General features: G+C 39.9%; 1 protein-coding gene across 1 annotated transcript; it reads left to right on the top strand.

The window, feature by feature from the left end:
- Positions 1-34,079: 34,079 nt before the first annotated feature.
- On the top strand, positions 34,080-91,724 carry SLC7A11 (solute carrier family 7 member 11). Its single transcript, XM_033061140.1, has 12 exons — positions 34,080-34,742; positions 37,347-37,473; positions 41,397-41,512; positions 48,696-48,821; positions 50,846-50,945; positions 54,113-54,157; positions 77,612-77,735; positions 78,854-78,957; positions 79,436-79,532; positions 82,903-83,052; positions 84,752-84,929; positions 89,593-91,724. Exons 1-12 carry the CDS (start codon positions 34,466-34,468, stop codon positions 89,658-89,660), a joined length of 1,512 nt encoding a protein of 503 aa, XP_032917031.1. The 5' UTR covers positions 34,080-34,465; the 3' UTR covers positions 89,661-91,724.
- The last annotated feature ends 52,455 nt before the right edge of the window (positions 91,725-144,179 follow it).

Below are 144,179 nucleotides of genomic sequence, written 5' to 3'. Positions count from 1 at the left end.
TTATCTCAGATCCCCTTTATAATATCCTGCCTAATGTTTAAAACATAAATCCTTCATATGGTGAAGTATTTTTGAACTTACACTTAGAACTTGCAAGTTTTTAAGCATTTTCTCATAAAGATAATTCTGTTGTTTTGTATGCTGTAATGGTCAGTAGCATTCAGCTTTTTCCTTCAAAAAGACTTTTCAGGACCTCATTTTGCATATACTCACAGAGTGAACAGATAGGAATGTTGTTTGGATTGCTTGGGTGTGAATATATCTCAAAGATAAAATAATCACCACTGGATTTTCTGTGTCTGTAAAAATAGAAGTCTCATATTTGACAGGCTGCTTGCTTGGATTCCTCTCCCAGCTCAGTCATGTCCTGAAGTCTTTATTATCCTGCTATTGGCTTGCAGGTCAGAGGCTATGGAACAAATTATTGTGATAAATGTCAATAGTTAATTTAACCTCCATTAAAATTTTCTCTGTCATAAGCCTTAAATTAAAGACTAATGGCCTCTCCTTTATTATTTGCCATAGCAGTAAAAGCAGGATTGCATCTGGCTTTGGCTCAAAGGGAAGGAGTGGTGTGACTTGGAAAACTGTTGCAGAAATATTAGGGCAGAGCACAGTGACCTTGAATTTGTACTGGAATCACTGAACTCCTAGTGAAATTTTATCTCATTCACTGAGGCTGGAGTGGAATCAATTTTTCAAATAATTATTATCCATTGCCTTTGTGCAGCAGCAGCTGCCTCTGTTTGGAGGAACTATATCTTCAAGATTTTTCCTTCTTTACAGGAAAAACTCTCTAAAGGGGCAATCCACAAAAACTGTAGAACATGGATTAGAATGCTTGTGTGGAGGGAAGAAATCCATTAAAAACCCCTCAAAAACCTAAATTAATTAAGGGAGTGTGAGGAGATGGACAAGGAAAATATTTATCCATTGGCACCTCTGATTTTGTGAACCACCCCCCACCCCCAGTAATTCTAGCAAATTTGGAGTTTCTAAGAGAATGGGATGTGCTTTTCTGAGTTTAATAGGTAACGTATGAAATATTAATGTTATCTGGTTTTATTGTTAGCCCCCTGGAAAATGTGAGTCTGTGAGCAAGGCACTGCCTAAAAAAGTGCTCATTTTTCACTGAGTTTCCCTGCCAGTAGGTACTGTGGAAGAATCATAAGTCCATGATTCAGACTGCTCATGAAGTGTGATTACAGAGCACTTCCCTTGATTGGGGAAGTGTTCTATGCCACTGGGAATGCGGGCATAGAGAGATGGGTATTCAGTGATCCTTTGTCACGCTGATGGATTAAAGAACAAAGTGGCTGGTGGGAGCAATGCAAGAGTTTCTGTGTCATCTTTTGATTAGGTCGTTAGGTTAGAGATGAAGCATCTTGTAATTAAGTTTGTGGGAGGTTGCATTCTCTTACTATTAATTGCTGACAGATGAAGATATTTTTGTTAGCAATTAACTGTCATGCAAAAGGAAATTTAAAGTGTTATGTTTAAAGTTTTCTATTTTCCTCACACGGAAGCTATTTTAGGATTTTTAAAATTTGTTGTTAAAGGTTTCAGGTTGTCTTAAGGTTTTTATTTTGTGCTTTATTTTTCTGCCTATCTTGATAAATAAATGTTAGGCATAAATGAATATGCTATGCATAATATGTTTAATGTCTAACTTCATTAAAAACTCTCCAGGGAGAATCTCATCAGTAGAGTCACTTTAACTTTTGGAAAGTTTTATTTTCTGATGTTTATAATCCGTGCAGCCCCTGTGTCACACAGCTGAACTCATCTCAAACTGGTAACCTGGTCTGTGGTTTGGATTTCCTTTTATGTATTGGCATACAGGAAGAATTCTTACAAGGTGGAAAAAATATCAGTGGATTCAATAATATTTTCTCCCTCTTTTTTTTTTTTTTTTTTTTTTTTTTAATGCAGCATTATGGCAGTATTAAATTTTCAGGATGCCTTGAATGTTTGATCTGAAAATGAGAAAAACTCATAGGCTTTGGAATGAAAGTAACTGATACTGGAAGGGAAAGGGAAAAGAAATACTGCAGAAATTTTGTTAAATATTTTAATATTGTGGATGAAATATATATGTGAGTTATAAGTAGGACTAGAACTATGTTGGGATCTGAGCCTTTTATTTCTAATGTGTCAATTCTTTCTTCTTTTGAAATGTGCAGAGAAAGTGCTAAGGTAGCCACCTTCCTCCACAATCTACTATTTGAAAATAGGCAATTAGGAGAGCAAATAATTTAATATTAGTTGACAGATCATTAGCCTGTAAGACAAAAAGCAAGAAAAGACAGGAGCCTAAGGAAGCAGAATTGAGGGGAAAAAAAAGTGATCTTAATTGTGAAGCATGGTAATAGGTACAGGTTAGGCACAAGAAAGCAGAAAATTGCTGGTACACAAAGATTTAGGATTATGCCTCTTTACTGACACTGAGTCAGCTTGAATCTGAGCACTAATTGGCACTTGCAGGCTGATGTGTGCTATTCCTTGGTGACCTGGACCTGTCTTGGGGGATGGTGTGTGCTGAGTGCCTGGGTGAGTGAGTGACAGCTGTGATGGGCACATTTGGGCCTCACTGCCCACAGGGCTGGGGCTTCATCAGGATCTGTTTGAATGGTGGAAAATAGACTCAAGTCCTGGCACAGATAAAATAGCTGGGCTATTTAATGTGCTAAAATTGGGTTTATGTGTCCTTGCATTTCAGGAGAGAGGGACTGGGGGGTGTGTTGCAATGAGCAGGCTGGAGCAAGATATTGAAATGGGAATTTCATGAGACTGAAACAGTAAGCTGAACAGCCCCATGAGCAGCCTTTAACAACAGAGATTTTCTTTTAAAAGATTTTTAGGGTGGGTTCTTACTTCATCCCAAACCTACAATCAAACTTCTTGGTTTTCTAGATCACACAATTCACGGTGTGGGACAAATCTCCTAACAGATCTTTCATGATGAAGGAGAGGTACAGGAAACACTTTCCCTGCATTGAGAACTGCTGCCAGCTCTGTGCATGGCAATAGAGTCACCCCCTGTGTGCCAAACATTCCAGACATTCCAGCAGGGAACAGCAGTGCCACCAATGGGAGATGGATGTCCTAGATCAGGGAGGAACACCTTTGGAGAAAGAAAGGGGTTCTGGATTTTTCTTTCAGGAATTGTAATGAGATCACAGCAAAGACTGCTCTGGAGTTAACCTTTCACTCCAGGCAAATCAGTAAAATGTATTCCACTGTTAATTTTAGGCAAGTTGATGGAGGGTGTGATAAATCCCCAGCTAAACAGTCACTACCTGAAATGCAAATCACTAAGTAATACATTGGGGTTTTGGATGGCTGTTTAATTATAATTAGCTATATTATAATTTTTCGAAGTATTTTTCCACTCTTTTTTTTCTTAAGGAAAAAGCAAAGAACTTTTTAATTAAATTAAAATAGAAGAAAAGTTTGTTCTTCCCTTTTCAGTGTTCTTTCAGAATGCTTGCCTTTTGTTAAATTTTCTTCTCTTCTCTCCCAGTACTAAAGGTTGTCTTTAATTAATTTCTATTTTTTCATAGCAAATTATTAGGAAGTAGAAGCTGTAGTGGAGATTAAAACAAATGTGAAGTTTTTTCTATTCCCTGAGAAACCTGGGTTCTGAATAGCTTAGAATAACATGCAGTTCTTGAATGTTATCTAATTATGTGTTGGGTTTTTTTAAAACAAATTCCTAGGAGAATAAAATCAATGTTCTCTTTCTTTATAGTTTAAATTCCCCATTCTGCAAAGACATTTGCATAACAGTTTAGTAGCTGCTCAAAATTTATGAACTATATACCCTTCTCAGCTTGAAGTGCATTTTTAGAGAGGCAATTTAAGATATCTTTTAGATTGCCAGTGAGATATCTAGTCATATAAAATTATTCTATAGGACAAAGTTAATACAAATCTTCTTAAAAATTATAGCACACATCCTTCATTTAAAAATAAGGGTATGGAATTTCAATGACATGCTTAGATGACTTTGAATTAAAAAATGTAGGAAAAATAATAAACAGAGTTATGGAGGAAAGACATCTTTCCTGCAGGAGGACAAGTGAAAAAAACTTGATTAAATTTGGGAGGGAGCCTGTCCCTCTAAAATCTGAATATATTGTAAATATAATACAGCACTTGTAAAATAAATAAAATTGATCTTGTAAGTCAAATGACAACTGATAAAGCTAGGAGCTCTTAGCAACAATATTCCATCTGGTTATTCTGATATTTTTCCCATTGTTTTATCTTTTCTGTGCATACCTTTATGATTGCTGGAATCTGGGATTTCTATGATACAAATATGTGATTCTCCTGCTCTCTTTTACAGCCCCCTCAATTCTCTGTTCTGTTTCTATCCATTGATTCTAACTTTAAAGTCCAGGAGCATATGGGATAGCAGATACAGGTATATCTGTCCTGTCAGAGGAATGATGCATTGCTGTATGGTAAATGACATTTCATAAACTGCTTGCTTGTACTAATACAGGAAAGTGGAGTAGAGGAGTGAACTTAAAACACTGGTTTTGGAGGAAGTCAGATAATCTAAATACACAGGTAAAGCAAAAGTTTCCCTTAGAATTTTATTTGAAATTGAGAAATAGCATAAAAAGTAGAATCCTACAAGTTTTCATGTGTTTCTGTTGGCCAGATTTTCTTCATTATTTTGTGCTTTCTCAGCTACAAAGTAGAGGTTCTGAGATTTTCAGGAATTCATGGTACCCTACAGATATGAACTGCAGCCACAAGATGGAATTGGGTTGGGATGGCTGAAATTTTCTAGTGAGTGCAGATGAACAGGGCTGCTCTGTACTTTTTACTTTCAATTAAGGAAAATCAAAGCTCCCTTGCTTGTTAATTTTTGAGCTATAAGCTATAGCATTACCTTTTCTTTTTTTTTTTTTCTTTTTTTTTTCTTTTTTTTTTTTTTTGTTTTTAAAGAAAGGATAAATCAGGCAATAGTTCATGCTGAATTTAGAGGTTTTGAATGGAACTAAAATCTGTTGTGGCTGGTTCTGACTGGCTTATGCCAAACTCCCTTAAGTGATTCTCTTCAGTCCTCCACATTTTTCTGTCATATAGAATAACCAATTCCTTGTGCTTCAAATATGGATTCATATCAGAACTTAAAAAAGTCATAAGTTAATTAATGCTTATTGTAAGTGTCATTTATAATGACATCTTGTGTCAAAAGTAGTTTCCACCACTGGTTTCTTTCTCTCCATCACATCAGAGAATTTTATGAGCTGTCAACCAGTGCCAAGATTTCATCAGAAACTTTTGCAGCTTTTTGGAAGTCCTGACTTCTGGAGGGAAGACCCTAATTTTTTATTAAAAAAAGAGAAGGATGTGTTTTAGATATCTTGGTGCATCTCTTTTGCATGGAAAAGCCTGAAAATATAAGCTTAATTCCTCCCTAGTGCCTGGACAACACAATAAAAAGGGATATATCAGAGGAAAAAATTGTTTTTAAAAGGCATTTGAGGAAAGGGATTGTTTCAGGAGGGGTAAAGGCTGACTAATGAATTTATAAGGCCAGGAATTGACAAGACTGTGTTCTGGAACTGAACTGAACCTGTGCAACTGGAGGCACAGAAATGACTTCTCCCTTTCATTCCATCCATGACAGCTAACAATTTAATCTTCTCTGTGTGCTGGGTAGGACAGATGCTTTCCTGGTTAGTGGATTACAGGAACAGAAACCTCCTTCCCACTGTTTGTGTGTTATAAATTGAGATAATCTTTCAGATATTAACTAGATTCTGAATAAACTGGTGCTCAGCAGTGTGCTCTTCTGATCACTCAGTTGTGAGTCCACCTTTCATTTGGAAATCACCTTAACAAAAGGAGGTGTGATACAAACAACAATCTGGTCTTCCTGTTCATTCACTTATGCAAAGTTTCTTTATTTGCTTTTCAAAGAGAATTCAAGGAGTGAGGTTGGCAGGAGTCCCAGCTGATTCAGGGTGACTATTGTGTAAAACAATCTTGAGCAAAGCCATGGCCTCTTCTGATTCTTTTATCTTTTATATCAGTGTGTAAAACTTGGGCAGGTATGCATGAGATGGAAGAAGTGGGCTGGAGACTTACATTAATAGCAAAGTAAGAACATCAGTAGATCTGTATTTTCTATGTCTGAAGGAAGTACACAAGGAGCAGAAGTTACTGAGCACTCAGAAGGGTGCATTTTTTTTTTAGAAAATAATTTCTATGACCATAATTTGGTCATTTCTTGCATGACTCCTGTAACCTACTGGTCATCTTGGTGTGTTTTTCCTACACTACTTGTCCACACACTGCTCTTCTCTTGCATTATTCATGGAAACCTTTTCCCTGTATGCTCTCTTGTTAGCCAGCCCTTGTTTTTGCCTCCTGGTCTGGGTTATACAGGAGGAAAATGTCAGTGGGCAGATTTGTGTCTTGTTCAGTGCCCCTTCAGGAATGCTGCTGCTGTTTTGTGACTCTTTGTTTTTTCTACATGTGGTAATTTATAGCAGCTGCTGCCCTTGAAAGTGGAGAGCACAAAGGTGAGCATATAATTATGGCTAAAGGCAGATCCCTGAAATGCTGAGCTTTGGCATAGTGCTGTGGTTTGCATCAGAATTACACACAAGGATAATCCATGATATAGGAGAAACAAAGTGGGAGCAGGAGCCCATAACCAATCAACCAACCAGCACAAACCCCTGCTTGATCCAAGAAGGGATCAGACACAAAAAAAACTTTCTCTGGAGAAATGTTTGGAGATGACAGCTAGAAATTCTCATGTGCCATTGCATCTAAGGAAGCTTGTTGAGGTTTACTTTTTTTTTCCTGTAGGAAACAGATGACTACTTGATTCAATAGTGTTTCTTGAAAGGTAGCTGTCAACCTTCTGGGAATTCCAGATCAGAATAATAATTGCAGGATTATCCTAGCTCTCCTGGATGATGTTCCTTTTCTAATGCTTCCCCTGAGCTTTGTTTGAAACCTTTGTGAGTCTTTTTCTTAGATGGAAATGGGAAAGAAATTCTTATTTTGCTCTTCTAGCAATCCCTAGATAGGTGAAGGGTTATGAATATTGAATGTTCTCTTTGGACATATTTTCACTCATTTACTGTTGCCACTTTCCAGCAAACACTTCATTATAATGACTTATTGAAAGCTCTGGCATGTGATCTCTAGAAGTGGCAATAATAAACATTTGGAACTTAACATTGAGCCAGTCTAAAGGAAGACAGTGTTTCTTGTTCACTCTAGTCAGTGCTCTGACTTTTCCAATGAAAATCTGATGATCTCAGTGTATCTGAAATGCTGAGAGTGTTTGTGGGTCCACAGTTCCCTGCCAGAAACCTGCTCCAACACAGGCTTCCCATGGGCTCACCAGCATCCTTTGGTACCCACCTGCTTCAGCCTGGTCTCCTTCAGAGGAGGGTTTATATGGACGCTGTTAGATCCACACACCCTAACCTTCATGTTTTCAGTTTGCCCATTAAATATAAAGCACCTTGAATGCCAATTTAATTACATTGTGTTACTGTCTAGTTTTCTGGCAGTATCCTGTCTCTAGCTGTCCAGGCTGGCTTCTGAAGGGAGCTACTTATGAAAATACAGTCCTGAGGGCAATGGTTAGAAAGGAAAGACTAAAAGAAGGTTCTGTGCTGAAGGAGGAGTTCATAGTCAATACAGGCAGAGGAAACTTTGCATATTATCATGCAAACTTTGCCCAAAGTCTTGCATGCATAAAGAAGACCTGATGTATATACTCACAAATGCAAATTGAAAAACAACCTCCCTACTGAAGCAGTTATTTAAATAGCCTCATAATAATTTAAATAATCTGTGAACTCATAGTTGAAGTATTATGCAAAACCAACTTATTTAGAAGATGCTTATTGGATCTCTAGGTGATATGTGGCTATTGATTAGTAAGCATTACATTTGTTATTTCTGATTAGCCTTAGAAACCCATCAAAATACTGAATTATAGCATAAAAGTACACATGCTTAGGGCTGAGTTTGTGCTTAAAGGAAGGGCTGAGCATCTTTGTGGAGCCAAAATCACCCTGCACTTTTGGATTCTCCCCCAAATTGCTGACCTATTTGAAGCCTGGAGGAAATCTGCAGGTAGATAGAGAGAGCCAAATCACCCCCCTGTGCTGGGGGGAACCACTGCCATTCTGCTCTTTCAGCTGTCAGCTCAGCCTTTGGAAGGAATGCAGAGGAGAAATTAGCATCACTGGAGCTGTTCCTGCTATGTGTGCTCCATACCGACTTTGTCAGCTAACTCTGCTGTCAGGTTACCTCAATATGCTAAAGCAGGATGAGTTAGGAGTTGATCCATGAGTGGATCAGACATCCCTGCCTTGGGGGCAGCAACATCTGTTAGGCAGGTGGGGGAGGAAGGCGGGGAGGGCCAGCAGCTTCAGCTGTCTAATTTCCCTCTGCTGCTGCTGCATGTCTGGCAGAGCCCTGTGGTCACAGGTTACCCCTCATTAAAATGTCCTTCCCGGACTGAGAGTTGTTCTCAGACAGACTGAGGTTTACAGGATCAAAGGTTCCAGCTTTGCTTGACACATGGCCACAGGCTATATTTGCTTACTGCAAAAGTGAGCTCTTCCTACCAGATGAGCCTGAGCCAGTGATTCCTCCAGCCCTCAGCATGTGCAGAAGGAGAGCTGCAGTTTAAAACTCCTTTCCTTCCTGCTTTCTCAATTTTTTCAACATCTTTCCCACCTTATGCGTTTTTACTGCAGTTTTCCAATGTGTTTCAGGAAATCTTTTAAAATATCTTAATGACAGTACTCATTCAACTGCAGACACTGGTGAGCCATCCAAATGCTACAAGGTTGGTCTGGTTCATCCAGCTTTAGGGTATCCCAGATGTTCTCAATCTAAGGGTCAGCTGTCATGGACAAAAATTTGCTCTCAGTCCTGGATACTGTGTGCAAAATAGTTAACTTAAGAAAATTACCGGTCATTTGAGTTTGGTTGGTGGCTTGCTTTTATCTGTTGGAGTCTCTATGTTGTTTTATCAAAAGTGATAAGTGAGTGATTTCCTGATGTCTGGCAGATTACAGGCTGAGGAATCCTGATCATCTGAAAAGTTTTGCCAGTGTCTGAAAAATTTCAGTCACAGCCAATGTCTTCATTGGTAAAGAAGTTGCTAACATTTGTAAATGTATTTTTCTTGATCAACTTCCCAAGTTCAAATAAGATATAAATTGATTTTCCTGATGAAATTTATCTGTTTACATACTTCAGGATTTTATCTAGATTACATACTGGGTTCAACTATGGTGTATGCAGGTGTTTTATGTACACAAATGGGATTTCAGGAGTAAAGGATAATCTGGGACCTGGGAGAGGGTATGCACTCCTGCCCAGCCTGGTGATACACATCTAGCTCAAACTTCTGTTTCTGCTTATGATGACAAAATAAATAATAAATAGTATTGCCTTTCCTCCTGGTATGAAATCCATTCAAAAGACAGACACTTCTTCTTTTATGCTGAAGAAGCTGCTTGTACTGGAAGTGGAGCTGAAAGAATCTAGCTGTAGGATGCTGTGGAAGTACATGCTCAGCAAACATGAATAATGAGGAAGAACATCAGAAAATAGAGGAGATATGGATAAATGGGACAAACTATAAAAGGTTTCATCAGAAACTGAAATTTTTCTTCTTGGTTCTCCTAATATTTTTTTAGATTGTTTTTGAGTGATTTTTATTCAGTATTATTTATATATATTAGTTCATGAGAAATGTAGAAGAAATGCTGGTGCTCAACCCCTGGCACAGCGTAAAATCTGGAGAGGCTCTCCTCTCCACTCCCAGTCATTCTGAGCACAGCCTGAGCATGAAGGTGCAGATGGCCAGAGTGTGGAGGCAAGAGGGGAGTGTAGGAAATAGCAATAGTCCCAGTGAAGGACACTCTTACACTCTAAAGCTTTATTCTGTTAAAAACCCCATGCTTTCCTTACAGCTAATTCACATCCTGATATTTTGAAGTTACAAGATCAGATACATACCTTAGCAGAGGAACACCTGATGTACACCTTCACTCATTTTCAGTCTGCTCAGGATGAGACAAATAGAAGTTCAGGACTGGATTCAGATTCATTCTATGCTAAGCACACTTGCATGATAGGAAAAATCTATGGTAGTTGTCTGAAATAAATGTTCCACTTCTCATTTCATTTGCTCACTTTCTTTTGCAGAGCCCCTAAAGGAATAAAGGATTGTTTGTTGTCAGTTAATTAAAACTATTAACTAGATTATTTCTTTATCCCAAATTTATTGAATCACTTGGCTTCTAGCATAAGAAAGATTTGATGAGGTTAATGTAGCACATGAAAATGTCAATTTAATGTAGCAGTTGGCATTGGTTTGTGCCAAATTTTATTTTAGTGCTCTGGTTTTTTATTTAGTACAAAGTTGTGACTAAAGCTCATCAGATATTCAATCTGTTTCTGTCTCTCTGAAGTGAGTGCTAGACAGTGAATTAATCAGGTGTGGTGTTGGGTGTGCTCCTACTTCTTCCACTGCCTTCCTTACCTGCATCCTTCCAATTAAATTATCTCTTTCTTGCTCAGTTCAGATGATTTGATGAAGATAGGAACCATCTGGTGTCTGCTGTGGGCTTGCATGGGGTCTGGGATGGAAAAGGCACAGACTTGGCAGACTGATACAAGGCTCTTTCCCACATGACCCCTGCTGCACAGCATGTCCCAGTGTGTCTGATTGCATCATACCAAGGGATTTAAATCCACAGCAATGACCTACCTTGGAAGGAGAGTGGGGAAAAGGGGAGGCATTGCTATTCCAAAGTCCTGCAGTGCCTGGTTACCCTTTTTCTCTTAGCCAGTCTGCCCCAGCTTCCATTTTCATACATTCAGCTTTACAGTTTTTCAGCTTCCTTGGTAAGAATGGTTACTGAGGGGCTGTGAGTGAATTTGTCAACCAAATGCTTCCATTATCACCTTTGAAGCTTTGTTATTTCTTGTGCTCTATCCCTTTTCTCATTCTGATCTCTTACTCTGAGGGTGTGCCTCAGGGAAGCATTGCAATAACATTGAGTTCTGCAGCTCCTGCCTCTCTTTCTCCAGCAAGCACATACAGGAGTGAGACCCAGGCAGTGTGCACAGAGCCAACCAACTCTGGGCTGTGAAAGAGGACAGGTTTAGATTTGATATTTGGAAAGCATTTTTGTGATGTAAAACACTGGCCCAGGTTGCCCAGGGAAGCTGTGGGTGCCCCATCCCTGGAAGTGTTCAAGGCCAGGTTGGATGGGGCACTGAGCTACCTGGGATAGTGAAAAATGTCCCAGCTCATTGCTGAGAAGTTGGACCAGGTGACCTTTAAAGCTCCCTTCTAACCCAAACTATTCTATGACTCCAAGATAATAAGCAGGAGGAATTTGGATGGTGTTTGTCTTCTTCAGGAAAGAAGTTGTGAATGTAGTGCTTTCAAAAGTCATGAAGGAGCAGAATGATATCCTGTGCAGGCAAACAGCAAACCTGTTCAGTCTGTTGTGGTGTCTTGGAAATAAAATGGGTACTTCTGCTAAGCACTTTGCATCAATAAATACTATAAGCTCTTGGCATTATTAATTGTCCTCACATTCTGTGAAGCAGGAAAACAGCCAAAGGTGAATAATCTTAATTCCCAGTCCCTTTATCTAATTTAAACAGTATTCAGTGACCTTTAGCCAGAGAATGATTTTTCAAAAGCCTTTTCAAACTCTATTTTAACATGACATCCAGACTTTCAGCTGTGCTTGAGACTTTGCCAAGCTTAGGGGAAGATCAGGGCTTTATATAAAACATACCAGCTTCTTCTAGCCATGTTCCAATAAAGAAATAAAATAGATCAATAAGGCATGTTGAAGTCATTATAATACAGATTTTGGAAATTCCTGTTAGCAGAGGTATTAATTGAAAATGTGTTTTCTTTAAGGATGAGTGGCTGCAATATCTGCTGTCACTCAGTGCCTGGGAGCTTTCTCTGCATGCAGATATCCTGCCCAACTCACAAATGTGTTGTCCAGGTGGCAGTTTTGATATGTGCCTTGTTAAGGACACACTGGTAAAAGGAGAGGTGTGTCAAAACTCTAAATTAACCCTGTTTTGGAAATTTGGAAATTTTTCATTCATATGTTTGTATCTATGTAGTCCTGATTAGGCAATGACTTTGCTCCTCTCTGTTAAAAATAAAATGCTAAATTGTTTGAACTCTGCTTGAAGGTATTGAAGGCTAATAAAAGAGACATAAATAATAATAAAATCACCAAATTTGATAATATCATCAGTGATTCAAACAACCAAATTAATTGCTCTTCTTACTAAACCCAAACTCCTCTGTGTACTCCAGAGCAAGGGAATTACTTAAAATAAAAGAAAGTCCATGAAGTGCTTAATGCTTGACTTGCTGTGGCATACTTCCTATTAAAATTACAAAAATTTCCAAATATCCCCTGATATATTTTCTAGCTGCTCATCTACTACGGGGTAAGTTCAGGAAATTAAGATGGAAGAAACAGAAAGAGATATATTTTTTTTAAAGTTTCCTGGGTTTGAATGGATCCTATTATAATATATGGTCCATAAGTTGCACATATTGAACCACATCCTAGGCTGATCATCCACATTTTAAAGAAATGGAGAGGAGCATCCATAAATATGGGTAAGAATAATTGATTTACTTACTTTTAAGAGAACTATTCTATCATGTATGGTTCATTTAAGAAAGAAAATCCCAGGTATGAAACAGCTGTGAAATTTTTTGTCTAAAAGAATTTTGAGGTTTTTAATGACCTTAATTTTCCACAGAAGATATTCTTTAAATTCCCCTCCCACCATGATGCTTGCAAAAGCAAAACAAATGAGTAATATCTGATTAATTCTAAAGTAGATGAGATAAAGCTGTTACAGGATTATGCATTTATTTGTTTACAATGTTCCTAACCCAGAGTGTTTTGCTGAGCACTGACACGTTGGGTGCCTTGTGTTGTAGGGCAGGAGTTAGCTTGCTGTAGCTCAGATAATTATAAGGTCATGAGATCTATAAAGAAGTAAAATTGCTGCTCTTGCCAGGTGAGGATTTTTTCCAGAACAAATGTTATACTTTGCTGTGGTATTTAATAACTGAAGGGGTGAAGCTTCCAGAAGGGAAGTCTGAGAGTGTGATCACCCCCAGCTCCTCTGAGAGAGCAGGACAAATTAAGGAAAATTAATTCAGTCAGACCCCCTGAGCATGTGGGCATTTTCCTGTTCTCCAGTTCATCCCATTCTTCTCCCTCATTTCTCATTGCTTCTTGAAATTCAATCCTTACACACAGTGGTCAATCCTGGTGGGCATTATGTGATGCGTGATGTCAGACCTTGATGAGGATGACTGTGTCCTTCCTCAGGACACAGCAAGCACGTTCAATCCTTGTCTTTTTGGGTCTTTTTGGTGGTGTTCTGGGAGCACAACACATGACTTGTGTGTGTTTGAGTTCTGATGGCCAAGGATAAGTTTACAGGACTGACATAGATGTAGTGCTTTTTGCAGCCTGATCAACATTTGCTTTGGAAACTACTGGTGCAAAGTTAATTTTCTGAGCAAAGCCTCAATATAACTGCAAGATCCATGAAGTTCTGAAGGGATTTTAACTTCCAATGAATTTGTTACAGATTGGAGACACTCCCAAAGTACCTGCAGTCTGATTTCCCATGAAGTCACACCCAAAATCTATTCCTGGAAAATGGATACACACTTAAGCAGAGGAAACAAATGCAGAGTACTGTGTTCTGCTTACCAGTTATTAAATTTTAACCTCAAATGTCAGGTACTTTTTAAAAAAAACCCAAAAAATAAAGATCTTCAATAATGATCCTCAGGTAAGTCTTTCTTAATAACAATTGATCTACACACATTAGCGCCTAAAGGAGATAGAAATGAATTTCACAAATGTCAGAGAGAGAACATCAGCAAAACATTTTCTGTAGAAGTCACAAATTGCAAAATGTTTTCCTTCAAAATCACAACCAAATGTGACAGCAGTTCCTTTCTCAAATGGTTAAGCAACCTTTTTTCATTTGAAAGATTTTGATTATATACTGTTAGAGGGTGATATGTTACTTTTCAGTATTTATTTATAGGGACTTTTATAGCAGGTAAGTTTGGACCTGTACTATTTTCTGAAGCTTTTTTTTACTCTTTACTGAAACCTTTACATGTGAGGTCTTGTAAACTAACCTGTGCTTTCATAAAGTAGTATTTTAGAAATGGAATATAATGATCTATAGCTGTGAAGTTAACAAGCTGTCAAGATTCTTATAAAGTGAAAAAAATTGTTTGCCCTTAATTACCCAGGGATACTGAAATTCAAGCTTTGTACCAGGTTTTTAAAATCCAATTCTGCATTTCAATAAACATTTCTCTACTTTTTATTGTTGAATATTTTTTTTTAGTGCTGTAAATAATAACCTTTTTTGCCTAGACATGTAAAATATAACTGAAACTCAACTATATATCTGAAAGCATCCTGCCAGCAATCAGTCACTATAAAACATGTATTAGTGGGCCTTGCTTGAAGCTAAATGGTACTGGACTGTTTGTATTTTTAAAAAAATGGGAATAAGAAACCATTTTGTGCTGGTTTTGCATTGAAACATATCCTGTGTTGAGTGTCTCTATGTGAATAAATGGCTAGACTCCATTTGCAAGCATTGAAAAAAAAAAAAGATTAATGTCTGGGGCACAACTGATTTCATTATAAAGGTAGATATGTGAAAAATGTCAAGTGGCTGTGGTGCCCAAAATGCCCTTTTCTCTGCTATCTGTTTAACAAACGCAATCTAGAGTTGAATATAATGAATTTTACTCTACATGACATACTGAAGTTTAGTCATCTAAACTTAAATGTTGGCAGATAATTATGTTTTTGGGAAACTCAGAATGGTCATAAAACCAGGAGAAGTAGCAGCCTGAGGAGCTGAAAACCGTGAATATGAACATTCACAGGTTCAACATTCAAGGCTTGTTTGAAAATGTTGGCTTTTCTTCATTTGCAATGGCAATCCAGAAGGATTAAATGGATATGCCTTAAAACCTGAGGAGCTAAGGGACAGGTCAGGAAGACAAGTAGAGGAAAGGGAAATGACGACTTTTTCAAGTTCCTTGTTGGAAATAGGTAAAACTTATATAAAAGAAAAGGCCTTGTAAAACCATGGGTTGGGCCTGCCACTTCACTAAGTATGGCTAACAGCTGGCCTGACAATTACCTGTGAGAAAAAGATTCTGTACCCTTGAGAATTATTTTGTACCCATGAAAAAGAATGTAAACACTGTTGGGAGCAAAGTCTTTGGCAAGCACGCACAGTAGCAACTCCTGACCAATGAACTGGGTAGCAACGAGTTACTGAACAATTAAAATTAAACCCAATGCTTTTAGACAGCCATATAAATAAGAGCTGTGAGCAATAAAGATTGGCTATTGCTGCATGAAGACAAGGTGTCGGTCTCTGCTGCGACAGTTCCTCTTTCTCCTGAATTACTCATGCCCTCCAAAAGTCTCCACTTTTCCCTGTGTTTGTTTCTTTGGTTATTAATGTTTTCTCTCCCCAAACATGTGCCAGTCTATTTGTCAGACTACTAGATTCACTTCAAAGCTAGGAGTTCTTATAACTGTTGGGGACTCTTTTTCTTATTTTTCTTGTGCCACTATTCTCTGATGCTCAAGCTTTGTAGTGAATATACTCTATTTTTACCCTCCTTGAGGCATTAAGGAATAGTTCATCTGGCAAACACCTCATTCCTCTGGCTCTTCTCCTGTAGCTTGCAACTTCTCACCCTCATTGATGCACTTACACATGCATCTTAAATGAGTCATTAGCTAATCATTATCTTGCATTGGCAGATGGTAATTGCTGTATTAAAATTCTACATAACTTATTTGCCATGTAGGACTCAGTAGAATTATATGTGCCTCACCAGTGAGTTGATTAGAGATGCCTTAGGCATCATCTTTTCCAAGTTTTAAAAAATTACTTACAGTTTTCATATTAACACAGAGCAGGGCAAAGGTTGAAAATGAGACACTCTACATATTCTGCATCTTTTTGCTAGCCCAGTCTAACCTCTGTCTGCCTCCAGTGACCCATACCTGAAAGAGGAAAAGGAGAAATATTGTAATGAATCCACCTTCCCCAGGCAGGATTTCTATTTCTTGTAAAAAAATAAAAAATGCAAATGAGAAATAAAAAGCTACAGTTTGCTGAGCTGCTGATCTTGCCAGCACTGGAATGGTGAAGGTACCACACTTTGGCAAATGTCATGATGTTAACATGGTGGAGGTGGAGATGTTGTATAGCAGAGGTGTGGAGCATTTCCATAGTAAAAAAAATGACAAATGACATACTCCAAGCCTGCAAAAGTACTCAGCTCTTTGTGACTCTCACACTGGGGATTTTGCTATCCATACTTGGGCTGATTTGTTCTTCTCTTCACTGCCAATGTGTGTGGTCATTAAAAACTTCATTGTGTGGACAGCATCCTCTCAAAAGCACAGGAATTTCAGTGAGCCCCTTTTGCAAAATATTTGAGGGAAGAGACAGAAGGTGGTGTAGGTTTTAGTGATCACCACTCTACATAGCAGACTGTGCCAATTTTAGTGAAGAAGAGGTGCCCTTGCTCAGCTTCCCATGTTGTGAGGAAGTCTTTGGTTAGGGTCCATCAGTAGAGCTGGACAAGAAACTTTGTGGCTTTGTTTTCCACAGCCTTGGGTCCAGCTGGGTTTTAAAAGCTGAGCAAGTCTTGGTGTGGTCATATGCTAAATGGGGAAGATGTCTGACAAACCAGTGAACAGCTGGGATGGACACTTGCACTGGAGCAGCCTCGGGAATGGGTACACCAGGATGAGAAGATGCCTCTCTGTGTACAGAGTGGTTGAGGAATTTCTGTTGTGTTGATTGGTTTATATTTGTAAATTAAAGACCCAAACCCTGCCTTAAAGGCTTTGCAACCTCAAACTCTGTGTTGAGTTTTGGGCCCTTTGCCTTAAAAAAGACATTGAGGTTCTGGAGCTGGGGAAGGGTCTGGGGCACATGATGGGTGAGGAGTGGCTGAGAAAGGTGGGATGTTCAGTCTGGAGAAAAGGAGGCTTGGGGGAGAGGAATGGAAAGCTGCAACCAAGGGGAAGTTGGTGATAGGACAACAAGAAATGGCCTCAAATTGCACCAGAGAGGTTTAGATTGGATATTGAGAGAAATTTCTTCACAGGAAGTGCTGTCAAGAATTGGAACAGGCTGCCCAGCGTCCCTGGAAGTGTTCAAAAAACATCTAGATGTGGCACTTGATGACATGGCTTAAAGATGAAGATGGCAGTGCTGAATTGTTGGACTGGTGACCTTAGAGGCTTTTTCCAACTTAAATGATTTGATTTAGATTCTTAAAACAACTGAAATATACCTAGTAGAATAGCTAGAAAAATAGCTGATGGAGTAAAGTAAAGTATAGGAGTCACTGGGCAGGCAGTGGGACTGAAGGTGTCATTTGGAGGCTACAAAGTGCTTTCCTCATTTTAAAAGCAGAGTTAAAAATTGCTTGTTACATTAGGGTGCTTTTGAGAAAATTACAACAATTTTGCATTAGAAATCCTGACTTGCACTCTAAAAGAAGCCTCTTTTGCCATTTATAATTCACTAAGATGTAATGATGTTAATAGCAAAAATGATGCCACGAGCACAAGATTGTGATGAAATTTATGACAAAAGCAATATAAACAACTTAGATGTTGATAATGGGCATAGCCAAAGCCAACACACAAAGGAGGGTGGACTGTTTTCTATTCAAACCAGAATGAATTGCTTGATAGTCACATAAAACCAATGATCAGTGCCATCAGTGCCTCTGCATTACGTGCTGAGATTAGGCAATGATTATTTCACTGGAGGAGCTTCTGGAGTAAGCACAGTTAAATCACACAGACTGTACAGGTATTTTTGCACTGCTGTGCTGACTGTAAACATAGTGATTACTTCCCTTTCCTCCCATGCAGCTTGTGTGGTGTGATAAATAAATTTGTGGTGTTCCTGGTTACTGCTGCCTGCTGGTGGAGTCACTTTTGCAGGAGAGGTGGCTTATACCACCAGGTCCAGCATTTTCTTCATGGTTCATGACAGAGATTGAAGCTGCTTATGGACTTTCATCCCTGCCTCCTTCCAAGAGAATATAAAGCTGAATTTTTCTTACCCACATATTAGGAGCAACAGTAGATGTAACTATTTAAATGTACAAACATCATTCGCTTCAAAATGGGGAATTGCTGAATTTACTTTCATCCATAAAATCTGTCTGATTTTTTGTTGTTGTTGTTTAATTTACCCTTGAATATATAATGAAACATGGTTGATAATCTGATGAAATGGTGCTTCTTATAAGTAGAAAACCCTACCTGAATAAGGAGCTGAAGCTGTTTGTGAGAACAGAATTCAAATAGTTCAAGCTTTAAGCACACCCAACAAGTATCTATTGAAGGGTATTGGGAGCTCATCAAGGTCTGAATAGATAGATTCTCTGGTGTAAGCAATTCAAGGAACAATGCATTAATTATAAGAAATTAAACCACTTACAAATATAGAAAAAAATATAAGAAATTTAATTATTAGAAGAAATTATAAGAAATGGTCACACAAATATAGTGTGATCAGTCTCTCACAATACTAATGTACCATTTGTTCCTGTCTACAGCTCAGATTGGCTCATCCAAACTTTGATTTTTGAGAGTTCTACCAAAAAGAAGTTAAATACTACTTGTTCAAGGTTTTTCTGGAGGAATTAGTTTGAAATATTTAAGCACTGCAAAGTTTTCTGACCTAAATGTACAGTGTAAAAGACTCAGAGGTCTCCTTTACCTTTGGCTTTATTTTTAAACTGCCTGGAGAAAACTTAATGTAACAGTGAAATGTGCTAAAATCTCTCTCAGAGGTCCCATTCAGAAATTTATCTTCCTCTTCTTTAGCATTTAAGCCTGACCATTACCTCCTGAGGAATTTAAAAAGGAAATGTTGAGATGTTCACAGCTTAAGTGCATACAGATGTCAAATTGCTTTGTGAATAATATTCCACAGTGTTAACAAGGGGGGGAAAGTCTTATTGTGGATATTGGTAAAAATCAAGATTTGGGTTTTTTTCCTCTTTCTTTTTTCATATGTTTCCTTAAATTGGTTGAAAAGTGCATCTAAGAAAACTTCCCTCTAAACTAAAAGGAAACAAAGAGCAGGATGGCATGGAGTTTAAATATGAGTGGATGTTCTAAAATAAAATATATTTTAAGCAGAAATATAGAAAATACTTTTTTGTTTTGTTTTCTCCAGAGTTAAGTATGTCTCATAAATTCATGGTAGTTTTCTGGCAATTAAAATAGGGGTAATTCAGATGCAATTTTTATGCCAAGAGCTCTTGGGAAGGCAGCTGGAGTGAAGCCTATGTCATATAGGTGTTTGTTGGGGAATCCAACTTGCCAGGCTTTGAAGAACTGCTATGAGGAAATGCTATGATGACATTGAGCTATTGTACAGCAGTTAGTGAGGGGACAAGAAATGACTTCTTTGTGGTGAAAGATGATCCTAGAAGACAACCAGTTCAGTATTAACCTCATGTCCCACTTTTCCCTAACAAACTTGGTATTTTAAATTTCTCTTAGCTTTTAGTTGATAGTGCACCAAGAGGTGACCATGCAAAGGCTGCAACATGAATAAATATGACACTATGGATTAAACTACTCATATCTGCAGAAAAGGTGACATCTGCCAGTTACAATGGTTGTTTCTCTGATTTTCTTGCTCTTCACAGACAGCCTACTGTGTGTGAGCAATAATTGTGGAACTGGGCCAATCTGTGCTGCCTGTAATGTTTTGGAGGTGGAGATGAAAGGTGGCCATGGGATGGGATGAGGCTCAGTTCTGCCTCGATGGAGGTGTCACTTTGAAGGCTGCCTCATAGTGAGATTCATCCAGAGCATTTCTATTGTATTTCTGTCTGCAAAGGCTTTGGGTGCTAAGCCAAAGGTGTTTTCAAGCCTGGACAGGTTTTGTTGATGTACAGAGTGGGGGCAGTAGGGAATGGAGAGATAAGCATGCCACTGCTGACATGAGCAGTGGAGATCCTGAACTGTTTCACTGGTTATGTGATTTAATACTCATTGGTTATGTGATTTAATACTCCCTGGTTATGTGATTTAATACTCCCTGCTTTGAGGGAGATTCACTTTGCACTCTGCATCCTCATAGTCTGTAGCACACAGTTTTGTTGTGCTAGATGCATCTATTAAATGACTTGCAGTTTCCTTGCCAGAAGTGGGGGAAGTATATAGAATAGAAGGCCAAAAAAAAAAAAAAAAGTTTTAAAAGAAGTTTTATTGCAGGATAGAAAAGAAAGGAGGATTTAAAAAATGGAAAGAAAAAAACCTGGCATTTGTTAGTTGGCTGTTCATGTTAATCCTCTTTAAGACACATGTGACCTCAGCTGGAAAACCTCTCACATTTTTCAATCTGTTGTGAAGCAGTGAGCTTAGTGACAGTCATAAGAGCCTTTAAAAATCTCTGAGCAGTTCCTACCCCTCTCAGTGTCACTCTGACTCTCTAGGCTGGCATACCAGCGCTGCTCAGTGACTTGGACCAAATGATAAATACTAAGCCTGCTTCTATAAATCAGTTAGTATGTTCCAGGACTGCTGGTTCAAAATGACATGTCACAAATTGATGTGTGGATTTTAATGCCATTTTTGAAAGGAGACTTGAACAGAATTTTATTTTTGAAATGAAATTTAATAATTTGTAGTGTTTGCCAAAGAAAACATGCCCTGGATTTCGGCTCTTAAGGTAGTTCAGAGGAGTTACCAAAAGTCCTGAAAGGACAAAGCAAAACATAATGCTGAAGCTTTCCCTCTTAAATGACTATAGAGGTAAAAAACTTTTAAAAATATATTAAAAGGTGTAATACAATAGATCACTTTGTCTCTTATGTTGCCAAAGTTGGAGTAGGGTCATACATTGTTATTTTCTGTATTTATCCAGATTAATTTTGGTTGCCTCAAGGAGCTGGATTTTACTACATTATAAGCCCAGAGCTAGAGACATGGGGTTATTTCAGTTTTTCTTTACTGTGTGGGACCTTAAATTTATTACCAGGAAATGTGGGCTGACTGAGAACACTAATAATAACATGGTCTAAATGTATGGATTAACTGTCTGACAATGGTTTTAGACCTTAAAATGAAACTGTTACCTTCCATAATTCAGAGGAAAGAACAATCTATAAAAGAAAGAAAATGGTCAGGTTTGGGGTTCTTATTTCACCATTAATTTTTCTGCATTATCTATGCCTAAGAACTGAAGAGAACAGCTGTCTGCTTGAAATGGTATTTTATGCTGAGCTCAAGTGAAGTTTATTTTTATCTCTTTGGTGCTATCATACTTCTTTATTTTGCCTAAATTTTTATCAAATTTGATGTTGTATGATTCCTTTCATATTGTGAGATGTGAAATATGTATCTGTCTGGAAACACCAAACAAATAATTTATTTTTTCTCAGATCTCATCAATTATGAGAGCTTGGGTTTTTCTGTGCATAAATGCTTCAGTCAGATTGGTTGTCACTAAACCTGGTAAACCTATAGAAACTGAATTAATGCTAAAACATGGAAAATATTTATGAGAAGATCTATTTTCTATGATGGTTGTGAGATGATATGTCAGGAATTAAGTATGAGGATGTATTTTCTTGCACCAAGATATCACTCTTAAATGAAACCTTTTAGTTCATGCTGACAGGCTCTTTCTTCTTCCCAATTGATTTCCAGGCCCTAACTAGTATTCATGAATTCAGTGACAATTTTAAGACTGTGTTTTTTTAAATGTAAGTGTGTCATCTCTAGTTTCATGGGCTGCTTCTCTATCAACTGAAAAGGTCATCTCTCAAATTCACATGTGCATGTAAATTCAAAAGAAATTTAGTTTTTCCTTGTAAAATGCTCCAGTGAGAGTGATTAAAAAGCATTCTGGAAAGTGAGTCACCATAAACAGAGGAAAAGCATTTTGGGAATATGACCTTGAGAAGCCTGGGGACCTGGTCCACAAATCCGACTGCCACTAAATTTTTGATGGCAGGTAGTAAAAGTCAGTGCAAAGGTTGAATTGTATTTGAAATGATATTTTAAAATGAACTAACAGTAAAGCAGTGACTGACTGCACTTAGATAAACCTTGAAGCTGGTGATGCATAAAAGATAAAATTTACAAAGGGACAATACCTGAGTGGAAGCAGCCAGGCAGGCTGGGGGCGTGGCCATCAATTTATGCACACAACTGCATTTTCAACATAATTAGCTGTCTAATTGAGCATTGTAGTTTAACTGACACATTTAAACATGTAATTTATTTGAATGCACACTGCTTGTAATCTGTCTCTGATGTTTGCTCTTCAGGATGGCATCAGACTCTGGAAGAGGAAATTACCTTTCTGTTGAACAGAAAAGAAGAACTAAGAGTATATTGAGAAGCCCTGAATGCAAATAAATGTCTGCAATTTGAGATCAGAAGGGGAGCATGGAAGCCAAAAGCCATGCAGAGGAAGTTAAGTGCTGAGCATGACTGTAAAGACACGATTTAATTTCAAATACCAGAGATGTGCTGCACTCCATGTTATCAGGCTACTGTAAAAATCTGACTGCTGCAGCTGGCACCTAGGTGAGGATATTGTAGCACCTGAGAGGTTTAAACTGCACATCTGTCTTGTCCCTGAGGAAAAAAGCATCCTTTCCTCAATGTGATGGGTATTGCCATATAGATATGGCTGGCTTTTTTCATTCCTGAACAGGGACAAGGGCACACCATCCATACTCTGTTAAAATAGACAGAGTAACCTGTCAGCAAGTTGCAGAGAAAGGAAAAAGAAATTCCTTCATTCACAGTTGCACACTCCCTGGTGTGCCAAAATTTCACTCTCTGGGTAGTAGTTGAGCACTTGGACTTTTTTTTTTTTTAATTTTTTTTTCTCTTTCAAGACTTATTTTCTGAGTAAAATAGTGGCAGATTTTCTTTGAACCCAGCAAACTTCTGTAGTTATAGCCCATCATGTATTTTGTGGTGCTGAGCTATGAATCTGCTGCTTCAATTACAGAGGCTGCCAACAGACATATGAAAATCCAGAACACAGAGGCTAAACCATTCCTGCTTTTTATCTTTGGAATTACTTTTGCATACTCTGACAATTTCCCCCTATAAACAAAATGTAGTAACAGCTACAGTTAAGGAATTCAGAACAACTAATGTGAAATTTTGCTGCCAAAATGGAGAAGAAAGCTACTTTTTCAAACCTGAGGTTGGCACAATTCCTGGCTTTTCTCCTCACCTTTCCCTCTGCTCTCCACACTCCCAAGCAATTAATTATCAGAAGGGAAGAAGAGAAATTACATGCAAGATCCTGCAAGTAGAAATAAAAATGTATGAGTCTTTTACCCTAAGATGAATTCACTTATTAGGAGATCCTGAAGTTTACAGCAGTAGATTTTGCATATTTGGATAGATAAGGTAGAATAACCCCAGAAGATAAAAATAAAACAGTAAAAGAATATCTGAATTTTGCATAGGTTCCCAAATACATGGCTGCCATGCAGAAGCCAGGAGGAAAGGGAACACTTGGAGAAAACCTGGTCTTTGTACCCTTCATGGGGAGATGAAGGGAGAGTCAGGAAGATGGACTGTGACTCAGAGCGTCGTTTCTCATTCCCAGTTTTGTGACAGAACAATTGTCAGGAGGTAGAATTTCTATTTTGTTGCCCAGTGTGCTCAGAATAGCTCTTGTCAGGAGAAGCAGTATTGGAAATATAATGAGAAATACATTATAGAAAATAAAATTCTTTACTACTTTGACCTTTCAGTCCTTTACACCGTGCTTCTTGGTGATATCTTCCATTTTGTGAAGAATAGCAAGGCTGTCCATACAAAGAGGAGAGCACTTCAAAAAGCTCTGGTTATGGGATTTGTTGGAATTTCTGGATTAGTGCCTCTTCTATTCTCCCTTCGTGGTAGAGAAGAAATGAAGCCTTTCCTATTTAGAAGGAGGGGACCAGTGGAAGAGGAGAATCAGAGAAATTACTCCCTAATTACCTTTAATGGACTAATTCCTATTTTAATGATATTGCTCATTCTTGCTCTGCTTTGAAAAAACATAGCAATTCCTGTCTGGACTCTGAGTTGAGTCTGCTGTGGTGGGAAGCAGGAAGGGCATAGCCTGAGGGGCAGGAGGACAGTGGAAAACTCTGGATTGAGCTGCTTTGCTTGGATAATGATGGTGATCTGGATCAAAGAGTGAATTCTACATTATTCATGAAGATTCACTGAGACTTGGGCATTCTCTGCCCCCTGGAAAGGGGCATGAAAAAATATGGGAAGTAAGAAGAAATTCAAGTGGGAATGGCTCCTACTTTAGTTCAGACTTTACTGAGTGTGTGCTTTCAGGTGGAAAGAAGTGAGGAAAAAAGATCATAAACTAAAATAAAGCAAAAATTAATGGCAAGATATCCCTTATGTAGCAGATTCATTGCTGCCTTCTCTGAGGAGAGGCCTTTAAATATATATTGTTTTCAGAAAGCTGAATTGGGCTGTTTTCCTTGTTTCTCTGAAGAGTTTTATAAATTGAAGATAATTATTAACAAAAGTTGTACACAGATGATTAATGCAATCTCTCTGCTTGACCTACACTCCTGTCCAAGTAAAGATTTATTTCTTGTTTAAATTAAGAACAAATAAAAGCCTCAATTGTGTAACCTGAAGAGAAATTGATACAGGAGCAGCTCGAGTTTCCCCCAACTTAAATTTCTATTTTGCAGTAAGCGTTCCTGTGATTTACAGTGCAGCATCTTTCTGTGCTCCTCTCTGCAGCCCTCCTGTCTAGCACAGAATATCTTTTACAGGGAGCTGTTGTGCTACTCGAAAATGACCACAGCTAACTTGGTGTGCTGTTTTAACTCAAGTGCAATTTGTATTTTGATTCAGCAGATAAGGAGATACACCTTTTACTCAATAAAGGAGATACCTATAAATTCAGGGTTGCATACTCAAGGGGAAGGCCACTTCAAAGTGGGACAGGTTATTGCAGTGGGAAGGATTTGCTTTAGCTCTACAAACAACTGACTATATATGTTTTCTACTCTGTATATTAGCTCCAAATTCCAACTCTGTGTGTGTGTGTGTGTTAAAAGAGAAGTGAATCTTTTATCCTATTGAATCCCTCTCTGCCACCATCCCCTGTGAGGGCACTGTTAGCCTCTAGAAAAGTGTGAACAATACAGATTATATCCATTTCTTTTAAGGCAGGAGCCCTCAAATCGTGCTCTCTGACAGAGTCCTCTCAACTCCCTTTGATTGCAAGGTATTAACAAAGAATAAAACTCTGAGGTTAGTGTCCATTTTGTTGTAAAAAAGCCTATGATAAGAGCAGAAACATTTGATAGGAAAGCCTCCTCTATTAATCTTTGGACTAGATTAAAGGTGGAAGGGATGGAAAAATGCTGGAAATGGTACAATACACATGGAGAGGCTCGAGCTCTTGGCTGCTTCTAAGTTTATAGGTGAAGCATGAGTTTGAAACGTGCTTAGAAATTCATGTCAGTACTTTCTGTTGTCCTGGAGACTGAACTTCTCAGGATCTGGATAAACTGTACCTCCTCACAAATGTGGGGAGGGGAAAGAGGGCATATTTCTGGCATTGTGGCTGTTTTGGACAAAATTTTAAAGTCTAAAAGAGGCAAATCAGAAATACCCTGGTGAAGCCCACATGCTGTGCCCATCTGCCATACATCAGCTTCTTAATCTTCTTACTAAATGTGACAAAACATGGTAAAATTCTATGCTTGAATAGACAGTGTCTCTGAAGAGTAGATTGTGAATGTGGAAAACAGGAATTTCGTTTTCAAAGCAGAAACAGGGGCTGACCTCAGCACTAAAATGCTCCTCTCTATTGAAGTGTGGGAATAATATATGGAGCTGCACAAGTACAAACTGCTGAAGCACCTTGGCAGTGCTCCAAGCAAGTGCTTTTTCTGATGGAGTTTTTAATACTTCAAGAAGACAAAGTATGTGTATTTAAATGCCAATAAAATGATTCCCTGTAGGATCCACAGTCTGCATTTCAAAGCTAAACTGCTGTGACTGTGTGAATGATTGAATGCCAGTCACTGCTGAAATATTTCTGGGTATGTGTGTGCTTTTGCTTATCTGCAGGTTAAATCCCTTGTGGTAAACTCTGTCACTGCTTCAACCCTTCACTGAGATGCTTCTGTCCAGCTCTGTTGATGGAGATGTTGTGCCTAAAGCAGCCCTGAGCACCCCAGAGCTCATTGACTCAAGCCTGGCCTTGCTGCATTCATGACCTGCACGATGCCCCAACCAAGATTTGTTTGGTCTCCAGACAAAAAAATTCTACATTAAATGGATCAAAAGGGGAAAAGTGTGAGTATTTCTGCATGTGGCAATTGAGACACGAATGAGAACAAAATGGGACCTACAATTCCCATTACAATTATTCTTGGGTAAGAGTGTAGTTTTGTGCTTAAGAAAAATCAAATAACTTTGTATATATTCTCTATCTAGTCTAAATTGTATGCAGCAGAAGGGGAATGAGCTTGCCTAATCTGGTGGGATAGACAGGTGACCTTCTGCTAAGGGTGAAAGTAAAGAACAGAGCTTTGTATTATGACAAGGGATCTGAATGATTTCCCCACTTAGTGGGCAGTGAATTAAAATCTTGCTTAAGTTCTTGAATTCTCCTCTCTTGAATTCTTTTCATAACAGAATTCAGCAGCTGAATCTACCTGTAACACCTGTATCATTAACCTTTTTAAAAAAAAGAAAGATATGATTTATAGCGGAAAACCATGATTCACAGAAAGTTCAGCACCTGATCAAACAGAAGAGTACTACAAGTGGAAAATGAAACTGTATGAATGGTATGAAAAATACAATAAAAGTGAATATGGAGGTGCTAAAAAGCCAAGGTTGAATTTGACAATCTATGTACAGTAATTTCACGAATACAAGCTGCACCGTTTTGACCAAAATTTTGCTCCCATACCGGAAATGCGGCTTATACTCAGGAGCGGCCAATATGTGAATAATTTTCTGACATTTTCAACCCTGGGAGTGCAAACCGAGTCAGTGCAAACTGCAAAGTTGAGCACCTGCCAGTAAAACCCTGCATTTACGCGGTTGTTACAAATTGGTTACTCTATTGCGCGGCGGGTGGAGCTGCTCTGTGCAGGCAGCACAGGGGGTGGGGAAGGCGGGGCAGCTCCTTCCTGCTGGCCCCGCGGCTCGGGGGGCTCCCATCCCCGCGTGCTGCCACTGCAGGAGCGGGGCAGCTCCATCCCTGCCTCCCACCGCCACCGCGGGTGCCGGTGGGCTCTGTGCCCCCCCTGCCGCCGCGGGGCAGCGCTGAGCTGGGCCACCCAGCCCTGTCGGCAGCCCCGAGCCCGCACGGCCGAGCCGAGCCAGTAAACCCCGCCATGCTGCGATTCTGTTATTAATTGGCAACTTTGTTGCACGTGGGTCCTCGCTGCAAATGACAGAGCGGCTTATACTCAGGTGCGGCTTATTTATGGATAAAGAACGAAATGTTTGCCAACACCCAGAGATGCGGCTTATATTCAGTGCGGCTTGTATTCGTGAATTTACTGTAGTTGTTGCATGTTTTCTTCCCTTTACAAACTTTTTATCTATTGTGAAGGATTCTCCCACAAAAAATGGGGAAATGGGTTAGAAAACATTCTCAATGCTAATTCTGTCTCTATTTGAGTTTTTCAAGGATTTTTTTTCCCCTGATGCGCCAATTAATTCTTTTCACATGCCCAGCCTAGCCTGAGTCATCTGAAGTAAAATCCTGACTCCCTGAAGCTGCCAGCACTCTTGCCATCATGCCAGGTACCTGGCACATCCAGTTTTAATGGAAATTTACCCTGAGGTCTTGATTTCTTGAGTGCCACGGGGTATCTCAGTGTTTGCATCCAAAAGCTGAGGAAAAATAACATGGGGACTCTGAAAATTGTTGCCTCATTCTGCTAATGAGAAAAGCAAACACAGAAAACTCAAGAATAATATTTATGTACAGCATTGCTTAGGTTATGATTGCATATATCCCGAATATGAAAAATGAGATGTAATAAAACACACTCATATTTTCACAATCACAGGGCTGCAGTGAGAATTGGCTTTCTCTCACGTGGAGCTCTCATGCTTGATACCAGGTGCTAATGATTCCTGTCCGCTTAAAAAAGACCCATTAAACTGTCAAACCTTTCAGCCAAATTCATCATGTCGTTTGAAATGGAGCTTTAATAGTGAGAAAAATAGGAGGGATTTCTGAAATCCCTTTTTCTTTCCTTCTTTTCCAGCTGAAAATTGACTGGCAGCTATCAGCAAATTGAAGACAGGGAAACTTTCAGAAGCATTTGCCTTCTGAACTGCTGTTGCCTGCAGTCCTCTTGATATCAGATTTTTATTTGCTTCCTGCATTTTGTGGGAAGCTTTTGACTGAGAGTACAAGAAAAAACATTTTAACTGCTTTTGGATTTCTTATAGAGGCTTAATCTTACTTTTAAAATCTGTGAGTTGGATGTGTATTTCACTCCTTCTCATTTTTCCATTTGCTGCTAAATATGTTTGTATCCAGCATGAAGTAGAATGCAAAATAATTAATTTGTTAGACTCTGGCTACAAAATAACAGCCCCCCCAACATTCTCAGTAGTTCTATTTTTAATTACAGATTTGACCTGTAGTAGAGATAAAAAATAATTTTGACATTCTCATAGTTCTATATTTGCATTTAACCCTTAAAAATCTGTCTCAATCTGCTGAAATTTTTGTTACTTCATGATGATTTATTCTCAGGGACACCTTAGTTTTTAAATGCCTATAGATTTTTTCCCCCCAGTACTAGTTAAACTCCTTCTCAACACAACAATAGGAGCTGAAATGCCCAGTCAAAACTTCTCAATGCTAGATTATCTGCATGAAACAAACACTTTTAGGTACAGTAATTTCACGAATACAAGCCGCACCAATTTGACCAAAATTTTGGTGGAAACCCGGAAGTGCGGCTAATATTCCGGGGCGGCTAATCTATTAACAAAATTCTAAAAGCTGCCAACACGGAAGTGAGAGCCCGCGGCAGCCCCAAGCCAAGCTGGAGCCCGGCCGGCCTCGGCAGAGGTGGGAAAGCCTGGCAGAGGCGGGGCCAGCAGTGTCGGGGGCGGGCGGCAGAGCCTGAGCCAGCAGGGCGGGGGAGCCCGGGAGAACTGGGGCTAGCAGTGCAGGGGAGCATGGCAGAAGCAGGAAGGCCGGCGGGTGGGGCTGCCTGGCAGCGGGGGAAGCCCAGCATAATCGGAGCCAGCAGCGTGGGGGAGCCCGGCGGTGCGGGGGCCTGCAGTGCCGGCCAGGGCGAGGAAACGCGGCGGCGGTGCAGACGGGAGGGGGCGGCCGGCGAGCCTGGTGGCGGCGGCGGCAGCCCTGCCGGCGGGGCGAGCGAAAGCGGCGCTCGCGAAAGCGCCGCCGCGAGCCGCGAGCCGCGAACCGCGAGCCGCGAACCGCGAGCCGCGAGCCGCGAACCGCGAGCCGCGAGCCGCGAGCCGCGAGCCGCGAGCCGCGAGCCGCGAAAGCGCCGCCGCGAGCCGCGAGCCGCGAGCCGCGAGCCGCGAGCCGCGAACCGCGAGCCGCGAGCCGCGAGCCGCGAACCGCGAGCCGCGAAAGCGCCGCCGCGAGCCGCGAACCGCGAACCGCGAACCGCGAGCCGCGAACCGCGAGCCGCGAGCCGCGAACCGCGAGCCGCGAGCCGCGAGCCGCGAGCCGCGAGCCGCGAGCCGCGAGCCGCGAAAGCGCCGCCGCGAGCCGCGAGCCGCGAGCCGCGAGCCGCGAGCCGCGAACCGCGAGCCGCGAACCGCGAGCCGCGAACCGCGAGCCGCGAACCGCGAGCCGCGAAAGCGCCGCCGCGAGCCGCGAACCGCGAACCGCGAACCGCGAGCCGCGAGCCGCGAGCCGCGAGCCGCGAGCCGCGAGCCGCGAACCGCGAGCCGCGAGCCGCGAGCCGCGAGCCGCGAACCGCGAACCGCGAGCCGCGAAAGCGCCGCCGCGAGCCGCGAAAGCGCCGCGGGGCGGGCGCGGCGCTCGCGAGGCGCGGCGCGGGGCGAGCGAAAGCGGCAGCGGGGCGAGCGAAAGCGGCAGCGGGGCGAGCGAAAGCGGCAGCGGGGCAGACGGCGAGCCCGGCGGCGGCAGCCCTGCCAGCCGGGCGAGCGAACGCGGCAGCGGGGCGGTGCTGACGGGAGAGGGGGGCCAGCGAGCCCGGCGGCGGCGGCAGCACCACCCGGCCAGCCCCGCCGAGCCGTGGCGCTGAGCTGGGCCACCCGGCCCCGTCGGCAACCATGAGCGGGCCGAGCCTGCCTGGCCCCGCCCCGAGCCAGTAAAGCCCGCTATGCCGCGATCCTGTTACTAATTGGCCAATTTGTGAAAGCTGCGCACGGATTCTCGCTACGAACGAAAGTGCGGCTAATATTCGGGGTGCGGCTTATCTATTGACAAAGACAGCAACATTGTCGAGGCACCGGGGGTGCGGCTTATAATCCGTGCGGCTTGTATTCGTGAAACTACTGTATTTTGCCAACCTTTGACATTTGAAACCAGACTACTGCCTTTGTACAGGGCTGCTTTCTGAAGCTCACAAACAACTTGGCATTGTACACAGAAGACTCAGATCAGTTTTCTAAACAACATTTTTCATGCCATGCCACCCACATATGAGAGTTTGGGGCTTTCCTCGCCTCTTCAGTCTTGCTGTGCTTCCTCTTTTATTCCTGTGTCCCCAGCCAGTGTGGCAATGTGTGGCTGGAGGCTTGACTTGTGACTCTTTGGACTTGTTTGATGCAATAAGCTGATAGAAAAATGCCTGGAAACATTGTCAAGGTATGCTCTCTACATCTAGAAATTACGGAGTTTTCGTGGGCTTGAGAACTGGGAACTCAAGTTCAGGATTGAACTTTAGGACCTTCACTTTGCTGTATTACCATAAAGGTGAATGCTTTGTGTGTGTTCTCTAGCACTCCTCAGGGGAAATACCAAAACTGTAGATTCTTTGGAAAGATACAGCTGTGTCCAGATGTCGGCAGAAACTCTGTTAGTGTGACAAACCGTGTCAAGTGTGTTCAGCCTGAGTCACTGAGGTTATTCCCTGTGATGCTCAAGCCCTGAGAAGAGAGGAGCAGCTGGCAGGAAGGTTATTCACACCGTGAGAGGCCACTGATGGCATTCAGGCAACCAGCCTGGCTTGCTGAATCTTCTGGGTGATGCTTTAGCTCTTTGCAGGGTGCAGGATTTGTAGGCTCTTCTGGTAAGGATTTTTGTTTGGAACAGACAGTGGATAGATTGATCAGGGCTGGTGGTGAGATTCAAAAGGAAACTGTTTCACAGCGATGATCTCAGTTATGCTCTGAAATGTTTGTTCAGGAGAAAATGTCTATGAATTGGAAAAAGAAAACAACCAGAGACAAACAATAAAAGGGCTATGCACAATGCATTAGAGCCAGATGCCATTAGAGGCTGAAGGTTTATTTTCAGAACATATTTTTTTAGAAACATTGCTTCAAATAATTTCATCAGTCTAAAGAAAATTGCACCTTATACCTTTTTGTTCTGCTTTTAGAGTGAGTTTTTATGGAAGAATGGGGCTGTTCTGGGTGTTGGACAGGTTAAACCCCGTGCTTTCAGAAAAGCTCTTTGAAAAGACACTGAGCATTGTCTGTTGTGTTCGTGTAGTCGTCCTTGCTCTGTGATGAATAAATGAAGTAAAAGTGGCTGGTGAGGTACAAATAATCAGAAGAGATTTTGTGAGTATACTGTAAGTGGGGTCAGCAGTTGTGACCCTCTTTCAGCTTCATCATCTCCTCAGGACCAGGCTCAGTTGATGGATAATTCTCAAGAAATTCCCAGAATACAACAAATAATCCCCCAACACCAAATAAGTATTCCTTACCCTGAGTGGAACTAATAATTGGAAGTAATGTTGGAACTGAAAGGAGAAAAGCTCCTATTTTTCTTGTTTTTAGTGGATAGCATTGAGCAGCAAACACAATCATACTCCCTGGGAAGGCTACAAATAATGAGACTACTAGCAAGCTGCCAGGAGTTAGGAAAAGGAGTTTTCTGCATCCAGCCTTCCTCTGGTCCTACCTTATAAATTTCCCTGGGAATTTCACAAAGTCCATACCACTGAAGGAGCAAGCACCCTTTTCCCTGCGTGGGAGAGCTCTAATTGCCATGGCCAAAGGGGAAACATGTGTTCTTCTGGCTAGCAATCAAATGATATTTGAAAGCCATTATACTGCCCAGCATTTGTACTGGATGGTTGCTGCAGACAACTTGCTGGGAGCTGCCCCAGGGTCGTCTGCTTATTGAGCATTTGGTTCAATCTTGGAACCAGCTTCCTGTGTAAATAAAGGGTAAACATTAATTAAGAGTGCTTACTTCAAAGTATCAGACGTTTGAAGATGTCATGTGTTTCTTCATTAAAAAGCCTTTGAAAATTAAAAACAGGTCACCAGCCCAACTCAGCTCTCTGGTTAATGCTTTCTGCTGGTTTGATTTGATCCGGTTGCCCAATCTTATTGGGGAGCAGCCTGTGGAACGTGCATCGAGAGAAAACGACTTGGCACGACATTCCACCTACACCTGGCTTTCCTTGTGACTAGTGTCGTGGAGATTGGCTTGGTTTGGAGTGTGGGGTGACAGGGAAGGTCCTGTCTGCAATCAGATGTGCAGCCACAGCGGGCTGCTGTGCAGGGAAGTGAGGGATCAGCTGCTGAGCCCATCAGAAGTAGGATATGCTCAGAAAACTGACGAACACTACCTGACTGCTATGCAGTCAAAAGATACAATCACTCTGCTTTTTACCTGTCTGCATTTAAACCAGATAAGCTTTTTTTTACGCCTTCTTTTATCTCAGTGCCAACTATTACAGGTGAGTTAAAACCGAAACTGGAAAAACACTGAAGTTTTACAGCTGCAGCATGTTGGCAGTCCAGGATTTCTTCTTTCTCACACAAATTTGAAAGCACTGTTGTGCTCTGAAGGATAAAATGGTTTAACTGCTCTTATTTTTACTCCCAAACCTAGGTACTAATTAAGCAATACCTGTAAGAGCAATAAGCTCTCACTACACCGATCCAATCTGAAGCTATCAGGAGCTGCAGTGATTATACCACGAAGAATTTTCTCCCTTTAGCATATAGCATAAAGGCTATCCCTTGCTTGAAGGCTACCGATTTTTGCCCTGTTTTGGGAGAATGCTCCTCTTGTTAACGCTTTATTGCTCCTTTTGCATTTGAATGGGCAGGTGGAGCGAGCTTCTGCGATAACACAGCCGTGTCCCTGCCATTCCTGCCGGAGATCCCGTGCTCTGGGTGTTGCCCGGTGACACACGGAGGTGGCTGTAAACCTTTGCACCGTGCTTTAACAAAGGAGGGCTGCATCCCGGGAGACTGCCGCACCTCCGGCAATTCCTGCTCCCCGGGAATGCCGCGGGTGTTGCTAAGGAACTCGGGGTCACCAGCACTTTATAGATCCTCCACCGTGTGTCCTGGTCCCTGCAGAGATTTCCAAATTATTAACACGGACGTGGGGGAGAGAGGCTGGGCTGAGACGCTCCAAGTTCAGCCCCCGCAAAACTCAACTTTTGTCGGGAGTTTTTGGAGAACGGAATTGGATTAGACCCAGGGATGACGTATCCCGTTTGATTTCTTTTCCCCTTGTGCTTTGTGTTTAGGCAGGCTCTTGTTTCTGGCTCTGGGCTGCTTTGAAAAAATAAAAAAAAATAAAAATTGGGAGCGTGTCTCGGGGTGTCTCGGGTGCTGTGCTTGCATGGATTGGCGAGGTTCAGCTGGAGCTGCTTGCGAGCGCTTTGTTCTTCTCACCACCCCCAGGACAGTTGCACAACATGTTTAAAAGGGGGAAAAAAAAAAAGGGAAAAGAAAACCAACAACCAAAAAGAAAGGAGGAAAAAAAAAAAGTGCTGAGTAATGCCAGCGGTTTCTGAAATGGCTGATGCAAACCTGGAGAATTTGCATCATCATTCAGCCAGAGTAACTTGGTATGACAAGAGCTTAAATACAAGTCCATGCGGAAGCTGAGCTGGTTTCCAATGATAGGGCAGCACCACGGTGTGAAAGCGCAGGTGTTCCTGAGCTGGGCTTGGATCTCAGGAAGGGCTCACACACTCTTGGAGAGTTTGCTACCTGTGTGTAGGAGCAGCTGGAGAGATAAGAGAACACAGACAAAGTAGTTGGCTACACAGAGAGGGGGGGGAAAAAAAAAACCCTCCTTCAGTTTCTGCTGAAAACTTTTCTGCCTGTGCTTGCCAGCACTGTGCTGGTGGCACTGTAGCATGTTCAGGAAAGCTGCTGTGCCCACGGTCTCTAATGGAAGCTACTTGCAGGGACAAGCTAATGGCAAGTTGTCCTCTATGGACAGCAGACAGCCAACCCGGGAGGGAAAAGTTGTGCTGAAGAAGAAAGTGACGCTTTTGAGGGGCATATCCATCATAATTGGCACTATCATTGGAGCTGGCATCTTCATCTCTCCCAAAGGCATCCTGAAGAACACAGGCAGCGTGGGCATGTCCTTGACTGTCTGGACAGTGTGTGGTATCCTCTCGCTTTTTGGTAAGTCCCTGAAAAGTTTCTAATTGGTCTAGAGGGGCAGCCGGTGAATTATTGTGATTATTTCTCTGATTTTACCATTGGATAGGAAGTCAGAGTGCAGAGCTTGAGCACCAATGGGACTACAGAAGGTCTCTGCTGCAGGGTGCAAACACTTGCCCCTCACTCCCAGCACCAGCCAGTGAAAGCTGGAAGCATAATTTTAAATTTTTTAAAAAATGGGTCTCTAAAGGAACAGGAAAACCAAATGTGTTTTTTTTTTTTCCCTATAGAACGTGCTGTATGTGTGTTTTTGTCCTGTCTGTAAGATGTATTTTTGGTTTGCTTGTAAAGCCCCTGGCGACTGGATGAGCACGCTGCTTGAACACCACTGAAATGTTTAGACAGCTCTACCTAGTTCCCTGGAGGCTAGAGCAAGGTCTGAGAGGAATAATTCCCACTGTATGTAAGCTGTATTGGTATGAAGGGGAGCAAAACAATAATAATAATAATAATAATAATAATAATAACCCCTCTTCCCAGCTCTCTTCCTTCCTCCCTCATGATGTTACTTCGAAAGGCTGGGCTACAAAACACGGTGTGATGGAAGCAAATTTGCCCTGGGAGGTTTATTGCTGGCCTGCTTATTGTGGGAGTTTTTGCTAATTCTTTGTATTCCTGAAGAGTGTTGAATTCTGAAGAAGTCCAGTTAAGTGGTTCTGTACACAAAACCCTCATTCAGAGTGGAAAACCCCACCCTGGCCTCCGTGGGACAGAGGGTTCATTGACCTATTTAATGAGTTAATCTCAAAGAACTAACATGAATATTGGCTTTATTTAAAAGGGAAACTACTTGTTTACTGGCAGGAGGTGAAGAGGACAAAGAGGGAGTAAGTGTCTACTTAACAGGCAGAACATGCAAATGCCACCTTGTAAATTGGCTCTGAGCTTAAAAGAAATATTCTTCACAGGCTAAACCCACTCAGATCAAACAGCCCCAGTAAGTTAGGACCCATTTGGGTCAAATGGTAAATGTATGGGTACAGTGTGCAGCTTAATCTCTTGTACAATTGTGGAAGTTCTGCCTGCAACAAAATTCCTCTACCAAGAAAAACCTCAGATGCTATTTGTAACCCTGTCAAAAGACCTTGGTCTTTTGAGCTACTTAACCCAGAATTTGCTTAAGCACTGCATTTATGGCTGCAACTTTAGTAGCAGTAATCTTCTGGCTGGCTGTGAATAAAACTCTCCCAAAAAAACCCCCAAAACCAACACCCCAAATAAAAAAATCACCCAAAAAACCTGAACAAAACAAAAAAAACCCTCTCTCTTTTATCAGACAGTTATTTTAGGTCATTTTCCAGGCCTCTAGATATGAAGAACTGTGTAATTTGGCACAGCAGAAGGTAGTATCTTGTTCTCAGAATGGACTTGTTACAGTTTGTTTTTTTGGTTGTTCTTGCTTTTTGTCTTTTTTAATATTTTTGTTTTTAGTTCCCTGCATGACTCAGTTATAGTTAAATCACACGTAGAGATCATGTAGGGTCTTGCTGAGGCTGTGTTTATAATATCTATTAAAACACAATTTCATTTAATCCTGAACCTCAGCAGAAGAGGCTGGCTAAAGAAAATGCAAAAACAGGTTTTTTTTAATGTGGTTATAAAAGTTCCTTTAAACACATCCTCAGATCAGCTAAAGAATAGCGGGTGAAAGGTGCCACTTCAATTTTTGCAACGCCCCAAACAAAACAAACGAACAAGGCTGGAGAATTTGTCATCGTGTGGTGCAGCCTTAATGGGCTTGCACGCTGTGATGTGGTTTTGACAACTGTAGTTCTTATCTGAAAGTGTTGTGACGTAAAGGGAAGAGTGAAATGAGTTTGTGTGTGCTGCTGATCTTAACTCTGTACTATTATAGGTATTACAACTCTGTCTTATTCCTGTTTATTATTACTGTTTATTCCTGGCTCCTCAGAGCCCTCCAAGAGGGCTGCCTGTGTTTATTGGCTGTGGGGCACCTGTGGAGCTGTGCTGATGGTTCCTGACCTTTCACTGTCTTTGTAGTACACAAAAACACCTCACCAGTCTTGAAAAGCCATGACTAAGCCATCCCCCGAGTTTAGTCTGTAAGATGTTAGGAGTGCTGTTGAGGAAAATACTTATTCTGCGGATCCTGCTTCCAAATTTTGGCCGTTTGGTTGCTTTTGTCCATGGCTGAGGAGAGGTAATGGAGTTTTCAGACCTTCAGAGTTTGAGCTAGGCATCTCTGAGGCTGAGAGGAGTGGATCAGCCTTTGATAACAAGCAAATCTGTCATTTAGTGGTGCAGGCTGGCTGCCTGGGAATAGGGTGGCAGGTGTGACACTCCGTTTTGTTGTCCCTTTTCACAAGATGCAGAGTAGTAACAACACTTATTGCAAATAGCTTGTCCAGTGCCTTTAAATATAACTGGATAAATGGTTTGGTTTACTGCCTAACTGAATGAATTAAAACCCACAAAATTCATTGGAAAAAATTTAAATATATGAAAAGTAGTTGTGATACCATAGCAGCTCTGTTGTTTAGGCTATAAATGTTTTGACAGCTGTTTCTGGATATCTCTCATGTTGGCACTGTTGAATTCCCACAGGTGCCCTCTGCTATGCTGAACTGGGAACATGCATTAAGAAATCTGGTGGTCACTACACCTATATCCTGGAGGCCTTTGGGCCATTACCTGCATTTGTGAGGGTCTGGGTTGAGCTCCTCATCATTCGGTAAGTTATCACGACTCTCTTTCCTGATGGCAACGCACTTGTCAGTCATAATGAAAAATCTCTGATATTTGTTGGGCAAAAAAAATATAAATCAGATATATTTTGGTCAGTTAACTGTGTTCTTTTGCTATGGTTGCTTCAGAGAGTCTAAAAATGCTGTTCTGCTCATCAGCTCTGAAATGTTCAAGGAGACATGCGTGCATATACAGGGGAAATGAGAGAACTCCCTGCCACAAAAATTCAATTACTTGCCTTAATTTTGCTAAGCTTCCTGTGTCCATTGATGTCACTAATAATGTCCAGTGAAAGAGAGAAGTCCCCTTTACCTTTTCTCAGTCCTGTACTGCCTTCTGGAGCAATTGCTGTTATCTATGGATGCAGGAATAACTTGAGATAAAACTTTTGTCCAGTAGTTTTCAGAGTTAGGGCCACCGTGTATGCTTTAAATGTCAGATTGGGCCCTGATTCTTTGTTTTGTGGGGTGTTGGAGAACTTGACTCTTACTCTGAAAAACTGAGCAAATAAAGACACATTGTCTTCACATACCTAAAATGTCCAATATGTTGCCTTGGTGCGTATGCCTGTGACTCATGCAGCCTTTGACGTTGTGCAGAAGAATTACAATGTGAAGATGTTGAACCATATAAAATAAACTTTCATAATGTAAATGGATTGATGTGTGAAATGCACCTATGGCCTTTCTTTTTATTTTATTTTGTTGAGTTTGGAGATCTTGATACATGTAGAGCAAGGCGACTCATACAAAATGACTTTGGGAATGCTGCATGCCTGCCCCAGGCTGGTTAGCACTTCCTTCCCCTCTCTTCTGTAATCAGTAGATTAGTCACAAATGAGGCACAAGCCTCTTTTCAAATCACAACTATGTTTACATAACACTGACAAGTCCTAGCACAGATTGTTGAGTTTAAAAGTGCTGACGGTGCTGAGTCATTATGAATCTCAAAATCCTTTATTTTGTTTCCAGAGGAAATAATTTTGTACGTCAGATGGTCCCACACAACCTCCCCACCAAAATGTAACCTTTGAATTAACTGCACAATTTCCATCAAATGTGATGAAAGGGCAGATGTCTCAACTGTATGAACCTTTTGCCAAGAAGGAAAATCAGGCAGTGGAATGAGACCTGTGTTTTCAGCTATATCATTTCACATCAGAGTATCAACAAAAGGAAACAGTATTAGAAATCCCCCTCTTAATCTGCACCTGGTTTGGCAGAGGGAACTTATTAACCTAGGCACAAACACCCACAGGAAGTCAGGCGTCATAAATTCCTTTCCTCACAAAATAATTATTTTTTTATGTATGACAGTGTCCCAGGCGTGTTGTGAAAATGCTGTTAGTCATCGTGATCTGCCCCACACCCAGAAAATAATCATGCTGTGTGGGAGAGAACATCAGTGGATTCTTTAATCACTCAATCTGAGAGACAGTGAGGAAGACATACATGCTGTAACTTGCAATGATCAGAGCAGCAGTGCTGAAACTCTGTGTAGAGTTTTGTATCTGACTCCTGCATCAGGAAACGAATTGACTGCTACTATCAAAGAACTTGAGACCTCATATGTGTTTATTTTTTCTTTTCAGCAGATGAAGTTGCTCACACATGTCTCAGCTAGGCTGGTTTTGCTTCTGAAAAAAATTTTCAGGATTATCACACGCATAGGCTGGTGAAGGAGTCACAACCAAAATAGACATTTCGTGCTCTCATATATCTCTGTAAAGCCACTGCTTGACAGTGGGACACACTTAACTACTCTGCCCACAAACCAATTAGTTCTGCCTTACACTGCGCTGCTTCTCACCCAGTGCAACTGTGAACCTTTATTTCTTCCAAAGCCAAGTTGTGTGTATTTTATATACATGTTTACATACCTTAAAAAAAACCTCAACAACTACTTTCCAAACAAGTGAAGACAGCATTGCCTGTGGATTTCACTGTGGTGGTTGGATGAGAATGCTGCCAGGTGTCTGACTCACCTGTGGTACCTGCTGGGACCCTGTCCTGGTCGTCATCCAGTGTCTTCCTGTATCCTTGTCCTTAGTGAAAGCTGCTCATGCACTTTCTGCCTGCCCCAAACACACAGGAAAAATATAAATCAATAAGGTTGGAAAAGACCTCCAAGATCACTGAGTCCAGCCATTAACTCAGCACTGCTGAGTCCACTACTAAACTATGTCCCTAAGCACCCCATCTCTGTATTTTTTTTCATACTTCTCCATTGTTTGAACTTCTGCCTCCACTGATTGAATGCACTATCAGCAACATCTCCCCTGAGGCATGGGAGTGTCAGAGGCAGAGCTATTTATTGGAGGTGCCATTCAGGAGCTATGTTTTTGGAAACATAGTGGTGTAGGTAGCAGTGACAGCTTCTTTAGAAAGCCTTTTCCTTAAAATGGGAGGGCAAAATCCAAGTTCTGGGGAAAGGAGCTGGGACTGAGGAAAACAGTCTGGGACAGCTCCAAAGATCTGATCTTTCATCTGATCTAGGGCATTCCAAAGCTACTTATGGCATGCAGTACTTAAAACCTGGAAGCCTGGTGATCTTCTGATGTGAATTAGAAATATTGCACTGAAATACAGTTAGTAAATGTCTGTGAAAATCCAGAAAAAATTTGCAAAGCCATTTGCTGGCCAGTAAGAGGAACATCCCCCTGTGTGGGAGATGCACATGCAGCAGCACTTGCTCATCCATGCAGAAACTTACTGGGAAAGATTATTGTGTTCTGTGCTGCTCTGCAGCTTGGTCCAACACAGTGTGTGACTTCTGGGTTGAGTCATAACACGAAGAAAGTGGGTTTTGTTTCCAGGGTCCAACTCCCTTGTGGAAAATTCTTTTATTGTTTGATGGAGAACAACGACGTCTCTGCAGAATTTTTGCCATGTTCCACAGAATTTTTATCAAAATTCTGTGAAGTGAGGTGTTGCAGATTTTTTCACAAGAGTTTGCATGGGTTCTTATTCAACTCAGAAATCCTTTGAGAATCATGTGCCCTTTTGTCCCATAGCGTGTTTATGTGATAAACCATGGATGCCACCAGCTGTCCTAAGAATGGTGAAAGTATCGACCCAAATGGAACATGAACAGTCACTGGATAATTTGCTACTAATGTGTGTCAGTTCTAAGGCTTGTCAAACAGTTAGCTTCTCTCAAAGAGGAAGGCTGTAGAATATTATGAACATTTCAAATTTGTAAATGCAACAACTTTGTGTGGGGTGTTGGAGAGCTTAACTCTTACTGTGAAAAACACTAAATTACCAGATAAAGAAATATTATGTCTTTCTTCATATTCCTTTGTTTTATGGTATTCTATGGTATTCTACAGGGATTTTTGTTTTCAGTTGCAGTGCTAGGAAATTGTTAGTCAATAAAAGGAGAAAATTCTCTTCGCATTTTAGAAAATCCCATTTAGACTGTTTCAGAATTTAACAAAAGACCTGGGTAGATTTTGGATACTTATTTTATTAAACCAGAATTCTCAGCTTGAATGAAATTCATTTGCATGTGTGTCTGAGGTACATCTGACCACTAAAATTCACTGATTTTTGTGCAGGGTGTTGCTCATGTGATCTGATTTTGGCTATGCTCACTTCAAGTGAATGAATGAAGATTTCTGTTGATACTTTTCCTTTTTGATTATGATTACTTTGCAGCATGGAAATTGTGAGGGCCACCCTGGTAAGAAGTGTGGTTGTCAAAATCAGAATCACTGAGCAGTGCTGCATTCAGAAACTCTGCTGCATGTCAGCAAAGCTACAAAGCTACAAAAATCAAGGTTCACAGTTCTGATAGCGAAGTTACAGCACGACCCAAGAAGAATAATAACTATATAACTATAATGACTATAATAACTATGTATTTTTGCAGATAAATTTTGTGACTTTGGTTTTTTTCTCACTCTAGCCCTGCTGCCACAGCAGTGATATCACTGGCATTTGGACGCTACATCTTGGAGCCTTTCTTTATGCAATGTGAAATCCCAGAACTTGCCATTAAACTTATTACAGCTGTCGGCATCAGTAAGTATCCAATTTTAGGTTTCAGGGAAGGGTAAAGATTATATAAGTTGAAAAAAGAAAAATAGCACACTGAGCAGGTAGTTGTTTGATGTCAACCATTAGTTGCTGTGTATCCAGTGTGTGACATTTTGCCTGGGTGTGAACAAACACAGGAGCACAAGGAACACCAGACTTTATCAATGGCAGGGAAAAATCAATTGTCAAGGCTGATTCTGTTGCCACTTGAATTAATGGCCAAATTTTCATTGTTTTTGTAGAAGCAATTTCAGTCCCTAAGAGACGGCGAGGCAGTGCCAGAGATGTGGAAGAGTTATTACCTTCTTTAAGTGCTCTGCTCTATCTTGGTTTTAGGAGGCAAAGCCAAGCATGATGTCATGAAGAAATGTAGTTCTCTTGAGTGTGGACATGCAACATGAGGTCATCTTCCCCAGTCCCACTCTTTCCATCCTGGCAATAATCCTTGTTGAGGCACTTGTGGTTCAGAAAGCAGGAACTGAATTTTGGGAGAAGAGCACACAGCTTGGTGCATGGTTACTGCTGGCTTGTTGAATTACACTTGCTGACTTTGTAGTTAGTGTAAGAGGGATCATTCAGGGTTATAGAAATCCAATATTTGCGGTGGAAAGAGGGACAGTACCTTGAGAGCAGAGGCTTTATAGTATGCCTGGTCTGGTGTGGAGGATGCATGAAATGGGAAGGCACAAAAGGTGACTGGAATGGGACTCTGGAGCTTGTAGCATTTGAGGTTCATCTCCAGGTCTGCCTGGTCAATGGTGAGCATGCTCCTTGTGGACACACTCTGGAATTCAGCTGTGCTGGGAGGGAGTGCAGAGCAGACCTGAGTAATTAGTAACAGATTGTTCCTTTCAATTTGCTCAGTGCACATATCAGAAACAAAAAGACTGGAAAAAGGAATTAAGACATGCAAAATGATCAAAGGCCCACAGGAGACCCCTTCAGTTTTGCACAATAATAGGTTCAGATGACTTTTTCTTTCTTTGGGGCAAGGAGTTCAATTGACATTGAAATTTCCAGTCTCCAGGTTACTGTGACTTTTTGTGGGAGCTCTCTTGGTAAGATTTCCTTTCTGCTGGGAGCGTTAAAAAATCAGTATGTGACTGCATTCCTTTCTAACTTAATTATGCACAAACTATAGGTTTCATAGGAATAATTGAATTAGGGGTTTGAATTTTGAGGTCAATGACTTTTTACAGCTACATCTGTCTAAAACATTTCAGTGCAGGGTAAGAGTGAAACAGATGTTCAGAAACGTTAAGGTCACTGAGACAGAAGGAATGTTAAGTGAGGACTCCATCAAAGCGTTTTCTTAATTGCATGTGATTCAAGCACAATAGGTGAACAGTTTGAAATATGTTTTTATTGCTTTTAATTTAGGTGAAAATCTGTGTGATAAGCCAGGGCTTGGCAAAATAATGGAACAAATAAGCAGCGTTGCAGGGGAGGTGGAGTTAGGCTGAAACAATCACAGCCTAAAGGGAGAGGGGAGGTCACAGCCTGTACAGCTCCTGTACAGAGTGGGTCTGTACAGCACAGGATGAGCTGGCATTTCGCTGAAAGAAGGAATTCTAGTAGAAAACTCGTTGTGGTGAATGAGATGATGATGAGAAAACAGTGCTATGTCACTGAGGCTTCATTCTTTGCAGCATGCTCTACAGTGGAGTTTCGTTTGTTGTAGTTCTTAGAACTTCTGCTGCACTAAGCTCAGGGATCCCAGAGTGTGTGACTGCTATCCTTGTATGGTAACAATCAACTGCTGTGGTGGTAATTGCTATGAATGTTTGGTATGGGGCATGTAGGCAGAGTGATAGGTAAGATTAAGTTGGTGAGCTGAACAGACACTTTGGAGCCCTGGAGATCTTGTAATCCAATATAATGGTGCAAAAAGCAGCATTTGTTTCCATTTCAAATTGAAGTTAATCAGCAATGACATGCCTTTTTTCTTACCCATGCCTGGTCCCTTTTCCTTCCTTGCCTGATGAGAGAGCCCTGGTTTTATATGTCTTTATTGCCTGGGGAAAGGCAGGGGGATGCACCACTGAACTCTGTCCTTGGCTGAGACTTTGATCTGCTGTTTTACCTTGTCATTTCTCATTGTAATAGAAAGGAGAGGGAGAAATTTTGAAAAATCTTCAAGTCATCCCCTGATCCCAAACACAATCAGTGTTATCTAAACAATTTCTTACAGACGTTTGTCTAAGCTGGTCTTAAAATCTGCAGTGTGGGAGTTTTTTAAACCCTCTCTAGTATTGTAGCCCAGTTTTTTCTATCCTTGTCACAATACAAGGATACTTCTTTCCTCTTTTTTTTTTTTTCTCCCCACCTGAATCTCTATTGGTGCATCCTAAACCTATTATTAAAAGGTTGAATGAAATGGATGCAAGCAGGATTGGGGAGTGGATATGCTATTGCTTCTCTACCAGCTGCCAAAAAACATTTCTCATAGAGGGGTTACAGCCATTCTGTTCCCACCATTCCCCCTCTGTTCCTCTTCAGTGAAAAAGGAATGATAGTGCAGAGGGGATATAGGTCAGATGAGAGTTAAAATGCAACTACTGGACACAGTAATATTTTAAAAAATCCCTTGTTCTTGCTTATTATTTATAGGAAAAACATATGCTGGGCACAAAATTCCCCTTATAATCACCTGTTCAGCAATCTGTAAAAACAAATTTTCTGTTCTACAACATACTACTTTCATTTTTATTTGCCTTTATTATGGTTTTTCTCTTTTTAACACAACCAACCAACCAAAATGTCCAAACATCTCAATATCTCTGCAGAGAGAAAAAGAGATGCTTGTGTGGAGTCTCTTTTCAGATGCCACAGCTTTCTGAACCTCTGAAGCAAAACCTTCCTGTTCCTTTCAAACTTAGAAATCCCTTAAATCCACTTGGCGTTTCTTAAGCAAATCTCAATTTGTCAGTCTGCCATAAATTTTTCTCAACTTGGTTAATTTAACTGTAAGTGAAAGAAGAGCAGACATCTCAAAGATTTTTATTGCACTATGCATTTCATAGACTTATAGACTCATAGAATGGTTTAGGTTGGAAAGGATGTTAAAGATCACCCTGTCATGGGCAGGGACATCTTCCACTAGATCAGGTTGCTCAAATCCCCATCCAACCTGGCCCTGAACACCTCCAGAGACAGGACATCTAATTACCACAATGTTATGAAAATAAATGGCCAGGTAGAGGAGAGAGAAGCTGGATGTGCTCCAGCACAGGGAAGGACAGGTGGAGAAAATGCAAGCAGGAGACAAAATAGCTCCAGGGCACAAAGCAAAGGGATGTTGTCAACCTTTGTTCTGATGCTGAAGCTAGTCTTTTTAGGAAAATGAGTTTAAAACTCATTTTTCTCTTGTGAAAGTTGATAGGCTCCTCCATATTTATTGTTTCTTGACATGAAGAAAAATCCTATCGCCATGCCTATCATTGCAAAAAAGGCCCTATATTCATACATTGCTTTTTTTGTGTCTATTAATTCTTTTCCTAATGGTAAACTTAAATACAATGGTAACAGGAAGGGATAAATTGTGCTGTGCAAAGATATCAAACTCTTCTATCAACATGTAGCCTGAATAGGAGCTGAACCTGTTCCAAACTTTTCACATGGCCTCTGTATCAGAAAGTAGATAATTGCACTAATTGTATGTGTATTTTACACTGCAATAATAGATAATTTCTTTTTTTTTTTTTTTTTTGTTCCTGGAAGTCTGCCAAAAAAACCACAAATACCCAAACTTTGGCTGTTAGAGGTAAAGTTATGCTTGAAAACTGAGGTTAGCTGCACAAGTCTGTCAGTTCTTGACAAATGCTCCAGCCCCAAGTTTTATTGGTGTCTGTGTGAGTTTATAATTAGATGCCTTTTCCCCCTCATCATGGCAGATGTTGCAGTTGCCACTCTCTGTTGCTGACAGTCTTCAGACAAGCAGTTTACATTAAAAAATCTCTTGGCTTGCAGGGATATGCTCTGATATGCTCTGATAGGTGCTTCTGTGCTTCCTGTGACTTTTGATTGGCTCATTAGGGTCTGCAAATTGAGGGTATTTTTGGGCGTTTTTTGAATGCCTTGGCCCTAAAAGTCTGGCAAGTTATGGGAGAGCAGTTTTCTTGGTCTCCTGCTGAGGCAATGGTACACATATTGTGAAAATTAGGCCAGGATGTAATGCTAGCTGCTGCTTCTCCCATTAGATTTTGTTATCCATCTATAGCTGTGAATGTGGGAAGGAAAGAGATTGTGAAAAATATGGTGTTTCCATTGTGTTTGATTGTTCATGATCCCTGTTTTGTTCTCCCTCCACGCTCCTCTTGGTCAGGATTCATCCTGTTTTTAGCAGTGTATTTAGTTCAGGTAAAGGCTCACAGTTTGGTTCTGTGCTCCCTGTACAATCAGTGGAGAAAGAACTTCCTGAAGGTAAACTGTCTCATCTGGGATAGGCACCTCACAGAGGCATTGTCATTGATCCTCTGGAGCCAACTGTCTCCTCATTGAGGATGCAGCCACACTAAATGCCTGACTTTTAGTTAGAAAAGTTAGACCTGAGCCCTCCCTTCACTGCCCTTTTTCTGAGAAACTGCTGCTCCTTCTGCTGTTTGCTGGGTCCCTTAGCAAAGTGTCTGCAATCAGTCTCTCCAAATATCTCCAACAGGCCCTGTTCTGAAGAGAGGTGTTGACTAATGGCCATAGTCCCAGAATATAACGTCCTTCCTGAGCCCTGGCACAGCTGTCATCATCTCCTCTTGCTTTTTAGCACCTTTCTTCATGATTCCACTTCCCCAGTGCCTTTCAGTTGCTAACACAGCCAGTACTATGGTGCTGGTACATGATTCTAGTGTAATTTCCACATTTCTAGACAAGAGTCATGCCCATAGAAGCATTAAGTATTTTATGATAAAATACCACTACTATAATTAGTAGTATATAATAAGCAATAATGTATTTATATTATGTAATATTATACTACATTATAAAGACTGTAAACTCTTATAGTCTAATAAGTACAACAAAATAAAATTTAAAATATATATATATAACTGGTCTCAAATTTTCTAAGCACTTGTAAGCACTTAAGTCTCAACCCTGCAACCTGAATTACTACTGGTGCAGTCCTCCAACTCTGCACTTACTCTCATGAAGAACCATCAAAGGACATTTGTATTAAGGGTTTTTCACAAGGGCAAGCAGTGATGTGTCTCTTGGTTTCAGCCAGGTTAATTTCTTCTCAGTAGCTACTACAGAGCTGTATTTTGGATTTGGAATGAGAATGGTGTTGGTAACACACTGATGGTTTTTTTGCTAAGTCGAGTTTATCCACAGTCAGGGACGTTTTTTGCCTGCCTCCATGAGGAGGTTCCCAAAAGAAACTGGGAGGGAGCATAGCTGGAACAGGAGATCCCAACTGACCAAAGGGATATTCCACACCACAGAACATCACACCCAGTATGCAAACTGGGAGGATTTAAATGGAAGGGCATCTGATCTGGGTTTGGGAATGGAGGGTCTGGCTCTGTTCTGTGGGTGGTGAGCAATTGTATTGTGCAGCACTTGCTCTGTTATTGTTATTATTATTATTATTATTGTTATTATTTACCATTATTACTGTATTTTACTTTGTTTTCAATTATTAAACTGTTCTTATCTCAACCCACAAGTTCTACTTTGATTCTCCTCCTCGTTCCAGTGAGGGGAGTTGAGCCAGCAGCTGCCAGGTTTAATTTCCATTAAACCATGACAATGGGATGAGGGGAAATGGCTTCATACTGAAGTTTTAGGTTAGATATGTGGAAGAAATTTGTCTGATGTGGGTGGTAAGGCACTGGCACAGGCTGTTCAGAGAAGCTGTGGCTGACCCATTCCTGAAGGGTTTGAGGCCATGCCATCCAGTTACATTCTCATGTGTGCACCAGGAAGGTGAAACCAATGCAATAGAAAACCTGGAGGAGCTCTCTGCACTCATGTTACCTACTCTGACCTGTGAGAGGTGACAGACTGATTGCTGCAGTCAACTTGAACTCTGAGTGAGCTGGGTATCAAATTGCAGATTCTCTTACACAAAAAAACCCCTCCTTGACATTTTCTTGGGCTCTGGTCCATGCTTGGGCTTCACTTCCTACAGAAGAATAGTATGATATCCTGATTTTTCTATGAAAATTAAAATAAGCTAGTGCTTGACTATGGTACTAGATTTGTTTATGACTTAAACGCTTTTGGTCAAATGAGTATTTTAAATGTATTTTGCTTAAATAACAGTTGTTAAACTTGCTGGTGATCAAGCCCCAGGAAAAGAAGGGGAGACTCAAACAGCACTAATATCCATCAGCAACCTAAAGGGATCTTTCAAAATTTAAATGAGTCAAGATATGTCAGTGTTATATTGGAGCAATAGAATAAAGAATCAGTGCCCTGGGATTTTCTGTTCCTTATAATATAGGTAAATAAGGACATTAAAAAAAACCCAAAAAAAAGTATTTGAGTCTCAAGTGAAACTTCGCAGAGGTCCAAGTGATTTCTTTGTGACTTCAGAACACTTCAGCTCTGAATTATCGTGAATTACAGAACTGAGTAAGGATTTTGATCTTTACTGGTGAAAAAATTTTGTTAGGCGATCTTGTAAAACATATATATACTGACTTATAAATTAATCGTTTGAGAGTGGGACTGTCTTTATCCCAAATAAAAATTCTAGAAAAATACTTTTTCCCTCATCCTGGAATTTTTATTTTATTAGAAAAAATATATAAAAAATATGTTGGGATGCAGATTACTTAGAATCAGTAAAATGGCTCCTATTTTCCAATCTTTAAGGAAATTTTTTTGGATTTAATATAAATTAATTTCTTCCATCAGAAGCAGGGTGCTGCCAGCCAGTTGCCTACCAGCAGCTACCAGTTGTGGGTCAATGAAGCTGTAATTTGGTGTGAAGGATGGCAGGACAGGGGGATGTCAGTGCAGTGGGTGAGGCACAGGGGCTCAGCTCCAGCCTTTGGAGTGGTACCTTGAAGGGGGATGAGAGAAGTGGGAGGACAAGAGCTGGAGAAGGTTATCAAGTGTCTGCATTGCTTCATTTAATGCATCTGGATCTGTTGTTTGTGTGACCTCTGTGGTGACAGAGAATTTTGTGACAATTATTTCTTCCTGACTTTTCCTTTTCCCCTCCCAGCACTGGTGATGGTCCTGAACAGCACAAGTGTCAGCTGGAGCGCCCGCATTCAGATGTTCCTTACCTTTTGCAAGCTTGTAGCAATTCTGATAATTATAGTCCCTGGAGTTATCCAGCTAATTAAAGGTATGAAATTAAAAGTAAATGCTTTTAAAGAGCTTTTATCTTTACCCTCTGCAGTCTTTCCCCACTTGCCTCCACCACATGATGCTTACAGCAGCAAAATCTCTTAATTAGTCTGTGCTTGCTTAACTGAGGCTCTGTACTGTCATGCCATTGATAAGTGGAGCTACACTGGGATGAACTGGCATTTCCTTCAGCATGCCAATGACACTATCCCAACCACACTTGCTTTTCAGAGGAGCAAATGGACTGCTCTTCCTTGTAATCTGAGCTTTGTGGAAGGGGTGGGATGGGGTTTAAAGCCAGATGTGCAAACACCTCCCCACAGCACACAGCTAGACCAGGCAGGATGTCTGCTCTGTGCCAGTCCCTAGTCTTGGAACATGTGCTAGAGGGGGCTCACAGTTCACAGAACCACAAAACAACATGGTAGTTTGGGTGGAAGGGACCTTAAAGACCATCTAGTTCAAGCCCTCTGCCATGGGCAGAGATATCTTCCACAGACCATGTTTCTCAAAGGCCACCCAAAGCCTTGAGCACTTCCAGAGCATCCTGGACAGCTCCTCTGGACAATCTGTTCCAGTGCCTCATCATTGGCACAGGGAAGAGTTTTTCCTAACATGAAATCCAAACATGCCCTCTGTCAGTTTATAGCTGTTCCCCCCTGTCCTGTCACTACATCCCTGGCAAAGGCACTCTTCTCATGGACAGATGCTCAGCTGCCTGCAGAGCCTGTCCCATTCCAGCCCCCTGAGCAGCAGGTGTGAGGTGGTGACAATGCCAGGTCACCCTCCCTCCAGCAGCCAGTCAGCAGAGTAGGGAGCACTCCTCAGTGCATTGGGGGCAGGTTTTGTCTAACAAGAACTGTCACAGATTTTGGCTGTGTCCCAGGGGATGCTTTTTCTGATGCTCACAAACCCACCCAAGTGATGAGCATCGTGTTAGTCTGTGCAGTGAGCTCAGTTTCTCAGGGACAGGTGGCTCTCTGTGGTTAATATAAACTCTTAGAAATAAAAACTTTCCTGTGTAGCACTCTGCTGATTCACTATTTTTGTTTTCTTGTTTTTCACTTGCTTTCTGGCGCTTGCAATGCTGTTCCCTGTTGCACATGGCAATGAAATGTGTAAAATTCCTCTCTGTTCTCCTAGACCTTTGGAGCGGGTCAAACCCAGGTTTTTCTGGGGGTTCTTGCCCTGAAGCAGCTCAGCTGGTGTTCCTGATTCTCCACTGGCACCTTCCTCTGGGCACAGTTTCTCCCTTAACCAAAAAGCCTCTGCTTCAATGGGAATTTTGACTGAGAGCTTAGTAAAAACAGGGTAAAGGGTACAGGATTTGACTCATTGCTAATTTAACTCTGAATTAATTGAGTTCCTTCCTGGCTTGTATCTGTGGAGGATCATTTTTTCTCAGAAAATTTGGGATATGGTGAGGACATCTTACAAACCATAAAGCACTTTGTAAATTAATAAGAGCATAAAAAAATTCTTGCATATTTGCATTTATAGATATGCAGATAATTCTTACTCGATGTAATATTAATACAGTATTGATTTCCATGGTAGGGAGTTACTAAACTCATTTTTCAATGATAGAAATGTTTAAGATTTTGGATTTATCTTATAAATGTTGCTTCTGAATGAAACACCAGCAAAGTTCCTTCTAATTAAAATGTTGAACAAGTGAAATTTTCCACCTCAGAAACTACTGAGCTCATTCTGCTCTTTCATGTTGATGTAAGTCACTGCTGGAAATGACAGAGCAGTAAGTGTCATCAAGCTCAGAATGCTTTGAAGCAAACTAATAGGTCAAATTATTCTATTGCATGAATACAGAAGCCACAAAGCCTTTTACAATTCCTGGCAGATTATGGTTGCAAGGATTGGGTCAGAATTTAAGGTCAAAGGCAAAACTTGATATTAGTGAACTGTTGGGTGATTAAATGTTCTGTGATGTGCTATATTTATTTTTTTAAAAGTAGTTATGACCAAAGAGCTTATTTTTGAACTTTTTTTCTTTTGATTTTACAGGACAAACACAGCACTTTAAAAATGCCTTTGCAGGGAATGATGCCAGTATTATGGGATTGCCACTTGCTTTCTATTCAGGAATGTATGCCTATTCAGGCTGGTAAGTGGATGAAGCTTACACATATTTTTCCTGAAAACAAACACTAATATGCTCTAACAAAGACATTTATTCATATGGAGCAAGGAGTAGCACATTCTGCATCTTTTCCCAAGCTAGATCATACAGCTAGGGTAGTTCTCACCACTGTTCCATATGCTCAGTGGTCGTTGTGCAAGCAGCTCTGCAAAGGAAAGATTTTTCTTTTTCAGTGTACAATATATAAACACGCACTGACCACCAAAATAATCGCTCCACAAGAAAGGAATATTCTTCATTTTTTCATTAAATATTTTAATAAAATGATAAAAGGACTAATGAAGCTTTAATTTTTTAAAAAGAATTTTAAAGTAATTATATAAAAACCAAATCTATGATTCTGTTACAAAGTTGTGTGGCCCTTAGCCTTGCTTTGTAAAAGCAGTATTTGACAAGTAAGAATCAATGAGATTCATATGGACCACAAAACAGAATAAAAATCAAGATTTTTACACTTCTTACTCTGAGAGATTTGGACCATACTTAAAAGAAGTGCAAATGACTTCCACAAAAATCGAGTGTGAGCAAAGGCATGAGACTCTACCTTCAGGTATCCCGCTTAGAACTTTCAAATTCTTTCTCTCTTCCCCCTCCAAAGTACACAGCAGCTGTTTTGAAAGGTGCTGCTGCTTCTTGAATCTGCCTTTACAATTTATTCATGCTGGTGAGGGCTCCCATTGAGCAGTGCCAAAGGGCTCCTGCAGCAGCAGCCTGGGGGAAGGAAGCAGAGCACAGTGCACGGGGTGGGCTTATTTTGAGATAGCTTTGTCTGCAGCTCTTCCCCCGGCTCCCCATAGCCTCACAGGCAGCCAAGGTCTTTACCTTGCTTCAAAGGAGAGGGCTGCAAGATAAGGGGTTTATTTATTTAATTTGGAGGGACAATGGGCTGAGCATTGGTGCTCTCTGCCCATCTGTAACTCCCTGGTTGCAGGAGCTTTATAAATCTGCACGCTGAAGTGTGAACAGAACTTTGTGTATTAAATGGCAGCAGGGGGAGAAACCCAACAGAGTCCAAAGCCTTTATCTGGGAAAGATGTGTAAGAAAAGAGCCTGGCATTCTGAAGCCTCAAAGAAATGGAATTGATTATGTGGACAATCTCTGCTTTCTTTCCCCTCTCTCCTATAACTGTCTCTGCCTAGCATATCCATACATGTGATGATTTCTCACTTCATAAATATCAACTGAAGTTTTTGTATGAAAGCAGTTTTAAAAGCTCTTTAATATTATTCACAGTTTATTTCCTGCAAAATGTTTCATCAAAATTTCTGTTACTCTGTTGCTTCTTTCTCATTTGTCACATAACGATCTGAAGATTTACAATAAAAATTACTTTTTTTTTTTTTTTTTTTTTTCCCTTTACACCTTCTGGCTTTTATTTCGAGGTCCTTATTTGCCACTTATAAAAGAAATTAGCAGGAAAAAGACCTAATTTGGTTCTTCCCAGCTGTCTGTTTTCCTTTGTCATCAGCTAAAATTCATCACCTCAGAGCAGGGAGGAGCAGACCATGAAGTGGAGTGGCAATATCCTTGCACTCTCAGTTTCATGGGGCTAAATCAATACAATTTGCTGAATATGAAGGAGTGTTGCAAGTGTGGGTGATGTGTCCTGGGATGCAGGCAGGATTTTATGCCTAGCTCACAGGACTGTTAACTTTAAACTGTTAAATGTAATGATACAGCTTAGAAGCAGAAAAGCAAAGCAGTTTCTCTTTTTCTGTGTGTGGGTTCATCCTGCCAAGAGCAAGTGGAGACTATTGAATATGGAAAATGCTGGCTGAAAAAGGACAAGTGGAGAAAAGAATGCAAGGAAACATGTATTTGCATCAATAAGAGGACTGATGCTGGGCTGTCATACAATGGTTTGGGCTGAAGGGGACCTTGAAGATCATTTTGTCCAACTGCCCTGTCAAGGGTAGAGACACTTCCCACTATCCCAGGTTGCTCCAAGCCCCATCCAACCTGGCCCTGAACACTTCCAGGGATGGGGCATCCACAGCTTTCTTGGGCAGCCAGTTCCAGTGCTCCCCCACCCTCACTGTTAAGACTTTCCTCTGTATATCTAACCTAAATTATCTTCTGTGCTCTATGCACTACAAAGTTTAAAACCAAGTACTGATGTTTTTGCATAAGGCGACAAAGAATTTAATGGTCAGTCACAAAATCACTATTTTTAAAAAGCCATGGGCCACTTGCTCTGCTAACCCAGTTCTGCTGCAAGACTTGTGATGGGGCAAAGCTCCAAAACTTTCTGCCAAATCATTTCCCAGTGTTCTATTCCCTGCAGGACTGTGGCTCAGGTGCCATTTGTCTTCCTGCACAAGAGCAGGAGGCCAGCACAGGCTCTGCATTGACTGCTCTCTTTAATTAGACAAGACCTGACTCTGGGCTTGTCTCTGAGCCAGGCACAATTGTGATCCAGCCAGGCACAGCCCTAGTGCTAATAAATGTAGAACAGAGGGTTCAGTGACCTTGAGGCTTGTTGTTGCTTTGTATGCAGGGCTGTGCCTGGTGAGCAGCTCCTCTGAATTCCCTTACAGAGCTGTCTCTGGAATGCTGCTGGAATAACATCAGAGTGCAACCTGTGCTGGAGGTTGTGCAAGAGCATGCAGGGCTAGCAGCTTGTGTTTGAGATCCTGTACAACAAACCAGGGTGAAAGTTCTTGCATTAGGAGGGGTTTTTCTAAGGCTTCACTTATTTGTACTGGTAAGAAGCCCTTGCTGAGTGCTCTGATGAGACTTTTTGCCAATATAACCTGAAACTGTAAAAGACAGCAAGCACAAATGGAATATAAAGCTTGAAGGGTGAATGTGTGTGTCTAGGTATAGAATTAGGGTAAACCATTAACTGCACAGTATGTCAGGGGAAGAAATTACCTTAATTACACACTGACTTTACATAGTTATTGTCTTTTTCTTTCTTGCTTTGCTGTCTTTTCTGAGAATTCCCTTCCTGAGTGTGGGGATAAGGGAAGGTTAAATATCACTCACTCCTTAATCCAAACATGGGCCTGCAAAGCCTAGTCTAATTAACAGCAGTGCTTAACTGAAAGCATCTTGATTCTTAGTGAAAGAAATACAGAATAAATATATAAGAATCAATCTTGTAATAAATTTTATACCTATTTTCTAGGTTTTACCTCAATTTTGTTACCGAAGAAGTGGAAAACCCTGAAAAGTATGTACTTCATGTTTTGCTTCACTTTTGAAAGATGGTTGTGAAATTTAAAATGCTATAAAAGTAGTGATCCTCAGAAGTTCTGTATGCTGGTCAAGCTGCTTGCCTTCCAGCAGATCTGGTGTTCTATTTGAATTGCAACTGCCTGAAGATTTGCTATTTTTGGTCTGTGGTGACCTTATTATGTATTCTGCTTTTATCTGCACAGAAAGCAGAAAATTAAGTAGATCTCTAGGGCTCCAGTTCTCCCCCTCAGGATACAAGTAACTACCAGTGGCTCCTTTCAGTGGAAGTTACTGATATCCTGTCAGGGAAATCTTGCCCAAGAAACCTACCTGCTGCAATATTTGTCAGTTTTGCTGTGTTTAAATATTAATCAAATACTGAGTTGTACTTGTTTTAGACGTCTCAGAAATGCAGGATCTTGAATACACATCACACAGCATCCAATCTGATTAAACCAAACTGGGAATGTGGGTTGGAGCCTGTTTCCAACCAGAGATGAATATTCTCACATCACCTACCTGTAAAACATGAAAATAAAAGTTATCCTGGTAGGGAGAGTTTGGTAGATTTGTTTTGGTAAGTGGGGACAGTAATAAAAAGCTGCTAATATTTTATAAAAGTTAGAGAAAATATGCCTTTTCAGATCAATTTGTTTTCTTTGAGGAAAAGAAACCATTTACTTGATAAAGAAATTGATGGCTAAATATAATTTTCTTAGGTTTTAAAAATAAGACAGCTGGCTGAGTGCCAAATTACTTATGGCTTTAAAAGGACCCCCAGCATTGTACACTCATATGAGTTCATAATATGAATCTGAGACATAGAGGGAAAGAAAACCCCAAACCATTGACTGGGAACATGCAGAAAGCTTTTGCTGGTTTCTTCAGAGTCCGAACCAAACCTGGTGCTGTTTCAGAGGCCTGAAAATCATTGTAAGGAAATGGATGATAAAACAAGAGGCTGGTAGAATGGCAGATTTGCATTGTTTCAGTGACTTTGAGATGTGTTGTGTGTTAGTGGGCTCTTTGATGTGATCAGGATATGTAATGAGAATTGTGTGACAGGAATTTGGGACCAGGCAGAAAACACTGCATTAATATTTATGAGAGTAATCATTATGACAGATACCTATGCACAAAAGGGTTTTTCACTGGTAATCTTCAGTTCTGATACAACACCATTTTAGGAGCTGTGGTTTAGTAAAACATGACTCTGGATGTATTTAAAATGTGCAGATGTGGCACTTGGGGACATGGTTTAGTGATGGACTGGGCAGGGCTGGGTTAATGGTTGGACTCAATGGTCTTAGGGGTCTTTTCAAACCTGGAGGTTTCTGTGCTTCTAAGTCATTTGTGTCAGTGGAGAGCAGCTGGCTAAAGATTCCCAGGCCTGGGACACACATGAACTCAATCTGGATGATCTAGGGTTTAACTACCAAGGGTCTGTGCTCTTCATAAATCATGAGAGGCAGACATTAAAACCAAAAGACAACCTAAATTTTTTTATTTTTGAAAAATTGTTACATGAGACAGACTGATTTTAAATGTGAAACTAAATATAGGAGTGAAGGAATTCTGGTCCAGAACATCTACTACTTCAGGAAATTCTGGCGTTAGGAGTCAGAGTCTTGGTGGTGTGATTAAATTCAGCTAGAGCAATATAATTTATAAATTATCATGTGGTCACCATCAATACTGTGTGATCTTTTTAAACATGCAGATGTCTACACACTTTGTGACTTTTCATACAATTCTGTGTCTGCAGTTCTTTTAACTGGAATTCTTGGTAATTTTCATTATAGCTATTTTGATATATGTTGAGTATTTTTGTGATTTGGGTCAGAGGAGTGCCTATTTTTGAACACTTTGCTCTCTGCTGCATAGGACAGAAAAGCACCCCCTGATATATCTCAGCTAAGAGAAGTGTTGTTGGTTCAATTCTGATGGGTTTTTTCCATTGCAGCTAGGATGTGAGGGAAGAACACTGTCTTTTCCCATCTTGGGAGAGTTTTTCTGTTCTCCAGGTTATCCTTGGAGAGCTGCTGAAGTTAATTTGTACTGCCACTGAGGATGTAGTGCTGGAGGGCAAACCACATAACCTGACTGGTTTAGTGTATTCCAGGATGGCACTGGAAAAAAAACAGGTCAATATTACATGTGCAATGTTATCACAAGGCTCTTAAAGCTTCCCTTCACCACTCTTCCTCTTGAGGCTGCACTTTGAGAGGATGGGTAGATGCCCAGTTTTTACAATCTCCATGCAAAGGTATAGTATAGAATAGAAGAGAGTGGGATTTCAAAAATTGCTAAGTGAGTGGCAGGTGATGGTGGGACAAATGGATTGTTACTGTCCGTGCTGGCAGAGACCTCTGCACCACCTGTAAATGGGGATTCTGAGCTGAAATAAGCAATTAAATGAAACATTTGGAACAGATCTTTTATCTGATTGCCACCTGTGATTGGCTCTGTTGGAAAGATGTCCTGAACCAAGGCCTGCTTCACCCTTGTTCCCAAAGCCACAGGGCAAGGGAATAGTGTGGATTCATCTCAGTGGCTTGGAGCTACAACTTTAAGGTCCCTCCCAACTCAAACTATTCTGTGATTCTACTGTATTGTACTTCCATGTAGGTGTGATGTAGCTGATTTTAAAAAAGGAAGAGGAAAGTGCAGGCTTGAACCACTTAGAGCTTGTAACAGCTCCAGGGGTGCAATTTGTAATGTTTGTCAGTGGTTGGGATGGATGCAAATTACTTACAGTAAAAGATGTGAGCACAGGCAGGTCTTCTGCCCTGCACCTGCCAAAGTAAATATTTGCCTGAGAATCAGTCACAGTTGTGCATTTCCAGGTGTGAGACAGCTTTGGAAGCTCCATCCCCATGAGAACCAGCAGGCTGCAAACCCCCAGAGGATGTTCCAAAGGGATGTGCCAGGTTTACAGCAGAGGGATGGGCAGGAGTGCTCCAGCAGAGAGTGGGGATGGGGCTTTGAGCAGCCTACTGGAAGGTGTCCTACATATGGAAACAAGATTGGAACAAGATGATCTTTAAGGTCCCTTCCAACCCAAAACATTCTGTGGAGGTGAGCCCTAAAATATGTCCTGAGATGCATAGGGAGGCAGAAGCATTGTTTCCCAGACAGGGATTGCATTTCTTTCTGTGCTGTATGGCACCAGGAAAACCTTTTGGAGCATGGCATGTGTCATTGGGAATGCAGGACAGAGGCAGGGAAAGGAGGATGTTTGTGCCTTTGCCCAGCCCTCTTTGTGCTCCAAGCAGCTGTTTGTAGAGGCAGGAGGGGCTTTGGAGGATGTGGGAATCTGTGGGAATCTGTGGAGGTGCAGCTGCCTGGCCAGGTGCAATAAATTCCACTCTGAGGTCTGTAAGTAGGAGAAATGCTCTGGGTCTTGGTCACTGGGGTGCTGAGGCAATATGAAACCCTCGAGAGGGAGAGCAGGAACAGAGCAGTGGGAATGAGCAAAGCAGGGAGCAAGCACCCTGTACATTACAGAAGGGAGAACAGAAAGACTTGAAAAGAAACCTCCCAAAGTGAATGTCATTACTTTTTGAACAGAGTTTTGGAAGCAGTTTTGAATTCTCTCTTTGGAAATGCCACTGTTCCCTCTTTTGTGTAAGGACATTATTATAACCCCAATTATCATAAGATGTAAAAGTAGCTGTTTCTGTCTCTCACTAAACCCCCTTTTGATGTCTCATTTTTAAGCCTGAACCCATTTCTTTATTCCTCTTTGTTCAAGTGCTTCTCTCATGCAGCTATTAGTAGTTCATGAAGAGACACAAAGTTAATGTTTATTTCAGAAGGAGCTGTGGTTGCAGTGTTAATGTACAATTTTTTAAAATAGCCTGAAATAATTTTATTATCAAGAATATGTGGAACAACATTAAAGTGCGACAACAAATTTCTTTTCCTTTTTTTTTTGAAAATTATGCATTGCGTGTACGGGCTGGGTCAATAGCAATTGTTTCAAATAAAATACCTAAAAAATCCTTGAAGCAGAACTTCACCAAAACAAACTAGTGCAGCCAAATCACATGCAGTTTGACCTTTTTGATTTTCTTACACTACAAGGATCAGCCTCAAACTGAGGTCTTATTGTATTGCATTGTTAAATAACAGGTTAATGAAGGAACAGCCAGGTCTCTGAGAGGTCACCTGAAAAGTGACAGGAGCCATGTTGTCTGGAGCAGGAAATTTAGAGGACTAGAAATCATGCATGTTGAACTTCCAGACTCATTTCTTGTACACAGTCTTTGATCTCATCTGTATTCTCGAGCACCCACCGTGTAGTCTCAAGAAACTGGCTGAGTCTTTTCAGTCAAGACCCTAAAAGCAGCTCATGCCTGAAGAGCACTTCCCTCTTCCCTCCCAGGCTGAGCAGAGTCTAGAATCAGTGTGGAATCAGTGCTATAGTTCATCAAGAATTTTGGCAGCCACCAGATGAGAAGATAACACAGGAGTGTTTTCGCATCATAGCAACATCTTCAGAGCCTTGTCAAAGTCAGAGGCAGGTTGTGTAAAAAAGAGAATCCCACTTTAAAAAAACTCTGCTCCATCCTCACTGTGAGGAGATGATTGGCCTGAATGATTCGAGTTGTGAAGATTAGCCTTGTGTTGGAAGAGAGAGAAAATATCATTTCACTTTAAGGGGAAGAAAACTTAGACTCAAATTCCTTGCTGACTTCAAGGCAGTCTGTCATCAAGTGGGCAGCTTGAGAGAGATGTTAATTTACAGCCCTTGTTTTACTAAATAATTTTATTTCTTTGGCACTGTAGGTTTTTGTTGGTGTTATTGAACTTAGGCAAAAATGACAGGATTTCAAAAAATGTGGATTCTGAAAACATTTTACAGAATAGGTTACGTTGCAGTTAAGTACAGCTACTATTTGGCATAATAATTTTTTTCTCTCTCATTTTTTTCCCCATTTCTTCTCCCACTTCCTTATTGAACCATTTCATTTGCAAATATTTCATTTCTATTTGTAAAATAACTGTGGTCCAGCCCAGGCAATCTATCATTGTTTAAAAAGTTACACAGTGCGAAGAACATATTATTGAGATGTATAGTGTTTATAAGCGTGGTCTCAGATTGATAAATCATGTCTTGTACTGTTGAAAAAACCACAAAATGAATTACTTTGCTATGACCTTGGGGTCTCAGATCAGTCAGTTTGTCTATTAGATTTTTCCAGTGTTCTTCTCACTTCATTTATTCCTTCTTTTCCAAAGCACCAAGAAACAGTAGCTGTGTAGCAAGTCACCAGAGCCTGATGTCATCAGACATTTTGTGAAATCAGGATATCAAAATGTTTGATATAATCTATTTTTATACTGTTTTTAAATAATGTGAATGTCATGTCTAGTTAATGTGTGCCACCCATTCATTCTAATTTTAGAGTCAGCTTTGCATCTGTGAGGATTGAGTGAGAGAAATAAAGTATTAGGGGTGTTTTCTTCAGTTTATCTGAGTGTTACAGAGATGCAGATGGATGGGAGGGGAATGGTGGCTAAAATGCTGCAACTCTTCCAGCTCCCTTCTTATTTGTAGCCATCTGATTTTTTGGTGCTTCACATTAAAATGCAGCCCCCTACCAAAGTCAGTCAGAAACTTGAATTGCACTCGTTGTTGCTCATTGTCAATCTAGTTACTGATGAGGGATTAGATTCCCAGTAATCAAAAGAGTAAAAAAATATTTTCAGTATTAATTGAGAGGATGTGAGTCTTTGATATTTCTGCTTCTCTGCTTCTTACATATTTTTTTTGTTGTTTTGTAATTTAATGACAAGATTTATTCTGAAGAGGAGTATTAATGCCACTACTCTTAGACACTAGAAAGGTTTATCTGCCTGGAGTTTGAAATCTTTCTTGTGCCATTATACTCTACTTATTCCTAAAAGATAGATTTGCCTCCAATTCATTTTCTTCATGTCAGGCTACAGTGCCAAATATTCAGAAGTTATAGGATTACATTGTGATATTTCACCTGAAGATAATCAAAAGAGACAAATGCTAATTTTTCCAGTATTTTGTAAAACCCATTTGCTCATGTGAATTCATCAGATCACCTTAAAGGGAAAACCAGGTCAGTTAAGCGAGCATTTGACTTTTTTCTTCTATATATTATTTGTTTCTTGGTATTTTTTTTGCACTTGAATACTTATTCTTCATCATAGAATAAGGATGTTCTAATTAGCCTCCCCTCAGCTATTTTTATGTGTCTTTAATAGAAGTTTTATGCTTTCCAATTTTGACTGTATCTAACAGCACTACAGTCTGCTTTAATTCTTTCAGTTATCTGGGAGTTATCTCAGATGAGGTGTCCAAACCTGGTGAATTCAACAACAATTTCTACAGTTTATTTGTGCCCTCTGTAAGTGATAACACTGTGTTTTCAGATCTATAAAATCCTTTAATGGGGAGCTGAATCTGCCAAATAAAGAAAACAAATTAATTTACTAGATAAATGTGCTTTCACGAAACCAAGCATGAGTTTTGCTATTTATAAAATGTATGTAAAACATTTAATTAAAAATGTAATTCAGCAGTATTTGTGTGTGTTTGAGAGGGACAAATAGACAATTACTAGCTCTCAGGGGAGTTGACTCACCAGCATGAGGCTGTTCTTAATAAAATGATCTTTCCTTTACTTTGGCTTTCTTGCTAACCTAATTAGCTCCTTACTATTTACATGACTCAAATCTTCAGCTCATTAACTATTGTTTCTTTTATAAATTACTAATAATTCATTTCTGAAACTAAGTTTTTCAGTCTTGGATGCATGTTTTAATGAATTAAAATTTCTGAAATCTCATTGTAGCAAATAACTTTTTTCCCTTCATAAATTTATTCTTTTAGTTGAAGAATGCCACTCTTGCTGGAAGTTGGAAATTCTCTTATGAGTGGGACCTGAATATTCTGATTGTTTTGCCTTTATTTATATTCTTCTTTCACTCCTAGTTTGGGAGATTTTAGACCAGGCTTCTCAGGACCTCGTCCAACCTGGCCTTGAACTTTTCCTGAGTTCTGGCTCCAACTTTTCCTCTCTTCACTCTTGAGCTAGTTTGAGAGCAAACCAGTGGGAGATCCCAAGTCAGAGTTACAATTTAATGGGCAAATTAGGATAAAGGCAGTAATGCAGAAACATTGAGAGAGTCAGAATACAACCTGACACCCTGTTGGCCAGGGTAGTGGTAGCAGTGATTAAATGGTGGCTGCAGTTCTCCTGGAGGGACAGATGTGCTTCTCTTGAAGCTGTGATTTTGCAGAAGGGTCTGGTCTTCCTCTGGAGGTCCAGTGGTGGTTATGGACCTCTTGTCTTCTGGGGTTTCAGTGGATAAGGCTGCTTGTGGTGCTCCAAATCTCAGATTATATCCAGGCAGGAATGTTTGGTTCCTCCCTCTTCAGGGAACATCTCACAATGGGATGATGTAATTTTATCAGTCATGCAGTGGGACTCAAAGGCCTATTAGCAGAAAATATCCCCCTGCAGGCAGGATGGCTCATGGAAGAGATAAAGAACACAACACCACCTGGTTTTAACAACTGGTGATAGAATACATACTTTTGGTTACATCTTACATTGTAATCTAAACTCTCCATCCCACCCCCTGGAGATGTGCCATAAATGCCCTAACCTTGACAATCTGTTGGTTCTGCTGATAAAAAAATGTGATTGAGTCACATGTGATACAGGCAGATGATTCAAGGGTTGCAACTTGCTTGTGAGTCCCAGTTGGGCTCTGTCTGGGATAGGATTTGTTGGGGATCACTGAATCCACAAAATATTTCCAACCAGAGGAAGGAATGGAGCTGTGATTTTAACTGTGTTAGCAGCTTGAGTTAAAAATGGGGAAAGAATGGAATTGGAAATGGTGACCCAAACTGAAATCCAAATAATTGGTTTCCTTGTCTTTTCCATTAACTTCAATTACATTGGGCTGGATTTTTGGATTTGATAATGTGGACTGTTCTGTAGTCTTGCAGGGAAGACATTTCTTTGGCCCAGTAATTTCTGAGAGTTTCAGCATAGTAGCTCCCATCTAGAATATAATTAACTGAAGATGCAGGTTTGGTCCTTCTATTCTTATTTTCCCTGTTCTTGGCCATTGAACACAAATTGCTCCTGCCCCACAGGTGCATTGGGTCCTACCTAACAGCAGGGCTGTGTCACAAGGGAGAGGGAATAGAGAGCCCAGCTGGAAAGCACAGTGTGCTGTGCAGTCTGGGTCTGCAGGGACCCAGATGTGTGCAGAAAACACTGCAAATCCCCTGCCTTGTGTTTGACAGAGGCACTTTGTGTCTGAGCAGTGCTCTGAATTCACTAGAGCAATAGAGGCAGGCAGCAGAGGGTCTGGGAAGATGGCTCAGTGCCTGAATTCACCTGTCCTCTGGGTGATCACAGGCAGCAAAGGCTTCAGTAAGCAGCAGGGACAGCAAAAGGGCTGCAGATTTCATTGGGCACTGTTCCTCTTCCTTTCCTCTGAGACAGGCAGAGGCACTGTGTGTGCCTGCTGCTCTCCAGAGGCTGCAGGTTTTCCTTATGCATTTAGCCAGGGACTGACCTAATGGATGCTGTGACAGTCTACAGAGTTCAGGAATTATACATTACACACATTCAAGACATATTATCAGATATTTTTATTTACTTCTCATTTTCCCGTGTGCAGTTGCTTGCTTGTTTTCCCTCTATCCCATTATTTTTTTTTGGTGCTGAGTCCTATGGTGAAATTCTACACCATGAGAGAGATGACCCTGGGGTGCTGAATCTTTGTCATTGCTTTCTAAACCCCAATTTAGCATTTGAATTGGTTCAGCTGTCTTCAAGTCTTTCTATTTCCTACTTCCACTTAATTATCTTTCTGTTTTATGTAAAAAAAATAATAAAAAAAGAAAACTGATGTTCTGTTTAGAAATTAACTGCAGTGAAGAGCTTCCTGTGGCAGGGTTTAAACTGATATGCCAGTCAATATGAGTAAATTAGAAAAGAGACTGATGTAATCTATTGTGTCTGTACAGATTTCAAAGATGTACCTTGATCATTAATTAAGACAATAAGGATGTCTTATAAAACTGCAGTTGAGAAGACTAATAATTGACTATCAAATGGAGCAAGGCAAGGTCACTTGTATAATTGCCTGTTCTAACATTTATATTCCTTGCATAAAATCCTCCTACTCACATAAAAGTTGAGCTGAAGGCCATGGAAATATTCAGGACTAGGCAATGCAGTTTTCATATTTAAACTTTGAGGGCACACTAAAGGAACAGAGTAGTTGTCTTTTTCTATTTGTTTGATATCTTTTGTAGACTGAATTATTATTCCATACAGAGTTGGCTTATAGCACACAGCTGGCATGGGTGTTGGAGAAGAGTGAGTGGGAAAATGGCAGAATAAAAATCAGTTTTATAGATGTAAGGTTAGATACAGCATTGCTGTGCTGGGCTTTATCTGTGGATGTGTGTGTTGAAATTAATAGTGCTACCTCTGCTCTTTTTCCCCCTAATTGTCTGATGTAGAATCTGAATCTAACTTCTTTTATGTCTTAAAAATATCATAAGGATACCGCCAAGACATCAGTCAGAAATCAGGAAGGTAGTCAGCTACCTGGAAAAATCATATCTATTCAGCAAACATAGGTGGAGGATGGAAAGAAAAAGATGAATTGCAGGGGCAGAGTGTAATACCATACTGCTATATACCAGGACATGGTATATAGCATATATATATATATGTATATATATATATATTTAGATATATTTAGTAGTGGTTCTGTTCTGTGTGTGCTGTTGGGAGGGAGGTGGTAAAGCAGGGTGGGAGTGCTGCCTGAGGGATTGCCCCCCTCTAAGGCAGCATCTACATTAAGGCAACACTTCAGAAGCCATTGCTTTGATATGTTTCTTTCTGTTTAAGTAGACTCTATGGCTTGAGATAAAAGAACCAGCTTGAAATGAAAACGACTGGATAAATTCCTTCACAGTTCTGGAGAAAACTGAAACTTTTTGAAGATCGTTTGTTAGATCTGTTTGATAGTTCTGAAAATGCATCTTTGGGGCAGGATCCTACTCAGGAGAGGTGGGAGGGAGAGGTTCCTGTGAACTCACTGGATGAATGGACATGCAGAAGCCTGGGCTGCTGTGATGCATGTCCTTATTTCTGTTTTTTTTCCAGAGACAGTGGGGAAGGGGGTCTGGATTAATCTCTTCTGAGGGGATGAGGATTGAGCAAACTGGTCAAGGGGAAGGTGTCCCTGTCCATGGCAAAGAGCTGGAACTGGGTGGTCTTTAAGGTCCCTTCCAACCAAGACTATTATATCATTCAACCTTTTGCTTTTCACAAGTGGCTGTGTTCATTAATTCATTGGTGACAGTGAAGGAGCCACAGTCGGGCACGGGTGAGGTTTTGCTTGCAGTGTACACAAGCAGGGGCAAGAACCCTCAAACAGGTTTTCCTCTGCCAAGCCTGTGGCACCTCTTTTGAGGAAGCAAAGTCCAGGGAGCTCAGCTGGAACTTCCCTTTGGCTCTGGAATGCCGCAGGTGTGTCCTGGGCGCCCAGACCGCGGCTGGTGCTGCAGAGGGTCCTGCAGCCACTCTGTTCCATGGGGATTTGGTGTCTCCAAGGTGTCAGGATGTGCCAAACCCACCTGCTGGCTATTCAGTGTGTGGTGCCCCTGCCCAGCAGATTGCTCCTTTCCAGCCCTCGTGGCTCGTTTTTGTTTGCCAACATGATAACCTGCTGAGTGTAAGGTCTGTTTTCTTTCCTGTTGGTGTTATACTTTTTTTGTTTTAAAAGTAATTTCTGTTTGTTTATGTGAATCATGGTTACTGTGAGTCAGCTCTCCTAAGGAAGTAAAACAAATGTTTGTCCACAGTCTCTCTGGGTAGCTGGAAATACTGTAATCTGCTTTACCAGCAGGGTAATGCAATGTAACACAAAACATTGTAACCTTCGAAGTTTCCATTGCCCTGGATTTTCCTTAATTTTCACCAGCTGAAACACATGCAAAACTGTTCTAACATCTATTTCTGTTTCTCTGAGGGACATAGCAATACCTGTACAGAAGGATGAACCTGAGCTGCTCAGCAAAATATTCACGGTGGGAGTAAAAATCCCTTGCAAGACTGATGTTTACTGGAGAGATGATGGGTTTCTCAGGGCTGAGCAGCTCTTTCTTGGCCACACTGAAGGTTCCATTAGAATTTTCATTCTCTTTTGGTGGTTCAAAAGCAGGAGGCCTGACTGAAATTACTGGGAAGGAGATGGGCAACAGTGTAATGGGGTAGATAGAAAAATGAATGAATTCACTAGGGTGACAAGTCCAGCTGAGGTGGCTCAGAACAGTCACTGCAGCAGCACCTCACATTTCTTGTCTTGGGTCTGTTTTATAGAAATTAGTTATAGTGTGGGTGCTGCTCTGCACTGTAGGCAAACCTCTCCCAGATTTTGTCCTCTTCCCATTTTAAAACTGGAACCTGGCTTTGTCTGATGTTTGAGCTGTTATTTCTGTGTTTACCAATGGTATTAGCTCTGGTGGAGGTGACTCAGAGCACTCATCCTAATGTTTTGGTCTGAGATTTAAATCCGTGCTTCAAATAGCACTGAAACCTCACTGCAAACCCCAGTCAAAACCATGAAGTTCCTTAGGAAATTGTAGATCAGCCTTTTCTCATGAGCACTGTCAGTGTTAGGTATAGAAAAAGAGGTCTCACAGCCACTTGTGCTGGGATTTGTGAAAGCAAGGCCAGCGACATCAATTCATGGTGCAGTGTTGTGATCTGTATGTGTGCATCTTCTCCTGGAGCCAGAAGGGGATGACCCTTTTCTGCCACTTTGCATTTCCTTTTCTCTTTAAAGCTGAGCCTCAGAAATGAGGAAGAGGAGAGAGCTAAGGCAGTGTTAGGTAAGCACGTTCAGCAGCATCTTGGTTGCCATTAACAGTGCATCTTTTATTGGAGCACCATTAGGCTGATGCTGGCTGGCACCATCTGACAGAGGTGGTGAGATGACTGTCAGAGAAAATAAGGCAGCATTTCTTACTGGGATAAGATACAAAATCAGAGAATAAAATAAAAGACAAACAAGGCAATGGGCAGCACAAACTGCAAGTACAACATGCTGTTTATTGCAACCATGCAGATCAGACTGGAGCTTTATAATGCACAAAGAGTCATTAACAAGTGCCATGCCACCAGGAGTAGTTATCCTTTAGAACAGCATGGTCAAAATTCCAATAGCAATGGTATTACCACACACAAGAGAAGGAATGTGTTCCACTTAGTTCAGCCAGCACAATAACTAACTCTGGCACAGTCTTTTTGTATGAGATATTAAATGGGGTTTTCTTGTCTGATTGTTCATCTTTAATAGCTAGTGAGATTGCTGGCTTGTATTTTAGATATGTAATAGTCATATCAAAATGAGACCATTTGGCTTTGCACATTTTTCCTGCAGATGAGTACATCCTTTCTTGTGTTACAGCAGAATTTCCATCAGAGGAGCGCTGATCTTAGCTAGTGAATGCTGATTCTTATTCCCCTGCACACCCCTTCACTGCATGGTGGCTGCTTTATGGGAGTGCTTATGGGTGTGCAGATGTTCTGGGAGCAGGTTCTGGTCACTTATATGGTGATATTTGGCTGTGAATGTCTTGGAATTTTAAACACATAGTGGCACTGATGTTTTATTTATGGAGCGACTATTGTTAACTAAGTGACCATTAGGGTTTTTAGTCATTTAAATTACAGTACAGTCTATATCTATGAAATGTGAGCCAAGAGGATTTATATAAGATTATTAACACTCCAAGGGTGCTGTGAAGTGCATAATCTTCATTTCACAAGTTGCAGTGCTGTGGTTTATGATGTCAATCCTCATTCACTTGTAACTCTTGCTGTTGAACAAGTGCTGTTATTTACATCTTCACCTTGTCATTATGTTTTGTTTATTGTGAAAAAGTGGACTATATAATAACATTATTTAGTTTTTTGAAGTATGATGGAATGGAAAATCCCTTATAAGAATGGTTTTGATATCATAATTTGAAAGGATCTAACAGCAATTTAGAGACCTCCTCCACAGGTCATGAGAATGGATAATGAATAGGAGCACTCTGATCTGACAAGAGGTTTGACTTCTGTGTGGGGATATTTTAAAGAAAAGAAAATTTACATTCATCCAACACTGTAAAGGAATGACAGACACTTCTAGTTTGTCATATCTGTTTATTACAGGAAGAAAAACAGTTGCTAAGCAAAACCAGATAAAAGTAAAGATTTATCCACAAGGAACTTAGAAGACCATGAAATTCCTTTTCCTTGGGCAAAACTCCCATTAGTGAATAAGCTGCTTGTGAGTCTAAGGAAGAAATATTTCAATGGATGTGAAAAAAGCAGAAATGCTTTAGGATTCTTGCTTGGTGGGTGTGAGAGCCATGAGGGGAGGCTTTTTCTTAGTGGCAGGCTATCCCAGGCATGAATAGATCCAAGCTGTAGGCCACCTCAGCTTGGTGTTAAGTGTTGGCAGAGTCACAATGCTGTACTGGAATCACCCTGGAGAGCAGTGAATTACATATTTTCTCTGCTTTTAAGAATATAATTTTGCCCACAGAGGCCCAAATGCTGCCATTTGCTTTGTGCTTATTTTGGTAACTGAGAAACTGTCTTGCAAGCACTATTGCTAAAGTAACACACAAATTTGTGCTGTTGATGCCACGGGTCAGGATAAGAGATAGTGTGGTAAATTCTGCATAAATCCTCATTAGCACTTTCATTTTAAGACTTTAGCGTGGAAGAGCAGGGTATTTTTGACAGAGGGTACACTGAACAATGTGCAATGGCAAAGATGAGTCAGCCTTAAAATCCTGAGGCTCATTGATTATACTGTCCAAGATAATTGAAATAGGCTAATAAGTCTGGCTATTTCATGTCACTGCCAACTGCAGGGAACTTGATTTGCAGCAGATTCTCAGGATTAACTCTCTAAGGTTATGTTTAAGGCTATGTTTAAGATCTCTCTGTTTAAACACAGAAAAAGGAGACCTGAGCCTTACTGGTAATTTTGAAAATTGTGCATATTTTGCTTTATGATATCACTTCATCAAAAAAGAGAAGGATAAGCTTTTCTCCAATGCCTGTAGTTTGTAGCCTGTTAGATTGTAGTTTCAGCATTATGAAGGTTTAGTGAGAGAGGATTTCAGCTTACTATTTCCTTACTCAAAGCACAGAAGGTAATAAAATAGAAAAAGTTTGTATTCCCATCTGAACTCCATTCAAGTGCTTCCAGTAACTGTTTGCTGCAAAGGCATATTTGAGCTCACATTTGGAGTGTTCTGGATTCCTGTTCTCTGTCAGAACTCCTACAGAGCTATTCCAGTGTGCTATATGGGCTGTCCCACATCTGTAGGTGGTCTGCTGGGCTGTCCTTAGCAAGACCATAATTTCCCTGCTTTCTGCAGAGAAAACAATTTATCTGCCAGACAGCACCTTCATGGCAGTGCAGTATTTTTAAGACATCTCCTTATAATTTCATTTACACCTTTTTGTATCTTTAAAAGTGCTAATGCTTTAAGGCACCTGCAGCGACCATTTTTCTTGCTTTGAATTCAGAAGAAGAAGAAGAGCCTGTCTTGGTAAATGATATTTCTGTTTCCATGGTGCTCCTTATTACAAATAACTGCTCTTTTCATCACCAAATGGTGCAATTTTCATTCATGCTGAAATATCAATGGTAGCATACAGCAGCAAATTGTTCCTTTATGATCCTTGGCATTGTGGAAACTCTCCTGCTCAAAATTAAATGTCAAGGAATTTAGCAAGTATGAAAAATCTGGCTCCTTTTATGCACATACACACAGAGTCAGATTCTCTTCCCTCTGTGCACCTAAGCATTTACCTTCCTTTATTACTGTAAGCAGTCATTAATATGCTAGCAGTGATGCTTCCCAAAAAAGTCCAGATTTTAGAGGGGTTGAGGGGGTAGCATTCCTTCTTGTGCCTTCCCCTGGAATTGAGTGAGGTGTTTTGTATTCAGGCTACTTCTTGCCAGGCTGTGAGCTTGAGTAGCTCATTTTGGGAATGATAGCATTGCTCCATTGCATTGCTCAGAGTGTTGCTCTGTCATTTGCCCTGGCCCAAATTACAAACACATATCATTGGTGTAGGCAGTAGAATTACAGACAGATCAGGGCAGGGCTCTGCTTCCACCCCAGCCCTGCTCCCTGCAAACACTGAGGTACTGTGACAGCAGCACAGTTTTTAGTGGGATTCCTTTCACAGCCCTGTAATCCCTGTCCCTGGCCATGATATTGTTATGCAGTAGATGGTGGCTTAGGTTACTCAGCTACGTGGCCTGATCAGCACATTTCCCAGATCAGGTTCCCTTGTTTATAATTCTAAATATCCCTCACTCCCCCCCTGCCAGTGGTCCATCTTTCCTGAGAAAAGTGATCCTGTCTGGGGAAAGTAGATGCTGTTCATAAATCAGGTGCACAGAGAAGAAATAATTTCAAATTCCTAGGAGAGCCTACTGCAATAAATTAAACTATTTTTAATGCACAATTACTTTGCTTCCTGCCTTTTACATTTATTTAAGTCTGCAATGAGGTATGTGTTGGTATGGAGCAGTTAAGAGGAAGTTAGACCCACTCTCACATGCTAAATAAAGCAGCTTGGAGGAAGTGATTTGGATTGTGTCTCTGCCCCTTTCCTCTTCATTTCCATACTGGAGCTGGGTGCAGGCAGCAGTTTTGTTTTTCCAGCCCTGTGTCAGGTTTGTTGTTATGGCTTTTTGCCTCCCAGCAAGCACTGTGATTTACTAGTGCTTCTCACCATGATCTACACTACTGGCAGTACTGGGAGCACTTCCAACAAATAGACCTCAGAAAAAAATAAAATGCTGGAGCTTTTTGAGAGAGCAGAGGAGCTCCTTGTTGGGAGAGGGCTGGACAATAAAGGTAAAATCTGAGGTTTTGTCTCTCTGGTGGAAAAGGTCACAAATTTCCTTGAGGACATTAAGGTTTCCCACAAATGAAATAAAAGGAGGTGATGTTAAGTGATGATGTAAGATAGAAACATAGAAGTCATCCATCAAACTCAGGAGTGATGATAAATTTGTATTTGAATCCTCAAATTTGAATTCTGCTTTTCAAAAGGCAAGCTTTTGTGAGAGTGGCAGACCACCCTTTAACTACAGGTCAAACCTAAACCCCTCACTTTTATTGCAACACACTAGATAAATAACCATTGTCTTCTGGGCGTCTTTACTACCATTTCAGGTTCTGAAATGCAAAATGCAGATCCTTTGCTAGAGATCCTGCATTTTCCAGGCACCTGGCTAAGCCTCTCAGACTCTAAGAATAAGCACACTTCAGTTCCTAGGGCAGGTTGAGTTCTCTGCAGGTATGACTACAGCAATAGGAAAGAAAAACAAGCTCCTTGGGACTTTCAGGTTCTCATCAGGGATGTAACTTGGGGTCAAGTTACAGTGCAAAATAAAAGCCACATTTGGTTATGCACATGTCTTTGGAAACAGTTGTAAACTTTGTACTATGAGTTTGCAGCTGAGGTAACATGAAGATGTTGAACACTGGCACTTGGTGTACTTGTGGAAATAGAGTTGACTGAGAAATCACTGGGAGTGATAAATATTTTATGTTTCAAGTCTGTGTTCCATTTCTTCTCTAGAGATTTTAAAAATTAGCCCCCATAGTAGCTCTGTGTGCTGCCTCTTGTGCTCAGTTTCTGGCTCCTAACAGTGCTCACATGCCTGCAATACAAGAAATGGCTAAGCAGAGGCAGAGAGACTAATATTTAGTGCTGTAATCTCAAAAGTGCTTTGTGTATTTAGCTGTCATCTGTGCTACCTGCTGTGTTGGCACAGTTTTGTTTGGGAATGCCAGTAGTGCTATCCACTCCATGCAAAATGATTCAGGATCCTGCTTGAGTAATCCATTCTACTCTTCCAAGAAAGATGTTTCACAAAAGGTGTTGACAGGGTGGGGCTTGGGCCATGACATAAATGAGCACTCTGGTCAGATCTGGCTTGGCAATCTGAGTTTGTACACAAGGACATCAGAGCCAGCTTTAAATCTCTACTAAAATAAAGCAAATCCCCTTGTGAGCATAACAACTATTCTCAGTTTCTCAAGGGCTGTGGACAGATTTGCTGCTTGAGGCTTGAGCTGGGAGGGTTTGCCTGAAAGATGTTTTAGAGCAAAGAGTGTTATTCTGTGCAATTAAATACCTCAGTCTTAAAACAAGGCAGTATTTATGCTAATTAGTTTTTGAGGAAAACTTGTTGGAAAAAGTACTGAAAACATCTGAGGAGTTAATACAATTTCCTGCCTTTTGCAGGGCACTGAAAACACACCATCACCCTTTAAAGTCAGCTGGTCATGGAAGACCCTATTTACAAATTGTGAGCAATTATAATCTGAACCAGTGAAGTCAAACACCCAGAAGAAAATAAGCAATTAGCACACCAGAAGCTCTTTTCTTCTCTTGCTAGGTGGTGGAAGGCAAGAAGGCTTTTAAATGCAGACTGTAGCCTGATTCTTCACTCTTTTATCCCAGTGTAATGCTGTTGTGTCTCTGAATAAGAGAGATGGAATCAAGGCATGGAAATGAATAAGGGGAGCCCTTTAAAACTCACTCCAGCAGTAGCATCCATGGAGATTGTGGTGGTGTAAATGAAAGTGCAGCTTAATAACTGGGCTTTCCTTTCTTTCATTCCTCCTCTCAAAATCAAAAAAAGACCACAGGAGGACAAAGGGCAGTTATGTAATTGAATATTGTCTAAGCTGCAAGCCCACAGACTGCAAGTTCCTCTGATCTGGAACACAAGGATGGAACATATTGGGAGGCAGTGATGATTTGTTGATGGGAATCTTCACTTCAATAAACAAAATAATAATAGCTTGTCACTGAAGTCAGCAGTTTGCTGAGACACTGGTTGGCATGTAGGAATATGTGGATTTGAGAGGTGCTGTGATGATTCCCATCCCTTTTGTCTCTCTATGCCTGGCTTTGATTCAGTCCTGGGAGGTGACCTCCTCTGAAGTTTTACATCTCTTTTCTCCTAGCAGATGGATGAGATTGCAGTTTTTTCACCTGTTGACATGGTGAGGACTGTTTGATCCCTCCAGTGTAATGTGCTGTCTTACAGGCTGCTTTTTACATGAAAAACGTGTCAGGGATAAGTGAGTTTATATCAAAATGTACTGCTTGCTGTCCAGGGTTTGGGATTGCCAAAGCTCATGGAATGACTGCCTGGGAATGGTCAGAGAATAGTTTGGACTCTGGAACACAGCACTTAATAAAGCAAGCCTGTGTGTATTCTAGCCTGAAGTCCTGGGAATATTCAATTTCTCTTTCTGTATTTTTTTAAATTTTTACTTTTTAATTTTTTATTTTTTTTTCCCCCAGTGTCAGGTTATTTGGATAAATTTACTCTTTCTCTGGCAAGCTTTGGTGCTATGGGCAGTGCAGTGGATGATTAGATTTTTTTTTAAGAGTGCCAAAATCTGGAAAGGGTTCTTTTGGAAAATTGCTTAGCAGACTGCAAATGGTGAATAAATTATTGCACAAGGGAATTTGTGAAACTCCTCTGGTGTTAAATTTACAACTAAGGAAATATAGAATATACAGCATCATGCTCATGAAAAGTAAGCAAATCCTTGCCCACAAATCATGTGAGGGAATTAGGATTTCTCTCTTTTACTATTTTCATTCTAAATTTGTATGTAAAATTATCTTCTACAATTTCCTTACTACAGTAAATATATAATTTCATGTAACTTTATCAGTAATTAAGTTATTTATTTCAACCTTTTTATTTATGTTTCCTGGCTGGGTCCCACTAGTGCAGCTTTATCCAGACAGTTTTATCCAAGTGCAGCTTTATCCAGAGTGTGATGAGCATTTGTAACTCCTGGATTTGATATGGATGCAAGGAAAAGGTTTCGCAATGACCTCTAAGTGACAAAGAATGTGGCAACAAGGTGCTTCACCATTGTGAACTCAGCTGGCTTGTAGGGCTGTCTTTGACTGTGTGGTTGTCATTTCATGGAAAGAACAGCCCCCAGTGGACACAGCTCTTAGTGCTCACTGTTTGCTGTTCTAAAAGTTGCCATTAACTTGGGATATGTGCTGTACATTTCTAGGAATGTTCCTCAGCTGATTTATTGACATGGTTTTTCCCATCCTCAGGTTCTTGCTCTGGCTTTTTCTTTTTCCTTTTATCTTTTTATTCTCTTTTCCCCTTCTCTTGCTTGCTCTGCTTTCAGTTTTTTTCCTTGCAAAAATATTTGTAGGAGTAGAGATGCACTAGAGCTGACTATCAGAAGATCTGTGATTCTGCACCACTGAAGGTTAAATGCAAAACCCAGTGGTTATCCTGAGCAACTGAAGCATATGCTCCAGCTCCAGTGCCTTTTACAGGCTCTAGAGGAAGGAATTTTGCTTCCAAGCAATATACAGCATTGCTTGGCAACCATTTCAGCCCTGTGTAGCACAGGATGGGCTAGCTGTGCTCCCAATGCTGAATTTGTCTGTGATGGTAGGCTCCTTGGTCACTCTTCTGGGAATCACAAGGTAAATGCACTCTTTGTTCAAGGGTGAATCTTCATTACACTTGCTCTGTATATAGAACAGAAGTGGAAGATTTAGCTTTGAATAGCATCTAGGGATGGGTAAGTCTTATAAGGTATGGAGATTCAATTCAATTTTAGTCAACATTCAGCTCCATTGAAGCTGTCCTAATTGTCTCTCACACACTTTTTAAGAGGCTTTTTAATTATAGGGTCAATATTTTCCTGATTCACATTTCCTCAGATTCCTTTTGATACTGATTCTCTTCAAAGTTTTGGGAGAAGATATGAGTATTGCAAAAAGACTTTCCTGGCAGTAGTTTCCCCTTTTAACCAAGGAACAACCTGCTTGAATATCCTTTTGACACTAATGCTCCAGACATTTCCAAATAATTGTATAGATTTGGAGCTAATATCAAGGATGGGACCCTGAGCAACCTGGTTTAATGACATATGTCCCTGCCCACAGCAGGGGAGCTGTATTTAGATGATTTTTAAGATCTGTTCCACCCCAAGCAGAAGGATTATTCTGTGATTCTAGGATGATTCTGTGATTCCAGGATGATTCTGTGAATCAGCACCTCAAGGTCTGCTCAGGCAAACAGCTGGTTTGAAAAGAGTTGTTCTTTGTTTTGAGATCTTTTGAAATAAGAGCACTGCCCTATAATAACCAGTAGCCACTTGAAGTCCTGGGCTTGCTTTAAGTAGATGAGATATTGCAGCCTCCTGTATCTGAGCACTCACAGTGCCATGGTTTTTATGCCATTGACCATTCTGAGGTCTTTATCCATAGGATGAGATCTGTGTTTGGCTTCTAAGATTTTTTTCCAAAGAAAAGTGCTACTGATATGGTCAAGTTTCCCATCAGAAGTTTTAGCTTTAATGAATCAAAATCCTTAAAGAAATAAAAGTGGGAAAATATTTTTTCTTGAATTTTCTCTTTCTAGTCCAAGAGTCTCAGCTAGCTGTGAGGCAGCTGTGAATTTGTTTTACATCACAAACGTGGCTTAATCAGCAGTGTGGACACCCTGTGTTGTGTGTGATTCATAGAATGCAGAAGTGAAAAGGTGAAAACTGCATCAATGGAGGCAATTTAATGGAGAATAGAACCTAGGAATGATTTTTCTTTTTTAAAGACAAGTTTTGGAAGTCTGGAGAATATCTAAAATATTCCAAGAAAATTGGTACAGTGATCCTCCAGGGAAAGGAAGTGTTTTTTATTGCTAATGACATTTCAGCTTTAATTCTGGCATGGAGATTGTAGCTCATAGCAGAATCTGACAATGGGATCCTGTTGCAAATTGGGACCTGTCTCTTAAATTGGATGGCTAGAGAAGACACATTTAAAGCTCTCAGTGGTTTTGCATATGGTTCCTACCTGTCTGCCTGTGTTTTCAGGTGATTTGGGGGCCAGGTGAGAATCTGAGTGGAGGTGCCAGTGAGAAATGAACCACACTGTATTGCTCATCCCTGAAATCTTGAAACTGGCCTTTTATTTCTGCCTGAATCTGTCACTGGGTAATAAGCAGCACTTGGAAGGGTTGTGCAGGCACACGGCAGCCCTCTGAAAGCTCACTCCTGCCAGGAGACAAAAGGCAGTGCTGCCTGAGCACTTGTTTCCTTCAGGAACAGGGACCTGGGAGCTCAGAAGTCACAGCATCCCTCGTGCTGCTCCAGGCACTGGGTTATGATTTGCAGGCTTTTTAATGAATAGTGCTTCCTGACTAATAGTGCTTCCTGTCTGCTTCTGGGGTTTTATTCTTCTGAGTGTTTTTTTATTGGCATTACTATCCAAGGGTGTTAGCACTCATCAGCACAACAAAGCAGGACTCAGTGCTAAGATAATTGTCACCTTTGGAAGCATGATTCTTCACACCACACCCTCCCACCCCCCTCCAAGTTTTGAATTTTGTTTAATCAGAAATTAAACTAGGATTTAAATTAGATGTGAATATAAGGTGTTCAGTAAGAGTTAGAACAAACAAAGATAATCTGTAAGTTTAGCAATATGCTTTCAGTCATTTAAATGGTATTTGTGAAAAAAGTCCAAATTTGCTCTATTTGGTTAAAAACACTTTTTTAAAGGTTGGAGTCAGGGCTGATTTTTCCAAAAGCTTGGTGGTTGAAGCATTCATCTGCGATGCAGAAATTATAGATAAAATACCTGCTCTGAGAGGCTTTAAATCCATGTATTCCTACCTTAAATCAGATGCTAAGAGGATTGAATTCAATTTACACGCAGGTCAGGAAAGAAGCTTAACCCAACTGATTGCAATATATCTGACAACTGACTTACAAACCCCATTTTGGCATATATTATCACCACACAGAGCTGCAGTATTTCTTGGGTCCATAACTGCAGGTTTTCCAGCAATACAGCACCTGCATTCTGGGCTCTTTGCTCTAGTCCTTGCTGTCATCTTCTCCATCAACATCCTGCAAGTTGACTGGCTTCCCTTTTTCCAGTTTTTTTCACCTGAGATGTGTGCATGGGGTAGCTGTGGCTTAATGCGGTATCATGATGTCTGCCCAGATTTGGTGTTTCATTACTGGCATGATCCCCTTACCTGTGTGTCTGGGTTAATGGGAGCACTTGACACCGTGGTATCTGAGGTGGGCAAGATGTGCAACAATGATACTGCCCTGCTTTACTTATTTATAAATACATTTATTTATCCAGTCTCAGGTCAGAGCTTGTTTTCAGCTCTATACAGCCATACTGATGTGAAGGATCTGTTAGAGAAATAAGGACTGGTAGGGAAGAAGATCCTTAAATTCTTGCCTGGCTGTGTTTCTTTGAGAAAAATATCAGAAAAGAATGGATCTTTGTGTTGGTTTTCAACATGCCTTTTAGTTGAGGTGATTACAGTAGTCCTTTAGAAATGTGCTTGTGATCTCTTTGGGAATACCAGAATTCCTAGTCCTGCCTTTCCTTTCTTCCACCTGCTGGGGGGACCTTCTTTAAATATGGTAACCTCTCCAAAAGCAACCTTAATGTAGACATCTGGAGGGAACCAGCCATGAAAGAGGAGCTCTCAGCTCTCCTCAGAGAGACCATAGGTACCATCACTCTCAGCCTTGGAGCTAAAGGATTCATTTCAGATCTGAGTTTTCTCTTGGTGTGATGTAGATATCAATAAGGTATCTGGGTTTTTCTCCTGACTCAAACATTTGTTTGCAGTGTGGCTTTGGACAAATTCACTGTGCCTCAGTTCCTCTTTTTAAAAACAGAAATAATTCTGCTTTTCTGACTAGAAAGACATGCTACATAAAAGTTTGGCATTATTATATATTTGTTTGTTATTGTTCTGTCTTTTAGCTAGGATGGCAGGGGGATTTGCTTTTAAGTACCATTTGTGCTCTGCTAAATTTACAAATTTGTGCTGTTTCAATTCCTGTGTCATATTTTGTTCTCATGTTCCTCTGAATAGTGAGAGAGATCACTGGGATGTGGTAAGGTGTGTAAAGGAGGAAATACACCCTGGAGGAAAGGGCAGAATTTTGCATGCTGGATATTTTGGTATCCAGGGGAAGATGTCAAACACCTCTGGGTGTTTGGGTTCAGCTTGCAAGTCAGAATGAGTAGGGAACTTAAATGGGAAGTGTGGGACCAATGGGAAGCATGGGGACATCAAGCCCTCAAAAGGTTTCTCACCTCTTCATTATAAACCAATTTCCTCCATCCACAGGGTTTTGTTTATTCCTTTTTTGACTGGTAGTTTCTAATGATGGTTTTTTGGGATCACCAAATGTGCACTCACCATCATTAGTGGGTTCTTCTCATGTTATTTGTTTCATGTTCAGGGCTGAGCAACCAGATTGCAAAATAATGAGCTGCCTTGTGTATTTCAGAAACATACCCCTGGCAATATGCATTTCAATGATTATCGTCACAGTTGGCTATGTGTTAACAAACGTGGCTTATTTCACTACAATCAGTGCTGGGGAATTGCTGCTTTCAAAAGCTGTAGCAGTGGTAAGTTACAGAAGAAAAATACAAAGATCTTCCTGCTGCAGTTATGTTTGTTGATATTATTCTTATTTTCAGGGGGGGAAAAGATTGAGTGGACACATCCAGTCAGGTTTTAGTATGGCAGCACTTATTAGCATCCCTGTGAAATTTGATTTTTGACTGACAAGTGGGATTGCACTTCAGACCATCAGTAGCATTTATAGTGTAACACTGGACTGTATTTATTTGCCTCTTATAACAAATAGGACTTAAATTTCATAGCCAAGTACATGCTTGAAAAATTCAGAGCTAAACTGTAAGTTCAGCTCCTGGGAAGCAGGAATTACAGATATTTATGGAAGAGAGAGCTCTGAACTATCTTGTGTGGCAGAATACAGTAACTTTGTCTCTGCACAAAGGAAGGGAGGTGTTGTGAATGCTGGAGCTCATTTGGGAAGGAGTTGCAAGGCAACCTGGCTAGGAAATACTGCTTTGATTGTTCTCGCTGAATCGTGGTGATGACATTGATTTTTATATTTATGGTATCTGAGTCACAATGAGGAAATAAAAAATCCCATTTCTTTTCCAGTTGTGATACTGCCTGTGGCTATTTCAGTTGATGTGAGTTTTGAAAAATGACCAAATTCTGTAGCTAATGGGAGGTCTAGAAAGAAAACATTTTATAAACATGACAAAAATTATGCATGTTGCCTGTGGTGCCCCAACTCCAATTAAGGCTCTTCTGCTAACCTGAAACCCTAAAGCCTGAATGGATGGACTATACCACTGGGTAGTACCAGCTGAGTGCAACGAAGGCTGTAGGAAAAAGATCAGACTTTGATCCCTTCAGATTACTTCTTTGGAGCCATAATGGTCTAAATTGACACGAGTCAGGGCCTGACTCCACCTCCTCATCATTTCTTCGACTGGAGATCTTCCACATGCCCTCAGGGGTGAGGGCAGGACAGCTTAGCTGTAGCAGCTGTGCACTCACAAAGAGACAACAGAAATACAGCACAATTTTCAGTGAGGGATGCAGAGAAGGGGTGTAACTAACACCACGATAATTCATTAATAGAGGACAATTATTATTTTCCCGTTTCATGAAAAGCCATTGTGTGTTTCTGTCTCTTTTCCAACAGACCTTTGCTGAACGACTAATGGGAGACTTTTCTTTGGCTGTACCTGTGTTTGTTGCTCTCTCCTGCTTTGGATCTATGAATGGAGGCATTTTTGCGGTGTCCAGGTGAGCACTGCTGATGTTCCTGGGGCTTAGGGCTTGGGGGACACACTGAAAATATGGGAGCAAGTGGGGAGGGAGGGTAGGGTTCATTCCTTCAGCAGGATGTGATAAATGACGACACTGTTTACCAGGTGTAGGATTTTGCTCACTCTGTTTAGGGTACTATTTTTAAAATCCTTTGTATGGTTTGGAAATGAATCTCTCTGAGGCTAGCCCTTAATCAGTGGCTGCTTTTTTTTTTATGTAAAGGGGGAAAATTGAGAAGAAATTATTAACTCTTTCCAAACACCAACCAAAGGACACCTTCAGAGATGGTTTTGATTTCTGTGTGTGGTTTTTGCCTACCTGTGCTTTCATTTAGAGCACCTCAAACAAACTAAGAAGTGCTGCTCTACTCTGCTGTATGACTTTCATGAGCCACTCTGTGCCTACTCACAGTAATGAGCACATTTAAAGTCTGTCCACATTTCTTTCCCACCAGGATGTTCTTCGTTGCATCCCGTGAGGGTCACCTTCCAGAAATTCTCTCCATGATTCATGTCCGCAAGCACACTCCTCTGCCAGCTGTCATTGTTTTGGTAAATCACACAAACAAATGTTCCTGCACTAGAATTCATATTACAGCCTTGCTCTGGAGGATTCAAACAGAATTTGGGCACTGCTTGAGTCTCATTTATTAATGTGAACATGGGCTTTGGGCAGGGTGGAGGACAGGAGAAAGAGGAATGAGATTTGGGAGTTGTTCTTGTTCCGTCATCTCCTCCTTGCTTTCTTGCCTGTCCCTGCAATCTAATTCATATCTTATTGCTCTGAATTTCTAAGAACCTGCTAGTGATGAGCTAGTTCCCTTTCAGAGAAACAAATTCCAGTTAAACAAACAAAAAAGAGATTCAGTTAACTGAAAGTTGAACTAAACACCAGCATCTGGGAGTACCCTAAAGGCTCATTACTTCACTACTTTCACTACCTTGTAGTGAAAAATGCAAACAGTTTTGCAACTAAGATAATGGATGGAGAACTCTTGGCTGTCCAGCATAGTGGTGATTAAAAAATGAGAGAATATGTGCCTGGGAAATAGGCTGTGAATTTTCTAAGGAAATCCACTGGTGCTTTAGGGGAAATCCTATTACTGACTTCTAAAATAAACAGCAAAGGTAAATGTTGGCCATGTATTGGCTTTGCAGACTTATTTGTATGGTAAAATGTTAGGACTAAATGTCAAAATGCCAACTTCAAAGTTCAGGTTTCATAGTGCCAGGAAGACTTTCACTTAACTTGCAGTCTTCCTAATCATGGGTGTTCAGCCCCTCTTTTTGGGATCAATGACTGCAGTGTATTTGGATAGGCCTCTGCCATATTTAGGAACTTACAGCCAAAGCAAGAGATGCACCTATGAATCAATGCTAGTAAGAGCAAATGCTTGTGGAATTTAAATTGGCTTTTGCTATTGATGCCTGTAAGCTCACTGCTGAATTGTTGAATTTTATATGTGCACATACAGCCATAGGCTTTGAAATTTTGAAAATTGGGCAGTGTAATTATGGTGAAAGCTTGTAATGAAATTAATCTTCCATAAACATTTAGTTAGTATTTTATTTCTTTGGGTGTAGTCATACCTTGTGGAAAAATTGCATTGACTGTTCTTTTGTGGAATGAAATGCACAAAATATATTAATATATTATTTTTTTCTCCTGACAGACATTTTCTGCTATTGCATATGGTCCTGTTACACCAGTGCATTGATTTCCTTTGAAAAAGTCAGATTCTCATTTGAAGATGCCTTTCCTTCAAAGATTGCAATTTTTTAGCTCACCTTATTGCAAATACAGCAGTGCCAGGACACATTCTACATCAATAGTAATTTTAGAATTTCCCTATTTTATTTCTCCTTCCAAGTTCTGCACACTGTAAGAAAGGAAAGAACTTTTGAGGATAAACTGAGAAAACGAGCATGTGCTTGAGGCTTGTCAAACTAAAAAGCAAAACAAACTAAACCAACACCATTTTTTGAAATTAAGAAATCTGTTTAAGTGTGTATGTTGCTAGAGAAATTTCCCAGTCTGGCCATTCACGAGGTGACTCGATGGGTCACTGCTGGACTCCTGCACATCCCACTCAGGTTTCCCCACTGCTTCAGCCCTGAGTTTCCCATGGCACAGTACCTGATGTCTCATTCCATAAAGCCAGGCACAGGAACACAGAAACAGCTGAGCTGGTGACCCTGAGGAGGGATCCCAGCAAAGGAATCCCATGGCCTTTATATCCCACATTGCCTCCACAAGTCTTTGGCTCCTGCTCCATCTCTGTGTCCCTCCACTCTGCTGGCTTCTCTGCTCTTCATCTGCTTTGGTATCCGAAGGGTCAGCAATTCCCAACTCCTGCTGTCACCCACTGCCTGTTCATCTGGCTGGAGTCACCAATCTTTCATGCTCTTTGTTATCCCAAAGCTTGGCTACTCGCGGCCTCTTGTCTCAGGCTTCCTCACAGAGCTCAGTCTGCATTTCAATCTGCATCTCAATTTGCAAGTTGAGCTTGGACCAGAAGTACTCCTCAGCAGCATGAGGAATTTGATAGATGTGTGTAGTAACTCATAGAAGTAATGAAATCTGATTGTAATCCTGCTTTCTTGTATTTTTTCTTGATAGCTCTACTTCACTTGCATTATTGTACATAGCTTGCATTATAGTTATAACTGAGATTTTAAACTTTTCGAGGCTGAGTCTGTAGAGAAATCTTGCCCAATATAATTCAGTGGTACAATTTCCCATGACATTTACATAGGAGTTTGTTTAATATCTGTATTGAGTACTTTATAAGTCATTAGAGGTTGGAGACCAGAGACACACATGTGAAATATTGATCCTTCTGATTCAAATCCATGTTGTCTGCACTGCTTTGAAGAAAAGGAGAGAGAGGCTGTGAATCCAGATAAATAATATAAGTTAGTTTTCTCTGTGTAAAGATTTAGCCCAGTGTTTTACTGCATCTTCAGCTGATTTCACCTGTTGCCTTGTTATAAACCTGAAGGATCTCACTTCCAGGACCTTCCCTCTGGCTGAAGGAAGAGGGATATGGTGAATTTGATTTACTCCTTCATGCCCAAATGCAAAGACATTTTTTGTCCAGTACTACTTTGAAATAGATCCATGTAGCTTTCACAAACCATCTAACTCATGACAAAAAACTCTAGTTTATACATGGCCTTCTGCCTGCCTCTCAGAAGCCTTGTATCTCAGACTAGCTTTTCTGTGAGGAGGTGTATTTATTTATTGTGGTGCTCCCTCTCCTCCTTGCTCTTCAGCAGCTGCCTGAATGACAGCTAAATTCTTCCTTCTGCTTATAAATATTTGCATTTACAATGTGCAATGAGTCCACGCTCTGCAAGTGTGAAAGGCAAACCCAAGCTGGTGGCAACCCAGCGTGCCCAGCTGGCATCTCATGGTGTGGAGCTCTCACCTTGCCATGTCCTCTTTGCTCACTTCCCCTTTGAAACCTGGGGAACTAACACTTTTTCCTTCCACAAAACACCTGGAAACCTCTGCTTTGATATGCTCAGATGTGGCCAAAATTTAGCTGTTCTTACCATTTACATCAGCAATGAGCAAGTAAGCCTGCAGTGAGCTCATATCCCATGGGAATGCTGCCCAGGATGCTCCAGCACTTGGGTGGGGCAGTGTGCCTGTGTATTTTTGTCTGGGTCACGGGGGACAGATTTGTATTGACCATGTGTGGCCAACCAGGGCAGATATATATTGATCCAAAATGGTCTCAGGGGACAGCTGGACATTGATCACACACCTGACTGCATGACAAAGGCAAGCCTGTGGCATTCAGGTGTATGCATGGGGCTGTGCTGCTTGTCCCTGTGGGAAAACTTGACATCTCTGCTGTAAAACAATCGAGATCGATCGACTAAACCCCTCTTATGCTCTGAATTTCTCTTGCAGCATCCTCTCACAATGATAATGTTATTCACCGGGGATCTCTACAGCCTCTTGAATTTCCTCAGCTTTGCCAGGTGGCTTTTTATTGGACTGGTAGTTGCTGGGTTGATTTATCTCAGATATAAACGTCCTGATATGCCTCGTCCTTTCAAGGTAACATCTGCTCTCTACTCTTTTACACAAATCCCTCCTGTCCATCCTGTAGTCAGGCAGCAAGGGAGCATTTCCCAATGCAACAAGCCAACCTCTTATTCAGGATAAACAGAGTGAAGTGAAAATAGTGTTTTGCAGTGAAGACTGAGAGTTTTCCTGCAAGGGTCCCCAGGTGTGTTCCATTCTGGAAAAGAATTCTTCCTGTTCCCTATGTTTGGGGGGCAGAGACTGAAGCTGCCGTGCTGAGGTGAAGGTGTTTGCTGAGTTTTGCTGTCTGTTGTGTCCAGGCTGTGTGATGTGAGCTATGTGAAAATACCTTTACCCTCTGCAGTCACAGAGGGGTCAGACTGGAAATATTGGGGTTACATGTCCCAACCAGCCAGTCCTCCATTTAATGTCTTCTTTGATAAAGGCCTGGATAATTTTACCATCAAAAAGTTATTCAAGCATAAGAATTTTTGAGAGAGAGCATTAATGTCACTGCAAATCCAATATCAAGTATGTCAATTTTCTGTGCAAGTAAGTGGTTAGTGTGGCTATTGTAATATTTGGCACTTGCAGTGGATTTGCAGTCAGAGTTATTGTGAACCCAGAAAGAAAATGTTAGTAGTCCTTTGAGTAGTAGCTATTTTGGCCTTGGTTCTGCTTGCTATTTTTCTTGCTTGTTTTAAGTAACATCATACAAAGTAAGTTGTCCCATTGTGTATCCAGAAAGATAATATCCATCATCAACAAACTGAGAAATATATCCCTATTTAGATGCTGCCAAGAAGAGTATTTTGTGAAGAACTGAGAATGTGTATTGTTGCATTCTTGTAGGCATATCAGTAAATAAAGAGGTGAACAGTACAACCTGTTTTGCTTTGATTTAAAAAAAAAAAAAAGTTTTGCCAGTGCACAAAAGAAGCACAGCAATGCTTAGAGGCATGAAAGGAAGAGAACAATCTCCAGGGAATTCTCAATTCTCCATTACACTTAATGTCTCATAAGCCATGCCTGTAGGCATTTCCTTCAGAGAGTTGCTAGGAGAGTGATTGCATTGGTGTTCTTGAAAATTGAGCAAATAAATTTGACATGGTTACTTTGTGTACTTTTAACCAGTGACACTGGCAGTGCTATCAGTCATACAGTCAGAAAGTGCTTTTTCAATGGGTATCAGGTGCATAACACTATCAAATATCTTTATCACTAGTCAAATTGCTGTTTAATTTGCTGTCTTCCTGCTGGATTTTGATTTTTACCTTAGGAAGAAAATCAATATGCTCTTAATAGTTTTAAAAGGTGACTTGAGCTCCTGGTTGTGTTTTAAAATGTTTTCTAATGGGTAATTATCAAAACGGAAATCTTTACTGTGCTTAGAGCTGCTTACTGATATGCTGGGGGATTAGAGGAAGGACTTTTACAATGAAACCTATTTACAGTCCTTACATATTAGAGGAAGTAAAACACTGGAGTGTTTTAGAGTGTAATTAAGAGACTTCTGTGGTACTCACTGCATAGCAGTAGGCTACAGCAGACAGCAGTGACTTCTGCAGTCACTGACATTTTGTGTGCTTGCTCTAGATAACACTAATTTCTCCAGAACTGTCCTGTACTGCTGACTCTTATTCAATTTATATTTAATGGAAAATTGAATGCCTCATTCATTACTTTACATTGACCCTATTATTTAATGGCTCTTTGTGTGGTTATTTTTCAGGTTCCTCTATTTATTCCAGCGTTATTTTCCTTCACTTGCCTCTTCATGGTTGCACTGTCACTTTACTCTGACCCAGTGAACACAGGGATTGGATTTGCAATAACCCTGACTGGCATTCCTGCCTACTACCTCTTTATTGTATGGGACAACAAGCCAAAGTGGTTCAGAAAGCTTCTAGGTAAGTCCTGGTGGGGGACTTCTCTCCTTCATGCTGGCTCCAGGAGTTTCTCAGAGCTCTGCCTGTGCTGTGAAATCCTTTGGATCGATGCTCTCAGCTGCTCTGAGCTGGGGGTGACTGCACAAGTTGCTTTTGGGCACGTGCTCCAGCATTGCTCTGCCAGTGGCAATCAATGTCCCCTTACTAATGAGGTACATTCACAGCAAGGCTGTTCTTCAGCCAGGGATTGATTTTAAATGACTGATCCTTCTTCCCCTGCCTCCCCTACAAACATCTAATTCCTTTTAAATCACCATCATCTTCTCCTGACCCTGTCTCTGTGCTACTAAAGACAGTGCTGCACTCCTTGGAGAGTCTGGAATCTTGAGCAAAACGCCTGTGATGACAGGATGAGCTTTTTGTTCCCTACTGAGACCATGTCTGTGTTTGGAATGGGACTGGAAGTGTCTGGAAGGTTCAGGCAGGTTGGGCATGCCCTTAGCAGTGGCACCTAACAAGGTGATACCATGGCTGACATGTCTCCATGGAAATTATTTCTGTGCTTTGTGAAGAATGACTTCTGTGTGACTTGGCTAGTAGAATTTCATGCCTGGACTACTCTGAGAATCCTTTCTGTACCATTTCTGAAAGGTTTTGAAAAGATTTGTGGAAGTTCTGATGTGTTAGAAAATGATTATTTGGAACAAATTCAATTTTCAAAACATAAAATAAAATTATTTGCAAAATATTTCAGGAATGAAGGATAGTTTATAAAAAGCACCTAAAACTGAAACTCAGCCTGTGAAATCTTTAACTAAAAATAGTTGATTTCTATAGATGCTAAATCAAAAGTGCATATTGTTTTCCATGCTTCAGTCTTAATTGGTGATTTAAAATGAGCTTCTCACAAGAAAAGTATAGTGTCTTTATATGTAATTACCAGTATAACCAGTTGTATGTATTTTCTCAATATAAATATGTTACAGAGTTATATCCTGTCTGCTGTAGAATATGTGAATTTCCCTCTCAAATGCATGCTGGGAAGTCCATAGGCAATAGGGCAGAAAGTATTTACAGAAAAAGGCGTTAGTTTAGGCTAGCAATATTATTGCCAAAAAGTTATAAATTACTTGCAGTGTCCTGGGAATGGGTAGAAATCTTCAGGACAAATTAAAGCAGTTGTATGCAGAAGGACATTCCATTAAGTAGTTGGGGTTTAGTCTGTTTATAGTTTCTCAGTCTTGGCATTTACAGTCTAGGAATTTTTCCCTTATTAAATCCAGGAGATTTTTGGCATTTTCTGTCATGTCTTAGAAATTTTGGAATACAGCTACTTGAATCTTTGGCCACGGGATGCCAGTGTTGAACTACAATACTTGGGCAAGAGAAAGAATATTCTCTTTAAGCTAGACTGGGTAGAGGTGAAGATTCTTCTGCCAGCTGTGACAATGAAGCTGAATAATTTCTAGCTTTTCAGGTAAATCCAAATTCTCCTTCCAGAAAGAAGTCTTTGTGCCTGTGTCACATCCATGGATGGGCATGGTGTACTGGCTCAGAGGGGAAGGCAGCAGAAGCCAGTCAGTGAGGGAAACAGCTTGTTTGTTTTGCAATTATTATCCCCAAAATAACAACAATAATGACAGAAAACTGATGCTGACAGTTTTGAGGTGGAGCAGAGTGGAGATTTACTTGTGAAATAAACAGATTTTTCTTTTCCCTCAGAAGAAGCAATAAACCTTCTGTGTGGAGTCATTAAGCTGGCATTATTTTGGGAGAGCCATTGTATAGCCTGAGAACATTTACAGAAGGTATTGAATGAGGATAAATTCACTTAAGGTACCTCTGTGAGATATAGAAAAGAAATTGGGCAGCTGCAAGCTTGATGTTCTAACCTTGAAACAATATGTCTCACATAGACAGGAAAGTGTAATTCCAGCACAAGGTAAAGGACAGTATAAAAAAATGGGATTGTCATTTGAGGCAGATTTTGCCAGAGTAACTGGGTAATTTTCTATGAGAAGGTAAATGATGGGGTTTGTTTACAAAGGAGAATGTGATGAATCCAGTCTACTTAGACTTAACCAAAGCATTTCATGTGGCACCAGAGGGGCAGGAGGAGCCTGCCAGTCTGAGCACAACACTGTGCTACCAATGCTGCTCCCAAATTGCTTCAGGTGCCCAGATCAGCACATGGGGCTCTGAAAAGTCCCCTCCTTGAGGCATTGCCTGGTTCAGCTGCCCAGATGTGCCTCAGCACTGAGAGATGGCTCACAAACCCCATAAGGTGCAAATCCCCATGGGTACAGACCCAAGGTCAGAGGGAATATCCTGAACAGGCTTTGTAAGGATCAGAGGAAAGGGATATTGAGCAGCCAGAATGAGCTAAAAGAGCCTGAAGATACATATATTTCTGAAAGGAGTTTCAGGCTGATTGCATTAGCAGAGCCCTGGAATGGATTACCCAAGGAATCCTCTCCCAAGGCTGAAAGTTTTGTTCTGTGCTTATGGCATTTACTTTGCCCATTCTCCTTACAGAATTGCTGCATTGAACAAAAGGTAACTTTATAGCTTGTAGGGTGTGTAGATTCTGGGATGGTATTTTGCAATGAGAATAATATTTTGTTCTCTCCTCTTCCAAAGGAATTTTGCTGTAGCACTAGATGTGCTGGGACAAATACTTTTCAACTAGTGCAGGCCACATTTGACCTCTGTATTTTTGCTTTTTCTGTAAAACTATTGTGAAAATGAAAAAAAGTTGAGCCTAGAAAATCTTAAGCAGCAGATCAGTGTGTAAAAGGGTGCATCACCAGCAGGAGAATGCTTCTATCTGCACTTCCTCAGTTGAAAACCCAACCTCATACTCACACAAAAACATTTATTTCTACAGTGGGTTGAATTTCAAGAAGGTAAAAAGTTGAATCCTACTTTTTTTTTTTTTTTTTTTTTTTTTTCATAGCTGAGCCCCTTGCTGGAAATGAGATCTCTTTTTATAATAAAAGATCTCTGCCAGGGTTGTTTAGCACCAGAGGATGGCACTTGCTCACTTAGGACAAAATGTTATGTGCTCAATTTGCTTCCCTTGTTGAGTTTGTGGTGGGATCCACAGGAGATTATCTCAGCATTTGGTGGTTACAGATTTCATGTGCAGTCACATATAGCTATGAAATTCCTGCTTTCTTTCCTCACCTAAACTTTATGTGGTGCTTGTGTGAATACAAGGTCTAGGTTTTTTTATAAATGTTGTCCCCTAGGACCCATTTGCAGTGAATTTTCCTCTCAGAAAGGAAAAATCAGGATTTAAAGTGGGCTGGGGAAGTTACCTGCACATTCATGGTATGTTGTCTTGTGACAAATGTGATACTGGTCCTGTAACTCTAGGTACTGCTCCCAGCAGACAACACAGAGGTACTGACTGGAAACACATTGGGACATTTTCATAGGGGAAAGTGCTCCATATACTGATTTATTCTGAGTGCATTGAGACCAAAAAAATGCAAAGAATTCCAGCTCCCCCACCTCGCCTACTCTGCTGTGGCTTCATCCCAGGAGAGAGAGAAAAACTGCTGCTGGAAATGGAGCCCTGGGCAAGGGCTTGCTGCTGCAGGGAGCTCTAGAGATGCCCAGGGTTTCCCTCTGCTGCCTTTTTCCAAGAGCTGTCATGCCACTTCTCAGCTTCATCAAATTCCCTTTTTCCCTTTGCTTGTCCTCAAAGCTGGAAGGGCTGGGATGGCAGAGTGAAGCCCTGCTGTTTTCCTGCTGCTGGCTTTCCTCCTGTCCTTCATCCTTGCTGTGCTCAGCCCAGCTCTGACGTCCCCACTACGGGTAGGGAAGGCAGATGGGAGGGAAATGCAATGCCTGGAGACTCTCAGCCTCCCTGCCCCTGTCAGTTCATAGTCTAAGGGCAGCCTGGCTTGGCACTGAGCTGGTGACACGCAGAGAAAAGAGGAAAGGATGGTGGAATCTGCCTTAGACAGGAGGTCAGAGCAGTGGTTTCAGTTCATATCTTCTGTGAGTTGCACTGTTTTACCCTCCTGGCTTTGCGCTGTGTCAACATCAACATTCATGCCAGGCATTCAAGGAAAATCAGAACTTTCTTTTACAATTTCTGCTTATTTAAAATAGGATACTAAGGAAGAGTGAGAAGTGAAAGAAATTGTAAGAAAATGCTCTTTTACTATTCTGTATGTGAATTAACTCTGCCATTTACATATCAGTACCCTAAAAAGAAAACCACCAAAGCACCAGAAGGAAATAAATGTCAGAGTGAAAAAAAGAAAACATGAAGTTACTTTGAATGGGTGACTTTTTTTTTTTTTTTTCCCTTAGATGGGTCTTGGCACAGGAAAATAAATTTATTTGAATTCTTCCAGACTTGTATTTCACCATAACATCTTGATTAAAGCTAAGCAATTATGCAGAGCAGTCATTTTTAAAGATAGCCTTTAAAAGCATGCAGACTTTTATTGAATGAGATTATACATCCATACCCTTCCATTGTTATTGTATATGCATAGCCTTGGATCAGAGGCACAGAAAACAGAGAAGAAAATTTTGAGTTTAAATGATATATGTCTATATGACCTATGTGCAAGTAGCCTGTATAGAAGCTAAGATAATTTTCCTGACTGCTTCTCCTTCATCTCTCCTGCAGGATCTGACCACGTGTATGCTTTTATCTTTGCAGGCAAGGTAACCATAGCATTGCAAATCCTCTTGGAAGTCATCCCAGCAGAGGAAGATCAGAAATCATGATCATCATGTACAGCTTTTGGCCTGGTGTTCGATTTCTACCTGAAATAAAAAGAGTTGGGAGATTTATCCCCCTTCCTAACATGCTGCAAACTGGAGGAACAAGTCACAGTCGTGATGGATACTGAACTAGTCGCTCAACAGAATTTTCTTTTATGATGCTGTTGCAAATTTTTTTTTTTTAATATGGTTGGTCTACGTGTAGAAAGCAAGAACTTGTGCTACGAGGGAACTCTTCACTATTTCTTTTGGTACAGTGTCTTATTTTAACAAACTGTAAGTTCATCAAGCTGGGATTTTGTTTGCCTTGTCACTGAAGATAGGTTCAAGTGATGTGTCATAGCTGGGTGAAGAATGCATCTTGCTTTCTGTCCCTGGAGATCTCAACTCTCACCAGAGCAAGGGTGAGGTAAAGCTGCTGAGTTTCACATACTACATTCTTCCCATCACTCTGTTTGGCAGCCTGATTTGACTTTTGACTCGCTGGAGGCCCCAGCACGCAGATGCAGAAGAACTACTCCCCAGACCTCATGGTTTCTTCATTCCAGAAAAATCTTTTGAGACTTAATATTTCCGCCAGTGGGGCAGAAAGATTTAAGCACGGGAATTTTAGCAGTAATTTTATGCATGTTTTTACCAGGCTGGAATTGATCACTGGTTTTACCAGTGTTTGTGTACCTACACACACAAAATCCAGCAAGTTGAGCAATGACCTTCAAATGAACCAAAATATTTGAAGGTCACCTCCGCTGCTGTATGAATATTTCCTATCTGGAAGCATATGGTCCTGCAGTTATCAGTCAGGCAAACCTGATTTTAAAGTTTTATGTCAGTGTTGGTGGGCAGAAATAGATGTCAGTTGGTGGGAACATGGTAAAGGCACAACAATAAATGCAATAATTTTATTAATAAGGTATAAGGCAGGCTACAGCAGATCTGTTGATTTAGTAGGATATGTGCCTGATCTGTGGGCTTTTCACTCAAGCACACTCCATTTAACAGAGCTTTGGAACACTGAGGAACATGTGCTTTTCCTGTCTTCTCATGGGTTTTATCTCAGCAGAAGCAGAGAAAGGCCTTCAAAACTGATAAAATTAAATTAAATTAAATTCATCTCCAGAATGATTTTTGAGCTGGCTCAAATATGAGCTGAAATGTTGCTCTTTTAAAAAGATAATTGTAAAGCAAAAGAGATTTTTTTTAATACTTAGAAACTGAGTTTTATATTCTTACTGACTACCCAACCTTAAGGTTAAGGTTTATTATCACTCTGTTAATGATATAGCACCTAACTATTGAATGCACTACTATTTGACCTGTCTGCTTTCAGCAAGTCATGTTTCATGAAAATTCTTATGGAACTAAGCAACATTTAACTCCTAAATTGGGAGAAAAGCACAACTAGTAGCCAGACCACTACAGTAAAGGGAGACTGTGTATTGTTTGTGTGTTGTATATATCCAGAATATCTACTGCTTTAAAGGTGTACAGTAATGTGTCTTAAATGTATACATGTTTTTTTTTTTGATTTTGTATCTCTGTGGTGGAATTTCACAAAAGTAGGGAAATGCTTATGGAGAAGAGCAGTAATTTAAGACACAGGAAGCATTTTGCAAACAGTGTTTTTCTTTAAATGTTTTCTGTTTACAGCAATTTAGTGTTATTAGAAATTTTGTTTTTAGGCGAACATTTGGAGAGAGTTTTTTGTGTTGATAGTGGATGTGTTTGTTTAGTGCTTACCTTTGGGTCACAGTTCTGCCTTTGAGGCCATCCCCATTCACCAGGGTTTGGCCTGGGTCGTCATGGAGCATCTTCAAAGTGCACAAACTCTACTTGTCTGTGGCAGGAATGAACTGCCTGGCACCCTGCAGGAGTGCACCCAACCCATTCCTCCCCTATGGACGCAAAGTGCTCGGAATCCAGAGCAGAACCACTTCCAGAGCGACACTGGACGCGACCTTTTCACTCTGACTCTCCCATGTATTCACTCCTGTTGTGCCACATTACTTGAAAGTGGAATTGTAGGCAGTGTTAACTTGTAGAAATAAAGGGGCTCCATAAATGTAACCGAACGTTGCTTTATTTTCCCATCGCGGTCTTTAAGGTTTAGAAATGTTTCTGAAACCTGACTAAATGAGCGTATTCTTACTAGGTTTAGTTCATGTAAGGGTTAATTTATCCTGAGGGAAGTCCTAGGACTTGTTGATTGTGAAGGTGTGTATTTTAGGAAGGGAAAAAGTCACCTGCAAAATAAAAATCTGGGGTTTTTTGAAGGTGCAGAGGGATTTTAATTTCAGGTTTAGTTTCTTTAGCACATACAAGTGCAGTACAAAATAATGTAATTGTGTTTCCACTGTATTATGAAAAGTCAATATTAAGAATTTTTATTACACTTGAAAGTGAGGCATATCTTCAGAAATTGAGGAAAAACATTTTTCCTTTAACCATCAAGTTCTCTTATAAGAGAATTTGTATTTTTTTTCAGGGTCATAGAAGAAATTCTTCTAGATTAAAGGATAGACTTTATATATACTTTTTCTTAGGACCTGAGGTGGTCAGGCCAATGAGACTATTTCTGTGGAGAATTTCAGTGGTTCTCCTTTTTCTTGCCTTTTGCACTTTTATATCAACTGGATGTGCCAAAAGATATTTTTCTTTTTGTTTAGGTGGTTGTTGCTGGTTTTTTTCTTCCTTAAATTTGTTGTTTTTCTGGAGTACAGGTAAAATTATCACTAAAGGCAAGAGAAATGAACATCTAATGTGAGTAGCAAATACTGCTCAGGTTTAGTCTAACAGAGAAACTGTTCAGCACCTGAAGCCTCTGAAGGGTCTGGCATGCCTTTGCATCTCCTAATCTGGAGCATCACAATTCCCCCATAAGAATTATTTATTTCCAATTCAAATTGCAACAGAGGCTTCTTTTGGCCACACTACATCTTCTGTATTTTTCAATCCGAATGAAAACCAAACAAAAAAAATCTTTGCTTGCCAAAGGTTCGTGTGCCTTTCACTATATCTATATAAATATAACTCCTTGTCTGAATGTGTATTTATTTTCACAGGGAAATCAGGCTTCAATTTAAGAATAGTTTTCAAATATTTTTCTACAGAAGAAAATAGTAGTTACCTATATCCACAAGGTGCATATTTGTTTTGATGTAACAAGATAATGATGATTTTCCATTATATTCAGTGCCTCCAGAATTTCTGACTTAAAAATTAGCCATATATCAGGATCCAAACAGATTTTAATTAACATAAGTCTTCGAGAAATGGGTGTTGATCTTTCTTAGGAGGAATTAGATATTTCATTTTATCAAATACTGTGTTTAGTGACCAGAAGACCACAGAACACGGAGCAGGTAATGAACATACTGAAATCCAAAAACTGTGATGGATGCAAAGTACAAAATGTGGCATTTGAACCAGAAGTAGTCAGGGGGAAGTGCAGGACAATGTGTGATGACCCCTAATGGTCATTGGGCAACTGCCTAAGGCTTGAGACTCTTCTGCAGGACAACCATCCTAAAAATGCACACTCATGGCCATATATACAAATTTTGTGTCCTGCCTAAGGAGCTGTGGAGTCCCCTTTATCCAGGCTCTCCCCCTGGCAGGATGAGTCTCAGGGAAGGCTGGTACTGTCAGAGGGAGATGGCAGATTGAGATATCCCTGTGCCTTTTCTGTAGAACACATCACTCCTTCTGGAGTGATTTTACTTCCCCCTGCATTCTTAGAGCCATTCCTCTCTGGTGGTGTCTGGAGTAACTGAGAAAAGTCTCCATGCCTTAAACACCTCTGGGATTTATTGAGACTTGGCAAACTGATGGAGTTGTTCAGCTCCCTTCAGAAATCTGTAGAATTTTCTTGCATGTTAGTCCATGTTGAGCTTGTTTTCTATTGTATTTTTGCCAAAGAACTCTTGGGAAACGTGTCAACAGTTGACACCATTTCTGTTTACATTTACTTTCTTGTTTTTTTCGTTATTCAAAGAAACTTTTGAAATAATTTTTCCTTGAAGTGCAAAGATCCAAATGGATCTGTTCCAACAAAGGATTAAATTTATCAAGAGAGAGTTTGGATCCTCTTCATATTCCCTGTAACAGGAATGTCTACAGTGTTGTGATGTATATCAAAGCTTTGATATTTTCTAAATATGACATCACCTTCATCTCCTTGAAAGGGCAGTGCCATCCCTTCCTTTGTGGAGCACCTCAGCTCCTAGAGCTGGATGTCAGCAGGTGACCTTAGCGCTGGACAGGCTCTGCTGAGCCCAGAGGTTCTTCTGTTCAAGGGAAGTTGGAACTCTGGGTTTTAAAATGTAGCTGGCTTTTACAATCATCTCTCTCATTTGTACTCAAGATGTTTTGTAAAGCTGTTAGATAGGGATTTTGGTGCTGTTTTATTAATGTGGTTTTGTGTGTGACTGTGTGTGCATGATTTTTATTTTTTCCCCCTTCCTGTTAGTTATGAGAAGTTAAATGTTATGGGATCTTCTAATTTTACCCTGTGCCTTTGGCTCTGCCTGAAGAAAGCCATTTGATGCAGTTTCAGCTGCCAATATCTCTTTGCCACTCAGTCATTACAGTGTAATTGGATCTAAAGTACGTGTATAATTTGCTGCTAGCAATGCTGGCTTGTCTTAATTATGACTTCCAGCTGATTTCCAGCGATACTCATCACTGAATATGCATGGCATAGCAGTCAGACTGGTGCAGGTGAATGAAAAACTCCTCCTGAGAACTTGAGCTTTCCTGCTACCTCCTGTATCAAGCTGTTTAAAAGCATCAAGGCAGCATCTCTGGCTTAAACTGGATGGAACCTTTCAGAAGGGCTGATGACACAGCCCAGGCCAAATGTTTTTGCAATGAGTGCAAATGTTTTAGGTTCTATATATGTGTGCCTTCCTCCACATTTGGCAAAATATCTAGGAAAAAATGAGGAAAATCTGAGAGGTATAAACATGACCTCCTAGGTAGATGATTTCCCCAGTGCTTTCTTCTGCATTCACCTTCACTGAAGGCTACAAATACATTTTCACTGAGACCATGTCTATTCAGCATTTTTTCTGCAAGCCAGCTCTTTGAAACATCTGTATTTAATTTTAAGCTGTGTGCTCTTCCTACCTATCTGCTTGTGATTTTTTTAAACCTCTTATTTTTCCTCACCTGAAAACTGTCATGTCATAGAAAACTGGTTTTCCAGGCTGTTACAGTACTTTTAAAAAGCCACACAGCCAAAAACTAGGATCACATAAACCTCCCTCCTCACAGGCTCATACAGTTTTGTTTGCAGATTGCAGCTGGAGGATCTTAAAGTTTATCACAGCAAATACTCAGCTGCTCTCAGGTATCAAGGATGTGGTGTTTTATTAGAATCCTTGCACTTGCACTCCAACACCTGATTAGAGGTCCTGACTTGGCCAACTTGGCATTAGAAAATTTGGGCATGTGGTAAACCCCACTCGAGGTTATGAAAACTCTGTGGGATACTGAGAGGTTTGGACAAGCTGAAGGACTACATGCACAGCAGTGAATTTTATTATTAGCCATCTATGTATACTTAATTACTTGCATATTTTTAATTACCAAGAATTTAATTGAAAAATATCTGTTATACTGGACGTTTCAGGTTTCCTGAGTTTTTTTTCTCTGTAGCATTTTTTTTTTCCACTTTTTTTTTTTTTAATTTTCTTTTTCATTTTTTCCCCTTTGTTTTTGAGCATTATATTCAGGACAGCTCTCTCAGGTGTTCTGCTTGAAAGCTGGGGTAGACAAAGAAGCTTTTAAGTGAATTCTCACTGTATTTTCTCTACATGTACTGCACAGTGGAATTCAATATTCATAAATTACTTTTAGCTGCTGTTAGTATTTCCCATCTCTGTTTGCTAATTCACCTACCAGACATATTTAAAATAAACCACTAAACATCAGGGAATTTGATGCTTGTTCCACATGCAACATCTCACTATTGAACAAAACTCCAGTGCTTTGTACTAATGCTAAGCCCTACCTTTGATTTTGTAATAAATAGAGGAGTCAGAGGCAGAATAAATCAGATCCTGTGCTGTCAGGTTGGCAGAGATGATTGATCATACCTTTCTGGCAACCCTGAATTTGACTGCAAGTCTCATGCAGCCCAACTTTAGATCATATAGAGGCATCTGGATGATGAAAAGCAGGCTGGCTTAGAAGACAGCATACAGTGCTGCTGCTGTCATATTTATTTAGTGGCATGTGTCTGCTAAAATGCTTCAGGTTGTAGCTCATGGTAATAATTCTTTCTTGTGTTGAATCCATCTTGGCCCATTTTTATTCTTTTACCCATATTTTAAACAAAAATTGTTTTCAAAAACCTTTCCAAAATGGAAACACAAAGCCTTTATCTAAAGCAGACACATGTGGGTAATAAAATAGCTCATTTCTGCACTCACTGAGTGCTGTTTTTAGAAATGAGATCATGATGTGTTAGTCAAAAGGTTAGATGGTCACCCAAACACTCATGTTCTTCCTGCTTTAGGAAAAACTGTCTACTCAAGTATCAGAAACTGTCCTACAGATTTGGGTTTGGTTGCTGTTTGCCTCTTGGTATGGATGTCTGCACCAAAGCTCTGGTCTTGAGTATTGGATTTGGATCTGAAACCCAAAAATTTATGTGGGCAGAGGGAGCAAGGAGCCTGTGACTGTCAGCCTGTCCTGCCTTGTTGGTGAGGGGTTTGTGTGTCTGTCACAGGAGCAGAACTCATCTGGAAGCTGCTCTCATGGAGAAATTGTTCATTCATGTTATGAATATGCCTGCTCACAAACCACAGGCTGGTGCAGCACATTGTGTTGGGTTCTCTCACAATTTTTCAAGAGGTTGAGATTCATTTATGTTTGACTTGTATGGTTTTAATTTGGCTTTCTCTTTTATAATACAAGTTATTTTCTCTATATACATATAGATGTATGTATGAATTCTTTAGGGCTAGTGGTGCAGAGCTGTGTTGCACATTTAAGACAATCAATGCAGTATTATTTAATGCATGCCAACTACTTTTTTAATACTATTTCCAAAGTAAATTGCAGCAAGCGCACAGCTATCCACCACGGAATAATAAATTGATATAGAATGTGTGGGGGGAAGGCAATAAGCCAGAATCATTAAAAAGCTCAGTGCACCACTCCAGGAACACAAAGCAGTCATAAAGCTGAGGTTGGAGCTGCACACAGCAAATGGTGTACACCAGTAAATCTGGCCCTGGTAATTTTATTGCAAATGACACACAAGCCAGAAAAACATTTAGGTAATTGAAATTAACACTTTTAACCATGATCTATAAAGCAGTAAATGATAATCAAGAGGTTCTTCCAAGCTCTTTGTAGCAAACCTATAATACTTCAAACTCTATTTTTCTCCAATATAAATGAGACAAAATAACACAGACCCTCTTTTCCTTAAGGATGGAATATCTTTATGGTAAGGTATCATACCAGCCCCTATTTGCCAAACACTGCAACTGTGCATGGAATGAAGGCCTGTTATTTTGGTCTTGGAACAAAGTTAGATCAAAAAGGAAGAGATAATAAAAAGGAGCTGTTGGAAAAACATGAAACAGATTTTTTTTTTTTTTTGACAGATGCAAATCTGCACCTGTGTTTACTCATATCAAAGTGACTGTGCATACCAGATCATGTGAACATAGCCCCTGGGCAGGTGGAAAGGCTGCTGCAAACTTTGAAGTGCTTTGGAGGGTGTAACCACTACTGTAAGGCTTTGGATATTCTTCACTGATACTCTCAAAATTAATTTTTTTTTAATTTTGTATTTCATCCATTCCTTACTTTTCAATGTTGCTCTTAAAAATACAACCATTTCCCTTGTCTCTAACTAAGCTGAATAAGGAGAAGATTAATTCTCTCATCTCTCTCAACAATAAATCAGCTTTTTAATGTTGGATCAGCTATTTTAATCACTGTTTGACCACGTTATTGGCCGCTGTCTCTCATTAAGCTGCCTCCAAAGCCACCAGGTAGGGAGCCTGCTCTTTTACCAGACCCTAATCTGGCTACAAGCCTTTGAAATGAACCTGGGAAGAAGTGGGAGCCCTGCCTTGCATCATGTTGTGCACAGGGGTGAAATGTTTCCCTATGGATTAGAACTAAAATCCTATCAGAACCCTTTTAAAAACTGAGATAGTTTTGCTTATCTGAGCTCTGTGCAGAAATCTCTGCCATCGCTTTCTAGTCTATCAATCTGAGCTGTTTCATGAATACCAAATTCATTTCAAAAAAATCAGAGTCAGTAAAAAAGAGAAATCTGTAGAGGAAGCAGCAGTATTGGGAGATAGATGGAAATATGAGTTTGCATTAAATTCTCCTTTTTTGGCAGATGATAGGGGTGCTTCAGAAGTATGACTGCAAATATTAAAAATAAAACAACTCCAATAATTCATCCAGACTTACACAAAACATTTTGTTCTCAAATAAAAACAGACAAACGTGTGTGTGTGTGAGAAGAAATAAAGCATTGCAGGTGGGGGAACACATAAGAGCAATGTTCTGTGTGCTAATCCTGAAACTCTGGGGAAGGGGTGAGTGCTTCAGGAGGGAAGGTGTGCTGCCAGAAATTTAGGACTCTGATATTCCTGTCTCTTCTCCAGAGAACCTCCAGCATCAGTCTTGCAGGTGCTGCCACTGTGGGGAAATTTGGCTGGAGTGGTTTTCCCTGTGTGGGTGGTGAAAAGGTGCAGGGAAAGTCATCAGCCCCCATGGAGAGGTGGCCCCATACCCAGGGAAACTGTGGAATACAGTGAGAACAAAGTCTGGGGAAAAATGATGGCTTTTGAGAGCTCATGTTTGTGACAAATGTAAGTTACTAGAAGCTCTGAAATCAGGAAGTCTTTTACACCAAGCTCCAGTATAAAAGAAATTGAGCTCCAGAGTGAACGTAGAGGTGCTGTCAGTGTTGTGCTCCTGTCTGTGGGGGACAATTAATTCAGCTCTCTGCAGAGGTAAACACATCTCAGGGGGAAAAAAAACCCAACAAAACAAAAAAAGAAGACTCAGTTCATGAGGGCAGTTGTGAAAGCTGGGTTATTTTAGGAGGCTGGAGAAAAGGAGAAGGATAACAGCAGGGAACCAGGCTGAATTGAGGGATCAGGACACTATGCCAACAGAGCCAGCACCTGTAGGAAAGAATGGGCAGAGTTTTCTCCCTGTGAATCTCAAGTCCTGGTGTCTTGAGGAAAACCACAGGCTTAAAATCCCCTTAAAGAAGGATGCCAGACATACAAACCTGTCTTTGTAGAGTTGCCAGAGGAAACTGGAGGCTGCTGTATGAAACCTGAGGGCAGGTAAGAGCAGCCTGGGATGGGTTGTAATGACCAGGACTGACCTGAAAAGAGATCCAAGCTCTTGTGGCATTCATTTGTATCAACAGAGAATGAGTGTTCATATAAACCTTTAAAAATATCTGATTTGCCTGCCATGTTTCTCCCCATATTCACATGCAGGTAACAAATGCATTTGAGTGTGGGTGACATTGTACCAATTAACAAACTGCTAACTGACAGTTTATTGACAGTCAACTCATATTCAACGATATTTGAGAAATATTGTTTTGAAATGTTTACTCTACAATTGAGGAATTATATCCATAAAAAAATTGTGATTGGTTGATTGATTGAGACAGGCACAGAACATTGTTTCTGTTCTGCTAAGGCACCTATTGATGTTGTGGATGTCCCATACCTAGAAATGTTCAAGGCCAGGTTTAATGGGGCTTTGAGCAGCCTGATCTAATGAAAGGTGACCCTGCTTATGGCAAGGGAGTTGGAATAAGGTGATTCTTAAGGTCTTTGCCAACCCAAACTATTTTATTATTTTATTCCAAACATTTATATTCAAAGGATAACAGGAAGAGCGTGCACAGAGCTTCAGTTACAATTTCACTTTAGAAGTAATAAAATAATAAATTAAAATACAGCAACAGATTTTGGGTTTCTTTTGGAACATCTAATTTGATATATTTTAAACTGAGTAACTGAGTATTCAAATGTAAGAGGAACTTACAGAACCATAATTTAGAAGTTGTAGCCTCTTTTTGGAATGGTAATATTTTTCTTTTTTCCCTTGACTGTGTTCATATTGCTCGTGGGGTTCCAAAAGAACTTTGAAATTTTTGTTTGCAGTTGAAGTCCATTCCTAAAAGATTTTGTTAAAAAAAAAAAAAAAAAAACAAACCCACAACCTTTTCTTTTACTTTCTACTCAGTTCATATTCATATTCTTGCATTCTTGGCAATGCTAGGAGCAGACCAGGAGCTATCAGTCCAGAAGCAGCTGTCTGAAGTCTAGGCAGACCCACAGATTTTACATTAATAGCCTATTTTGCAGAAATCCTTTACTCTTCATTAACAAAATGCAGGTTTGGTGAGGATCTTGATACTGGTACTTTTTTATTTATGTTTCTGTTATTACAAAAATTGATTTTGACTCCACTTCAGTTGGTTTTCCTATTTATTATAATATGCCATATTCAATAAGTGGGGTTTTTTAAGACAGCAATTTATGTTTAGAAGTTCTAGTCCAGAAAATCTTATCTTTCATAATTTCTTTCTGTTTTTCATTAAGTTTATTTCTAATAATTGGTAATGCTCAGAGTCCTGCAGGTTTTTTTGTCTTCCTCCCAAAACCTTCAGCATCATTCTGCTGTCCTTGGTACTCAGTGTTTGTTCTCATAAACAACTACAGGATTTCCTCAAAAAGAGATTATTGATAGGACAAGGGGGAATGGCTTCCAGCTGAAAGAGGGTAGGTTTAGAGTAGATATTAGTTAGAAATTCTGTCTTGTGAGGATGGTGAGGCCCTGGCACTGGTGGCCCAAAGAAACTTGTAGTGGGGAGCATCCCTCCCTGTGGCAGAAGGGTTAAAACCAGATTATCTTTAAGGTTCTTCCAACCCAAGTCACCCTATGATTCTATGAGTCCCTCAGTAGAATATATTTTATATTTCATAAATGTTAGTATGCAGGAATTCCATTTTCTTGATGAACTAAGGCTGGTTCTACCACTAAAAACTAGAAGTGATCCTGTTAAATATCACTTTACAAATAACATTAGGAAAGACTTGTTATTGTGCTGTGTTATAATTTCATCTCAAATTTTTCTATTTCTTGTTCTGAATGTTCTAGCTCAGAATATGAATATTCAGCTCTCCTCACTCTGGTGCCAAAAGTGTTCTGGTAACATTAATCCCAGAACACAGAAAATGCCTTTCTGAGTGTCTCTGTATCAAAATAATTGGTATCACTTCACAGATTGGGCACCAGCTTCAGCCTGGCTTACACCAAACTCTGTAACCTTTGTGTAATGGTGCACAAAGTATGTCCCCACATCACTAAAATTTTGCATAGTCAAAACATTCTTTTTTTCATCTACAAACCTTGCAGTTTTCTTTTTAGTCTTTATAAAAAGTTATAATAACTCTATTTTGTCTCCTCATGTCCTATGCTACAAGATTTCTCTTGGCAATTCCTTTTGTTTTCTTTGTGTTTTAGGAGTCACAGAGAGAAAAGCAAAGCTCTGCAAGGGCAGTATCCTTTTGGATACATTCATTCACATAGTATTATTTACATGTAATATATATATTTACATATATATATGTAAATGGCCAGGAGAGTATTTTCCTTTACTCCTTATTTTTTTTCTCCGCCTTAAGTGGATCAAGCCGCAGCAAAAAAAGTTATATTCCATCTGCATGACAACCTTCCAGAAAGAAATTAGAGCAGATTAAGAGCTTGCTTTAGAGCTGTGGAGGCTGGATTTTTGAAGATGTGTTCATTTCACTTGTCTATAACCATCTGAAATAAAACTCAGTGCAAGACTGGAAGGTCTCTGGAGTCACTGGAGTCACTGGTCCTCCCAGAGGCAATGTGAGCTATTCTGGAGTATGAAGGATGAATTTTTCTCTGCCTGCCTTCTGCTTGTAGTGGAGTTGTACTTTCTTGTCTCTCCAGCCCTGTTGGGCTTTGGTGCCTTTCACAGCCCTGGACACGTCTGAGCTCACAGCATTTTGAGAATGGTGGGTTTTCTCTTCACCTGCTCTGGAGCACTCTGGTTTTCCTCACTGACCATGGAGAACACTCCTAGACTACAGGAGAACACAAGTCACACACTGGAAGGCAAGACAAATGAGAATTTAGAGGAAATAAATCCCACTCTTTGAAGCAATACCAATAAACACAACTATCCAAGACTATCCATCCAACTAGCAGTGCATATGCCTTAGTAAGATGCCAGGATAAAGTGCAGAAGGAAGAAAACATTTGAGAAGAATGCAGAAAAAGGGTGCTACTCCAAAAGTTATGTTGGTGTCTGGCACTGGGGCAGGTGGAGTGACTTACCCCTTTACATCGAGTTAGGGAAAACAGGTTGGTTTCTTTTTTTTTTATTATTTTTTTTTTTTCAGTAAACCTCAAACACAAATTTTGAAGCAGAAGGTGCCAAATATGCAGTGATCAGTGCCAGTGTTGAGAACCTTCAGTTCAGATCTTCTCACCCCCGCAGTGCTGCTGGGGACTCTCCTTCCCTTCTTCTTAGGCTGCTTCTCTTCATCCAAACCCTTATGTGGCAAATGCAGGCAGTGGAAGCAACAAGGGGTCCAAGAGGAATGCTTTAACAGCCATGGCCAAAAGGGATTTTTGCTCCCAAAGTCTTTCTCTCTGGTCCCATTAAATTCAAAATGCTGCAGACAATGAACTGATGGTTTATTTTCTGAAGCAAATAAGTGCTTCAGAGAGAATCTAATGTTCTGATCAAAAGGCAGCATTAAAAGCATGCAAGCAGTAGGAAGAAAATCTACTGTTAGAAAAACAATGCTTGGCAGCCCAAAACTGTTACTAAAAGTTCCCTTTAATCCCTAGCAATGCAATCCATCTGTGCTGAAAATTTAGTCTTACATGCATGAATTGGAAGTGATGTTATCAGTGTTCTACTGCATCAGGTCTGATAAACTTCCATATCTATTTCAGTTAAGCTTGTATTGATCCACTTAGAAGATAATTTTGACTTTCATTATTTTTGGGGGGGCAATTTCATTTGTTTCAGACTGAAGTCAAGAAAAAAAGTGTAATTTAGCAGTTGGGGGATGCATGAACTCTTCCATGTGCCTATAAACACATATTTGTATAGCAGAGGTGCCTGTGTGATGTTTTGGAATTACCCTCTTGGTTCCTCAGTTCCTGATACTACATTTGGATCAGACTTTGGTGTCTGAGCTGCAGTATAACTATGGAAAGAACAATTCAATGGATAGCTGAGACTTTTCTCAGTTCAGCTGCTGTCCAAGTTCCATCTGCAAGTCAGAAAGTGTACAAGAGAAAAACTTTCTAAAAGAAGACAAAGGGTGCTGAAGAAGGAGACAGGTCTAAGGACTAGATAAACATCAACTGCAGTGAGGCATTGTTAGGAAGGAGGTTTCTTTGCTCTTTTCTGCAAAAAAAGTGGTCAGAGGGAAGTAGCACCTCTCCTGTGAGGATAAGCCAAGTTGGGTTGTTGAGCAAAAGAGCAGGATCTTGAGAAACCTTATTGTGGCATTTCAGTAGTTACAAGGAACTTGTAAGAAAGATGGGACAGACTTAGAAGACTCTCCAGAATGAGGAGAGCTGTAGCTCTCAAGAAGCTTTGATTAGTTTTATTCATAATGAAGGGCATCACCTATTTAGTTTAATGATCACAGCAAATTTTTATTTTTCAAAACAATGTGATTTACACTATGATACATTTTAGTAGGGCTTATAGTAATAGGACAAGGAATAATGGTTTTAAATTAAAACAGATTCTGTTTAGATTGGCTATAAAGAAGAACATTTTTACACTAGGAGTGGTAAAAGACTGGACTGCCTTCCACCAGTGAAAACAGAAATAGCTCCTGGAGGTGTGGAGTAGAGACAAGATCTCATCCCACATGAGACAAATGCTGCCCATTTCCCATTGGCAATGCCTGGAACAGGACTGTGCCTCCTGTGGCTGCCAGTACCAGGAGAAAAAAAAATGTACAGGCAAGACACTACACTCATGGTGAATTTGAAACAGATTTTTTTTCAGTACTGACATGGAAAGTAGTCATTGCTGCACCACTTCTCTGAAGTACTTGAAGTCATTGAACAATTACAAAAAGAAGAGTGAGAAAGGCCATAAGAAGTACCCCTGTTGTGGTATTTTTCTTTTATAAAGATATCATAGACAAGTTCCTTTTATTTATAGTTATAGTAGCATGTACTGAACTCAATTTTTCAGAAGGTATTTTGCTATAAGCCTACTCTCTGTCTTTACCATGTTTGTTTGTACTCCATAGTCAGACAAAGTTATTAACAGAAGGCCTATAAATTCAAGTCATTAAAGAGACTATCATTCAACTGAAAGTGATTCAGAATAATAAATGGAAAACATTAAAACCCATTCCAAACTGAGAGGTAGACCTCTTCTCCAGAGATCTGAACACTCTGAGTCACCTGGTAAAGGCAGCTGGCCCCATCCATCCAATGTTTCACTGTGAATTAAAAATTTCTCATGGTTTGTCATGGTTTGTCATGGTTTCACTGCAGCAAAGTAAGACTGGTGGAAATGGAATACCTGACCCAATACTCAAAAAACCTCAAAAGTTTCTTGGTGACTCAGGAGGTGACTCCTTATGGTCAATCTCAGCACCTCTGTGGGAAGAGACAGGACGGAATTGAGTTACAGATGTGGGATGTGCCTGCAGAAGCACCTGATGGCCAAAGGAGCACAGAACAGCACAGAGCAGCACAGAACAGCACAGAGGGGTTTGTCTCCACCTGACCTTGTGGGCAGGAGGTGTCAGGGGCAGAGGGGAGCCTACCAGAAGGTGACAGACAGGTGACCAGCACAGGATCACCCCATAGAAGGACATTGGGAAAGCATGCTGCTGATAGATATGTGTGATAGATAATTAGTGAGGATTACCATATAATGAATAACTGTGTCTTGAAGAAGTGCATAAAAACCAGCTCCTTTCTTTGAATAAAAGATTCAGATTCCCTGCTGGTCTGAGTCCGAGCCTCTGTCGTTGCACATCTCCATGGATGCAAGCATCCTGCCTGTGCAGTAAGGTTGAATTAATATAGTTGTCCTATTCCTAAATGCAGTAGGTATTGCAGTCTTCTCAACAGAGGAAAACAAACTTGTTTGTCACAAAGCTTGTAAAACAGGAAACCTCCCTTTACAGGAGAGCCTGGCACAGATGCTAAATTCTTTGGAAGTTATTTATTCACCAAGATAACTGCCTATGGATGAAAAGTCTAAAAAAGAGTGTAAAATATCTTGCTTTTCCAATACTCAAATTCCCTTTGGAAAGGCTCCTAGTGGCAGACTGAGCACTGCTGCAAGGTCTGCTCATGGATTCAGCAGGGAGCAGGAGACCTCCTGGCACAGTACCCACCAGTGCCACCTTGGAACACTGCAAATTTATGCCTGCATGAGCCTCAAGTGTTGAAATATCCTGAGGTTCAGAGCTCTGTGAAACATGCATTAAGCCTGCCTTCCTTCTTGAAATGTTACCTTATATATGTTAAAATACAACGCAAACTTTTGTGAAACACTTAATCCCAGAAAAAAAACCAACCCAACTTTAAAATCAAAACACTGGGATACATTATTACTACTTACTCATAATTTCTATTGATAAAAATACTAATAATAGTGATTACCATCACCCTGCTGTATCTTTCTTTTCTGGTGCTGTGGCAATTTCTGCACCACATGTGTGCTATTCAGACAGTTCCTCTTAAAATACTTATTTAGATTTACTGATAAATGAGCAATTTGCAAATGCAGTCCCCAGCTGAACAGTGCATTCCTAGTTAACAAACCCCTTCTTGCCTCCTATAAATAGGTGTGTGCTAAAGTGCCTTTTCAGGTGTGACTTAGACATAATATTGGACAGAACCAGGGTCTAGTAGAAGACAACATTTTTAGCAATGCTGTACAGAGCCACCATTTATCTCCTGCTTGCAACCTCTATTCTGCTAAACAAATTTTTGTTTAGCATAAGTGACAAACCAGGTTAAGCAAAAAACCAGCATTTCCTCTGTCTGGCACTGCTGTTGCAGTTAAACTCTGCAAAATTGGCTTTGAGTTATTAAAAAAATATCAGGAAATAGGAGAGGAAAGAAAGAAACGTTGTAAAACTCTGCAAAGATAAGTTATGTGGCTGCTATTGAAAGAATTCTCTTGCTGGAATGTCAATAAATAAAACCTGAAAAAAAATAGAGAAAATCAATGGAACAAGTTCTGAAAGCCACCTGGTCTCTATATAGGAGGAATTAGCACATAAATGCAGCTAACTCCCTCAACATTTCATTTCTGGGAAAGGTGAAACTTTAAGCCATGGTATCCTCCATTATTCATCTCATTAGTCATCTTGCAATTGTAATTGGTATTGCTGGGCTAGATGCCTGCATTCCAGCTTTTCACCTACCCCTGTTGAACAGGGAGTGCAATTGATCTGCTCTTCCAGGGCTGGCTGTCCCTCTGTGAAATGCCATCAAAAACCTGAGCACATTTTGTGAGGAGAGGAAGAATGCTGTTCTGGAAGACATTGGTTCATTTTATAAATGAGCTTTAGGAGCTGAACATTTTCCTGGTGATGTCTGTGAACCATCTCAAGTGGTAGAGGAATTAATATCAGGATTAAAACTACCCTGGTTTCTTCCCTTTCTTTATACTACTACTGTTGTAGTTTTGTAGTTTTGTTTTATGTTGTTTTGTGTGTTGCTCCATTCATTTCTTTGTAGGACTTTTATATTTGCATGCAAGAATCACATGAGAAAAATTGGGTTGGAAGGGGACCTCAAGGGATCATTTGGTCCATCCTGGAGTGTGGTTTACAGGCTGATACCAAGTGTGTGAGTAGGACAGAGGGAACTGGGGATGTTGGACATTATTACCACCAAAGGCAGTGTTTGTGGTTTCTCACAGTGAATGCAAACCTCTCTCACAGCATGGCATGACAACACACATGGGGCAGCAAATAAAAGCATTAAAATGGCTGAAAGAGCAACTAAATCTTCTATTAGACTGAGGATAGCAGTAAAAACAAATTTGACTTTTAGAATTTGATGTGTGTAAGTGACATAAATCCCTTCTCCCAATTAACAACAAATAGGAGAAGATTAAATGCCTTCAGGTTGCACCAGGGCAGGTTTAGATTGGATATTAGGAAAAAATTCTTCATGGAAAGGATTGGAATTGGAATAGGCTGCCCAGCAAAGTGGTTAAACCACCATCCCCAGGGATATTTAAAAGATGTGTAGATGTGGTACCTGAGGGCAAGGTTTTGTAATGGCAGTACTAGGTTAGTAGCTGGACTCATCATTTTAGGGGTCTTTTTCACCCAAAGTGTTTCTGTGATTGCATTTAATAGGTGCTACTGCTGAAGGAATAGTTAAGGCAAGTCTGGATTTTAAAACAGAAAGAGACCATAGTTTCCTTTGTAAATAGGCCTGTCAGTACTGCCCACTCACCCCAACTATAAAGCAGATTTTCACATCTTTGGCTTGGCTAAAACATTTTGATTAGTTTTTATTTTTTTTTTAAACACAGACACATGTAAATTTATGTATATAAAAAGTGACTTGTTTTTATGGAAAAGTTTTGGTCAGGAACAATTACAGTAATTTCACGATTATAAGCCACACCATTTTGACTAAAATTTTGGTCTGAACCCGAAGTGCGGCTTATAATCAGGTGTGGCTTATATATGGACAAAGAACAAAAGGTTACTGTTTTAGTTTGGAGGACAGGTGTCTGCTGAGAAAGGCAGGAACTTCTCTTTGAAATGGAGAATGTAAACCCCCTCCCTCCAAATTATTGTAATTCTGAAATCAAGGGACTCTCAGGCAAAGATATGGGAATTAGGAATAACAGTTCTTTTCTAGGAAAATTAAAATAGAAATACAGTACTACAAAGAAACAAACCCCAAACCCTGACAAAGTCAGAGTACAACCTGACACCCCGTCAGGCAGGGTGTTGGTAGCAGTCCCATTAAATGGTGGCTGCATCCTCCTGCAGTGACAGATGTGGCTCAGTTGGAGCAGTGCTCCTGTACAAGGTGCAGTTTCCCTGTGGAGCTCCAGTGGTGATGTGGAGAAATCCGGTTTTCCTCTGGAGTCCAGTGGAGAAAGGGGCTCCCTTAGTATCCCAAAACCTCTGTTTTTATCTTGGTAAGAAATGTTGGGCTCTTCCCCCTGGCTGGAGCAACTCCCAATGGGATGCAGTAATTTTATCAGTCCCACAGTGGGACTCAATGGCCATGAGCAGAAAATGACTGGCTGGAGGAAGGATGGGTTGTGAAAAGATAAAGAACAATGCCCTGCCTGGTTTCAATGGATGGCCCATTAGCAGAATATCTCCCGTGGAGATAAGGATCACTGCCCCCACCCTCAACAGATGGTGATAGAACAGATACCTTTTATCACACTCTGTATTGGAACGTGCGGCTTATAATCAGGTGCGGCTTATGTATGGACAAAGAATGAAAAGTTGCTGGCACCCAGAAGTGCGGCTTATACTCAGTGAGGCTTATAATCGTGAAATTACTTTACCTCCAGGCACCACTGTGATATCAAACCCAGCTCCAGGTTTAGAGAGATGTAAAACTTTAACTTCTGGCACTCCTCAGCAAGAACAAGTGTGTATTTTATCACCAGCTGCTGAAATTTATGGCATTGAAATCAGGAGCCAGCTAAAAGCTGACTCTGCAGGTTGTTCTTGTGATGGGGACAGAAGAATGCCCAAGTTATGTTTGCAGGGCAGAGTGTGTCATCTGAATTAATTTAGAGGAATTGCCTCATAAGTCATCTCTGCAGTTGCTCTGCGCTGCACTATTTGAGGGCCAGAATTCAACACTACACTGATTTTGCAGATGCAACACTGATTCATCTGGTTTGGATCTTCACATCTTTGACAAAGAGCAAGTTTTAATGGCATTCAGATCATTCAGAGAACCACACTAGCTAGACCATTAAACCCAGTCTTAAATCCAAGCTAACTCTTCAAGGAGCCTAATTCATTTCATATGAGGCAGTACAGCTGCTGATGACTCCAGTGAAATATTTAAAATAGAATGTATTCCACCAAAAAAGAAACAAATGTGAGAAATACATAAGAGCAGGCAACATTGCTCAGTTACTACTGGGGTTTTCTTCTGCTTGTAGGGACACCAAAAAATTTCATTTTAAGCCACATGGTCACTCTGGGTGTTGCATTGTGTAGAAAACTGCATTTCATACTTTCTGTGAGCTCTCTGGAGAAGTCTATATTGGAGAGCAGAGTGAGTGGAAGGCAGAGATTTCTTTTTGCAGTCTTGAGGAATTCAGAAGCCTTGGGGGTTTGGAGATATTTTTTTTTTTTTTTATTATTTTGGGGGGATGGTGGTGGGGGGAAGTATGTGTGTTAAACCTGTGACAAAAAAAACAAACTAGAGAAAACTAGGAGGAAAAAAACTTTTTTAGAAACTTCTGTAGCCTCTTACATGTGGCAGCCAGCAAGGGGGTTGTGAATCAGAATAATTTCTGGGCTTTCAACAACAGTGACATTTTCAGGACAGACCCTAGATTCTTGGGGGTTGCCTCATCTGGCTGGAAGTCACTCATACTTCTCCAGGCCCCTCTCACCAAAATCAGCATGTTTTAAAAAATTATTAGTTAATTAATAACAATTAATAGAAACCAATATTTGATGTTTGGAAATTCCCGTACATTTCAATGAACACATATTTTTCTGGAATTTTCCTTGCTTGCTCTGTTTGGGTTATTCTCTCAGGAAAGTGTTGGCATTTATTAAGACACTTCTCTGGTCTGGCTTTGCTCCAGCAAAGCATGGCCTCATTCCAGCCTGCTGTTAATGACAGTGCTGGAGTGACACACACCAGTCTGCTCATTATTGTGCAGAGGCATGAAACTGCACAAAACAGTCTATTTAACAACAGGGAAAATAGGTAAACTTGACAGGCTTTGGAAGCAGACTAACCATAGTTAGGCACTGGCAAGTGTAAGAAGCATAATGTAATCACATGCTCACGCTTCTATTGAGCACAAAATTCTTTGGAGAAAGAGAAGTGGAGAATGCTTCCCTTGTAAGTGGTATCTTTTGTAAGGAAATAGCTGATTCCTCCAGAGGGTTGATTGAGGTGGAATTGATATTTTGTTGATATTTTGCTTCCTCGGGGTTTTTAGTTTGTTTGTTTTCCTTTTTGTTTGTTTGTTTGTTTGTTTTACAATATAAACTCTTGCTGTTATAAATTATAACCTTTCTTTCTTAAGCAGGTGCTTAATTGTCTCTGGTAGGTGTTCAAGGTTTGAGCTTTGTGACAGTGCTTCAAAAACTAAGAATGCTCTCTGTAGCTCCCAGCATTTCTGTTTTGAAATGCTTTGCCTGCACTGTCTGTGTTCTGAGTGCAGCACCAGAACAGAGCGGATGTGCTGTTGACACACTTGAGCAGAAGGAAATCATACAACCCAGGATGCTCAGAAAGGCCCTGCAAACAACTGGAATGCACCAGAGAAAGCAGCGAGCTGCAGCTCTCTTTTAGCAAAAGTTTGTTTTTCAGCCTTCTTTTCTCAAAGGACTGAGCTGCCAGAAGACCATGAAAAACATTGTTATGGGTCAAAGAAAAGTCGTCTCCACAGCATCTCCACAAACTGGTCTGATTCCTGTGTGCTGTTTTGTGGGCTGGTCTCTCAACAGCGCTTTGGAGATGGTATTTAAATGCTTTAGGAAGTGCAAAGAAGGGCAAGAAGTGAGTGCACTGCAGGGAATTAAATGAGTGAGTTATGTATGAGGTGGTGTTTGGGTAGTACATTATCTGCAGGCCTGAAGGAAGGTGACAGAAGGGGGTCTAATTGCATGGTGCAGTCCCTAAGGATGTTCATACAATAATGAGTGACAGAATGTGCTCACACTTGAAGGGAATGGATAAATAATCCATAGACCTTGTTTGAAAGGAAGAAATTAAAAGTTCAGACTACCCATAAAGTCCCAGATGGCTTGTGGCATAAAACCAGGCTGAAACCATAACTAATTTTACCAGGTTATATACATATGTGTACATAGACACACAAACAGGTGTATTAGATAGGGGGTGTGTTAGATAATCAGAGAAGAAAACAATTTGTTAACCTATTGTAAATAATGCACAGCCATAGGTATTCCTGCCTAATTTTTGCCAACATTTACTTCTGTTGTGCATGACTTCCCTTGTTCCCTTTTGTTATTTTTCTTAAGGAAGAGGAAGGGCAGAGGAGGTTGCCCTGCCCATATGACACCAAGATTCATGACCTGGTGCTACCAAATCCCTTTTTCTGTTCTAGTGGCTCGGAAATGCTGCAGGACTGGCAGAGAGAGGTGGCTCTTTCTGCCTCCAGGGACAGGAACTTTTTACCACTGGGCACAGTGCTCAGATTAAACTACCTATTGCCTGGAGCAGGAAAGGTTTTGTTGTGGGTTCTTTTGTTTGTTCTGCCCACGAGGAAGAGAAATCCCCAAACCTGTGACAAGCATGCTGTGTGGAGAACAATGGAGCCAAAGCACTCTGAGGGTGAGGTCACACTGCTGCAAACCACACATTTTTTTTCCCAAAGTGTTGACAAATTGCTTTGTAATTGCTATGTAAGGAGATAGCAATCACTGCTGCAGGCAAAGCAGGAATGCAGTTGAAACTTTTGAGGTTGCCCTGAGTTTGTACACACCAGTGTACTCCCCAAAGTCCAGATGAGGCCAGCTGCCCCATCAGAACAATGTACTTAGGCAGAGCAAGTCCTGCAGCCAGGACATGAGGGGCTGGTTTCACTTGGCATGGCATTTGCCTTCAACTGCCTTCCAACTCAAATTTAACTTTTTAGGGATCAACCAGCTCCCTCCATGAAGAGCAGCAAAGCTCCCTGGCAGACTCCAGGTGCCTGGGCTGTGCTTGCCAAGGTCCAATGGCCAAACCTCTCGCTGCTTGTGAGATTTGCACTACAGCCAAGCTTTTCTTCAAGATTCTCAAAACACCCCCTGGTGTTATTAAGTGTCCTGGGTAGAGTTCGTGTTCATCTTAGCAGCTGGTACAGTGCTGTGGCTTGGATTCAGTGTGAGAATAAGATGGATAACACACTGCTTGCCCTAAATAAAACCCTTTTCAGTGTCCCAGGCTCTGCAGTGAGAAGGTGCACAAGAATCTGGGAGGGAGCATGGCTGGGACAGCTGAACTGAACTGGTCAAAGGGCTATTCTATATCTTAGAATGTCATGGTCAGGATAAACTGGGGAGGGTTATCCAAAAAGAGGGCAATCACTGATTGGGAATGAGCTGCATATTGGTGGTAAGAAATTTTATCATGTGCAACCTGTCTGTCTTGGATTTTATTTCTTTCTTTCCCCCCTGCTCATTACTATAATTGGTTTTGTTATTATTATTTTATTTTTTGTATTTAATTCAGTTTCTATTACTAAACTGTTCTTAGCTTTATCCATGAGGTTTTTTTCTCTTTTTCTGATTCCCCTCCCTGTCCCACAGTGGGGAAGAGGGAGTGAGTGAGCATCTGCATGTTACAAGATAGAACTCATCAGCCTTCTCAGAGGGCTCATCAGTATGGGAAAGGTGGAATAATAATACAATCAGGGAACACTGATATTCTTTCCTGAAGTGTTTTCTTAGGATGTTTTAGGATGTTTTCTGTGGCACAGTAACTCAGTTCATGAAGACCTCCAGCCTCCCAAAGCAGTAAGAATTCACCATTAAGTAATTCACCAGCAGCAAGAAGTCAACAGACCTCCTCAGATTTTGCTCCTGTTGTAGATTGCTGTGAACAATAGGGCGTTAAAAAAGCGTTAAATGTTGCTGTGAGATGCATATCAAGAGAAACTGAGTGTCACCTGTCGCTTTTGTCCCTTCACACTGAGTATTTCTGTTCCTCAGAGATGTCACAGCTGAATGAAGAGGACTTCAGGGCTGGCCAGAGATAGATCCACTGATAGGGCATGAAGGGTGACACAGGTAAAGTGTAATAGCTGAGCCGTGCCAGGTTACGTGTCTGGCAAAACTGGGAATCTTCCAGGGCGACTTTTAATACTTTTGGGATTAAATCTGAGCTGATGCAGTGATGGATGGGGGTTGGCAGTGGTGACTCACACTCTGCAAACACAATTCACCTGTACAAAAGCTGCACTCTCTCCCCTACTGCATGTTCCTGGAAGTGAAAACCATCCCTGTTAAGCTGCTGGAGGTGTGTTGTGAGTCAGCACCTTTGAGGAGTTCGTGGTGGGAGCTGAAAACTTACTGAAGTGTGATGTACAGGGAAACAGAAGAGCTCCTGACATGTGTCTGGTGTCTTTGTTCAGCCTGGTGAAAATTTATAACAGACACCATGTCTCCTACCAGGGGGCTGTGACTCCCTCCTGGTGTGCTACAGGCTGTCTGTCTTCTGTGCTGGGAAGTTCTTGGGATCTAAAAACTAGCAGAGAACTCCTGAAAGGACAGTATCTGTCAAAGCCTCCATCCTACAGACAGTGCCATTGTGTCTCTGCCCTCTGCCCTGATTCCCTCCTTGGCTCCCTGAGCCAGAATGTACGAACCCCCTCACAGATTTTTCTATGATAACACAGCTGAAAGCAGACTAGAGCATATGTTTGAAATCCAATAACAGAAAGGCAGATTGTGCTGGGAGAAAGTCCAACACAATTTAAAGAAAGTCATGCTGCTGTAAGGTTCCGTCACTCAAAGTTACATGATACAAAGAAAAGAAATAAAGTACAGAGTACTTAGTTTTAATTTAGTAGAAGTAATTTTGATTTGAGCTAGGCTGCATGCTGTCTACTGAAAAAAATAATTTATAGACTTTAATTGTGAAACAGTGAAGCCTTTTGCTTCAAAGAGCCCATCAGCAATCTGTCTTTCCTGTTTTATCAGTAAGTGAAACTGAGAGCAAATAACAGATGGGTATGTCCCTTAGTGCCAGCAGTGAATGTTCATGAAATATAGCACAATCTACTTCCATGTGCTGTGTTTTTTAACAGTAGTAGTAGGTGTGGGGCAAAATGAATAATTAGCTCAGATCAAAGACCCCTTTTTTCCTACTGGGAAGATGGCAGCTGCAGGCACTTGGGAAATGACCATATTATTTTGGTGTGATGGTTGGAGCAGAGACTAACAGCTTCAGAAGACATGTAGAACAAATTTTAGGGGGTGATAGAAGCATGAGAAAGATTTTTATGTCTGGAATCAGATCCCCTCCAAAGAAAAAAAAAATCCTGTTAACTCATTGCCTCATCAGGAGGCAAATAAACCTGTTCTAGCCATAGAAAAAAACTAAGATTAGATTTGCCAGTGTGACTGTAAAAGCCAGCACGTTGAGTAGGAAGCTGTTTAGCCTGCCCAGCAGAAAGCAAGAGAAGTGCTTAGATGCCTTACTCAGAAATGAGAGGGAAAGGTCTGTGTGTGTGCTCAGGATGCACAACTGTGAGAGCTGGCCAGCCCTCCCTGCTCTGGAAAAGCAAACAAGCAGAAAAATCCTGTGAATCAAAGCATCACAGAATGGCAGGGATAAGACTGGACTGTTCAGAGCTCCATCCAGCCTGGCCTTGAACACTTTTGGGGATGGGGTATCCACAGCTTCTCTGGGCAAAATGTTCCAATCCCTCATCATCCTCACCGTAAAGAATTTTTCTTCCTAATATCTGATGTAAACCTGCCCTTTTTCAGCTTGAAGCCATTCCCCCTTTTCCTGTCACTACCTGCCATGGTAAATATCCCTCTCCAGATCTTTTACAGGTCACTTTAAGTACTGGAAGGTAATTTAAGGTCTCCACAGTGTGCTTTCTTCTCTAGGGAGAACACCCCCAGCTCTCCCTGCCTCTTCACATGAGATATTCCAGGTCTATGATCACAGTCCTGGGTCTCCTCTGGACTCACCTGGAGAGGTCACCAGTACCATGCCAAGCTTTCTGAGGGCTTGAGGGGATTTGGTTTCTTCCACTACTGAGAATGAGAGAGAGATGTTATCTTCCTGAGCTCACTGATTTAATATTGAATCCATTTTTGCAAGCAGAGCCACTTCAGCAGGAGAAATTCAGCAGATCCCTGAGTGATGAGGGAAACACTTGCTGGGGAATTGTCATGGCAAAAGTGCTGGGGAGGTCTGTGTGTATCCAGCCTGAAACAGTTCTGTGTGTTAAGGCAAGTTAGAGTCCAGTATTTTCAGTATCTAAATTTCAGATTAATGCACTTTCGTGCAAGATGAAGAGCAAAGTCTTATCTGAAAAATCTATTTCTTGCTTTCCCAGTTGCAAAATGGACAACTGTTTTACATATGTTCACTATCTGTTAGTTTTTGTTTAGCTACTCAATTGTTGCTCTAGCTGTATTTGATAGAAAATACCAGGGAGGCAGATTGTTAAAAAATGTAAATTAAGCAACTCCACTGACATCAGATGATTTTCATATGCAGGAATTCAGGACCCTTAGAGTTAATGTGTCCATATTCCCACTCCAGGGTGGGTTTAACAGCAAAGCAAACAAATGGAAACATTTAAATTGAAGTGATGCTTCAGCTGTGGTAGCACAGACTTTTGGAATGTGAAATGTTCCAGAGCCATGGGACTTATTTTTGCATGGTATTCAAGTCAAAGCTTACAGGTATAAGTGTGTGTTCCACCCTTCTAAGCTTCCCAAACATTTCAGGTGACTGCACTGATAATAGGTTAAATGTGAATTGAGTTTCACTTGGTTTAAAATTCTGTATCTGGAACACAAAAAATAGTTTGGATAGAGGTGATGTGAATTCAGAATAAACTCAAGTTCAGATAGAGTTTCACCAGGGTCAGACCTTTTATGTGCTTGTGCACAATAAAATTCCAGGGTATCACATTCAGATTAGACTTGGAGGAATGTTTTACATAATCCTCTGAGAAAGCAAACCAAAACTCCATATAACCAAAAGCACAGGCTTTTTGATTCTCCTGGAATGGAAGGTGAAGAATAATGTGTAATGCACCCATATAACTGCAAACCAGATATTATATTTGTAAAAGTGAGATTCTGTCATGTTTTGAAGTATAAAGTTGTAAAGAAGCCATTGAGGAAGTAAGAAAATAAAATCCCAAAACCAAAGGAGGAATCATTATCAGAAGACCTAAATATAAGTCCAGATTGAAAATATGTTCTGGAAAACAAACAGGACATGCTTTAGTGGCAGTAGCCAAATACAGAAACAACAGGAAAATAATAACAAGAAAAATAAGACAATAGCATAAAAGAGGCAAAAATATTTGGAAGTCTGATAAGCAGATATAGACAAAGTTTTTTTGACCTACATTTTTGCAGTGGTTTTCACACTTACATTGTTGAATGGTTGCAAAATTCCTGTACTTATGTAGTACTGGGTTTTTTGGAATATTCATCATCCTGTCGGGGGTAAATCCTTCCAAATTTATTTCAGTAACTATTTGGTTTACTTTGAATATTTTTTTTTTTTGAAAGGAATATTAACTTCTCATTCATGTGTGCCAAAGAGTAACAAGGTCTGAAAAACACCAGTTTCCCTAAAGTAGAAATAAAACCAGACTTTGTTGGTTACTGGTACTACATAACTGAATATTATAGCAGTAGCTATTAGAGGTTTTTTATCTATTATATATAAAAAGCCAACTGAGGAAAAACTGATGATAAACCACTGTGTAGGCATTATAGAGTTCTGGTAGTAAAAAGAGAAAAACATGAGTAGTTCATGACGTCTTCAGACTCTGAGGACACTTATATACCTGTATCATGTTTTTCTAGTTTCAACACTTTCATTATCCTACACCATCATGAGGAGCAACATAATTTTCCCACGTTTATGGCTTGCAGTGGCCAATATACACAGGCTTCTGAGGAAGAAGGTCCCCATCAGTGTAGTATTTTGTGTATTTTGTCTATAAAAATGTCTTGTCCCTGTGTGCTAAATCCTAGTATTGGGAGGGACCAGGAAGCCTGAAGATATTTTTTTCTAGAACAGCAATCCTCCTGAAGTTTAACAGAACTTTTGGGAAAAAGAAAAAAGAAATGCTGGTGTTATTTATTTATTTATATTAAAAAAAAAAAAGAAAAAAAAAAATAAAAAAGCACAACAACAACCAATAAAAAACCCCCCAAACTAACAAAAAACAAAACAAAAAACAAAAACAAAACCAAAAATAACAAAAACCCCCAAAAGCCAAAATCCAGAAGAAAAAGGAAAAAATAAAAATAAAAAAATAATCTCCAACTAAAAAACACCAATAAAGTGATTTTCTGCTATTTTCACTTGCAATTATAATGATAATATTTCAATGACACACTCAGTAATAAGGAATACTGTGGATGACAGACTCCTGACTGCTTTTAAAGTCCTACTTGTTGTTTTTTTTTTTCTCAAATAAAACATTTTCCAACAAGTGTTCCTGCTTAGTTGGGGTCCTCATTGAAAAGCAGCAGACACTGTGAGACTGCTAATGTGTAACCTACTTTTTACCCTTTTCAGTGTGGTTCCAGTCGAACTGCAGGCGCCTTAGAGAGTTGGGAAGATGCAGCTGGTTTTTCCTGCCTCCCTGGTTTGGTTCTCCCAGCGATTCCCACTAGATGGTAGCATCAGCCCAGCTCCAAATTCCAGCTCCTCTGGTCACCCCCCGGGTGCACCTGCAAAATAAAATATCGCTGGGATGGGGATTTGCCTTTATTTTATTTTATATTTTATATTTTATTTTATTTTATTTTATTTTATATTTTATTTTATTTTATTTTTAATTTAATTTTAAATTTTTTTATTAATTTTTTTTTTTTTTTTTTTTACAAAGGGAAGTGATTTCAAACTAAAAGAGGTTAGGTTTAGATTACATATAAGGAAGAAGTTTTTACTGTGAGGGCAGGAGCCCAGGGAGGTGGTAGATGATGTCCCATCCCTGGGAACATCCCAGGTCAGGTTGGACAGCTCAGTAAGATCAACCTGAACTCATTGAAGATGTCCCTGCTCATGGCATGGGGGTTGGACTAGGTGACCTTTACAGGTCCGTTCTAACCCAAACCATTCCATAATTCTCTGCCTAGGACTTGGATGCTTCATGCAGATCAGGCTGAAAACTGTTGAGAGAAGTAAAAAAAACAAGAACCATCTCTCTAAGAGTTTTCTTTTTTTTACCCCAGATTTATTACTTTATATCTTTTGCATACTCTAATTTTTCATTGCAATATTTAACACAGATAGCAGCTAAGAGGAGGGCCATTAATAATGTCTCAGAACAAGCTATATTTTAGCAGTTGTGTTTTGCAACATACAGTCCTTACTGTTTAAATTTATCTTTTGTTCAGATGCATCATTTGAATCAGAAATCCTGGCCCTCATTCTGCACCTGTTTTATACTTTTATCACCATAACTATTTAAAATCAGCATTCTTTCAGAAAGTACAGTGTTAAAATGGAGCCAGGAGTACAAGCCCCTGCTTTTCTTCTTGGGATTCAGTGAATATCTGGAATGACAGAAAAGTGGACTTCAGTTTCCCAAGCAAAGTGTTAGCTGCTTTGCTTTAAAACACAGCTATCTTTGAACTCTCCTTTCCATTTTCTCTGTCCTCCTGACCTTCCTAGGCTGTTTGGAGTGGCATCTATAGCAAAGCACTTTGATGATGAGGGTTTTGAAGGTGTTTGGCAAGTTGAGCAGAAACTTTTAAAGGGGAAGACAGGGGTTCTTTTTCTGTCCATGAATAAACAAGTAAAGCCAAAAATTTACTGAAGATTAGTGAGGGAATAAGGAAGGATTCTTGTGTGTGCAGTCTGTATATTGCACAGAACATAGAGAATGAGGCAGAGATCAATATGCATTCTCCCAGTCATGTCTTTCTGAAGTGTTTTAAATTATGAGATCTTTTCAGTCATACTCTTTTAAGACAGAAAATTACATAAAGGCTAACAGTGACAGTATGTTAAAACCCCAGATATTTTGCCCATAAGGCAGGTAGTGACTAAATTAAAGCTTTATCTCAGCCACACTAATGAGATGCAATTGCATTGCAGTCTTTAATTACATGATTGCTTGGACCAGACCTGCAATGCATATAAATGACTGTAGCTCCCTCAGAGTCAATGCCAGTGTACACTAACAGAGAATGCAATTCCTTCTCTTGGACAGAGTAATTGTCCAGAGAAGAACCTTCATTTACTTGAATTAAAAGAAATTCTATGTATAAAATATTTTAATCTTGCTTACTTACCCACAGGTGTAGGAGGCTGCATAAGCTTATTAATGGCAGTACACCAGGAAATGTGTTGTTATTATATTACATCATTAAAGACTGATCATATACTTAAAAACCTGTATCATCATCCATATGAACAAGGGGCAGAGCCCTGGAACCCATTTTTGGCAGGCAGCTGCCTAAATGTGCACTTTCTCCATTCCATTACTGTGTAATTTTATAAGGCTGCTCTAGAGCCCTCTTCAAGTATTATTGCAGCATTTCTTTCATATACCTCTCTCATGCCAGGATGCAAATACATTGCTCCTAATGCTTCAACCTATTTTTGTTTTGCATGAGCAGTTAAGGTAAAAAAAGCTAAATCTAATACATCCATCCCTCCCCATACAATTTCCTTGATTATAAACACATAATGGTTTTGGCTTCCCTGTGCTGAATTGCTGCAGGTTCCCTGTGAACATTAAAGGTTGCTGTTAAATGCTGACCAGTTTTAAATACCCCAGCAGGCATCCAAAGCCATGATTTGGCCACCTCTCTGACAGTGGGGCTGCAGTGCTGGGTTTAAGCAGCAGACACCACAGAGAGGACCCAGGTACACCCTGCACTTGCTGCCATATGCAGGCTCCTCTTGCCTTGATTTTTCATGAAAACTCTTGTGTTTTTAAACTTCCTGGAGCTTAATTAATAAACATGACAATGAAAGTGAGACTTGGCACAAAGCCCTTTCCCATCCAGCACATGGGCATAGCAGGGTAATTGCAGTTATTTACATTTGGCATCCAGCTGACTGAACTAACAGCACAGTATCTTTTTTTTTTTTCCCCTCTTGGAGTAGAGAGGCTATTAAATTAAACAGGTTAATGTAGCTGCAGCATTTCACCCCCTGCTATCCCTGCAGCCATAGTAAATCTGCCACCTGTTTATTTCCATAAAATTCAATTACAGCACCACCAGTTTATTCTTCTTATGTGCGTTGTTAACTTCAGGCAGTTTCAGACTCAAAGAGCTCGGCCTGTTCCTTTCCAAGGCTGTTTTTCTGATGCTTCTCCTTAGCTTTTCATTTTGTTAAGTATCCCAGCCCCACACCCCTTGGAAATGAGAGAATAGATTTCTGCTGTGATGCTTTGCCTTGGTGGTGGAAAGGTGAAGCAACACGTGCACACACAGACATATAAACACATATTCACACATCTCATCCCTCCCTGGGGCACAGGCAGACCACTGGGTTGTAGGCTCCCTGCAGCAGAAGTTAGAAGAGGTTAGCAAAACAGGCTAAACCAGACATCATTTAAAATCATGCATAAATTCCCCCCCTTTTCTTCCTCTTTCCTGACTTTCTCCTCTGAGAGACACAAACACATCTCTCTACAGCAAGGAGATTCTGAATGAGGTGCCCCTTCCTATTTGGGTTGCATTAGGTGAAACACAATCTTTACAAGATCTTGAGACTCTTGTCTTTGGATCAGAAGCAGAAGGTGGCCTGGACTGGCTGTGTCTCTGCTAATTTGGGTGTGCAAGAACTGGACCTGGGTGTCAGAGTGAGGAGAGAAAGGGAAAGGCATGGAGAAAAGTCACCTGGCAGATTTGTTTCATGGTATCACTTCACCCCCTTGGGATCCCTAAGGGAATGATAACATTTCATTCACTGCCTTAATTCTCATGGCACAGATAAGTTGGAAATGTTATTCTTGCAACAGTCTAATTTCTGGTCAGATGCTTGATTTTATCCGTTTCATCACTGTTCCCTCCTCTTCCTCCACCTTCACCCGATTTTGTGGTTAAGAGCTTGGCTTCCTGCCAAAAGCAACATTTTTAATGGGGAGGCTGAAGGTCAGAACTCAGAGAAAGAAAGTGTTTGACTGAGAAAGGTGTATGCTGCCATCCTTGGTTCTGGCACTGTGGGAATGAAAGGACCCTTTTCCATGTGCTGTTGCTGGGAGAGCATTTAAGTAGTTAAGGAGAATAGGAGCAGGGTGCTCTTACTGCAGAGAAGGGGAAAAAAACCCTGTTGTTTTATTTTTTTTTTTTCTTCAGAGATGGCACAGCTTCATTTAAAAATTGCAGGAACTAAACGTGCCTCTTTTAGGACTTGTGCAGAGATTCAGGGGCTGATTTCCTCCTGCTTCATGTCTGTGCCCTGGGACACTGTAAATGGCCAACAAGCCTGTGGTTTCCCAAGCACATCCATTGTGGCAGCATTTGGCAGAGGTACAGACTCATCTGCACTGAGCAGAAGAGTCCACTGGGCTTGGGCAGCTCTTGAGAGGGTTTAGCTTTATTAACCCTTCTTCTGTGGCAACCAGACAGGTGGTTTTCCCTCAAAAAAATAACACACTGCCAAAAGAATGTTGGCTTATCAAATATTGACTGCTGTTGTTGCCTGATGCATTATCGGTTTTTGATTTTTACAAATACAGACCCACTCTCTCTGAACACATTTTGTGACTGGATTCTTCCTTCTGAAGCCAGTCAAGAGAACTGCAGTGGCGTGAAGGATGCTGTGGTGGGGGAACCTATCATTGCACCTCCTCATCCCACTTTCCATGAAAATACCAGTTATAAATCAACTGTGTTGAGTTTGTAAAGGAAATCCTGCTACTACTGAATGATATTGGTTTGATCTCTCGTGTTCAATAACCTTTGACACCAATACTGTGTCTATTTTCATATACATTTCTGATTTTGCATAATTATTTATTATGTATGACCAATGCATTGCTCAGGTTGGATTGCACTAACAGTCTTTGGAAATCTCCCTGATTTTCTATTTTTCTGTTTTCCTCTCCAGAGTTACATCCTTAGGAGAAGAATGGCTGCAGAACTTTGTGAAACTATTTAAATTTGGAATGACAATATTTTCAAACCACAATTAAGAGAGGGTAAATGAGATTTATATCTATATTATAGTATTTTGCCAGAACCAGATGGGTGAATTTTCTTTGGATAGCAAATTACACTTCAACACAGTTAAATAGTAGTATTTTTCCTTCTGGATGATTAGAGTCTTTCAAGTAAATTTCTAATTAATTTTTTTCGTCTTCACTATCATCTTAAGCAAAATTCAACAAGAAATTTATGCCTCTGCTTACATTTAAGAATGCAATTGACTTGGGGTTTCTTTACATGTCAGAGTTCAAGTTTGCCTCCTGGTTCAAGTATTTGCATAACCATGTTGAAGTCAGAGTAAATGTTTGTGCAGGAATGGGTTCCTGGCAGGAGCCAGAGCATCAGAATCCAGTCTTTCTGCAAAATAGAGGACAGCAAAATGTTGCTGTTTTTGTTGTTATGTAGTAAGGGCTTATTTAAAAAAGAAAACCGTGGTGATGTGTTTGCTCTTGCTGCAGGTGATCTCGTGTGGTTGTTATGAAACTCTTGGAGTCACAAGGCCATGTTATCTCTATTAATTGACCACAAGCTGTAGTAGAAAGATTGTCAAGGAAATTATTAAAGAAACCCAAAGAACATTGGATAGTTTCCAAATCTTTCTCATTTGGGAGTTTTAGGGTTTAACTGGCAGATTAACTGCACCCCTCCATAAGAATGAGTAGGTGATAAGTTATTTTACCATTGTAGAGAGATTGTCATTGTGGTGAGAACTTCTCCACATGACCCCTGAGGAAAAAAAAAGGTATATATACATGTATATCCTTGTATCTTTGTAAGGAAGAATTAACCAAGTAACCCTGTGAAGCTTTAAAAGCTTGAAATTGTTTGCAGGCAACACACAAATGCTATTCATCCCTATTGAAATGTGGCCTTTTGGAGGGTAAAAGATGAAAATTCTTCAATATAAGAGTAAATGACCATGTAGTAAAGGTAGATTCTGGGGGCTGTAGTAAGGCCACACAAATAGTATGTGGCCAAAGAAGTCAGAGTCTCATTTTATTCTAGAAACACTCTTTTTCATTATGAAGAATGATATAACTTTGGTTTTTGTCTTTTTTGTTTGGTTGGTTTTTATTTTTGTTTTTGTTCTGTTTATTATATCATAAAAATTGGGTTTGGGTTGGTTGAGTCCTTTTTACCACAGAACACCATCATTTTAGACTCGTTTTATGTCCTTTTAGACAGGTAAATTCTCAGGCATTTTCCTTTATGTGACATAATCCCTAAAGAAGTTTTAATGCATTTAATAAAAGACATAGGTATGTTTTTTATTTAATTCAAGGAGGTATTCTGTCCTGAATCCAGGACACTGGATTCAGATGGATATGATTTTACCAATTCCTTTCAGAATTTTCTAGAAAGGAGAATGTTATTTATTGCGCTGAACTTCTAGAGTATTAATAAATGTTACAGAATGGAAATATGTTGCTATTTATTGATGCTGTAATTTCCCTTCCTGTTATCTTCCATGTTTATTTATTTCAGCCTAGCAGATGCATTTGTTATTTGCTACATCTTCTTCATAAGGAAGAGATCACTTTACCCTTTATCAGGACACACTTGCTATTAACTAAGGCATGCTGAGCGCTCTTTGTCACCACACAGTTTAGATTTATTTATATATAATTATTCTCCTACTTTTATGGATGGATAAACTCAGTGCCAGTTGGACCTGATGATGATGAGTAGGTGGATTCCATCCAGAATGGAACAAATAGGGCATCTAGAAGAAAAAACTTTGCAACATCCTCAGCAGATTTTCATGAGAAAAAATATTGGAGCTGCCTTATTGTTACAAAAATTATTTGGAAAAGGAAAGTCTTCTTTCTTTACTGTACCTACAAAATAAAGATGGCTTTTCCCAATTATGAGAAGAGAATGCATGTTTACCAATATTCCAAAAATAAAAGAAGTCTTGAAATTGCTGCTCACCAGTCAAGAGGAACCACGATGATATCTAACTATCCTTATTTATGACACCCAAAATATAACTGTGTGAGAAATTTACATTAGTGAGACAGTTGAATTTTGAAGAACATTGTTCAAATATTTACAAAACACTAAGTATATACGTACATGAGGAGGGAGGGAATCCCCTCGCCTTTCTCTTATCCCTTTTTTCTCAATTTTAGTTACTTTTGGTGACACAGTTTACAAGAACTGGCAGAATAGATTGGGAATGTGGGAACAGAATACTGGGAATATGTTTCCTGATTTGTCTTTCTGTATAATTGTGAAATCAATGAAAGCTAAGTTGTGTAAGAAAGAGTAAAGACAAAATTCCAAACTGTTGTGCACACAATTTAAAGAGTTATTCTTGTTCTTATTAAGGTAAATTCTCATGTAAAACTTTGTTTTAGCAATTGCCAAGAAAAAGTTGCTGAGGGTTGACAGCATTGCTCAGTCTACCCTTTCTTTCCGTGAGGAACAGATGCCACTATTCCTCTTAAGGAGTAATTGTGAACATACCAGTGAAAAATTAATTAGAAGAGCATCCAAATGGAGCACCCCATTCAAATGCTGCAGGAAGATTGCCAGCCTGAAAAAATCACGGAGAGTCAGAACCGGGGTGTTTGTGGGCAGCATTAAGGTGTCAACAGCCTGACAGGGCTTGTCCATCATTCTAAAAGGAGATAATGCATTTGGAAACTCGTGAGCTTTAAGAGATAATGACGATAAAGGCAACTGGGAGATCACTTCCTTTGTGTGTCCCTTCCAAGATAACTGAAGGCTAAACGCTGGTTTCCTGTAAGTTTGTGATCAGAACTTCTTGGAGGTGTGAATGAACAAAATGTGGTGATTCTGTGTTGAATTTTACTATTTGGAAAACAGGAACATGGCTCACTTCAGAAGTTCAGATACATATGGAATTCTGTCTTTTTTCCCCTCTCCCCCTTAATTTCATTTAAGCTTTTCCACCATGGTAAGATTCATAGTGCAGTTAAACTTAATGAGTGATTCTTGTTTGCTCTCTAGTGGTTTTAGGATTCTTAGATTATATTTCATGTGAAAAATCAAAGGAAACCCTCCAGTATTTAATTTTTCCTTCAGCATTATTAGACAGTTGCATTTGTTGTGGCAGAAGCATTCTTTAAACTCATAGGAATACAGTAACTCGATCATTTTCCTCTTAGTATTTCTGTAGGATTATAATATAATAATATAATATAATATAATATAATATAATATAATATAATATAATATAATATAATATAATATAATATAATATAAATAATATAATGTAATGTAATGTAATGTAATATAATATTTAATTATTATTAGTTTGAGGATGTTTTTTAAAATAATAAAATAAAGAACATATAATATAGTAATAAAAGTGACTTTTTATCAGAAATTTTCATTTCTTATTTTGGATGTGATTGGGCCACAATGGGGCACAGAACACAAGTTCCATAAAAATGGGTTTAAAAAACCAAGTTAGGTTAGTCTAGAAAAAATTATGTTATTTCATCCATTGGGATTTCTATCTTTGTGTCTTCTCATTAGATGTTTGTGTGAAAATTACTTGATGGTTGCTAACAGAAGATTGTTTTGTAGTGATGTATAACATTTAATTTTTAAGAATGTGAGCCGCAGCAAAACCTTGAAAAGTCCTATTAGGAGTGTTTGAAGACATAGTAACTTCACATGGGCTGCACCTTGTACTTGAAAACATTGTGGTGTAGTCTATTTTTAATTGACAAAATCAGATAAGCTGTGTTTTCAGTGTTCTTAATCTTCACTGATACGCTGAGAATATCAGTCACAGTTTACCTGTTGAAGTCTTGATCCTGAGCATCAGATTGAGGTCCCTGATTTGTTGCATGAATTAGTTTTACTGTTCATTATTGCTGTTAATAAAAAAGATCTAAGCAGAGCGCTGTACAGAGTTAGTTACCCTTTGTAAAGTGGAATCACCAGCTCTAATCATCTGTCTCCTGCTACATTTTATGGACTACATAAGAGAAGAAACAGCAGCAGGGTGGATGTGAGAGAGCTCATTACCTTTAAAGGTGTTTTGCAATTCTTTTATTGATGTAATTAAGTCAAGGGAAGAAGCTGTGGAAAGGCTATTCTAGATAAAAGCCACACAAACCCATGAATACAGATGTTCAGAGACAGGGATGGGCAGGCAAGGGATCAAATACAAAAGCAGATATCCTTGCAAACAAATCTATTGAGTTTTCACAATGCTAGCAACCTAATCTTGACAAATGAGGGGCAGGGGAGCTGAGTGAGAGAGATGTACTCCTTCAAGTCTGTGTGGTTCTGAGGTCTGAGCATCTTCCTGGAACACCAAAAACAGAGGAGGGTATTTGACCACTCTGGGGAAAAGGAAATTAAAGCACCATACGGATTCTTCTGCAGAAACCAAGCAATAGCAGAGGTCTGTGCAGGTGATGCAATGACACAGGGGATGCATAAAGTCTCTAAATGAAAACAGAGTCCTTTCATTTTAAGCAGAGCAGATCTTTTACTGCTTGTCTTATGGTGAGGATAAAGCCCAGCATTGTGTATTGACTTCTGCTGTCCTGTAAGCTGCAGGAATAAGATGCCAACAAGCAATTTCTTTCCTGATTTGGGCATTGGAAACTTTGAATACAAAATGTTTTACTTTCTTAATTTCAAGTCAGAAATTTTTCAACTTTTCCTATTTTCTATTTTATGATAGGTGTTCATTACTCTCTCTTTGTAAGATTTTGTGGTAATATTACTGATATCATCCTTGTTCAATTGCAAGCTACATACAATAGGAAACTTTAATCTTCTAATATATCTTCTGTTTTTGAAGTCTGGGTAACTTTCTAAATTTGAAAAAAGATTGAGATGCTTTTACAGATTAAGAACAAAAAACATTGGAAACGTAATTTTGATCTAAATTATCACTTTATACACTTCTTCTGCTTTCTCTCATTTATCCCAATACATTTTTTGTAAAAAATGTGTATAATCAATCTCTATGTGTACATTATCCTATCATCCATGCATTCTTTCAATTTGTTTCGACAGGATCAAGGAAGAAATGTGAGGGTGCCAAGAAGAGAAACAATTACAACAGAAAGAAATGGGCTTGTAACAAGCCTACAGGCAGTTAAAATGTTATTTGTTCTACTGTGAAGCAATTAACAGCTAAGACTGCAGGAAATTTTTAATTGAGTATTGATTTGAAACAAAAGCAGTGATCACTTAAGTAGTTGTGTTCTGCTGAGCAGCCCTCATCGTGGCTTAATGCAGACTTCCAGACAACTGGGTAATCAAGCTGTATATGACATTTGCCTTTTTTAAAACCTTTTGGAGGATCAGGGTGGGGATGTTTTGGATGATCATAAATGCCAGAATCTGGAAAATGCTGCTATGAGGTCATAGGTGACAGTTAATAGAATTCTGTTAAATTATATAACAATACTGAAATTTCATCTTCAAAGAACAAAACTGGCATCAATATCACCTCCAACTTCAGTCGAAGGTCCTTGCAGTGTTTAAGTTTTAAATGACATGTGTGTGGATGTTATTGAACATGTACTCAGGAAAAGGGAACCTGGAGCAGGAGTCCCAGTGGAGAAGTCTTGCTGGAAAAGTTTCTCATGTCTTAGAGAAGCATCTGTTTGGGACTGAAGGATTTTGACTCCCTTCTTAGCCACAAAATCCAGTTTCCTGACAACCCTGCTATTTTTTGCCAGGCAGAGACGCAGCAGGTTCTTTTTCTCCAACGCATTTTTTTTTCTGTGATGTTTGTCTCCTTCAGTTTTACATAGTTTTTGTCAAACAATTCTCTTTGCACACCCTTATCTAGAACAACTTAGATTCTACTTTCAGCTGAGAAATCAAATATCTAGTTTCAGTCCTAAACCTTAAAATATTGATGACAAACACTAATTGATGTTGATTATAGTATGCACGTGAATCAGAAGTAAAATGTGTTTGGAAAAAATTAACTGGTGTAATTTATAAATGTCAGAGATTGATAGGCTTTCTGTCTGTCCCTCTTCTCAATGTGCATATAGATTTTAACCAACTGGCTGTATCTTTCCTTTCGCTTCTATTTCTCTGCAATTCCTCCTCATTGATAGCAGTGTCAGCACAGATAAAAATGGAGCTCTTTCCAAATTCTACTTCTTGCATGGTAGGCTGGCCCAGAAGACATTGCCTATCCTAAACTTCAGACTATTAGATTAACAATTTCATTACTAAAAAATGTATGAATTGCAATCTTATGTTGTTACCTACTTAGAAATTCACTTTTTGTGTGCATGAATGGTTACTTCTCTGAATCAAATGTCTAATGATACTGAATAACATTTACTGTGGTTACCATTTGAGAGATGTGAAACTCAAGCAGAGGGGCCCAAAGTTGTGCAGAATATCAGAGCTTAGTATTGCATCCTCTTCCCTGAACAGTTTTAAAAAAGTGTCTGGGGAAAATGACCCTGTGAGTTTCTGTAATGAGCTGTCACAGGACTGGGGGTGGAACAGTGAAATTCTGGTGCTCAGACCTCTGTTGTAACCATTTTAATTTTTCTTGTTAACAGCGAGATGAATAATGCACTGACTCTTCTTGTTACTTATAATTCAACAGACACTGCAGCAGGATGAGTGTTGCTAATTATGATGAATTAATATTAGGCTAATTGTATCTAAACTGGCAAGTTAAAAGATTGAAAAAATACAAAGTACTCTATCTTTCAGACAGACAGAGGAAAAAGCATTCAGCAAAAGTAAAAATCCCAGACTTTTTCTCGTATTCCATTCAATTTCTCAAGTACATTTATTAAATTCTTTTGCCTCCAACATGTCCAGAAAACCAAGTTTGACCTGACTGAATGCATTAACAAAGCTGAATATATGTTTCTGTCTGAAAGAGCTAGATATGTTCCTGCCTGACTCACCTGTCAGGCTTGTCATGCCTAAACTGGGGGAGACTGAGCAATGACTTAATTCGATGATGAGAAATAACACAATTATTTTGTGATCCTGAATATTCTGTAATTCCCTAAGCTTTTTGCATTCATACCTTCAGAATAGAATGGCTTTTTATTTTATTTTTTTTTTTGCAATAAAGTATAACTGAAATTTCAAGGAAAAGGACTAATGTTCATTCTTATTCATATATTTTCATAATACTTTGAGCCCTTTGTTTTTAGGTGCCCACTCTTTTTTTTTTTACAAAAGCAAGAAATTCAGGATAAATTAAGACAGTACCTGTGCTTCTGACCACTCATCTCTGTGTTCCTTCAGCACAACTTTTGAAAGCAGCTGTCCTGTCACACACTGAGTGGCAGGGAATGACACAAGCATTGGAGGAAAGCATCTCTGATGTCTTCATGTCATCTGGGTCCATCTGACAAGTTAATGTGGGAGCACACCAAGACAGTGACCTGATGCTTCAGAAATGGGAATTCATAATTTATGATGGAAAAGATGTGAATTGCAACAAGTTCTGATAATCCAAATACCATTTTTCTTTGAACAGTCTGGTACTTCCAGTACCTGAAGGGAAAATACAAGAAAGATGGAGAAGGCTTTTTATAGAGACATGTAGCCACAGCACAAGGGGGAATGTCTTCAAACTGAAAAAGTAGGCTTAGATGAAATGTTAAGAAGAAATTCTTCACTGTGAGGGTGGTGAGGCAGGGTTGCTCAGAGAAGTTGAGGATGTTCCATCCCTGGAAGAGTTCAAGGCTAGGATGGATGGAGCTCTGAGCAAGCTGATGTAGTGAAAACGTTCCTGTCCACAGAATAAGGTGATCTTTAAGGTGATGATTTATTCCATGTTATTTCTCCAACCACCCACGTGACATGTGACAAACACATGTCTTCAGAAAGGCTGAACAGATTTTTGATAGATTATTTATGAGACAAAAAAAGTCCCTACCACTGGTACCAGTGGCTCTTTATGGAAGAAGGAGCCAGCCATGTTTAGTGTTAATATCTGAGCACAAAGTGATATAAATGGGCACCTCAGTGCTGCCCAAGGGGAAATGAAAATCCCAGGCACAGATTGCCTTGGTGTTGTATGCACTGACAAGGGATTTACTCTAAGAATTATTGGTTGTGGCAAGCCTTGGGGTCTTTTCCCTCCAGGTAAGTAGATTCTGCATTAAAAGAGAATAAAGTACTTTAGGCAAAGTTTTGATCTGAAGGCAGAAATGTCACAGGGACATTCAGTAATCCATTTTTGATGCACAGGGCAGTGAAAATAAGATGAACAAAATTCGTTCTTCTGTCCATGCCATTGGCCACATTGGACTTCTAATAATTTTATATGGTATGCATATAAGAAGTCTTTGCTCCAACACAATAGAAGGAAAAGAAATTTTAGAAAATAGTGTTTTACAATGCTCAGAATGACATTATCCATCTGGTGTCTATATGCTCATATCACACTGTCTTCTCACATCTAGTCATTTTTCTGTGCTATGGGACACATTTGTTTCAATGACAGGATGGTTTTGGTATGAGGTTCTAACCATAGCCAGATGATATGATAAGCTTAGACAGATAGTGATAAACTTACCCATTGAAGTGTTTCCTTAGGTCTTGAAATAACTTGGATGAATAAAGTAGTCAGTCAATCACTCCATCTTCATATTTCTACTTTTTTTTTCTTTTTAGTACAATATATGCTATAATTCAGAAATTATTTCAAGAAAAGAGTACATCCACTAGGTATGCACATTGGCATATTTTTGGGGAAAAGCTAGTTCCAGAATAGTCCTCAGTATTATGTATGCTTTACTAGAAAAATAGATTTGTGCAGTCCACAGGTGAAAAAGCAATGTTTTGAAAGAGGTTTTCAGTGTGTATGAATCACAACCAGAATAATGGCAGTTTCCTGTTATACTTTAAGGACCATGTAAATGTTTTGTTATTAGGCTGCAATACTTACTGATCTATGATTTAAAAAAACAAGGGGTGTGGCACCATGGAGTATGATCTAAACTTTTTTTTTCTGTGTGTTTTGCAATATCTGGATGCAAGGTCATACACCTATCATTGCCTCCTTTTTACTGAGGTTGGCATGAAGATATACACACACTTCAGTCTCTCTGGAAAGAAATATTTCAATTCCATGGATATTACTGGGGTCCAACCCATTAACACATAAATTCCTTTGCTTTCCAAGTAGCCCCGAGGAATTCCACCATGTATGTAAATCTCATCAGCAATGGTTTAAAGTCTGTACCAGACCAAAAGTGTAAATGTCACCTAACAGGCAAGTTTACAAAAATCACAGGAATGTTAAGTCCAGGATAAGTGCCCACTTTCCCAGAGCTTTTGTTGTCATCAGTTGGTTCCTGAGCCTTGGGAAACAGGAATGTATGGCAGGATTGTTAGCTAGCACTTGAAACTGTGCTATAGTAGTTGCTGAAAAAACTACAGCATCCCTCAGTGTAACTTCTCTGAGTGTCCCTTCCCTTCCATTTCCCTTCCTTTAGCTCTGACAACTTGGTGACATTTTAGGGAAAGTTTGCAATATTTCCTTCTCTACCTTAAAAGGTTAAAGCCCCTTCTCCAATTCAGATTCCCAAAATATTTGAGTGACCAAATCCAAGGGAGAGAAACTGTGTTAGGTGCTTACCTACACTTGGCAGACTGTGAATTGTCAGGCATCAATTCTCAGTATTGCAAGATGAGATCAGAATCTCACCAGTCTTGTTTCTAGGCCCTATAAATATAAACCTCTTGCCTTTAAAAAAAAAGTCATGGATATAAATCCACTGATTCTGAAGAGCAGTTGATGCAATGCTCTTCCACTCATTTTTATCCATGTACATCTCAGTGACATGGATGAGAGATGGATATAAGGTAAACTTGACAGGGCATGCCACTTGGAATATGTCAAAGGCTCTGGCTTGTTCAAGTTTGGCTTATTCAAGTTCCTGTGTGTTATTAGTGGGGAAATTTTTAACATCTTAAGGCATAAAATTTGTGGATTGAACTCTTATTGCTAAAGTAAGAGAAATTGCAATTTCAAATGCTTCATGACAGAGTTTACAGCTCTTAATACTTAGTGAGGCATTGATGATGAGGCATTTCTCTATTCCAAATGGACAAATTATATTGGCAGATGCAACTGCAGGAAGATAAGTGAAGCATCTTATGTTTGAAGTGGAGGTTGTGCAAGTGACACAGGGCAAATTGCCAGTGGCCTTCTCTCTCTGAAGCATCCTCTGTAGCATGAGCAGATATTAACTAATCCTCAAAAATTACCTGTGGGTGTTTTAAAATATTTATTACCTTCTCCCTCTTTAAAGTTAAAGCCTGTATCTGCCCACCACCAAACAAATCCTTTAAGAATAGATGTGGCTTGCTGCTTCTCTGCAGTTGGTACTTAGCAGTGAAGAGAGAAACTTGTGTCTGCAATTAGAAATAAATTCCTCATCCCCCTACTGTGTGGGAAGTTCTCATTCTTCCATTCTTGCCCCCTTGCTGCAAGGCTGAGGCCTCTGGCTATCCTGAAAAAGCCTGGGACTCCTAAGACAGACATTTCAACATTAATAGTAATAATTAGAAAAGGTATTCATCTTGCATTTTTAAGCACTGAATAATCCTTGTCAAGCAGATAAGAGCTGAAGATGAGTAGTTGTTATAATCACCATTGTTTGGGAAAGCAGAAATGGACAGTTAACTACTGAATAGTGCCATGACTTCTTGGGAGGAGCATGTATAATGACCCCCTTTCTGCTATCTGTGGATATAGGAACCTAATTATAGTGTATTTTTACATAGCAGTTATATAAGCAGACAGATTTGCTTTTGACCTGCTCTTTTCAATGGGCCCAGTTAAATCCTCCTGATGTATTCTGGTAGGTGGCACCTTAGTTCAAAGTTGGATAAAATAACAACACTTCCATTATGAATAGTAATATTTTTTTTATCTCCAAGTTGGAAGGGAGGTGAATAACTAAGCTGAATTACGGAATTCTGAGTGTTTGCACTCAGATTAAATACAGGTTTTTTTGGTGGCAAACTAATCACTGCTGCTTAACATATGCAATGCTATACTATTGCTGCAGTATTTAGCACAATCTCAGATTCTGCATAACTTAAGAAAAAATGCTTAAAACCCTAGTGGCACAAACTCTCCAGAGATCAGAAGACATTTTCTCGGCCATTAGCCCCAAACCCACCATGAGCAGCATTGATGGAATGTTTTGCACCATTTGGAGCAGGAGAGAGAAGGTGCTCTGCTCTTTGTTCACCCAGAGCAGACTGGGCTGCCCGAGGCACAGAAATTCCTTATGCATGGCCACTGATCACAGGTCTGTTCACACTCCTAATTCACCACAAAAGGCTTGCCCGGAGCCACAGAGTAAATTTGGGAGTTTTAGTCAGCCTCTCTTTTGCACAGCTTTGTCTTTGGAAGCACAACAACTTCATCCCTTTTCCTTTCCACAGGGAAAGCAAAACAGTTCTATAACTCTTGCTAGACATCTAGCATGGTTTTTAGGGTTTTGCCCCCTGCATTTATGTCACGTTTTCCAGTGCCACTTGCTTTAGAACGTTTTGTGCAAAATGCAACAATTCCCTTTTTTTTTAGAATAAGCCCAGTGATTTGTGTGTTCTCCAAATCAAATCCAGTGGAAAAGCAATTTTGGACTAGTAATTATTTCATTTAATTATAGACTTATTTCTACAGTAGTAGGTGATTAAAAAGTTCTTTGGGGAAAAACACTGAGAAACCCGTTCTGGGAATGTCAACAAGAATTTTATGACATTACTGTAACGGTACTCTTTTTTTCTTCTTGTTTCTCCCCAGTAAAATTTGGTAAGGATCCACTGTCTAAACTTACCCTTCACAGAACATCTAGATATTTTTCTGCTGAAAGTCAACAGGCTTGTTGCCTAATAGATTCACTCACCAAAGTTTGGCTAACATCTTCCTCAGCATGAACAGACTGCTCTGCAATAGTGTCTCATTAAGAGCTGGGCAGTGAGGATGCAGATTTCTCTGTGCTAATCCATAAATATAAACTCTGATGAGAGTTGAGGGCTCGTTTTCCCTTTCTGTATGGGCTGTATGGGCTGTGGCATGTCTTCTCTACTAGCACGGTGTGTGGTAATGTGGGCATGCCAGCTGGGCTGAAATGTGGTGGTTTTGTTTTGTGCAGAGGTTTTTGCACAAAATTCCTAAGTTCCCCTTCTCTGCCAGGTTTGCTTGCCCAGGAACAACAGGCTCAGTGTTACCTGCAGCTAGGTGGGCAACACCATCAGCTTGACCTTTGAGTATCCAGTAGAAATTTCTTGCCCACCAACAACTATCAAATGACTTTAAGTATTATCGTATAAACTGAAAAGTTAAAATCACATCATCCTGACAACTCTGACATGACATTTTTAAAGTACACACCCATGCCAGTGCTAAATTAACTCTGTGAATTCTGACAGCCCAAATCGTGCTGCTTTTCCTCCAAGCCCCTCCGTGTACAGAGGGATCATTACAGTTCACAAGGGTCTCAAGCACGGAGCTGGGCTGTGCATTATTCCTGTCTGTTTGAAAAATGTAGGCAATAATAAAGCTTATGTTGTTGATTTAGAATTGTTTCTCAGGAAGGATGTATGCTTGTGGTCAAGGTCAGAGCAAAGTAGAGGAAAAACATGTTGATTTTGGTTGGGGAGAAGAAAGCTGTTTTTGAATGACTAAGGTTCCATCAAAAATGTATTATATAATCAGCTCAAAGTGGCCTTTTCCCCCCTGTGGGTGACCCATTTATTTTGTTTTGCCCTGGCCCTCCACAGCACTACCCATGTGAGTGCATTTCTTGTACAAACTGTTAGGATGTTGTCATTTGGTGTCATTCCTAGTTACATGCTTGCTTTGTCTTTATTTTTTTGAGACACTGGGGAATAAGACTTAAAACTTCCACTGTGTCTGTATCATAAATCAAACATTTTGGTGGAAGATAATGGCACACTTTAAACAAAAACGACAGAAACTCCAATCAATATCATACCTAAAGAGCAACAGCTTGTCTGCAGCTTGAATTGTAGGTAATTAATTTGAGTCAGCATTTACATATTTACTATGGCGCCTTAGTTTAGAAAACAACAAAGAATAAATTCATCCTTCCAATGCATTTGATCAATGTATAAAAATCAGAACAAAATATTTTTTTATCCTGCTTTTATTTCATGTGCATTATTTAAGTAGTGTACACCCCTGGGTAAAGCTTATAGAGAAGTTAATTCAACTATTCTATCATTTAAATTAACTTTCTGAAAATGGTTGAGAAGAATTTACTGAATTTACTGAAATTTCTTCTTTCAGGATTCAAATGCTTCCCACTTCAGTCCATGTACTCCCATGAAACAGTTTTTGTGGGATTCAGCCCTGCAGAGATTATTTTCTGCAGGATTATACTTTTCTATGGTTTTGGAGACCTGAATGGGAACAGGCTTGTGTCCCTTGTACTACCTAAGAGCCCCTTTTTTAGCACACAGAAATATCCCAGTGAAATCCTAAATTAATGTAAAGGATGACTCTGTTATCACTGCTAATCAGGTGAAAAATAACTGAGAAAAACTTCATTTAATGCATCCTGGATAAATAAATCTATCTCTAAAACCAACAACTTTTATAAATCTCTAATTGCTTTTAAAAGCAAGCTTAATGCACACAGATATATTTCTTTTAATAAATATGTGCTTTTAATATTGAAGATTTTGAGCTTTGCTGTGGGTTCAAGAATCCTTCATTGTTCAATTATATTTTTTTTAAAAATTATTGCAAAACTCAACAAACAGGCTTCTGTCATGGGTAGGACATGTTCTTACTCTAATAAATTGTCTCCCTGGTAAGAAACTCCATGTTGAGCTCTCAGTATCTCAAACTTTTCAAAGGAATTCCTTATAACCCTGACATTTAGCACCATTTTTTAAAAAACCATTTTTGTTCTCTTATTTGGCTGTCACACACTGAGTTTATTTAGGAGATTTAATGATTTTCAGAGATTTCTTCAAAGGTTTCACTGCTAGGAAGAGCAGCATGCTAAAGGCTGCCACCTTTTCTGCAAAATAAAAGTTTGTTGATAATGCAATATTTTTTGGCAATGTTTATGATTCTCATGCTAGTAGTGGCCAGGGCAAGTAATCCTGAATATTGGCATAGGAGACACTCATATCACTTGTCAATCTGCCTCCTGAACTTCAGGGAGGGGGAGCAGAGACAGAAATATTAACATGAAGTTTTTTGCATATTATTCTCTTTGTTTCATTATGAAATAATAAAAACAATAAAAATGTGAATTTTATAAAAATGACCACAATCCATGGCTGTCTGTAGCTGGGGAAGTTTTCTTTCCTCACTGAAGGTTTCATTGTCCTCATCTCGGCATTTTGCTTGCTGTCCTGAGCAAAAATTAATTTTAATAAACCCACAGCAGTAAATATTTTGGGTAAATAATCGTTTTACAATGGCAAGTATAGGTCGGAGACAGCAGGAAAACCTGCTAAGTCAACCAAGGTAATAAACTGAAAATTAATCATAAACCAGTTTTCATGACTGACAATTCCTCTCTGAATTAGAGAAGAGAGCAGAATAACTTGAGAGGAGTTGTGGAGAAATAAGTTGATTTATGGACAGTGAGCTTGCTGTGGACTGTATAGGAACATGGATTAAAATAAAAGCTACCACTTCTTGTTTGAAGTGAATCTTTAATGCCACAGTAAAACTTGCAGAGAAAATACAAGTAAATGCTATTCTTCCACTAAAAAAGAACTGGGGGTAAAATTAAGATCAGTCAAGAAACTGGATTCAGAGGTGGCACTCTTGCTCTAAATTCTTCTTGTGTAGTGATTTATTTTTTTTCTTTGGTCAATTCAAACAGATGCAGAGAGAATGAGCTGGGCTGATTTTGTAAGGTTAACACAGCAAAAACCCTTCTTGTGATGATGAAGATGGTGCCAAAATATTAGGCCTACGTAAAGGAGGGAGTTTCATGAGGTGAATATATGTCTGGTATTCAATATTGAGCTGAGATTCACATGTTCAGTCCCCTTCTCTAAGGGATGCAAAACCCAAGAGATGAAGCAAATAAACCCCAAATCCAAATCCTGAGACAACAGATGACAGAACTTCCATATCCATCTTTCAAACTTGTGGCCAGTTTTATGACAGTAACTTCTGATTCTGCAACTATAACACCCCTCCCAACATTTATTCTGATGTAAACTATCTTAACTCTCTTAACTTTACTAGAGAGGGAGTAATTTCTCTGAATAAGAGCCAGTGGACAGTGACAAAGCTCTTGGGAGCATCTGAAAAGGATGGGGTTACAAGCCTGATTCAGCTGGGTTATAATTGAACGGTTTAAGATTATTTTAATAATTAATATGGTTGTATAATTGATACAGAATTCTAGGTATGTATTTGAAAGGCTTTTTTTCTCCCTACCAATATTTTCCTTTCCTTTGGTCTAGTATGTTCTTTCACCTGGATAAAGTAAATGATTTTTTATAGATTTATTGTCCTTTTGTCTCTGTACTTCATCTTCTATATAATGTTCTTCCTTACTGATAGTCTAAAGAGTGATTGGCACTGTGTTCTCTTTAGATGACAAAATATAGCAGAATATTCCAAGCAGTTAAAATAAAAGAATGAGGATAATGAATTTTCAGAATTTATGGCCACTTCACTCACATGAGAGAATAAAAATAAGCACTTACCATCTATCCAAGAAGTCTGATAAACAAGGATGTATCCTAGGGAGTTTAAGACAAATAAAGCTTAATGGCAAGGACTGTTGATTTTTATAGGCAGTAATTCTATTTAACTGGATTTTTTTCCATCTTATTTAGTGGTGCTCATTATCTGGTCTTTATCAGTCTCATTACTTCTTACCATGCTAGAGAAGTGCTCACTTTCATCTTACCTGTAACTCAAAAATGCACTAATTTAATTCTCAGTTCTCTGTCTGTGGTTGATAACTGCCTTATTCTCCACACTATGCAGTTAATAAATCAAAATTCAGATTAATCAAGAGTACAAAAAGTATTTTGTAGCTTATTTCCCTTCTATACCCCAGGCTTATTTTTCATAAGCTCCTTTGTAGCACGTGAAAACCAGTTTATTTGGGAAGTGACCTAGGATAAACTTTATACATTTAGTTAAAACAGCTGACTCTCTTTCAATAATTTTGTATAGTATATAGTTGTGGATATGTACCTTTTTTTTCCAAACACATCTCTAGTTTGCACCTCTATTTTGTAGAATATCTGCTCATAGCTCATCAGGACTTATTTTTGGATCATGCCTGCCATTGAAAGGTTTGCGCTAAAATCATTCATTGATCTATTGGAATAAAATTGGTAGAAATTTAAATTTAAATAAAATTTTAAACTTGATCAACCTGTTTCAATCCTCCTGCCATGGTCAGGGACATCATCCACTAGCTCAGAATGCTCACAGCCCCATCCAACCTGGCCTTGAGCACTCCCTGGGATAGGGCACCAACAACTTCTCTGGGCAAAATGGAAGGGATGCATGTCCATCTGCAAGTGAGCAGAGAGATGGGCAGAAGAGAGCAATTCCTTTGTTGTTGGACTTAAATGGAAGGGGATATATGAGAAGGAATATTCAAAAGCTGTGTCAGACAGCAGCAGCTTCAGAGGGTCAGACTCCAGACCTGTGAGTCAGAGGCAAGGTGCTGTGGAAGAAGTTCAGGATGGAAAAGAAAGTGGAAGGATGACTTGAATCTCTTTAAAATAGCCAAAGTCCCAAGAACTGGCTTACATTATCAGCAAACACCCTGCAAAACTTGGTTTAAAGAAATAAAGCTGTTTCTGAGTTGTGAAAACACAAAGTCAAAACTCATGTCGACTCTGTGGCTTAAAAACATTGTTTTTTTCCTAGTTCAATTTAAGAAAGAAAAGAAAGACCCCTCTGGCTGTGGCCATGTATGCCAACCATCAGCCAGGAGCAAGGCTTTACAGCTGACTTATACACCCCTGAGAGATGGGTTTTCTAATGGAAATACTGACAGCCCCTTGACTAGCAGCACTAGCAGGCACTGTTGTAATAAATGAGACTGAGAGACACATGATACAGGGCCCAGAAGGTAATTAATGGCTGGAGAGAAATAAAATATAGACACAACATCCCGCAGAGAGCATGACTCAATGGAACAAACTTGTAATAAAGCACAAAGAATGTCTGTTTAGTAAAGAGCTGTGTGAAACTGCTTGTAAAATAAATCATGAGCTGGTGCTAGAGACAGCTGAGCTCTCTGTATTTCTGTTAAATAGGGGGATTAACAAATCCCCCTTCACTGTAAAAACCATTTTTGGCAATGCAGAATTGCAGTTAAAATAAAATGAGAATCAGTGAAGTGCTAAGTGCACCTATGCAAACAAGATCTTAACACACTTCTCAGCAGAAATGGGCAGAGGGAAGTTGTGACTGCACCTACCACCTCACCTTTTTAACCAAGCAACTTTTGGGCTTGCTCTCATTCTGATTTGACCCAACTGTCTTGTCATTTGGAATACTTGACCTTATCCTTGTCACATGTTATGTGTTAAAGAAGGCATCAAAATAGTTCTTATTCCTTAATTTCCTTCCTTAAATTCTGAGTTTAAAAAATTAAAAATCACCAGCACAAAAACCTCCCCAAACCCAGACTCTGTTGCATTTTTATTGCTGTGCTTCCACTCATTTATGAGTCTGTACTATGACACTTGAAGGTAAACTATTATTTTGGGATTATGCACTAGGAGGCTTCATCATAGCTTATTATTGTCAATTTATTAAATAAACCAATTTATTAATAAACTCCTACCTTCTTATTGTTAGTGTATCCTATGTTCCCATTTCCAAGGCAGAAAAATAAATTGCTCCAGATTCCTAATCCAATTGAATTAGACATCACAATTAATGTATTCCCAACACTAACAGTTCCCACAATGCAAATCTTGGAAAGTTTCACACTGAGGTGATGCAAGCACTTTAATCCATGCCACTGCTACTTTAATCTTTAGCAAACAGTGTTGGCAAGCCTCAATCCACATTACTTGAGTTAGGACTGAAAATATTTGATGAATGATAAAGTTCAGCTTCTGTGATTTCTATCACTAATTAACACATAAAAATATCAAAGCTCACATATAAAACTAGTGACTGAAGTTGAAATACACTGCAATGTCAAAGTTAACTTTGTGATATGTGAATTGTGTAAAAAACACAATCAAAAATATCTTATCCAAATACATTTTTGTAATTTTCTGTTTCTGCTTTGTTTCATTTTATGCATCCTTAGGGGGAAAAAAATCAGAAATTGCTTTCTAGGTTCTTATGCTGCAAATCTTCTGTACGTGCATCTCAATGTTTTTATGTCTTGACTGAAGCTAGGGACCTGTTTAGTGTCAAGCTCTGTACAACAGGGAAATACCACACAAATAATCTTTGTGACATGTTGGAGAATAAAACACTTCCCTTACATCATCTATGCTACAAAAGTTGCTGAAGAATTTTGTTTTGTGATTGCCAGCAGTGTGCTAGGTAGTTTTGCCATAGTTTCAGTTCCCTATCATTCTCAGGAGGCAAAATATACTCAGTACTGTATTCTTTTCATGTTAAGGCTCTACTGATAATACTTTAATAATTATTCAAGTGTGAAACAGCCAATCACAATAAATAGCTTTATATAAAGTTGGAATCAACTTCAGGCAAAAAAAAAAACAACCAACCCAAAATCCCTTAGAAATCTAAAAAACTCTTGTGCTTTGAAGTGTAAAATATGAGAAGTAAACTACCCATGCAGAAAGTTTGGAGGCTCCAATAATGAGCTCTAGCAAATTGCAGAGGGTGATTTTAATTATAATTTCTCTGCCTTTCACTTTGCTGACTCTGACATGTGGGTGGTTGGAACAAATGTTTTCTCAGCTGCTACAGTCATGTGATGTTTATGCTGGACATTTGCAAAATGTGTAAACAGCAGCTGAAGTGAAATATGGGCCCTGATTCTTTCTTATTCTGTGTATAAAATCTTGGACATTTGTTCCATTCCAGAGCCAGATATGGACTGTGCACAGAGAGTGGGACCATACTAAAATCCTTCAAATGTGGACCACCCATTCCCCAAAATCCTAATTTCTCTTGTACTTGAGCAAAAATAGTTTGAAAATCATTACTTTAAATATATTTTTAAATTGCCTATTTGCATAGACAGAAATCATTTATGCCTCCTGCTTGTGTAAGAGAAAATTTCTTGTCTGCTCTTTGGAGTTTCTGTCTTAGATTTATAAGTAGCTGAGTCTCATTGGTTGATTTATAGAGAGGCTGCAGATGAGTGCCCATATATTGCTGATTTAAACTAGATTGTTTAAATCTTTATTGTGCATAGAAAGAGCCAGGAATTAAATTTAATGCCCTTGACACTTCAAATATCAGTGAGAGAACTCAGATGTACAGGAACAGTGGCTTTTAATCATCATTATTTATGGACTTTTACATCCAATGTCATTGGTATCTTAGAGTTACATGGTAATGGGAAACTTTATTAATAGTAGATCAGGTTCAGTCTTTGCATGGAAATCAGAAGGAATTTGAAACATTTTTATTTGATAATGCCACAGTAGAATCAGAAGGTTAATTGTTCATGCTGGGATTTTTTAATATTGCAAAAACACTGCCTTAATTGTAGCATTGGAACTTTGCATGTTTGTTCAGCCCTATGAAAACTGCAACATGATTTTTGATGCATTTTGATCACAAGAATGCATAAAAAAAAAGGCAATGGACATGGCTATTGATTGAAAAATCAAAAATAGCACAATGGAAAAAATATTCCTACCCATTTTTGTCCCCCCCACTGCAGTAACTGTGTCTTTCAGTGAATTCTTCTGAAGCTTATCAAGGTTTGACTGCAGAGTTTGAAGTGTGAGAAGTCTATTAAAACAACCATTTTCCTTTCCTCAAAAAGGATTTGAGTTCAGACAGGCTCACTGGTCAGAAAGCCCTTTGGACACCCTCAGTCAAGCATCAACTATTGAGCTCCTGTGGGAGGGGGAAAAAATAGCAATTTTATCCTTAATGTTTAAAGAACAATCCAACTCTCTTACAGCTGCCTTGCACCAGGAAACTAATGATTGTCTTCCTCTGCAGGAATAAAGGCAGAACTGGCAGAATCTCTTCACTAGCAAATGCACCAACACCCAAATTTAGGAGATGCAGATTAACGAGTGCTCTCTTTGAAGTTATGTGCAGGGGGAGAATTTACAGATCAAATATTTCATTTCTCTGCCAATCAGTAGCCAATTAAGTCACATGGGCAGGCTGATGTGTGACCTGAAATTGGATTTGTGCCTTTTTAAACCTCTACAGTGTTCTTTAAATTGACAATGGAAGCATTGAAATCCACTTGAGACATTTTTCCTAATGCTCATCTCTGGGTTTGTAATTTGTGTGCTATATGATTGAAAGTGATATATACAAGGAGTAAACTGAAAGGAGAAAATGATAGGCTTCTAATCCTGGGTGCCAATACCTTTACAAGAAAGGAAATTCACTCTGGAGACTAGCTAATCCATTTTTCCAATAAAAACAGTCAATTTGGTTATAAACATCATGGTGCACTGTGGATGGTTTTAACAGAGAAATTCTGTGAATAGGTTCCAATGTTGATCTTTTAGAAATACAAATTTATCTTGGGCATTCTAAAGCTGAGGTGGAGGTATTAAATATCATGTGGAATAAAACATGAAAATTGCATTTCTATTTGGATATTATTCATGTTGACAGAGTTCAGTATTCAAGAATTAGCATTAAAATATTAATCAGTATTAAAGCAATTTGAAACCATCACTATACAAAGTTAAAGACTTTTACTCATATATGACGGTTTCACATAAAAAACTATACTAACACAAAAAAATAGAAATTCCTGAAGAAACAAATTCCTTTATGGTTACTCAATGAATTGAAAAAATCTTCAAAGAAAAATAAATATCAAAGCAGAGAGGAAAAAATATTATGCCACCAAAACAGTGGCATAGAAGAGTTGTAAAGATTATCAGCATATCAATGTAGGTAATGCTCATGAGAAGAAATGCTGAAGTACTGAAATAATGAAACATTTCATTTTTTTTTCTTCCAGCAGGTTATTCTTTATGAACATTCCCCTCGGTTCAGGAGAATGTTTTTAAAAAATTATTTCTGATGATAATTTCCATTTCTTCTGAATATACTCCAGACTCTCATATATGAAACCTTTTATTTCTCTCGTTTGTAGACTCTTCTGTGCTTTTAAGTGTTGTGCTGGACCATGCAGTAATTTCTCTTTAAGGACATTTTCCTTTTTGTGTGTGATGAGTGCATGATTTGTTTGTAGTGAACACAGCCCTGCTTTCAGTGTAGAGTTGCTGTATTAACTTGACTGCATCATATATTTGATGTAGGTTGTTTCTTATTTCATTCTTGAGCACTCCACATACTTTACACAATGTATTTGTTTTATTCCTGCTGTTCACTTGAGTTCATGACTGTTTCTTATGGCTGTTTCAGTGCCTGTCTCATTTTCACATTATCACAGGCAGAAAGGTTATCTAGTGCTTAAATCCAGAGTTGTTACTATTTTCATGAAGGGTAACCTTAACTATGGTTTCTAAATACTACATATAGTGTCTTCAGAAGAAGACTGATTGGAGAAAAGCCATTTATTTTTGCAAATCTCAATAGGAGGGTGACTTTCAAGTCGATAGCTAGAGCTCATACGTTTCTAATTCTTTAGAATTTCCTTGCCATCTCTGTTCAAATAAAACAACTGACAACCCTGCATACAAAGACCCCAGCACAGGCTTTTTTTTCTCTTGAGTGTATGTTGTTAGGAGTTACAGCAGTTTGTATGCAAGAACGTTGTTTCTTAATTCACTTTAATTAGATCTTTAACATCTGTTTCTCTTCTTTTCATTGGTTTACATTCACCACAATTTATACAATATATTCAAATGTTTAGGTTTTTCCCCTGAAGTTTTTGCTGGTCATATTTGATCCATAGCACAAATCACTGTGCCACATTTTACTTATGGTCTAATGCTCTGATTAAAGATAATGAGAAGAGAGAACTATCTGTATGGTGTGAGAAGTTACTTGTACTTGAGTCAAAAAATCCTTTGAAAAGGTTTTTGGAAGGTAGTCCACGTTTTGCTTCACCTTATAAGATAATAATATAATAAGATAATATTCAGGGATATTTTTCCCCATAAAATTTTCTTCTGCTTAAGAGTACCAAAATCAAGTGCATCTACCAAGCTGTTTCCTAGATTTAATATCACCTTGGAAACTGAATTCCTTCAGGAAGTTAATGATGGTTGGGCAGATGATGAACCCACAGTTTGGATATTGGTTTGTTCTGTGTCCTTTTTTCAAAACAGACACAAAGTTTTTAAGTAATTA

The sequence above is a fragment of the Catharus ustulatus genome, chromosome 5 (genome assembly GCF_009819885.2).
Source record: "Catharus ustulatus isolate bCatUst1 chromosome 5, bCatUst1.pri.v2, whole genome shotgun sequence".
NCBI classification, from domain to species: Eukaryota; Metazoa; Chordata; class Aves; order Passeriformes; family Turdidae; genus Catharus; species Catharus ustulatus.
The sequence above is the reverse complement of the archived record's forward strand: the minus strand, read 5'-3'. Positions and strand labels throughout refer to the sequence as shown.

Bases quoted from the DNA above. Each gene is read 5' to 3' on its own strand.
- SLC7A11 (XM_033061140.1), top strand. From the start codon at position 34,466: ATGTTCAGGAAAGCTGCTGTGCCCACGGTCTCTAATGGAAGCTACTTG. The intron at 37,474-41,396 runs GTAAGTTATCAC...TTCTCACTCTAG, and splicing joins GTTGAGCTCCTCATCATTCG to CCCTGCTGCCACAGCAGTGA. The intron at 41,513-48,695 runs GTAAGTATCCAA...TTCCCCTCCCAG, and splicing joins TATTACAGCTGTCGGCATCA to CACTGGTGATGGTCCTGAAC.